The sequence below is a fragment of the Equus quagga genome, chromosome 8 (genome assembly GCF_021613505.1).
Source record: "Equus quagga isolate Etosha38 chromosome 8, UCLA_HA_Equagga_1.0, whole genome shotgun sequence".
NCBI lineage: Eukaryota > Metazoa > Chordata > Mammalia > Perissodactyla > Equidae > Equus > Equus quagga.
The window spans coordinates 65,451,282-65,595,460 of NC_060274.1; positions in this window are offsets into that span (position 1 = coordinate 65,451,282).

A 144,179-nucleotide genomic window follows, 5' to 3' on the forward strand; every position below is an offset into this window, starting at 1 on the left:
GGATTAATTCAAGTCTTGCAATTGGGAGACTGAAGCCATTTTTTCTTGTTCTTCAAATCCAGGGTGACCTTATTTCTTAATTGGTTAATGCATATTCTTGTGTTGTACAGGTTTTTTTTTTTAAATTTATTTTGCCTCTAAAGTCTTATGAAAGTATACAGTGAGTCTCCTAGAGCAGAGGGCTAAACCATGCATTCCTTTCAATTTCAGCATCTTTGAGAATGTCCTGACATATGGTGTAAAAGGAAGGAAAGGGTTTTCTTTGCCTGAGAACCTCATGAACTTCCTGGGACAAGTTGAGATTCTTAACTCCCTGGAATAATAGCCTCAGGAGCTAGGGGGGAAGGACAAGCCATTAGCTTCCCAAGTAGAGTATATAAGGGGACAAAGTCAAGTTAAACAGCTGCATTAGCTTGGATTTTCTTTTTATTCAGCCCTAAGCAACATATGTCAGTTTCTTAAGGAGATGAAGCTATGACAAATAAGCTGATCAAGAGAATGGGAAGACAAACCACAGACTGGGTAAAAATATTTGTAGAAGACATACCTGATAAAAGACTATTATCCAAAATATACAAAGAACACTTGAAATTCAACAATAAGAAACAATCAACCTACTTAAAAAATGGGCCAAAGACTGACAGACCCCTCATCAAAGAAGATATACAGATGGCAAGTAAGCATATGAAAAAATGCTCCACATCATATGACATTAGAGAAATGCAAATTAAAATAATGATAAACCACTACACACCTATTAGAATGCCCAAAATCTGGGCCGGCCCGGTGGCACAGCGGTTAAGTTCACACGTTCTGCTTCTCGGTGGCCTGGGGTTCGCCGGTTCGGATCCCGGGTGAGGACACGGCACCGCTTGGTAAAAGCCGTGCTGTGGTAGGCATCCCACGTATAAAGTAGAGGATGATGGGCATGGATGTTAGCTCAAGGCCAGGCTTCCTCAGCGAAAAGAGGAGGACTGGCAGTAGTTAGCTCAGGGCTAATCTTCCTAAACAAACAAACAAACAAATAATGATAGAATGGCCAAAATCCCAAACACCAAATGATGATGAGGATGTAAAGCAACAGGAACTCTCATTCATTGCTGGTGAGAAAGCAAAATGGTACGGACACTTTGGAAGACAGCTTGGCAGTTTCTTAACAAAAAAATACACTGATCCCCAAAAAAGAGCTATATCCTTTGAAGTCTACTAGATATCTGGGATGTAGGTTTGCTCTGCTCTGTAGTCTTGAAAAAGCACATAGCATGAATTGTGGGGGATTTGTTCTTCCGTATTTTTAGCATGGACATTATTCACATTGAATAGGAGAACAGCTACAACAGCCACAGTGGGAGAGAGCAGGAAGAGGTTTTACAGGGTCAGTCGCCATCAAGGGTCATCCAGCATTAAGGAAACAGGCCTAAGAGAGAGAGAGAGGGTGTACTGAATGCCTCAGGTTGAAAGAAGAGGTGAGTCACCAAACACAGTGCAGTGTGCTGGTTATTGGTGCACAAGGACATGCAGCCAAGGGAATTAGAGTGGAGTTGAGATCCAGCCTCAGTTCCACTCTTCATCCTCCTAGAGGGATGGTGCCCTTTCCTAATTTGCACAAAGATCCTGAATGGGGTTGGGCACTGGCAGTTTCATGACCTTTCATGAGTGCCTTTCAATCAGAATTAAGGGCTCTGGGGACTTGTGTTTCACTGGTGGGGAGAGGCCAAACTCCAAACCAGAGATGCAGGGTTTGATAACTGTTACCATTACTCTGGGGTAAGCCCTGACTGAGGAGGCTGGGGAAATGCAGGTCCCATATATTAGATTTTAATTTAGCTAGAAGTCTTTATTTATACTTCTATAAAAGGACTTTAATATGTATAAAACTTAAGGTTTTTTTTTAAGTGTAGAGTTAATTTAAGGTGACTTTACAGATAGAATGTATATTTTTATTTCTCATCCTTATTCCTACCTCCCTTTTTTTAAAAGTACCATGACATTAATTGTATGTGGGAAATTATTTAATCTGCCTTCAAAGAGCACTTATAATTTGGTCTTAAAGTGTATAACAGTATACTTTATTTAAAATATTCAGGATATTATGTAGTTTTAGAAGAGAGAAAAAAAGATTTTTTAAAAAAAAGCAAAGGTGCTAAATACAGAAATTTACTTCCTATGACATTACATACTTCCTATTCAGATTGTTTTTCAAAAAACACACACATTAAATGTTACGTGTTAATCAGACCCCTGTTCAATATGAAATTGATTAGGGCATAAACATTTCATAATAGGAAGTTATGATTGAGGACTGAGAATGATATCTCCTGACTTGCTCTGTGGAACAGATAATCAAGTTGTCTTTCAAAGACTGAACATGCAGTGAATGTTTTACTGGGGAAATAAATGGAATTGATTATATATTCTAGGGGGGAAAAAGCCACACTGTAATTACTTTCAATCTCCTTGTAAAATGTTTTTCCACTAGCAGAGATTTTCAAAATTGTTAGAAAATGCAAAAGTATGGGAGCAAGAGCACATTAATCGTGGGAATTAGAAGTGGAAGAGACCTCTTGGGTCGATCCACCCCTCTTCTCACCAAGATGGTGCCTCATCCGCTCTGCTCAGTTGGGCTTAAACTGATGGACTGCACCACTCCCCTCAAAGCAATCCTGCACTGATTTCTTCACTTAGTTTCAGAAGACAATGGAGCCTCTAAGGAAGACTTGCAAATCATTTTCTAAAACTGCTAGTCTTCAAAACATCTCTTTGGCCTGAAAATCATTTCGATACAATTCCTTTTGCAGTGCTGACCCATCTCTATTATTTACCTTCTTCCATTGCCTTCTCTGTCACTAGACTAAAATGCAACTATCTGCTTCTGGCAAGCACTGCCCATAGGATGGGACAAACCTGGACAGTCGTATGGGAAGACGGAAGTCCTGGATACTCTGGTGCTGCTCTCCCCACTTCACCCCAAGAGTGCCTTCCCGCCTTTCAAAAGGAGACCTACACAACAGGCCAGTCAGGTTCCCCATCTTCTATTTGCCTCTCAGCCCCTCACTGCTCTGCCATTCTGTGTCTCATTGCTAACTTTCCCAAAACTTTACCACTGAATGCTTTGGAAACTAATTCTCAGTACCCTCAAAGGCATACGAAAGGTTCCTCTTTTTCCTTAACCTGAGTAAGTGTTTCTCAATGTTCAGTCATTTATATCCCATCTCCATGTTTTTGCTATATCCACATGCCATTTGTGTTAAGATGGGACTCTTTCTTAGTTTGAGCTGAGACAGAAAGAGTCCCATTTCAACAAATGGAATAAAACAATAGGTGCCAAAAACTTACATCTCAAAGTAAGGTGCTGCCTAAGACACGATAAGATACTTTGAAACTAGTCTATCCTTAATCCTCCCGCTCTTCAAGGGTGTAAATTGATTGAACCAAGTGAGACAAGAGATCATATTTCCTCCCCTCCCTTAGCATCCATGGGAGGGGCAGGTGGAAAGAGACGGAAGACGTACTATTAGAAGCACAAACAGGTTCAGAATGGGGGACAGGTAGAAGAGGGAACCTTTCCCTGACTAAGGAAGCCACAGCCCTATGTCCGTTTGCGAAGAAACTTTTGGGAAATCCTTGAAAATACCTCCCAATGAAAACACTTCTCACCGGGAACCTGCCAAATCCACAGGGTACTGTTAATCAGATTTCATTTGTGCCAGCTGAATACAACCTTTCCTTCCCATTCCCCTCCTGCATTCCCCATTCCCTTCCCAAAAAACCCCGAGAGGAGTCAAAGGCAGCCTGATGTGGAATAGGAAGAAGAGAAGGAAATGCCAACAATTGGGGAGAGTAGGGAAGGTCAGACTTGTGCCCACCCCACTGTACACTTTCTAGTCTGAACTAGCAACAACATGGTAGAGGGAAAGCCTTCCCTTTGAAGCACATGTGGAGTTTTGGTAATTAAACTGTATTGGTCCCTTTGATTACTGAACTGGTGCTTTTTGGACTATAAGGGACAGAATCTTTGTATTATGTAACAGAGACCCGAAAAGGTTATGGATTCACCCAAGGGCAGAAGGTTTACAGATCTGATATGAAAGAACTATTGGGTTGGTAGCAGAACAGGAAAAAGTTGTTTTCTTCTTTCATTCTACAAGATGTCACTCTTGCCATACAGTGCACTATTGCATTTGTGATGGCTCTCCGAGACCGTTATTAAGGCTTGGTGTCCAGGGCTACACATGTGCACGGACTCATCAAATCTCTAGTAGAGAAAAATATAGTCAAATGCTCCAAGGTCACAACTACTCAGGAGGCATTAGAACACCCTGTCTGTTGGTCATATTTAAAAGATTCAGAGTTTGGGGTAAAATCTTACCAATGAACATAAACTTATGTTTCTTTCTTAAAGCAATTGATTTTTTTAAATCAGGGTTTTTTTGAGGTATGATTTACATACAATAAAAGTCATCCTTTTTAGGGGCACAGTTTTGTGTATTTTGATAAAATACACATTTATGTAACTATCACCAAAATTGAAATATAGAATATTTCTATCACCCCCAAAGCTTTTCCCATGCCCCTTTGCAGTCAATTCTTACTCCTACCCCCAATTCCTGGCAACCAATGATCTGATTTCTTTCCAAGCAGTCTTGCCTTTTCCATAATATCTTACAAATGGATTCACACAGTATGGAGCCTTCCTGCCTGGCTTCTCTTAGCTGGCACAAATCTTTGAGACTCATCTATGTTATGTGTATCAATAGTTCCTTCCTTTTTATTACTGAGTAGTATTCCAATGTATGGACTTACCACAGTTTCTTCATCCACTCGTCATTCATCAGTGGATGGGTATTTGGATTGTTTCTAGTTTTGGGCAATTACAAATAAAGCAATTTACTTTAAAATTTTAAAAATTTCTTTAGCTTTGTCCTGAGTAATAGGTTTGAGATATTAATTACACATATATTAAATTGTGTATATTTACACATATAGACATTAATATATATTCATGTGAAACCACTGTCTGTGTATCCTTTAAAGACTATTCATCTCAGAATGGCTAGTGCTGTGTACACCACATCTTAGGAAAAGGTGATCTAACTGAATCCTTGCTCCCCTGCTTCCCCAGCTTCCGCTGCAGGTGTCTTAAAGATGGCACTTCCTTCTCCCCTATATCACGGGGCGGGAGGCCCTATCAGTGCTCTTCTAGCTCTTAGTGCTGCTTTCAGAGAGCTACTCTTCCAACTCCCTGCAATAAACCTACTGGCTTTGAAGCTTGTCCCTTTCACAGACATTGGGATAAAGGAAATCCCATTCTCATTGGAGGAGATGGGCATCCATGTGCAAAAATAAAGTCCTGATTTATTTGTTAAAAATAGTTTTATTTTTAAAACAGAGAAAATGTATTTGAAATACCAATGAACCAATATCACCCCAAGTACAAGCAATTAACTTTAAAACTTTTCCCCACAATTTACCTTCACCATCTTTATTTTTCTTCTGTCAATGTCTTACTGTGAATTGCCTCTGCCAACTATTGGCAACTATCAAAAACTATGATATAAGAAGTATGTGAGGAAAACTGCTTCTTTAGAGTTTAATGACCAAAGTCTCAAATACAAGCTACTAGCATTCAATTTCCAAATTGTTAGGAGTTTGTCCCCTTGTCATCAGAATGCAAGAACTTATCATTCCACTTGAGTGGGAAATTTTAATATTTCTTGAGAATCAACATTTATCCTTCAGGTAAAAAGCACACCTTTTTCAGTTTTGCTTTACCAAGAAGGCTTAAATGTTCTGAGCTATCTTTTATTGCATCATCAGCAGTATCTTTTATTGTATCCTTCTTGAAAAGATGAGACTAAGCCCATTTTATTTTGCCTATGGCATAAGCCTCACAAAATGAAACAATTTTATTTTTATCTGTTTAGCCATCAATGTTTGTTTTCAATTTTGAGATTATTATCACTTCCCCAGAATATCTAATCAAGTTTAATTGCTTCGTCTTCTAACATATATAAAAATATCTATTACTAGAATAAGTAAGCAGCATAGGTGTTGAGATAAATAATTTAACCTTAGATCTGCCCATTATGCCATGAGCTAAACACACACATACACACATACACTTGTAAATTCATAGATACACATAATAGAAACATATGCATATATTCTGTCTTCTTGCCCCATCAGATTTCTCCAGTCAACACCTTGCCATAGCACGGATAAAGCTTATTTTATAATTGGCAATATTGACGCTTTTTATCCTTTCTTTCTTCAACAACTTGTCATCCTTCCTTTTGAACCAGAGATTTCAGAAACTTAAAAGGCAAATTATAGTTATTGGTGTTTCATTACCTTAGGGATAGAGCTCTTCATTGAAAAGTCTAATGAATAAAACAAAGACAACGGTCACATGTACACCATAGACTTATTTCCATCTCTTGCTGTCTTTAGGCCAACTAGAAGAGCTTACCACCCTAGGACTCCTTACGTAGCTGAAGTTCCAAACAGTAAAAAAGAAACCAGCAATATTAAAGTTAATTACAGCAATAACTTTCAATTGTACAGCACAAACTTGAACCTTTACAAAGCTTCTTTTTGTACAAATAGCTCAATAATTCCTACACTTCTTTTAGGCAGCTAGAAGAGGTGCTTTATCTTCATTTTGCAAATGAGGAAGATGAGAGAAGTTATGTGCCTTGAATAATGAGTTGAATTCTGTGTAATGTTTTGAGGAGATGCATAAGTGCATATTGTTGGAAGGAACAAGATTATAAGCAGAAAATCAAGGGGCTGGTGGGCCGACAGGGAAACATGAGGCATCAGAGCCAAGAGGGCTGGGGCTGCAGTCTCAAGGCTGGAGCTGCCAAGGAGTTGAACAGAGGACAGAAGGCACAAGACCAGAGAAGGAATGTCTGAGAAGGAGTAGCTGTAAAGATGAATGAGGGTACCAATGTGGACTCCCAACGCAAAGTCAGAGATGGGCAAGAGTGAGGAAGTTAGTGTCAAGGGAGGACATATGCAAGAGCCGGGGCATCAGTGGCAGGCTAGAAGTGGATGTGCAGCCTAAGGCTGAGCGAACATCCTGTTGGTCCTGCCCATACACGTGGAGAAGACCTAAGGAGATTCACTGGACATGGTGGCGTGACCTCAGCTCTCCTTGATTTCTCATGGATCCTTGTGGGGCCATTCTGCTATCATTTCTTAAAGTCACTGTTACGGGTTGAATTGTGTCTCTCCAAAAATTCGTATTTGGAAGCCCTAGCCCCCAGTACCTCAGAATGTGACCATATTTAGAGATGTGGTTTTCAAAGAGGTGTTTAAGTTAGAATGAGGCTGTTAGGGTGGACCCTAATCCAATCTGACTGATGTCCTTATAAGAAGAAGAAAGTTGGACACACAAAGAGATACCAGGGATTCATACAAACAGAGGAAAAAGCATGTGAAGACACATGAGAAATGAGAAGATGGCCATCTGCAAGCCAAGGAGAGAGGCCGTGGGAGAAACCAAACCTGACGACATCTCGATTTAGACTTCTAGCTTCCAGAGCTGTGAGAAAGTAAATTTCTGTTGTTTAAGCCCCCCAGTCTGTGATGGCAGACCCAGCACACTAACATAGTCACCATATGGATTCCTATGCATATTATATAGCACCAGAAGAGAGTCATAGAAATCAGTTAATGGAAGGAATCCTGTAGATTTAGATTATACCCTTTCCTCTTGTAAGAAGAAATAAATCAGGGTGCCTGAGGACACCACTGAATGCTTACGGAGAAATCTGCGCGCAGACCTCCCGTAACGCACAGGACGCTGCCTTCCGAATCTTGTTTCCTGTATGTACAGAAATACTGCCCAGACTCACTAAAGTCAACAATTACTACTGACTACATCTAATTCATGTGGAATTGATTGACAAAGTCTGAAGATCTTTAAAAATATCTCTCAAGTCTTTGGCTTTATCTATATGGAACTGAAAGGTGAGATAGCACAGCAATATTTTACCTGCAGATTCCAATTGAGTATAATTATCCTTCATCATGTTGTCTACATCCTTAGCCTTCAGGTCCTCCTCGGAAAAAGAGAGAAAGATTGGAAATGAATAGCTATTTACTTTGTTAGTATTGAAGAGGCAGATGCGATGTCCTAGATTTTGGTCATATAAAAATAATGGACTTCTAGCAAAGGGCAGTGGGAATTGAATGAGAAAAATGTGCTGGGCTATGAACCTAACAGAGCTTTAAAATGAATTCATTATTAACAAGCTCTGAACAATTTACAGGAAATGAAAAAATAATATGCAGGAAAATAGATGCAAATAAAAAGTAATAACACAGAGGAGAAGAGGCTTCACAATTATCCGTTGAAAACAGTTGAGCAAATAACTTATAGTTTGGAGAACATGCATTCTCTAAATTCCACATGATCAATTTATAATTGGAGTCTTGGAATACAAGTTATCCTTAAGTTGAAGAGTGCCTACATTTATTTTTATTTCTTTTATGTCTCTCCTTTTCTTCTCACCCAAATACCAAATACTATGCTTTCCTGAACCATCTAGTTTATAGAATTCCTAGAAAAAGTATAGTTCTGAAAAAGTAGAGCATTTTAAAAAGCAGATATATTAAGTATCTACCTGACTTGTTAAGAAATTCACTTCTCAGAAGGTAAACAATAGGGGTAACTATTGACACGGATGTAGTGCTAAAGAACTAAACCTGTCTAGTTCAATGGAATTAATGGAAACTTGAGGAGGAGGAGGTGGGAATGGCCAGGCTATCATGAAGTTTGTAATAATGAAGGAAGAGAATACAAGGCAGATTCAAACTTTAGGATGGTAGATTTCAAAATATTCAAAGAAATAAAGAAGCTGTAAGAAATGAAGTGTTTTTTTTTTTTTTTAAGGATTTTATTTTTTTCCTTTTTCTCCCCAAAGCCCCCCGGTACATAGTTGTATATTCTTCGTTGTGGGTCCTTCTAGTTGTGGCATGTGGGATGCTGGCTGCCTCAGCATGGTTTGATGAGCAGTGCCATGTCCGCGCCCAGGATTCGAACCAATGAAACACTGGGCCGCCTGCAGTGGAGTGCGCAAACTTAACCACTTGGCCACGGGGCCAGCCCTAAGAAATGAAGTTTTAACTACACATGGTGAAAAATTCCAATAAGCTAGAAAGGGAGAACTTTTTTTAAAAAAGGTGACATGAATGTACATAATGAAAGACTTTAACACGTGTCTCTCAGACACTCATAAACCAAGTAGACGAAAATCGTTAAGCATATGGAAGAACTGAACAATATAAGCTTCATATTATAAATATGTATATTGAACTCTACAGTGAAATGACAGTGAGTACACATAATTTTCAAGCTCATGGAATATTTACAAAAATTGGTCTCGCAAAGAATTGACACATTTCAAAGAATTAATATACAGAATACTTTCCCTGAAGTTAATGCAGTAAAATTAGAAACCAAAGATCTTAAAAATTACTCTTACTAAGACGAAAAAAAATTAAAACAAGCAAACAAAAAAGAAAACAAAGAAAAAAGAGAGAAGAGGGGAGCTCTTCACGGAAAGATTTGATATAGCTTCACTGAAGAAAACGAGAGAATATCTTGGTAATGGGAGATGCATTATGTTCACAGATGGGACGGCTTGATATTGTAAAGACGTTGATTCCCTTCACATCTGGAATATACAAGTGGCTAGAGTTTAGAATCCAGAATATACAAAGAATTCCTATTAACAACAACAAAAAAGACAGCCCAGTAGAAAAATAAGCAGAACATGTGAATAGACAAGACAGAGAAGACGAAATACAAATGGCCAGTAAACATTTAAAAGAAAATCAATTGCACTAGTAATTAGAAAATTTCAAATTGCAACAATTCAAGGTGTTTTTTATCCTTTTAAACAAGGAAAAAATAAATCATCTGACAATATCAAATATTGGAAAGGTTGTAAGGAAGTAGACACACATATTGCTGAAGCCCCTCTCAAGGGCAATTTGGCAAGATCAATTAAACCCGATATGTGTCTTCCTTAATCCAGTCATACAAGAACAACAGCAAGAGTATTAGCAATGAGAACTCACAGGCCTGGAGCATCTACTTGGTACAGATACTATTCTAAATCTCTTTCATATATAAGTTCATCTGATTCCAAGAACAAGCTTATGATGTAGGCACTATCGTTATTCTCATTTTACAGTGGGGAAACTGAGGTGCAGCGAGATGAAAACCTCAGCCAAGGTCATACAGCTGACAAGTGGCAGAACCAGGACTTTATTTGGACTGTCTGGCTCCCGAGCCCTTCCTCGCTTCTAATCACTCGCCATGCTGCCTCCCTAGAACAACACTAGCTCATGTACACAGTTATGCTTACCAAAATATTTTTGCAGAAATGTTTAGAATGAGAAAAATTGGGAGCAAAATAAACGTCCACCAATATGGTATTAGGTAAATGAAATAGGTCAGAATACTGCTTTTGCTTAAAGGATGGATTAGTACGTGTATCAACATGGATAGATCTAAAAAAAATGTCATGGCAAGAAGAAACAAGTTTCAGCATCATACCATTTGAATGTAAAATTTGGTAACATCACATAATTTTCAGTGGAATAATACATACGTTAATCCATCATTTAAGAACCAAAAAAGATTCAAACCAAGTAGGATTAGAAGTGAAGTTGAAAGGGAACATGGTTTTATCTGTAATGTGTGGATTTCTTTCTTTTAAAAAAACAAGAAAAATTCATATATTCCATATGTAACTTTAAAAACTATTAACATAAAAAGGTGAGACTCAGTTTAAGTGTTTATAATAATTTATTCTATATAGTTGGACTATAGGTGATACTTACACTCGCCTTTATTTTATTCTATGAGTTTCAAAATTTCAAATGCAAAAAAGAAATACAAATCAAGTAAGAATAAGGAGGAAGAGGTAAAGGAAAGAACGCAAGAGAAGGGCAGTGCAAAAAATGGAGAGATCTCAGAAGAGCTCATATTTTCAAAGCTTACACATATCAAGTTTTAGGAGAGGCATATGCCACGGGAATACAAAAGGAGGGTGAGCTAATCATTCTAGTATTAGGAAAATTGGTACCAAGAGTGAACATAGGATGGTAATAAACACATATGTTTAAGACAACAAATTAGTCTGATTGTTTTGTTTGCTTTTTTTTAAGGCATGGTTTTTTTGGTAAGGAAGATTGGCTCTGAGCTAACATCTGTTGCCGATCTTCCTCTTTTTTTTTCTCTCCAAAGCCCCAGTACATAGTTGTATTTCCTAGTTGTAAGTCCTTCTAGTTCTTCTATATAGGATGCCACCACAGCATGGCTTGATGACCGGTGTGTAGGTGCGTGCCCAGGAACTGAATGAGTGAACCCCGGGCTGCCGAAGAGGAGTGCACGAACTTAACTGCTACCCTACTGGGCTAGCCCCTTGTTTGCTTTTTAAATTGTGTCTCTGTGTGTGTTTTCTACTTTGAAGAAAAAAGACAAGCAAAGAAAGAATACATTCCATATGTAGCATATAGTATAATGTTCAAGGAAATAAAAATAAAATTAAGCATTTGAAATCCCATTAAAATTATATAAGAAAACAAATGTGGAATGCATAGTTAATGTGTTATGCACCAGGATCAAAATTTACAAAGATTTTGACAAGCCAGAAATCAACAAGATACTACTTATCAAGAACAATTCGTTCACTTTGTTATGTGGGTGGAAGGGTGGGAGTGGGGCACATTTCTGTGCTCTATGGAGGATACAAAGATAAATGAGAAGTAGCCAGGGATGATATTAAAAGCATTTAAGCACTGGTATAGCACTAGCACCAACCAATCAGAACAGAAGTAAACCACTAGTATGCCCATGCTTGCTGTGGTCCCACCCTCATGAAGTTGATAACATAATAGAAAGAATAAGAAACACACACTAACTATGATGCAAGTCATAAGGTGGTGAGTCATAGATTACTGTAAAGGGCTGGAAGTGTGTGTGTATGCACACATGCAGTGCGGGTGTGAGTATGGAGGAGATGAGCCTCAAAGGATGGATGAAATATCATGATATGAAGATGGAGAGAAGGACATTCCAGAGGGAAAGGAGAGCCTGAAAAAAAAGTGTGAAGGCGAAAAGCATGGGTCTTTGTGAGAGAATCCTGAATAAATAGTCCAAAGTGACTCAGAAATTGGTATATAAAGAATATACATCAGGATTTTTCCTAGAGCATGAAAAGTCTACAGGACAAACATGTTTGAATTTAATTCTTTAGGTAGTAATGAGTTATTGAAGGTTTCTGGAAAAAGGGAGCACCCTGACTGGAACTATCAGGGAGATGAAAGTCTTCTGTCTCAGCTCTTCTCCTCCTTTCCTCTGACCATAGGCAGAGTACTGGCTCCCAAACACGCCCAGACACTCATCCCTGGAACCTGTGAATATGTTACCTTACATCAAAAAGGAATTTGCAGATGCGAGTAAGGTTATAGAGCTTCAGATGGGGAAAGAACATGGATTATCTGGGTGAGCCCAATGTAATCACTCTAGTCCTTAAAAGTGGAGCACCTTTCTCAGCTGTGGTCGGAGAGAGGGATGACTTGAGAAGGATCAGAGAGGTGTGACTTGTGAAGGAGGCAGCCTTTGATGCTAGCTTTGAAATAGAGGAGGCTGGGCCATGAGCCACGGAGTGCAGTGGCCTCTAGAGCTGGGAAGAGCCCTCTGCTGACCAGCAGGAAACCAGGGATCTCGGTCTTACAGCTGCAAGGAACTGAATTCTGCCAACACCACCAATGAGCAGGAAACAGATTCTCCTCTAGAGCTTCCAGAAAGGAATGCAGCCTTGGGCAAACTGACTTGAGACTGGTGAAGCTTGTACTGGACTTCTGAACTACAGAACTCAAAAAAAATAAGTGTGTTTAAGATGCAAAGTTTGTGGTAATTTGTTACAGCAACAGGAGAAAACGAACACACATCTCCTTTAGGCACACTGGCTCCCCTTGAGTTTTTCCAATGAGTCATGCACCCTCCCGCCTCAGGGTCTTGGCTCATGTTCTTGCTTCTAACTGGTCTTCCTTGTCTCAACCCACCCAACCTCAGAACCTTTGCATGGAAGATTCCTTTAGCTCTCTGATTTAAAATGCTACTTTCTCAGAAAGGCTTTCCTTCCATCTAAATTAATTCTCACCATGTCTTTGTTCCCTATTGTATCCCAGTGTCTCAGAGTACTTGGCTCATAGCAGATGTTCAGTAAATATTTGTTAAGTGTTACCTCCAAGTATTGATTTGATCACACAAGGTAGTGTCCACCACATCTCTCCTTTGCGAAGCAAATTTTTGCATTTGCAAATTAATACGTATTCTGTTTGGCAATAATTTGAGAGCCTGTGAACATCCTCCCCTCCCCCCCCCCGGCCCCCAACAATCTTTGACCCAGTTGTTTTGGAAGCTATTAATGATCCTTGCCTATTTCTATAATTTTATTGTTGAATGCAAAATTGTACTATTTTAATTGTTCTTTATTCTACTTTTATTTACTTATCTTTTTTTTAATAGCTGACTTTTTTATTTTATTTATTTATTTTTTTAAAGATTGGCACCTGAGCTAACGACTGTTGCCAATCTTCTCTTCTCTCCTTCTTCTTCTTCTCCCCAAAGCCCCCCAGTACATAGTTGTATATTCTAGTTGTGAGTGCCTCTGGTTGTGCTGTGTGGGAAGCCGCCTCAGCATGGCCTGATGAGTGGTACCATGTCTGCGCAGGATCCGAACCAGTGAAACCCCAGGCCACTGAAGCAGAGCATGTGAACTTAAAACCTTGGCCACAGGGTCGGCGTCTCTTCTACTTTTATTAACTGGCATTCTTCTGTTAAGAAGACTTTTTTCTCCTCTGCCTCCTCTTTTAGCATTATTGTGGAGATCTACATATCTCTCTATATTTTTATATATGGACATCTATCTATCTATATATGAATAGATATATATTTTTTCCCTGAATGTGATATAATCCATTATTGTCATTATTCTTTCTGATGCTTAGTTGTCTCAAATTTGGCCAGACCCATCTCTTCAAGCCAGGTTCTGCTTCCTTTCCATAAGACCACATTAGACTTTCTTGCTTCCTGGCATAGGTGTGTGTTAGCTCTTTCTATGACCATGAATTTTTCTTCTTTAATGGCTCTTTACCATCAGCAAATAAATGTGTTATGAAAGTTTCTATCTTTAAAAAAAAATCCTGGGCCAGCCCCGTGGCCAAATGGTTAAGTTCACACGCTCTGCTTCAGGGGCCCAGGGTTTTGTGGGTTTGGATCCTGGGTGCAGACATGGCACTGCTCATTAGGCTATGCTAAGCAGTGTCCCACATGCTACAGCTAGAAGGACCCACAACTAAAATGTATGCAACTATGTACTGGGGGGATTTGGGAAGAAAAGGCAAAAAAGAAAAAAGTGAAAATTGGCAACAGTTGCTGGCTCAGGTGCCAATCTTTAAAAAAAAAAAATCCTCGGGGCTGGCCCCGTGGCCGAGTGGTTAAGTTCCTGCGCTCCGCTGCAGGCGGCCCAGTGTTTCGTTGGTTCGGATCCTGGGCACGGACATGACACTGCTCATCAAGCCACGCTGAGGCGGTGTCCCACATGCCACAACTAGAAGGACCCACAACGAAGAATATACAACTATGTACCGGGGGGGGGCTTTGGGGAGAAAAAGGAAAAAATAAAATCTTTAAAAAAAAAAAAAAATCCTCTCTGACCCCACATCCACTGCATTTCTCCATTCCCTTTCACAGCAAAATGGCAGGAAAGATTTGAATTTTCCTATTTTCACTCCTGGAAGTTCCCTCCGCTTCTCTACTAGCTTCCTTTCTTCTGGGTCACAAACTATCTCCACATGGCCAAATCTGTGGTCTGTTTCTAGCCCTCCTCTTACTCAGGCTCCCAACATTGTTTGAGGTGATTTCTACTCTTGTTTGTTTTTCCTCTTTGCTTGATCTTCTCCCCTTCTCTCTTCTCCTTTGCCCGATCCTTCTCTTCCAGTGCTCCCAAATACCCAATGTCAGATCTGAACCCTCTTCTCTTCTCCATGTATATGAGCCCAGGTGATCTCATCTGGCTTTAAATATCATTCCCATACTGTAACATAAATACCATTTGATAGTAGCTGTCCTATCCCACCAACACTCCACTCTTAGCCTGATGTGCCTGATGTGTTATATATAATCTGATATAACGAAGCAGAGGAATACAATCTGTATTCCTGTATTTACATGACAGTAAAATCTTGTGTTCCTCTCTTCTGACTTATCTTTAAAACTCAGTATCAAAATGTCTTTTACTTATGTGTCTTAATTTCTTTCCTTCACAAGTGAAATGAATACTTAATTCATCCACATGACTAAACACATTTTCTGTAATTATTCCCAGTGCTTCTCATGGCTTATTTTATTCTTTGAATCTCTTTGAGATGAACTGTATATAGAAGATGATGTAATTTTGTACGGATGAAGATAATTTTGAAATATGAAGCAAATAGCAGTAAAAGGATCTTTTTAGCAATAAAAAGAAAAGGATATCTATGTGTGTATGTACAAACATATATGTGTATATATACATATATTTGAAAGCTAGAACAGTCAATGCAGTCTTCATTTAGAAAGACTTTTATCCTAAAATTTGAAAGCCTGGGTTTGATGATTTAAAACTGAATTCAATGTATCTCTTCAAAAAGATTCATCTTTTTACATAAAACTGAAATTGTATATATGTCTATGACTGATAGATGACCATCAATGTCTATTTGAAGTATTTTCCACTATAGGAGCTACTTAAGATCACACTCGTAGAAATTCCTAGGCCTTATGGTTCCTCGGCCCTAGATAAATTTTTTAATCTAATCTAAGTGTGTAGGTTGATCCACAAACTGGTCTGCAGTAACACCAGTCAAATCTACATTTGATTCCATTACTGTCTTCAGAATTTCCTATGTGAAACCAGTCAAGAAATATTTACTACATATCCTATGGTCAGTGTGCAACCGCAGCGACCAAGGGTCTCACTGGTTTTTCTTTCTTACCCTAGATGCCAGGACCAATCCCTCATCTGAGAAATGAGGCAAGTCGTAAGGCAAAGTGGGTACAGATATATGGCCGGGTGGAGTCTAAGAGCTAATAGAGAGAAGGCAGTGGGATAATGGAGAAAGAACACAGGATTTTGCAATAGATGTGGCTGGATTTCAACCTCATCTCTGCCACTTTACTAGATAGGTTATTTTGAAAATTTTATTTAAGTTTGAACTTCATTTGAAAAGTAGGAAAAATAAGATCTCATATGTATATAAAAATGGAAAGAGGAATTATGTGAAACTACTTTGTAAAGGCTATATCTCTATCTATATCAAACCATCCATCCATTCACCTAGCCTTTTAGGATCACTCCATTTATACCCACTTCTGATAATATAAACTCTTAAGTTTTGTGCACACCGAGTACATATACTGTAAATGTAAAAGGTAAACTAACAAATAAGCAAAAACCTACTTAAGTAGAAATAGCTACTCTAGTCTTCTCTCAAGAATGCTTTCCTATCATCTTTTATTCCTGATTTATTTGCTTCATTTCTGGGAAAAATCACATAAAAACTAATCATTTTTTCTTATGCTATAAATTAGGAAACAAAACTAATTTCATCCAGTGGAGATTTTCTGCTTAGAATTTTCTACAAATCAAAAGTCTCCATATTCTGCTACAAGTTCACCTAATTCACACTAATTGTGCAGGTCAATGAAGAAAGTGACTAGAATGAGATACTGAGAACCAGTTAGCAAAAGAAAATTTCCAAGTTTCACTGGCATATGAGGTCACATTTACATTAATATGCACATTTCCATACATTTCAGGGCCCCACGTAATACGTAGGAAGTCCAGGCACTTGTGGGATTTCCCTTCTTCAAGTATTTTGGGGTATTTACAGAGTGATGGTCTCTCTCATGAACTTAGAAAAAAAATCCAGTGTTGCCCTCCTCTTCTGACTCCTGGCCAATGCACTTTGCTGCTGATACCTCTGCTTGTGACTTGTGGGACTGGGGGGAAGGGGACAGGAAGGAGAGATGCTCACTGGAGCTCTTGGTTTCAGTCCACATTACTCTATTCTTTTTGTTCTCCCACAGCCCAAATAGGAAATTCTGATGCATATAAATTCAGATCAAATAGTCTGTAACTCAAAAAAATGATAAACATATGACAATGTCATTAAGTGGAAAAAGAGTCAAATTCCCAGAAAGCAGAGTGAGGGAGACCCTGAGACAGAAAAGGAAGAAAAGCCATTTGGATGCATTACCTAGCTGGACCACTGGGACTCCATCCATCTGGGGACCTTTGAGTAAAACATGTGGAAGCATCTCAGAATCATCCTTCAGAAAGACAGGAGGTTGGGTCTTTTATCCACTGACTCTTGTCCTTCCCTGCTTAAGGTTTGTCCCCAGGAGTGTTAACTAACTCCCTGACAATTCCAGGCATTTGGGATTTTTCGCAAGATTATTCTGAATCACAGCCAGGTTTAAGAACTTTGGCTGAACAAGCTACTTAAGCCCCCAAACACCAAGATTTAAAAGAATCTTAAAACTCAAACATTTGGGGCTGAACTTTGCTTGTATTTCTCTATTGTATGTCCCTTAATTAAGGAGTTGTCACTGTCCCCCTACCCCCCACCTCCCACCAGAGTCCCAGGACTGGAAGGAAACAAGACAGTGTTTATATACTACCTTAACTTTATAGCATTTCCCAGGTATATTTTATCATTGCATTTTCTAAATCATCTTGTGGGGTTACAGATGGGGAAACTGAGGCTCAGAGGAATCAACTAACTGATTTACCTCCACACCTAGTGATGGGGCCAGGAACTTAAAAACAGGCCCTCTTTCAGAGCTTTTTTATTATATTTCTGCTGAGTTACATGGACTTCACCTAATGTTTAGGTCTTTTTCTCTTCCTATCCTATATTCGGAAAGACCTTGTCAAATATTTCAGCACAAAATAGGACTTTCGGGGGCAGAATGCTGACACTGAGACAAGATAACATGATTCTAACCAATTTATTCATAAAAGGTGTAAAATAGACTCATATCAAATGTGTAAAAGAAATAATCCTTCTGCCAACACATTTGATTTAGGTGGGAAATATTTACTTTGCTGACTGGCTGATTAATCACATCGAATAATTACAACATTAAAATAATTTGTCAAAAAAAAGGTGGAAGCCCTCAAACAGAAATAATCCATTGTTTCTCATTAAGTCACACATTAATACAACTCATTTTATTGAGAGAGTGAGCTGAAATTTGCTATTTATGTTCATTTATGTTTATCTGAGCTTGTAGTTAGTTTAGCATGCATCTTAGATCACTGTTTTTAATATTTCAAGTAAATCCCATATATTGTTTGCCTCCTAGCAAATCAGTGGGTGAAGAAATGACCGCTCTCTTTCCTAAGGCAATGCCCTCTTTTAAGTCCCTCATTTTCCCTCTGCTCTTGTTTCTCCACTTGCTGCCAGGCCACGTCCTCTGGGACAGATGACCCCTGTGTTATCAACTCGCTTCTAGTCCCATCTGTCTTCGCCTGATAGCACGCTTGATAATTTCAATTCCTCAGATTCCACCTACAACTGAGACTAATTCACACTGCTAATAAGAGTCTACCGAAGACTTGAAGACCAAAGAAACACAGCTTAGACCGCTGTTAGAAGTCTTTATCCTAAGAGACCATGAGCCTCTTGCCAGTTGCCTGGGAGGCCCCTGTGTGGTGGGGCTGTCAGCTCCCCTCTCACCAACAGGAGGCTGTAGGCACAACTACACCTGGGAGTCTGGGCCCAACTGCCTCCTGTGCAGGATAAGCGGAAAGTCCTTTGTTCCTAAGGTTCAGCTTGTTTCCTGTCATAGGATGATTGACACTGGAAATATTCATTCCCTTCAGGGGAATATATTCCAAACCATGAATAAGGTGTGTGTAGTCTGCTCCCATGTCTAATGCAAAGTGTCATGGCCCATAGCACATTTCGCAAAATGTGGTTCATTCAATCTTAAATTAAAGGAACGCCAACAGTCCAGTGCAGGTGGTACTGTGCCGACTCATTCCTTTTCCCAGTGCTTCCTGCAACATAAGTAGAAGAGAAGAGAGGAACTGTCCATTGCATTTGCTAGAGTAGAGTCTCAGCTCCTGGGGGAAAGTACTTGCACAAAAATCATTCACATCTTCCGAGAACACACAGTGCATTTTAGGCTCAGGGCAATATCTGATTCTATATAGGCTCAAAGTTTTGTTATTAACTCAACTTCATTACCCAATAGAATACTGAATGCCATCATCTACTTTTAGGTTAATTCCCAAGAATGTTGAGTAGGTACTTCTTTATGTCTGCATAACTAGAAGGGCTTAACAATGAGTGATTTCTCTAAGGATGAATTCCCTATTTACTCTGGAATATTTAAACAGCTTCTACTCTCTTAAAGGGCAGTTTTCCATCTTCAAATCTCTTAAGATAGAACCTTTATTTAGGTAGATACCTTATTTCAGTCATAGTTTCAATGCTGCTCCTTTATATGGTTTGCCCAATTTATTCAATAGCTATTTAAAATGAGAAGGAAACCGTTTTATGCTATCAAGAAAAAATTAACATAAGGCTACTTGGGTCAGCCTTTTAAACAGAGAGAAATATCAACGATTCTTTTCATAGGTTAAAGTAAGAATAAAGAACACATAACTTTATCATATATAAATAAAACAGACTCCATGTCTATACTGTGGTAAAAGAAGAGAAGGCAATGGGAAAGAAAGTGAAAGTAACGAGAGAGAAAAAGGTCAAAGGTAATGATATTATTAAATAGCGAATGAGACACAAGACAGGAGAAAAGAACACACACCCACACCCACGCACGCATACGTACACATTAAAACGGGTCCCATGTCCAAGACTCCCACACCAGTAGAATGAGATGGGGAGGAGGACACGTTGAGACCAAGAAATACACTCAGGAGGTCATGGATAACACAATGGTGATCTTGTTTTCTGGAATATGTCCACTAAAGACCTAAAGTAGGGTTTCTTTTTTTTTTGAGCTATAGGTACAGATAAGAAGAGTAAGCTCCATGAATTTAAATCACAGTTAATATAATTCCAAATCCCCAAACCAATATTCATTCTACTTATAACATTTCTTTAAAATCAAAATTCTATTTCTAAATCCGTATTTTAGGTCTCTATCTGTTTCAGTAAAAACTGATAAGATTTTACAATATCCTTGTAAGAAAAATTACTCTTTTCTCCAGAGAGATAATCTACCTATTTCGGGAAACCAAATTAGGTATTCTACAGCCACTTTAACATTTTTAGCACAGAGTCCTAAAGCTGAACATTTTCTAAATTTCAATTTTCTGTAAGTAGCTCGGCACTTAAACCATTCAGGAAAAACAGGCTTCAGAATCTGACAAAGCCCAATTTAGAATCTGGCTCTGTCATTTACTAGGAGTGCAAACTTACATGCATTTAACCTACGATTGTGCTTTAGTTTTGTTTTGTTTTGGTTTTGCTCTCGTTTTGTAAATGGGAATAAGGCAACGATTAAATGAGATAATGTATATAAAGTACCTAGGCTTGCAGTGGCATGCATCTTTATTAAGGTCCTTTGTCCCCCTCATCCCACATTACATGCCACTTAGTACACTAGGCATTTTAACAAGCACATTCTCATTGAATGCTGAGCAAAGGACTCGTTCTATTATAGTAACAGTAACTGATGCTTGCATTGCTCTTCTGCATGCCAAACTCTGTCCTAAGTGCTACATATGTAGCTCATTTAATTCTCACAGCACACTCTGGGGCAGGCATTATTATGATCCTTGTTTTACAGGTGATGAAATCCTATGAGACAGGTTAACCAACTTGCCAAGATTCTGTAAAGTAGCAAGTGGGGAACTGGAATTCCAGCTTGGCTGTCTGGATTCCGAATCTGTGCTCTGATCTTACAAGCAAAATGCACAAGACATATCCGAAGACTTCAGCATCTGCTGCTGATCTTAATGCATTCTTGAAAAATAAAACTAGAAAAATTATAGAATTTATTTTCCAAAAATTCACCTCAATTCACTACAAAAGACAATATTTGGCCTCTGCTTTTATGTGGGGACATGTCTGAAGAGAGAGTTTCAATGATAGGAAGCCTGATATTTCTCAGGGCTTTCCTTCATCCTTCCATGTCTTTGGATAAATGTAGGAGGTTATGTTGTGGGATAATATTATATAAACCAAAGAGTTCTTATGGACTCTGTGCCTATGATTTTGAGCAAAAATAGACATGAAAGAAGCCCAAGAAGTTAGACAACGCTGCAGCACATGACCACTAGAGAGAATTATCCTCTTCATTCCTTCATCTGTTCAAATTTTCACATACTTCATTTATTCATTCAACAAATATTTATTGGTTGCCTATGCTACTGTGGAGTCATAAGCCTAGAAGAGGCATCTGCTCTGATGGAACATAATTCTAGTTGGAAGAGTCAGACAATAATTAAGGATCTATTGCTGGGTTATCTGTTGAAGTTTCCATCTTTTTTTAAAAAAAAAATACTGTATATTTGTGGTCAGGCCCTTGGCCGAGTGGCTAAGTTTGCATGCTCTGCTTTGGCCACCCGGGGTTTCACTGGTTTGGATCCTGGGCATGGACCTAGACCACTCATCAAGCCATGCTGAGACATCATCCCACATAGCACTACCAGAAGGACCTGCAACTAGAATATACCACTATGTAGTGGGGCTTTGGGGAGAAGAAAACAAAGAAAAGATCTAAATTAAAAAAAAAGAGGGAAGGAAATGATTAAAAGAACATTAAAAAAAATGAAAACACTGTATATTTACCTCCCTCTCCCATCTCCTCTCTCATGGTACCACGAATGCTGATTTTGTTTTCTCCCAGCCATGCCAAAGCAAAGAAACCAAGATTGGAAGAAGTCCCCAACCTACCAGCTAGATGAAGATTCTTAGATGCTCCTCCCAGAATCAAGATAAGTCTGAGCCTGGAGGATGGAGAAAGAGAAGGCTCCATGGCTACTCATATGAGAGAGTAGAGAGGACCTTGCAGTGGGAAAGGAAAGGGAAATCTTTGGTCATGGGACCCACATAGCATGAAGAAAGATCATAGAGGACACGTAAGTCCTTGTAAAGCCCTCAGAGAACATGTACATATAGCCCTATATGGATGGCATATAGTAGGTGTACAATAATCATTAGCTAGTATAATTATTAGCCTCTTTATTATTTTGCTATTTTAGTTATAACCAGTCCCTTTAGCACTGGGAGTCCTGTGCCAAAAACCCTTCTCCACAGCTGGCTCTAGACTGCATACCCCTAGACCTCTCCCAGCTGTCTCACTCTTCCTGTCTTGCCCATCACCCTTCTGGTTCTTACTCTTCCAACCTTCCAGGATAGGCTGCCAAGTCCTAGCCAGCCTCTTTCCTCTCTTGGGTTTGGTAAGGCCCTCACTAATTTGCTTTCTCCTACTCTCGGTAGAGCTCTGCATCACTTCTCATCATATGGATGATCTAGGTTCATTTGTATACAAAGTAGGTAGTTTATCTTCAGTTAGGAATAAGAAGCCCTCATGTTAATATTGTATTTACAGAAATCTAAATCTACTTGTATCAATTCAACTTATAGTAGGCACAAAACCCACCGCAAGGGTAAGGATTGCTTGATTCACAGGTCTGAACTATGTAATAAGCAAAACCTAAAATGAAAACTGGTATTGTAGGCATTGTACTTACCCTTTGCGGCAGCACTTGAGGCTCTTTGCTGGGTTGTATGGAGGAGGATCATGCAAAGCTCAGGAGAAAATGGTCCAATCCTTTTGATTATTGTATTAGCAGGTGTTATGGGCTGAATTGTGCCCCCATCCCAACCAAAGGGGTTGAAGTTGTAATCCCTAGTACCTCAGAATGTCACTCTATTTAGAGATGGGACCTATAAAGAGGTGATTAAGTTAAAATGAGGCCATTGAGGTGGGCTCTAATCCAATCTGACCAGTGTCTTTGTAAGAAGAGAAAATTTGGACAAAGACACATCGGGAATGTGCATGCACAGAGAAAACACCATGTGAGGACACAGCAAGGCGGTAGCCATGTGCAAGCTAAGGAGAGAGGCCTCAAAAGAAACAAACCTGCTGACACCTTGATTTTGGACTTCTAGCCTTCAGAACTGTGAGAAAATAAATTTCTGTTTTTCAAGCCACCCAGTCTATAGTAGTTTGTTTTGGCAGCCCTAGCAAAGTATTATAGTGGGTTAGGCAGTGAGTCTGACTAATGCTAACAAGACCCATTGTTAAGAAGTGGATGTATAAGGTTTCTGGAAAAGTCACTCAGAAAGGAAGCACGATAGAATATAACTGAAGCGAATTTTGGCAGACCAGAGCTCAAAGGATAGGTCTTCCAATTTTCAGCAATGGGACAGGGGATAATTTATTTAACTTTTATAAACTTCACTTCCCACATCTTTAAATGGGCATCACACCTCACAGGGAGGTTGTGAGGATTAAGTCAGATATGAAAGTGCCCAGAACATTGTTCTACATTTATTATGTACTAAATTAATGATGTCCTGTCTTTTCCTTAGGAGAAGAGGCTCAGATACAGTTGGATGCAGCTAGACAATATCTAAGCCAAGGTTGACATTGTTCACATGGATCTTACGGCTGTAACGAACTATACACTTGAAATTAGTTCATTCTATTCTACTTCAACAGCTATCAAGCTGTTGGAGTCAGAAAAGCTTTTTCTCCAACACTTACAGAAGACAAAATATTCAAAGTTGAGAAATGTGTAATGTATCAAAGATGGTTCTGGTTTCCCTGAATCATTGAAAGGACAGATGCACATCTCATTTTTATTTATGCTGGGCATTCTTCCAAATCGCATTAGCACTCAATCTCAACCACTTGGAAACTAATGCACAGCCCCAATGCATTGTTTTTTGAGTCAATCATACAGCTCTCTACCATGAGCTAATCAATTGGCTCATCCTTATTATTTAACTTCTGGCATGGCCTACAGTGGGCAATATGTTATATGCCAACCAATTATTGTGGTCTCTACTTAATTTCTTTTTCTTCCAATTTATAGAAAAATTGAGGAAAATATTTAAAGTGTAATGGCTCTTTGGATTTAAACCTAATGTACTTTGGGTTTGGAGAGAGACCTGTCAGGAAATCATTACTGTGCTGAGGTTTGACTCACACATCTATTTCTGTACTAATCTCCCATCAAGGAAAAAAACAGTCTTATCCTTACAGTGCCAATCAGCCTACCCCCCAAATCCATCAGTCAGGTATCATTTTCCACTTATATCTTTATATGGGATTCCCTGTCATCTCTATGTGATGGAACCCCAGATTACTGTCTAGAAGTACATGTCTATAAATATTGCTTTATACATCACTTTGAATGAAAACTGATGGAAAATTGACCTTCGAGAAAAAAAGAACTTAACCACAAATATCTGAATAAATGAAAACTCTTTTAATTACATATTAAAGGATATGCTTTTTTAAATAAATTTTGTGATTGACTTTCCCAGCTTATCCCAAGCCTGGAAAAAGCTTTAATAATTTTAATTAAACAAACTAATGGAAGGCAATAAATGTAAGAAATATTCCTTATTCTTCCAAATTCTAAGTCATTGAAATGAAGATCACTTAAACATTTGAAATTTTGCTTGTATAAATGGCTCTGGACTTAAGGAATCTTCTCAGAGACCTTAATTGAACTTGCCAAGGAAGTGGTAAATGAGTAGCAGGGGCAAATATAGCACTCAAACTGGAGCTTCGTCAAAAGTAGCTCTCCCTTCTAGGATACTGATAAGGAGTAAAAATGCAATATGACAGGGAGCCTCATTTAAAAGATGGCCACCAGGATGCTCACTGACCCAGAAGATTGAAACATGCAGTATCCTGGAAGGACAAAATAGAGCTCTAACTGAAGGACACTTTGACTAGCTAATTAAATTATTCTTTCAAAAGTGCAAAGAACCAATTATTTGCACAACATCAGAGTTGGATGAGTCTCCCTCATGTGCACACTTTATAAAAGAAGACTGGCAAGCAAAACAAATGAAGTTTGGACAAGCTGGTGGAAGAGGATCCAGTCTTAGAGGATTGGAAAAACATCCTCAAACCCTGAACTCCTACTCACCGTGTTTATTGTGAGCACTAGTGGTGTTTGTCTACACCTTTGACACCTGACTCAAGGAGTAAGGTTCATATATGATAAAATGGGGCATTAGTACACAGAATACAAGCATACACGCACAGTAAAATGGACAATCCCATTCATAGACAGGGATAATATCCTTGTGAATATAAAGCCATTCATTTTCATTTTTTTCTGTCAATTTTTGTCCATTGGAAGCTTTATATCTCTAAAGTTTATGTCCTCAGGGCAAGAGCCATTGTGAGGAGAGACAGAGATAGACAATGGATTTACTAAATTCCTTTATAACCTCCTTTAGCACATCAGGTCTAGGACTCAGCTTATAGAATTTGCCCAGCACAGAGTATGGAGAAAATATCCCTTTTACCCATAGTCCATAAAACGTGCTTCTCACTGAGATAAAGGAAATATGACTCGGAGTGAGAGAGCACGACTACTTTTCTCCTATTCCTGGGAGTTCGAAGGAAGTCAGAAAAAGAAGATGAGATGAGATAAGATAAAATAAGATAAGATGAGGTGAGATAAGGCAAGGAAATGACTAGACACCGTCCTCAAAAGTGAGGAAAAACTGAGGGCAGTGGGGACCTCTTGTCCTGGCTCCCCCTGTTGGGATTTAAGGATATGTCTGTCAACCAGGAGCAAATCACATCAAAGTAAACCAGGTGGTACAGTGTAGCTTGACAGAAAAAAAGGATGCCCTGATATCTGGCTTTCCCGTCCCACTCAAGGTTAGCGTGTGGCAGGGATGGGACCCAGAAATTCCTGCAGCCCCAGAGTGGAAGCATAGGCAGTGGAGTTGGGAGCCATGGACCTGTCATGGAGTCCCCCAAAGTGAAGATGTAGCTGAATGAGGGGAAATCTATAACATCAGTGAGAGCTGAGGTGAGGCTGGGTCAGCAAGGGAGGGCCACACAGAGACAAGATACTGCGTGATGACAGCCACAGACATCAATTGCTAATGTGAGCAAGGCCAGCCCCTGTCAAGTGGACAGAGGGCATTTTATCAGCAGTCCAAGACGCCAGAGGACACTACCCCCAAAGACTCAAACTCTTTCCCTCCACCACAAGTTTTCTGTGCCACACACACTCACATTTACCCAAGAAGTACTTGGAAAGAAGCTGGAGAAGAGGATAGAGAAAAGTAAAATCTGAATCTATTTTTTTTTTTTTAGTGAAACTGAGCATATCCTGAATTAATGGTTTAAATTATTTACACTTATAGGACTGTATTAGTCTGCTCAGGCTGACATAACAAAATACCACAGATTGAGTGTCTTAAACAACAGAAATAAATTTCTCACAGTTCCAGAGGCTGGGAAGCCCAAGATCAAGGTGCCATACTGTTTGGTTCCAGAGCTCTCCTCCTGGCTTGAGGACGGCCACCTTCTGACTGGGTGCTCGCATGGTGTAGACAGAGAGCTCTGGTGTCTCGTTGTCTTATAAGGTCACCAGACATATTGGGTTAGGGCCTCACCCTTATGACCTCTTTTAACCTTTATCCTGTCTTCACAGACCCTACTTCAAAATACAGTCACATTAGGGGTTAGGGCTTGAACATATGAATTTTGGGGGGACACAATTCAGTCCACAGCAAGGAATAAACGCTTATTTTTTTCCTTCTACCCAGTGGACTGAAAGTTATGAGGAAACAAAATTAATTTTAGACAAAATAAAGAAGCCACACCTTCTTTGTATATCAGTGTGAAAACAATTGAACTTGTCATTGTGCTCTGTCTCTTTGTGAGTACCCACAGACCACACAAACACAATAATGAAGTATCTAGCTGTTACCTGAAAATAGGACAGGCCCTGGGTCACTAATGGCAGGAGACAGCCTTAGACCAACAAACTGGAAGCAGTGCACTAGGTTTACTGCATTTCATTCTCTGACTCCTTCTATGCTTTCAAAATCTCAACCCTGCCCTTCCTGTGCTCCTTGTGTGTGTGTGTGTCTTGTGTATTTCTCAATAGGTTTGATTGACTGGACAATTTTACCAAATGAGTTGCTACTTTACGGAAGTGTGTTTGCATCCCAAGAAATTAATGACTCAGACATTTTCTGAGTTCAAAGTTAAAAAAAACCCCTGATATTACCGCATGACACAATATAAGGATGGGCAGGAAAAAAATAGATCCCTCTGATTTGGACTAAATATACATGGCCCACAACCTAATTCTCACTCTCATGTTCCCTTTTAAAGAAATTCTAACTTTCCCAAAACGTTTTGGTAAAGCTGGTCTATAAAGAAATCATTGCTCTCTGCAATGGGGATAACTAGAACCAATGGCATTATCAGCATGGCTTTGTTTTTCCTCATGACAATGTGGAAAGGTGAAAGGGAGTGCTTATGGGTATCATGAGAAATCAGGAATCAGAAATCAGATTTATTGTGATCCATCCAGATGGAAAATTTGGGGATTCTGTTAAAAGTGTTTTTTCTCTAGATTATTTACTATAATTGTGAGAAATGAATTTGAAAGCACCATCTTCCAAAGTTTAGTAGTATTAAGAGTTTTTTCCTTCAAAATCCCAGGCATCATTATGTATTTCTCAAAAAAGATCCCCGAGTTCTTGAAGGGGACTCCACGTCATATAGGAAGATGCACTTTAGTGAGTACCAAGAGACTTGTGTTCAAAGCCATCTTCCCACTATCTATAAGTCACTTCGCTAAGCCTCCTTAATTGTAAAATGTCCCATCCACCTCAACAGGTTATTCTGAGGCTCTAAAAAAATCAAAACTCAGACACAAATGTAGATACCAAACATGGTATTTTGTTTATAGTAGGCTTTCAAAAGATAATTTTATTAATGGAAGAACATATGTAGATTGGACTGAATATGTTTAAGCTTTTCTCCATCCCCACAACAATCTTCAAAAAGACCATTGCTTTTAGTACTACCTGCATTTATACATAAAAGCCTAGAATAAGTTATTTCAAAGATGTGAAAAAGGTGAGCAAATGGGGCCAGCTGGGAAGATGGAGACAGGAAAAGAAATTATCCATTCAGAGGCAATGACCCCTTTAGGATGTGCTGCTTGTCCCCGACACTGTGTTAAGTATTCTAAGAAGCTTGACTGTAGATAGTCTTATTTAGTTGAGTTTTATTTGGCTCAGTCACATTGCCATTTTGGTAGACTTACTGCTCAACAGCTGCTCATCTAATCCAGAAAAAAAGCCAAAACTCAGTGAAGACCTATTTCCTTGCTTCTTTTCATTCCTGTGCTACTGACAATTGAATTACATTTTCAAAATATTTTATGAGCAGGAAAATTTATAACATTCAATAAAGCCAGCTGCAAAAGACTGAAGTTAGCTCAAAGCCATATCAAGACGCAAGAGATTTATTTTGCTTGGAATTGTCACCTATGGCAACAGCATTTTTTAACTGATTTGTCCCTCATTGTTCCTTCCATAAGTAAATGTGACATTTTCAGCAAAGCCACTGAATTCTCTTAGGATCAGTGCCACCTGGAAATATTACCACTCTACTGATTTAGACAGGCTTCAAGTGACTGCCTTTCCACAGAAGTAGTGGATATACTAGCCTAGATAAGAACAGAATCTTGCTTACTTGATTTCCAACTCAGATCTGCCAAAGATCACAGTAGAGAATAAGCAGGCAGCGTTTCCTAATCTGGAGTCCCTAGGATAGGAAATATTATGTGTATGTCAGTTTGCACAACTCCAGGGGGCATCAATCATATTCCTGTATTCCTATATTCTTATATTCATATGCTGTCTTTGTAGTGGTCCTATGATTGTGCATTTTTCTAGGAAGAGAGTTCATAGCTTCCATCAGACTTCTAAACTGTCCCTGACCCCTAAAAGTTAAGGATATTCATCAGGTTTCAAGAAATAGAATAAAAGCGTCTTGTCTTTACATCTGATTTCTATTTTTTTCTCCATTATGCAAAACAGCCAATCCTGCAAAGTGGCTTCCTTGCATTTAGGTTAAAAGCTTTGATTTATACTTAATTGATGATTATTCAGAGGCAAATTATCCATGTCCTTCATTTGTCAGTTTCTCTGCCTATTACATTTCTGGGTATCTTCACTAATTGATCATAAGTTTGTCCACCAGAGGGTATACAGAAGGCAAAGAGGTGAATTTGTCACTTATTCATTGCGCTAACAAGCTAGATGTAGAAGATATATTAAGGTAATCTACCGATTTTCAATGAGAAACTGTTCTATTATTTTACATTTTTAATTCTTCTTCTTATTCACATCTCCTTTGCCACTGATAATTGGCAGTCAACCTTGCCTGAGAGACAGATATTTATTATCCCATACAAGGCATATGCTCTTTCTCCTTCTCATCCAACATCATGGTCTTTCAAAAACTTTTTGGAAAAGAAAACATTCGCTATCATATGTACAGAAATGGTTGATGAGTGACATTCTGTGAAATCAAATACTAAAACAAATAGGTTGTGTGTATGCATTTGAAGTAGGGGTCAGATGACATCAAACATTCAGCCTAGGGATTAAGTGACCAATAGTTGTTCTACAGCAACCACCTTCTAGATGAGTACGGAGTGGCCTCTTTTCCACATTCTGATACAAAAAAAATAGAGAATCTGCTTGCTCACACCAAACAAATGCAGCCTGTAATCCACACGCAGTGCCAGTTTCTGCTGCAGCAATTTGAAAGAGAATCATGCTGCTCAGGCAGAAGGAATTCAATCACCTAGTGGGGATAATGAAAGAGCTTCATACATTTAATCAGATATTGATTGATTACTGTAATATTCTCCTGTAGCAATAGTTGTAGGCATGGGAAATAAGGGAAGAACGGAAGAGATTTTCAGAAGGAAATGAAGTAAATAAGTGTTTGAGACTTGGAAACTCTGCAAAACAATAGCAACTGACACTTTAAAAGCTTAGTTTCACTTTTGCTGCCTATAATAAAGTCTACTCTCACTGATTGTTGGGTAGTCAACAGAGTACGAGCATTTGTGGATAGCTTTCCAGTTTTAATAATGGTCTTTGTCTACTGGATTTCTTGCCAGTATCCCAACTGGTGAGTGTTATCAGTGGCTCAAGTAGTAAAGTCCTAAAACTACAGATTCTATTGTATTTTGTGTTCTAGGCTGTGTGTAATTGTCATGTAACTGTGTTGCTGGACTTCAGATGAAATCTATATTTCTTGCTTTGTAGAATATGCAGCACAATGTGTACAGATGTGTAATGGCTATTCTGGATGAAGAAAAAGACTAGGAATGGTCTTTCATATCTCAGGATTCTGAGTCTTTGCTAGTTGATAAGTCTGCTCTGCATGTCTCTGAGGACAAGTGAGCCAGCAGGACTGTGTTCATAATTCCATTTTGCAAACGTTTATAGAATCCCCACCCTTTGCACAGCACTGTGCCTAGTGCCTGAAAAGATGATAGATGCATTATTGTTCTAAAAAAGATTACTATGAGCCAAGAAAGAAGACATTTTTTAAAAGGGTTAAATATGAACACAGGGAATTCAGTCCTAAGGGATTAATTCAACAAATACACACAAAAACATGATTCTGTCAAGGAATTTTGAATTTGAGTAAAAATAGAGGGTAGCAGGGCTAGTGCAAAGGAGAAGGCAATCAATGAGCTATAATTTGTAGCCTTGCAGGAGGAACATAATACCAGCCACAGGGAAATAAGCAAGCTGCCCCTATTTATACCACAGTTAAATTAAAAATCATAAAGCACTGCTACAACTACAGTGCAGAGCATTTTTCTGACAGTCCAGTGTGCCCAAAGATAAGCACACGGCAAAAATTTAGTACGTGTCATACCCCAACATCTAAATGAAGTAAAGAATTACATTATTGGGCTCACTGGAGACAGCTTTCCCAAAAGTGCACAATTACTACAACTGAAATACTTAGGACTCCATCATAAGATGCCAGCATTACTCTCAAGCTCTAAAGTCTCCCTCGTTTCATCGCTGAATGATACTTTACTCATCTCTGGAATGCCTTTGGTGTGCTTCCAAGAAGATACACATTGTAACTGCTTTTTTAAAAAAATTAGAAGTTAGTCTGAGGATCACTAAATTTAAGTTTAAGATGCACATATGCAATTCCCCATTCCTTCCCATAAATATTTTAGAATCTAGATGTCGCCCTCAGATGCTCAACAGGCTGTCCTCATGGGCTATAAAAATGGAGTCAATCTTGTGGTACAAGACGTAGACTGTACAGTGTGGCTTGAGGGCTCTAGCCTGTCCCACATATCTCCCCACTGGTCTCACACATAGGTCACCATCGTTAGAGTCACGCATTCTCTTAGGGAAATCTCTTAAAAAAGCACACAAATGCTTTGATAACAAGTAGGACTAGGTAGTAGTGATGGCAGCAAGAGGGGAGGATAGAAAGTACTGGAATTCCTAGCCAGAGCAATTAGGCAAGAAAAAGACATAAAAGGAATCCATATTGAAAAGGTAAGAATAAAATTATCTCTGTTCACAGATGACATAATCTTATGTAGAAAACTCTAAATATTTTATTTAAATATTGTTAGAACTAATAAATCAACTCAGTAAAGTTGCAGGGTATAAAATCAAAATACAAAAATCTGTTATGTTTCTATACACTAACAACAAATAGTCCTAGGAGGAAATTAAGAAAACCATAACATTAACAATAGCATCAAAAAGAACAAAGTACTTTGGAATAAACCTAACCAAGGAGGCAAAAGACTTGCACACTGAAAACTATAAAACATTGCTGAAAGAAATTAAAGATGCAGGGGCCAGCCCCATGGCAGAATGGTTAAGTTCATGTGCTTCACTTCAGTGGCCCAGGGTTTTGCCGGTTCGGATCCCGGGTGTGGACATGGCACTGCTCATCAAGCCATGCTGAAGTGGCATCCCACATAGCACAATCAGAGGCACTCACAACTAGAATATAGTACAACTAGGTACTGGGGGGCTTTGGGGAGAAGAACGAAAAAAAAGAAGATTGGCAACAGTTATTAGCTCAGGTGCCAATATTTCAAAAAAAAAAAGAAATTAAAGAAGAAAATAAATGGAAAGACATTCCATGTTCATGGATTGGAAGACTTAATATTGCTCAAATGTCTACACTACCCAAAGTTATCTAATGATTCAGTGCAATCCTGATCAAAATGCCAGTTGCAGTTTTTACAGAAACAGATGAAACAATCCTAAAATTCATATGGAACCTTGAAGGACACCAAATAGCCAAAACAATCTTGAGAAAGAAGAACAAAAATGGAGACATCCCACTTCCAGATTTTAAAATATAAAGCTACAGGAATCAAAACAGTGTGGTACTGGCATAAAGATAGATATATTAATCAGTGGAACGGAATAGAGAGCCCAGAAAGAAACTCACATTATACTATCAACTGATCTTCAACAAGGATGCCAAGAATCCACAATGGGAAAAAAAGATCACCTTTTCAACAAATTGTGTTGGAAAAATTGGCTATCTACATGAAAAGAATGAAATTGGACTCTTCTCCCACATCATACACAAAAATCAACTTAAGTGGATTAAAGACAAACATAAGACCTGAAACTGTAAAACTCCTAGAAGAAAACATAGGGGAAAAGCTTCATGATGTTGATTTTGGTAATGATTTCTTGGCTATGACACAAAAAACACAGGCAACAAAAGCAAATATGACAAATGGGACTTCATGAAACTAAAAAGCTTCTGCACAGCAAAGGAAACAGAGTAAAAAGGCAATCTACAAAATGGTAGAAAATATTTGCAAGCCCTACATAACTGATAAGGGGTTAACATCCAAAATATGTAAGGAACTCCTACAACTCAAAAGCAAAAAGCCAAATAACTCAATTAAAAAATGAGCAAAGAACTTGAATAGATATTTCTCCAAATAAAATATGAAAAGGGTCAACAGGTGTATGAAATGATGCTCAACATCACTAATCAAAAGGGGAAATGAAATCAAAATCACAGTGAGATATCACCTCACATCTGTTAGGGTGGCCATTATCAACAAGACAGAAACCAGAAAATAACACGGATTGGCATGGATGTGGAGAAACTGGAATTCTTGTGCATTATTGGTGGTAATGTAAAATGGAGCAGCCACTATGGAAAACAGTACGGAGTTGCCTCAAAACATTAAAACTTGAACCACCATATGATCCAGCAATTCTACTTCTGAATATTTATCCAAAAGAAATTAAATTAGGATCCCAAAGAGATATATGCACCCCCGTGTTCATTGCATTATTCACAATAATCAAGAGCTGGAAACAAGCTAAATGTCCATCGACAGATGAATAGATAAAAGAAAATGTGGTATATACATACGACGGAATATTATTCAACCACAAAAAAGAAGACAGTCCTGTCACATGGCACACTATGGATGGGCCTTGAGGACATTAATCCAAGTGAAATAAGTCAGTTACAGGAGGACAAATACTGCATGACTCCACTTATATGAGGTGTCTAAAGTAGGCAAACTCATTGAAGCAGAAAGTAGAATGGTGGTCGCCAGGGACTTGAAGGAGGGAGAAATGAGGTGTTGCTGTTCAATGGGTATAAAGTTTTAGTCTTGCAATATGAAAAAGGTTTAGAGCTATGCTGTATAACCTTGTGCTTACAGCTAACAATGCTGTACTGTACACTTAAAATTTTCTTGAAAGGGTAGAGCTCATGTTATGCTGTTTTTTAAGACCAATAAACAAAAAGTAGAGTTAGGACTGTACTCCAAACTAAAGTATCTGAAGAAAAAGAATAGAACAGGTGGAGTAGTTCTGGAAAGACAAAGGGGTGTGTGTGTGTGTGTGTTTAGTGCAAAGAGCCTCAGGGAACAGGAGTCATCTCCCTTTAATCAAGCGTCCTCTAAAATCTACTAATCCTGATGACTGCTGGGCACCTATAGCCTCCTGAACTAGAAGCTCCTTGAGAAGACTGGGCTTTAATTTTGGTTTGCTGTTTTGCTTCCTAATCTCCCTGTCCTGAAGCCTAGCCCTTCTAGGGGTGAATGGCAGAGAAGAAAGTGCAAGGAATTGGGGAACAGGTAGAGCCAGTTCAAGTCTTGGCTCTTTCACTTTCCAACTATGTGGACTTGAGTAAATTATTTAACTTGTCTGGGACACAAGATTCTCCACTCATGAAATGGATTAGTAACAACCATGCACAGAGCTTCATGTGAGTTATGTGAGATAAACTGGACAAAATATCCAAGTTTTAGAGTTGGAGATAATCTCAACATTATCTCACCCAATGGTTTTTAAATATTTCTTTGCTTGCAATTCCCTAAAAGAATTTTTTTTAATTCTGTACTTTCATTCATTTGAGTTTGCCATCTAACATTTTTCGAGTTTAATTAATTAAACTTTCAAGTTAAATAGTTGCAAAGGTATGCTTTTTGTCAGAGTGTAAATACCGACATTTTAAAATAAAATTTATTAAATCACATTTCTAGGAATCTAAATGCTAAATCATTCTGACACCTATCATCTTCTGCTTAAATACATAAATATGCATATGGATAACATCAAGAACAAAACCAAACAGAAAGTGGTAGTGGGGGTGGCAACAATTCTAAATTAAAAGAACTAAAGAAACATAAAAGCAAATGCAATGCGTTGGATCCTGGATTGAACTGGAAAAACATCCACTGCTATAAAAGATATTTCTCAGGCAACTGGGGGATGTAAAATATAGACTATATATTACATGATATTAAGGAAAAATTCTTAGTTTTTCTTTGATATGACAATGTTATTGTCCCTACTGAAGAATTTACAAGTAAACCGTTTACAGCTTACTTACAAATCGTACAGATAAAAAATGTGCACACACACAAAAAGAGAGTAAAAAGCAAGTGCAGTAAAATTTTAACAATTGGTGAATTTATTCAAGGGGCTCTTCATACTATTTTAAAAATCTTTCTGGATATTTGAAATTTTATAAGGTAAGAAACTGGGAGAATTTATTTAAAATGTATTACATTAGGCTGGGAAATTGTATGTTATTCTTGTTTTACTTCTGAAACTTGTGTTTCTATTTCATTTCCCCATGGAAATTTTTCTTAAAGTATTATACTTTTAAGATTGAAAGCATCTAACTGACCACTTGTCATGGTTTTCTCCAAATGTATTTACAAACTGAAATGAGATATTTTTATGACCAAAAAAAAAAATCTCTAAATGTTAAAATATTCTTCCAGATTTGGTTATCACTAAAATTAGTATTATTATATAATAGATCAAAACAAAATACAGTAAAATTTTCCAGAAATTAATTATTTAATGAGATAAATAAGGCTGTTCTTTTTTCCTTTTAGCCCCTATGTTCATGGATGAATATCACTTATTGCTAGAATGGTATAGAGTTCAACAATATTTCTACTTTTGTTTTTATAAATAAGTTAATAAATCTTGTTTATATTTGTTAGTAGATGAGAATGAAAAAAGTTTTGTTAAAAAATGTAAGTGAATTTCTTTTGAATTAAATGCTAAAATTCACAAAATGATCAACTCCGTGGAAACAATTTAATCCTATCCTCCTTCAGTTTTATTGAAAGCAAAGAATTAGGAACCACCTGACTTTCAAAAGGATCTTGTTACTCAGTGATTTGAGTCATTCATTTTCCCAATTTCTAGGAAGATTACCAAGAAGACCTTTCTGAGATTTATGAAATGCTCATTAATTACACACTTTAAAAAAATTTTGGAGGCAAGCAGTCTTCACGGTCAAGGCAGTTAGCCAAATCAGACTTACATCCTCTCGGAAAAAGTATGACTTTAATATATGCTTCAAGGAATATTATGAAATCTACTAAGAAATAAATTATAAAAAGTATTCATTTTGGTTGTCTATTACTACATATCAAACCATCTCAAAACTTAATGGCTTAAAATCACAACGATTTATTATTTTGCATGATTCTGTAGGTTAATCAGGTGGTTTTTTTGCTTCACATAACTAAAATGTCCAAAATGGCCTCACTCACATGACTAGCAGTGGATACTAATCACAGGTTGGGAATTTAGATGTGGCTGTTGGCCAGGCCATGTGTCCGCATGGGCTTCTCATAGCAAAGCTATTCCCAGAAGAAGCTTCAAGAAAAGAGCCCCAATGGGCAAGCACTTGTCGTGCCTTGTATTACGCTTTCCAGTGTTCCATTGGCTAAAACTAGTCACTAAAAACTAAGTGCGACTTAAAAACCACCACTAAAACCAGTGGCCAAGTCTACAGTCAATGTGGAAGGGAACTATAAAATAGTGAGAATACTGGGAAGCATGGTTTATCAGAGGCCACCAAAGGAACAGCGGTGTATCACAGCATCTTTTAAAGTAGAGACAGTAGTCAAGAAATTTAAACTGATAGAAATAATGTTCTTTCAACTCTTTAATTATTTTACCCCATTCTCTTCTTGCTTGCATAGTTTCTGAAGAGAAATGTAATGTAGTTCTTATCCTTGTTTCTCTATCAGTAAGATGTTTTTTCCCCCTTCTGGCTTCTGTCAAGATTTCCTCTTTGTCTTTGATTTTCTGAAGTTTAAATATGATATGCCTACGTGTCAGTTTTTTGGGTATTTATCCTGCTTGGTGTTCTTTGAGCTTCTTGGATCTACAATTTGTTGCCTGTCATTAATTTTAGAAAATACTCATCCATTATTACTTCGAATATTTCTTCTGTTCTTTTCTCTTCCTTCTCCTTCCTGTATTCCCATTACACGTATGTTACCACTTACATAGTTGTCTCACAGTTCTTGGATATTCTGTTCTGCTTTTCTCACTCTTTCTTCTCTTTGATCTGCAGTTGTGGAGGCTTCTATTGAGATATGCTCAAGCTCAGAGGTTCTTTCTTCAGCTGTTTCTAGTCTACTAATAAGCCCATCAAAGGCAGTCTTTATTTCTGTTACAGTGGTTTTGATCTCTAGCATTTCTTTTTGGTTCTTTTCTAAGATTTCCATTTCTCTGCTTACATTGCCCATCTGTTCTCGCATGCAGTCTACTTTATCCATTATAGCCCTGAGTGTATTAATCACATTAATCTTGTTTTAAATTTCTGATCTGATAATTCAAACATCCCTGCCATGTCTGTTTTTGATGATTGCTCTGTCTCTTCAAATTGTGCTTTTTGTCTTTTGGTCTGCCTTAGAATTTTTTCTTGCTAGCTGGACATGGTAAATCAGGTAAATGAACTAAGGCAGATAGACTTTTAATGTGAAGGTTTATGTTTCTCTGGCTAGGGGGTAGGCTGTGTTTACTGGTTGTTATAGCTGTGGTGTTAGAGGCTAAAATCTCCTCTAGTGCCTTTGTTTTTGTTTCCCTTTTGTTTTGTTTCCCCTGCTTTCCTAAGAGATTCCTTAAATAGGGTCTGAGGTTTGCAGCCTTTTAGCTGTACTCCTCTATTTTTACATAGGAGCCCTGTTGATGTGATGGTAAGGTGTGGGGGGAGGGAAAGCATTCAATAGTCCTGTGATTAGATCTTGTAGTTTAATAAACCTAAGTTGGACAGAGGCTTTGGTAAAACCCTAGTCAGTTGAATTCTGATAAAATAATTTCCCTTGATGGCAGGCCTTGTTAAGGAGAATAGAATTCTGGATATATTTTCAAAATGCATTTTCCCTCCTCCTGCTAGATCTTTACTGTGAGAACCTGGTGGGGCTCCTAGAGGTAAAACTCAAAAAAGTGTGGGAGCCCCCCTAATACTGGGCCCCCACAGAGTTCTTAATTCTGAAGCTAGTCCACACTAAACCTCAAGCAACTCATTAATTACAGTTCAAATTGTTCCTACCAGTACTGGCTTCAGCTGAGAGCTTCTCCTCCTGGGCTTCTGCTGTCTGTGAGCTGTGATTCTATGTGTTTTCCTATCAGTCCAGCTTTGGGGGCAATAGTTGGTTCTGGATCCCAATTCCCTGATAGATCTAAGAAGAGTTGTTGTTTTTTATTTTGTTCAGCTTTTTTCTTATAAGAACTTCTAAGCTCTTTACACATTGGGCTGGAAACAGGAAGTCCTCAAAATAATATCCTTAATTTTTCATTTTATTCATTTCAATGCAGATATTGTGTAGCTAGAATTATAAGTTATCGTGAAGCAAGGGGTGTTATAAAAGCATGATTTTTCTTCAGTAAATATGTGTGCATGAGTTCAGCTTTTGAAAATAATTCATAAATCACACCATTAACTTTTTAGACATAAATGATAAAATGCTGCTTACATATTTAATGAAAAAGCAAGATATATATTACTAAAAACTAATCAGCCTTACAAATATTTTATGTTAACAGGAAATAGGAAATATTAAACATTTTATAAGGTAATATAAGAAGCTTGACTGTAACTGGTATGAATATTTTATGATATGATTTGATAATGTAGGTTTTAAGCACCTCATTCAACAACTCACTCGATGGTTAAAAGGAATCACCTATAATTTGTAGCTGTGGTTTTATCCAGTGTAATCTGAAAAATCTAATAAGCCATTAAACATTACAGTTGCAAATTAAAGGACTAGCATCATTAACCCATACACTTTGGCTGTTTGAAGTTGCTTTTCTCTCCAGCTGATAAAAAAAGAGGTGAGTATAGAGAAAGGCTGAAATAAAACTGTTTGCATTTAAATATAAGATACAAGATGATGTAAGATAAGAAAAATTTTTTTAAAATTCATCTCTAGAATTTAACAGGTCTTACTGATGCTTTACACAATTTACTCATAGCAGATACTGACCAAAGCATTGCATTCTCCGACAGTGGTCAGGGGATGGCAGAGGAAAGATTATTACATGTTTGCTATTACCCTCTCTGTCCATATTTTACAATATATTTCATTTCAGAACCTCTCAACAAGGACCAAGACATTCAGTTCTAACGTCATTTTTCACTATTATCAGAAAAACTGTAAGGCCAACAAAACCAGGATGCCTTATAAGTCAATAAATGAGGCTTCCCCCAAAAATAATGTTCCTAAATGACCCTTTGTTTGGGGCGCTGGGTGTCTTTACATCTCAGGGCAATACACTATAGTAAGATATAGAATAGGTGAACAGTGTGCCTTTTTTTTATATAAAGAGAGAGCAAACTAATTGTGTGAGAGAGGTGGAAAATTAGAATCTACGTGAAGCTGGGAAAACGTACCAATGCAAGTTGAGGATAAGCAAATTGGATTCTTTAAAACTACAGAGTCCGTATACCCTTAAAAAGTCTTTGTAAACCTGCAAAGATAAGCATTCATCAATTTAATCACCACCAATCTAGGCCAACTTTCCATTTTTAAAATGGAGAAGCAGAAGCTCATAGAAATTAAATGTCTTGTCCCAGCGCTACACAACTGCTTTGTGGCAGAATTGGGACTACAACTTAGGTTTCCTATCTCTCAACCAGTGTTCTTTCCAACACACTATGTTGTTCTAATGTTATGTGTGACAGAACTATGCCCCAAATCCAAAGAAGTTAAAAGTCCTGACCAGAATGTCTCTGTAATCTTGGGCAGAATCAGGGTTAGGTAAAGCTTCATATACGTGTAGATTCCTCATTCACTGAATTTTGTAAATTACACATCTAACATATTGTCAAAATAGTATTTTTGGAAGGAGTAACATCTTAAGTTGTTAGTCATTTAAATCTCAATGTGCATAAGGTAGGTTTCTATATGAGAAATAAAACGAAAGAGCAAACGCCCCTATATCAGTTGGAGTCCAATCAAAAGAGCAGGACCGTGATGAGTGACGATCAGCTTTCTCTGGGGCACCTGGACTGCACTGGAGGAAAAGTAAAAATTAAACAAACTTAAGGTTCTGTCCAGACAAAGGAATAGGGTAGAGGAAATAATTTGCACCACTAATTGAAAGAATCGGGCTTTTGTGGGATTCCAACGACTTGGCTCTTCATATTACAGGCAGAGCTCAGAGGCCTTAGAACATGGTTTTTATCTCCTAATTACTGAAAGGGAAAGAATGTTTGAGGACTTAGGACATATTTCTCACTCAAGTAGTATGTAAGACTTGATTAGCAGATGGGAAGGAGAATTCAGAAGTTGTGAACAAGGTTTAAGATGCAGGTCTAAGAAGGCCTGGCATCCTCTTTTCTCCCCTTCTGGAATGGGCTCCAATGAGTGGGGACGTACAAAGAAAAGAATACCTAGATGAGTCTGAGTAGAGTCTCAAGGCAAAAGTGCAGCTGGGTTATGGCAAACCCAAAGGGAAGCCCCTTTTCCAATGTAGATTCTGGGCAGTAGAGAAGCGATGGTCAAAAATGATGTCTGACTCAATGGGACTGAGAAAAGCCTCAAAGAGTCTTACAAACCCCCACCACAGTGAAGAGAAAACAGCTGTGAGGCCCAGAACCCTATCAAACAAAGAGTCCAGAAAGGCAGAGGGGCTTGTAGACAGCAGACAGCTTGCAGTTGAGTTTCACAAACCTGATAAATGGGGCCACAGAGGCTGGGAGCATCAGCCATAAACACCAGTATGCAACAATGTGGATCAGATGAGAAACATCTCAGCAGAGGTCAGCAGGGTAGTTGATTGCTGGCACTGATTGACTTACCCATGAAGCCTGAATGATAAATAAGACTCCCTTTCTTTCCCCACTACCTCTGTTATCTTATATCATCCCCAGGAGAAGGTGAGGATGGGGGAAAAAATCCAGATTTTACCTGAGCATTTACCCAAAAGAAACTGAGTTTGAAGCAGAAATAATTGGGTTACATTGAATTGTCAAGATCTCATGATGGGAGTAGTGCCCTTATAAGAAGAGGGAGAGACCCCAGAGCTCTCGCTCCACTATGTGAGGACACAGTAAGAAGGCAGCCATCTTCAAGCCAAGAAGAGAGTTCTCACCAGGAATCACAGCGGCTGACACTTTGATCTTAGACTTCCCAGCCTCCAGAACTGTGGGAAATAAACATCTATTGTTTAAGACACCTGGTCCATGGTATTTTGCTATAGCAGCTCAAACAGACTAATATACTGTCTCTTTATAACTTTTGTGACTTTCTAAAATTCATACCTTCATAGAGAGATATTGCAAAATTACCCACAAAAATAATTGCTTTATCTGACTCTCTCAGCTAAGTTTGCATCCTCACTATTTCTCATCTTTAAAAGTTAACAGCCCCATATGCTACCTTCATTAATTTTTATGCAAATGTGTTTTAAAATCAGATTGCATATTGATCTCTGTAAATAAGTTATTATTCATTTCTCCTAAACAATCAGTCTAAATTAGAGCTTGCCATAGGGATACCAGGGTTACACTAAAATTCCAAAACATACCAAAATAGAAAACTACCTCCTGTAATAAATGCTCTCAGGATTGGGCTACTTCTCTATTCGCAGACTTACAAAATGCTAACAACAGGTAGACTTTACACCTATGATATGCCTATGAACTCAAAATTTTCCTAGCAAATGTGTCATTAGATAATCATGTTTCAAGGAAGCCACATCATTTATAAATAATCCAGATAAAGCATATGGCTTTGTGGTTAAGAGCATGGACTCTGCTGCCTGGGGAAAAATCCCAGTCTGTGGTGGGATCTTGGACAAGTTACTATTAAATCCTTTATGCCCCAGTTTTCTCATCTTTAAAATGGTAATAACAAAAGAGTTGTTGTGAGGATTAAATGAGATATGATGCATCTAAAATGGTTAAAACAGGACCTGACCCTTAGTAAATACCACTGAAAAGTCTGCTTTTTTAATATTCTGGAATTGTGCCTATACAGGAAAACTATTTGAATGCATGACAGTCATATGTGCCATTAATCAAATAAAATTAGCTTTCCTTCTAGCACAGGGCACTCCTTACTGTCCCTATGATTGGGTGCAACCACATTTCTATTTCTGGTAAAGGAACTAGTCAAATGAATTAGAGTATTTAAATGGTAACATGAAATTCTCCAGAGTATTCTTTCCCCTCTGGCTTGGCAACTAGAAATGTTTGACATGGTGGAGCCTGGCGGGCTGGAGTGATAAAGTGAGCAGAGCCGCTCTGCTGCCCTGAGACAGATACATTACATAAGCAAAAGATAAGCCTTTGTTGTTTTAAGCCACTGGCTTTGGGGGAGTGTTTGTTACACAGCATAACCTTGTTAATCCTGAGTCATGCAGTAAGCAAGACAATTATCTAGATCTTTCAATTAAATAATGTTAATGGTATTTCCAGGAATACCATAGTGGAATAACACCAGTAAAGAATAATTTGAAGAATGCTGGCTAGGTCAATGATGTCCCCAAATGTCTGCCTTGTCTCAGCCTCTCCTTTGGTGTCTGGAATTTCATCCTGAAGATATTTTTGGAATCACTCTCAAGTTATCCCTTTAAATAAGTTATAAAATCCTGGGAGAAGTAATACATATATCACCAAATCTTCAGACGTTCAAGTGATTGTGTTTATCCAATCCATTTCCAGGAAGAATCAGGGAAGTATTAGAGTTTGTTGGGAGATAAACTTGGAAGGTCTTCCTGATATATAATTCAGAAAAGACTCACGTGTATGGGGGAAATTATGAAGGCTGTTTAATTATGGAAATAATTATCTGATATCCATCCTCACAGACCCAGTCAACTACAAGGACTACTGTAAGTACAGTCCCAGTGACCTGCTCAAGGCCAATTGATAGGTGATTGCAAAGCTCATGTCTGACTCCCATATCAGGACTTTAACCACTATACCCTGCTGATGCTTTGCCAGTCCTAAGGCAAGGGGCCAAGAACCATTGAAGAGAAAGAGGCAACAAAGCAGACACACAGAAAGGAGAAGAAATGAGGACCAGAGAGGTGGAGGGTGAATCTCTTACTGAGGTCCAATCTCACTGCTATCAGTGGGTTACATCAGAGAGCCCTGTATCCTTTCTTTTGTTTAAGTGGGCTTAGGTTTATTTCTTTTACTTACCATCAGGAGGTTTTCTAACTAACCTATGTGCTTGGTTTCTTGCTCCACCACTTACAAGTTTTTGGAATTTGGGCAATTTACTTAACATTTTTGTGCCTTAGGCTTCTTCTCTATAAAATTATAACAGGAGTTACTGTTAGAACTAAACAAGACAGTGAATACAAAGTGCTTAGGTGAAGGCATACAGCATGCCCACAATAATTTTTAACCATTATCATTATTTTCGTCTTCTCATTTTCAACTCTAATGGGGTCTTTTGTCAGAGTATCCCCAAAATACTGGTTGCATTGTCTCTGAAAGTGTATGAAAATTAGTCATGGAAGATTTTCCAATTCAAGGAGGACAAGTCTCTATGCTTCTTATAATTTTGTTGGAAATACCAAGGTAACATATCAGTTGCTCACCTAAACAGTTGCTAATTTTCAGATCTTCCATCTGGTTAACATCATACTTCCCTAAAAATTAAAGATTGGACTTGAACAGGGCCCAGTGCAGAGGAGTACCTGAGCATGTTTTCAATGAGTCTAGAAAATTTGGATTGTTTTCCTCTCTGCATTAAAAAAAAAAAAAAAAGCTTTACCAATCTATTCTTCACAGTGAGACAAGAAAGTTCCTACATCCCTCTGCTGTTGCAGTGCTGCTGTTGTTGTTGTTGTTAAAGAATGAAATGTATGAGGCTGTGTCCGCATCCATTTGTTGACAGAGCCACAGAAGAGAGAGCGGTGTCAAGTTGGTAGAAAGTGATCAAAAATTAAATTGAGCTAGGAAAAATTTGAAGCAAGACTTGATAATCACCAGGAGCTAGAAAGCATCCTCCCCTCCTTAGGAATCCCAGAATCCCTGGAAAGCACATCCAGCGCACTGCAGTTACTTGCAATAAGGACTCAAGGCATTTTATTTGGACACAAAAGGAGAGAGAGTTCACAAACTAAGGATTTCAGGACCCCACAGCAGGAGCCATTTGTCTGGATTTTCATGAGGGCTATGCTGTCATTTCCCTTGGGGAAGCCATGAGAACAAGAGACTTTTACTCTGAAACTAATGAAGCTGAAGTTCAGTGCCCTACATTTGCACAGGTATCTCAAGGCTCTGAGAGGAGGGGTCCTCTCACTGTGTTTGTACAATCACGTGTTTCTGTAAACTTTGCAACAGTGTGATATTTTAACAGTGTATACTTAAGACTGCTGTTCATTTCCACTCTGATTAATTTTTGAATCCTACTTCTCCTACTGTTGAGTGGCATTGAGGTAGTGATAGGGGTGAGGACACACTACCCCAAAATATGGCACCTTGGCCTATGGAATATTTTAAGCTGAAAGAGTTTGAGCAAATGGCAGAAGCAAGGAGGTTACTCTGACCTTTTCCTACTCTTCTTGCCTGAAACCAGCCATAAAACCTTCATGGGAGAGGCGTCCTCCCTCTACCCGGAGGAAAGGAGCGTCCTTATCTCTGAAAGCAAAGGGACACCAAGAAGAATCCTAACAAACAAGACTTGCTAAGTTTCTCCCTTTACCTCATACTCCTTAACCTGTCCTATTCTTCCACGACTGCTCACTTTTCTTCAAACCTAGCATAAAATGCTCAAGTCTGTTTCTTCAAGTCGTCATTTCCTTGTGAAGGCTCCTATATCACATAAAACTTATGTTAAATAAATTTGTATACTTCTCCCCTGTTAATCTGCCTTTGTCAGTTGAATTTTCAGACCAAGCCAGGGACCCTAAGAGATTGAAGAAAACTTTCTCTTCCCCTTCAGTGGCCATGGGCACTTTTGGGATCCAGCCACGGGGATGTTGAGTTAGGGCTATGCTTAGTAGGCCCGTGGTGGAATACGTTCACGTGGTTCACAATCACTTCCACGCATAGAGAAGTCATTGCTTTCAGGAACAGGAAGTGAACCTGTTCTAGGTTTCATTAGCAGGTTCTAGTGGGAACTGCTTCTACTGTGACCCCTTACTGGCATCATGTGATGGAAGTGAGGGGGTAGAGCATATGCGGACAATAACGCACCCCACAACATCAAGAGTACGTGGTAGGAGAAGAAGCAAGGTTTAAAGCATTGAAGTAGAAGTTAACCTACGAAAAATTCTTCCAATGATCACATATGGAAAATTGTAAGCAGAGTGTCCTTGACACCTAGTCAGAATGGAAGCTGTCTCATGTTAGGAATATACATAGTAATATAGCATAAATACACAGATAATTTTTTCTTCTTTTCTGATGGAAATTGTGGAAACACATTGATCAAAATTCCTTTCTTTGTAAGGCACAAATTTGTAACAGCTCTACAAAAACGTATGCCAGTGTGGTAGGTAGCATGGCTATGCATCTCAGCTATCAATAATTTTTAAAAATACCAACTCTGAGGGCCCAGCCTGGTGGTGTAGTAGTTAAGTTCACATGCTCTGCTTCGGTGGCCCAGGGTTCACAGGTTCACATCCCAGGTGTGGACCTGGCACCGTTCGTCAAGCCACACTGTGGCAGCATCCCACATAAAATAGAGGAAGATTGGCACAGATGTTAGCTCAGCAACAATCTTCCTGAAACAAAAGAGGAAGATTGGCAACAGATGTTAGCTCGGGGCCAATCTTCCTCACACGCAAAAACAAAAACAAAAACAAAAACAACTTTGATCAACCCTGAAAAGGAAAGATTGAATTATATTTCTATTCTCTCTGAAGAAAATATTGCAGAGTCATTTCCATAAGACAAGGTGACCAAAAAAACTGGGGGACACTATAGAGAAATGTCAAGAAATTAATATTTTAGAAGTTTTGGTCTGTTGCTTTCACTGTTGCTTGTAGTATTTGTCAGCTTTTTAAAAACTGTATTTTGCTGTGATTTCTTTTCTCATTCTAAATATTCATGTTTATGCCCAACTATTTTCCCTAAAGAGGATGCCTCAAGTCGTATAGGCTTCAGATCCCACAAAGCCTAAGCCTGTCCCTGAATAGGAGGCAAAGACACAGTTAAAAGATTTACTTTCATTTCTCTCATTATGGCTTGAACCTGTTTCCTGTTCTGTACCTGATGGAAATGGCTAATTGATGCCTTTTTCTTTCAAATGTGTTGCTGTTGAAGAAAATGAAATTAATAAAATTTAATCAAAAGCAGTGTCTAAGATTACTGTTTGAATTGGAAACAAATTACTGATCTTGAAACAGAACCACAAGAGGTTTTATGTGTATGTGTGTTATTTAGTGCAAAGGGTAATTTTTAAAAACACATGCATAGGTGTAGATGGGTAAATGTATATTTGTGATTCCTTATGGTTCTGTTTTGAAATCAATAATTAGTTTTAATTTCATATTCAAAATAATTAATGGCAATGTATTTGAAATGTAATTGACCTGTTCCTGCAATACACACTGGAAGGGTAGGCAATGCATTCTGTTGGTTCTGATCAGCCATGTTTGTTTTTTGTATCAGTTTACTCTTCAGGTCTCTACAAATGAGTGAGTGACTTTTGAGAAATGTAAAATAAGAAGAAATCTGTATATAGTAGCTAGAGGAACCAAATCATTAATCCTAGGAAGCATAAGTCATTATCATTTAACCGATAAAAATCTCTGATCTCCATAAGATAACATTTTCACACTGAGTTGACACAATTTCTAGCCAGAACGAAGACTTTTAATAACTTATTTTATCTTATTACCAGGTAGGTACCCTCTGTTCAGAATATTACAAAACTAGAAAAGTTTCTTTTGATGCCCCAGGGATAAAGCAATGGCCAAACCATTCATTCAAGTTGTATTTGATGTTTTTGTTTTTGTTCACTGCTGTGTCCCTGAATCGCACCCGGCACATTGCCTGTGCTCGATAACCAGAGCTCACCATGTGGCTATACAACAGCACTGAAGTACATTACAGTTTACATGAATGGCAGCCCCTAGAATGGTGTTGTCTTCAACCTACATGATCAAACTTTGTGACCCTGAAAATTATTTGTGCATGAATGAATGAGTGAATGAATGAAATATGGTGAGAGTTTACCATTTGTCACCCTGTACCAAGCACCAAAGGCAGACAAAGGAATAAGACAGTCCCTTGATTAAAGTATTCCTTAAGTAGCATGGAGAGACTGATAAATTAGACTGTAATAAAATGTTATACCTGCTAATATAGAAATATGAAAAATTCCATGGTAGAGATTACATCTACCTAAGAAAGTTGAGGAATCCTTCTAGGGACAGTGACATTTAAGTTGGGTAAAAGATTTTGTTAGGCAAAAAAGAGATGGAAAGACATTCAACAAAAAAGAGAACAGCCTGAGCCAAAACCTGTAGCTGTGAAAAGATGGATAAACTGAGAACCTGTGTGCAGTGAGTGTGGTGTGCCTTGGGTATAGACATTGTCAGAAGTGGCAGGAGATACACTAGAAAGGTTGGCTCTGAAATGTAAAGGGACTGTAATTTCATTCATCTCTGAATTCCCCCAAAGTACCTAATCAGTGCTCAGATGCTTAATAGGATAGATGGATGTATGCAAAACCTGAGTAAGCTTATTCAGTCTGACTCAACATTGTTATCATCAGGTAAGAATCTTAAATTTAATGTGAATGAGCAGCTTTTTATAATGTTCATAAAAGGATTTACCCACTGATACTTTGAAATACAAACATCTTTGATTTGTATATTAGTAAACTTGACTTACTGGAAGAATTCATCACTTATAAATTAATAATAAAAGCTCACCAAACTACAGCTAATTTCATAATAATGTAAGAATTTGTATTGGATCTTTTCTTTGATAATGTCTAAAGAGGAGTCTTTCTCTCTGTTTCAAAATCTTGTTACCACATAAAAAATAAACTCTCAGATTCCTTCTGGTGCTAAGTTATGCAGAATAGTTCATTAACACATTACTAATTTTTATGTATCTCATGTGAACACTCAAATCCAGTGAGAGACTTTAGTAATAAAACGTGAAGGGTAGAAGAGATAAAATAGAAATTTTCCTAATTTAAAAAAAAAGTGAAAGAGACAACTGCAAGGGGAATCACACCATGAGTGGCCCCAATCGGGGAAGTGCTCTTCTTCCCTATGGGGACTGAGGTCACCCCCAACCCCTAGACACCCCATAGCTGGAGGCACCAACAAGGAGGATCCCTGGGTGACAAGATCTTGGCCTGTCTGGGAAGCAATCTTCATCCCTGTGATGAGTGGGAGGCTCCCTTCTCCCACTTAGGGTAGCCTGGAATGGGGAAGTTCCTTCCATCCACTCAAGCAAACCAGCAGGGACCAGTGAGAACCCCAGAGACACAAGATAAACCAAGAAAACCAAAAAGGTACTGCAAAGCCTCTGAAAATCAGATTGTCATTGGAACCACAGTCCATAATAGTAGGCCAGGATCTGCAGGATAAACCTAAACAGAGTGATTGCCTGATAAAATAAAAATTTTAAATAGAGTCCAGAGTTTCCTAACACAATAGCTAAAATGTCCAGGATATAATAATGTCATTCCGGATTAAATCTTCTTTCATACCAAGCATCAGGAAAATCATAACCTATACAGAAAAAGACAACCAAGTGACACCAATATTGAAATGAATCTGATGTTGGAATTACCTGACAAGAACTTTAAAGCAAAAATTATAAGAATGATTCAACAAGCAATTATAAATTCTCTTGAAACAAATGAAAGTATAGAAGATCTCAGAAAATAAATTAAAATTATAAAAAAGAACCAAATTATGGAACTAAAAAATACTATAACAGAAATTTTTAAAATTTTCTCTGGATAGTCTCAATAGTAGAGTGGAAATGACAGAAGACAGAATTAGTGAACCTAAGGAGAGATCAATAGAATTTATCCAATCTGAACAACAGAGAGAAAATAAACTGAAAAAAAGAAATGAACGAAGCCTCAGGAACCTGTGAGACAATAGTGAGAGAGCCAACATTCACATCATTGGAGTTGTAGAGAGTGGAAAAGAAGTGGGACTGAAAGAATATTTAAATAAATAACGGTAAAACTTTACAATGGTGAAAGACATAAAATCACAGGTTCAAAAAGTCAGACAAAGCCCAAATAGTATAAATCTAAATAATTTTTTATCAAGACATATCAAAATTAAACTTCTGAAAACTAAAGATGAAAAAAAAAGCCTTGAAAACAGTGAGAGAGAAATGGCACCTTACCTATAAGTAACACAAATTCAAATGATAGTGGATATATAATCTGAAAACATAGAGGCCAAACAGAAGTGGCATAATATTTGTCAAGTGCTAAAGCAAAGAATCATCAATGACAAATTACATACCCATCAAAACTATCATTCTGGATTAAAGTAAAATAAAGACATTCTCAGATTTTAAAAAAAAAGAAACTAAAAGAATTTGTCACTAGCAGAACTATCCTGTTTGAAATTTTTCAAATGAGAAAGAAATAATAAAAGAAGGAAACTTGGAGCATCAGGAACAAAGAAAGAACAATGGGAAGAGCATAAATATGGGTATACACAATAGACTTTCCTTTTCCTTATAAGTTTTCTAAATCATATGTGATAATTGAAACAAAAATCATAACATGATCTGATACTAAAGACAATGATATCTAAAAGGATGAAGAGTAATGGAACCAAATGGAAGTAAGGTTTCTACACTTTACGTGAAGTTAACACCAGTACACTGTGATAAGTCGCATGTGTATATTACAACACCCAGAGCAACTATTAAGAAATTTATGCAGAGTAATGCACTCAACAACTCTAGAAATAAGATAAAACCCTAAAGTCATTCAAGTAACACAGAGGAAGGCAAGATAAGAAAAACAGAGGAATAAGATACAGAGAGAACAAACAGCAAACAAATAATAAAATGGTCAACTTAAGACCTAACACATCAATAGTCAACTTAAATGTAAATGGCATAAATACATCAATTAGAAGGCAGAGATTGGCAAAGTAGATAAAAATACATGACCAAACTATACACTGTTTACAAGAAACTCACTTCAAATTCAATGACATAGGTGGGTTTAAAATAAAAGAATGAAAAAGATATGACATGCAAAAATTAAAAACAACAAAAACAAAAATGGTTCTATTAATATCAGATAAAGTGACTTCAGAGGAAAGAAAATTACATTAGGCAAAGTGGGGCATTATATAATGATAAAAGGACGAATCAATAGGGAAGACATAATTATCTTAAATGTGTATGAACCAAAAAAGCAGAGGTTCGAAATACATATATCAAAAGCTGATAGATAACTGAAAGGAGAAATGGACAAATCCACAATTACAACATCCACCCCATCCTGGAAACTGACAGAAGCACTAGACAGGAAATCAGTGAGGATATATCAACCAACAGGATCTAATCAACATATGTAGAACATTCCACCCAACAACATCAGAATACACATTTATTTCAAGCATCTGTAGACCATTCACCAAGATAGACCATATCCTGGGCCATGAAACAAATCTCAACCAATTTCAAATAAGTGAAATTGTGCAGTGTATGTTCTCTGACAAAAGTGAAACCAAACTAGAAATCAATAACAGAAAGACAAAAGGAGAATCTCTGAACATTTGTATATTAAACAAAACTTATAAATAATCTATATGTCGAAGAATAAGCTTCAAAGAAAATAAAAGTATACATATAATTGAATAAATATAAAAATACAACATATCAAAATATATGGGATGTATCTAAAGCAGAGCTGAGAAGGAAATTTGTTGTACTGTTTAATTTAGAAAAGAGAAAAGTCAATAATCTAAGTTACTATTTCAATAAACTAGAAAAAAAGGAGGAATTTAAATCCAAAGCAAGCAGAAGAAAGGAAATAAGAAGTTAAGAGCAGATATCATTGAACTTAAAAACAGGAAAACAATAGAGAAAAAGCAATGAAGGAAAAAAAAGTTGGTTCCTTGAAAAAAATGAATACAATTTATAAACTTCTATAATATTGATAAATATAAAAAGAGAGAAGACACAAATAATTGATATCAAGAATAAAACAAGGGACATCACTATAGATCCTGTAGCCATTAAAAGGAATACTGCAAACAATTTTGTGCTCATAAATTTGACAGCTTAGAAGAAACGGAGTAATTCCTCAAAAAACACAAACTAGCAAAACTCAAGCAAGATGAAATAGACAATGTCAATAGTTTCATAACAATTAAAGAAATTTGTAATTTGTAATTAAAAATCTCCTGAAAATAATTCTCCAGGTCCAAATGGTTTCACTGGAGACGTCTTCCAAACATTTAAAGAATTAATGTGAATTTTACATAATGTCTTCCAAGAAACAGAAAAAGAGGTAATACTTCCCAACTCACTTTTTGTGGCCAGTGTTACACTGCCACCAAAACCAGACAAAGATAATACAAAGAAGAAAACTAATAAACCAATATCCTTTATGAACTTAGAAGCAAAATCTTCAACAAAATATTGTCAAATTGAATCCAACAATGTGTAAGAAGATTTTTACATCACGACCAAATGGGATTTATTCCAGGTATGCAATGTTGGTTCAATATTCAAAAATCAATCAATGTAAACTATTATATCAACCAGATAAAGAAAAAAAATTATATGATCTCATCGATCAACACAGGAAAAGCACTTCACAGAATCCAACACCCATTTGTGATAAACAAAACAACTTTCAGCAAGTCAGCAACAGAGAAGAAAACTTCAACTTTATAAAGAGTAGCTACAAAAATCCTAGAGCTAACTTATATTTACTGCTGGACAGCTAATACTTCTCCTCAAAAATTAGGAACAAGGCAAGGATGTCCACTTTCACTACTCTTATTCTTATTGGATGTTCTGGCAACAGAAATAAGGCAAGAAAAGGAAATAAAAGTATATATATTAGAAAGGAAGAAATAAAACTGTCCCTATTTGCAGATGACAAGATTCTTTATGTAGAAAACTCAAGGAATCTACCAAAATACTCCTAGAATTAATAGGTGAGGTCAGTAGAGTCTCAGGATACAAGACAAACACACAGAAATCAATGTTTCTAAATACCAATCAGGAGCATGTGGAAACCAAAATTAAAAATACACTTCCATTTATAACTACTTCAAAGAAAGTAAAATATTTAGATATGTATAAACTTAACCAAATATGTACAGGATCCATATGCTGGAAACTACAATATATTGATTTAAAAAAAAAATCAAAGAACCTAAATAAATCAGAAGCATACCATGTTCATGTGGTAGAAGACTCAATAGAGTAACAATGTTTATTCTCCCAAACTGATCTACAGATTTAACACAATTTCCGTCAAATTCTTATCAAGGTCTTTTTAGACATAGACAAGCCTATTCTAAAATCTATTTGGAAGGCACAGGCCCTATAAGAGTTAAAACACTCTTGAAAGAAAAGAATAAAGTGAGAGGACTCACTTTGCCTGATTTCAAGACTCATCATATAGCTACAGAAATCAAGAATGTGTAGTATTGGCAGAGGAATAGACATGTAGATAAACAGAACAGACTAGAGAACCCAGAGAGAGAGTCACAGGAATATGACCAGCTGATTTTCAACAAAGGTGCAAAAGCAATTCAATGAATGAAGGATAGCCCTTCAACAAATGATGCTGAAGCAATTGGATATCCATAGGCAAAAAAAAGAACATTGGCCTAAAAGTTAACTTATACAAAAATTAACTCAAAATGCATCATGGTATGGGGCTGGCCTAGTGGCGTAATGGTTATATTTGAGTGCTCTACTTCAGTGGCCTGGGGTGTGCAGGTTTGGATCCCAGGCATGGACCTACACACCTACACACTTCTCATCAAGCCATGCTGTGGCAGCATCCTACATACAAAGTGGAGGAAGATTGGCACAGATGTTAGCTCAGGGCCAATCTTCCTCACCAAAAGAAAAAAAAATGGATGATGGTCTTTAGTGTAAACACAAAACTATAAAAATTTTAGGGAAAAAATGCAGGAGAAAATCTTTCGGACATAGGACTAGAAAGGACTAGACTAAGAAAGAGTTCTTCAGCTTGACACCAAAAGCATAATGCACTAAAGGAAAAACTGATAAATTAGACCGCATCAAAATTCAAAACTTTTGTTGTGCAAAAGATTCTTTGAGGAGAATACAAACTACAGACAGACAGAAAATATTTGCCAACAATATATCCAGCAAAGGACTAGTATCTAGAATATGTTAAAAAAAAATTCTCAAAACTCAAAAGCAAAAAAGAAAAATCCAATCAAAATTGGAAAAACGTGGGGCTGGCCAGGTGGCACAGCAGTTAAGTGCACACATTCTGCTGTGGTGGCCCTTTCTGGGTTTGCTGGTTCTGATTTGGGTGCGGACATGGCACCGCTTGGTAAGCCATTCTGTTGTAGGTGTCCCACACATAAAGTAGAGGAAGATGGGCATGGATGTTAGCTCAGGGCCAGTCTTCCTCAGCAAAAAGAGGAGGATTGGCAGCGGATGTTAGCTCAGGGCTAATCTTCCTCAAAAAAGAAAAGAAACTGGCAAAATGTGAATAGATACTTCTCCCTAAAGGATATACAGATGCCAAATAAGCCAACAAAAAACTGTTCAACATAATTAGCCTCAGGGAAACGCAAATTAAAACCACCATAACATATCACTGCACACATACTGGAATGGCTAAAATAAAAATAAGTGACAATACTAAATGCTGGTGAAGATGCAGAGAAAGTAGATTATTGCTGGTGAGAATGTAAAATGGTACAGTTTTTCTAGAAAAGAGCCTGGCAGTTTCTATAAAAGTAAACATTAAAATCAATCAATCAATCAATCTAAACATGAAACTATCATATGACCCAGCAATTGCATTCATGGATTTATCTCAAAGCAATGAAGATATGTTCACATCAAACTGTGTACATCAATGTTCACAGCAGCTTTATTTATAACAGCCAGAAACTGGAAACAACCCAGACGTCCTTCAGTGGGTGAATAAACTGTGGTACATTCATACTTGGAATACTGTTCAGCAATTTAAAAAAAACTATTATATCCTGCAACAACTCCAGTGAGTTTCGAGGGAATTATGCTGACTAAAAAGTTGAATCCCAAAAAATTAGGATTTTATGGTTCTATTTATATAATTTATGATTCTATTTATGTAACATTCTTGAAATGACAAAGCTGTATAGATGAGGAACAGATTAGTGGTTGCCAGGGATTAGTGGCAGAGATTGAATTGGGGGGAGAGAGGGAGGAAGGTGGCTATGAAAGGGCAACAGGAAGGAATCCTCATGATAACGAAACTGGGCTTCATCTTCACTTGTCAATGTCAATAACGTGATACTGTACTATAGTTTTGCAAGATGTTACCATTGAGGGAAATTAGGCAAAGGATACACAGGATCTCTGTATTATTTCTTACAACTGCATATGAATCTACAATCATCTCAAAATAAAAAGTTTAATTAAACAATTATAGAAAACAATAAACCTTTTGGGGATGGTAAAGGTAGAGACTGAACTAAATGACCTCTTAGGGTCTTTCCAATTTTCACAAATCATTTTCCGTTCTTTCAGCGACGCCTCAAGTGCTCACCCTGTATCTTCTCCGAGGAGGTATTCATGTTCCCCATCCCCCATATACGTAACGTAGGACCTATGAACTGCACTGGGCAGAAGCCAGTGCAACCACTGCACAGCACCACGGTCTTAGGCCGTTCACTTTTTCTGTCTGCATCTCTGTGATTCAGCTATAATATAAAAGGGCTTAGAGATCTCTAGAGACCCTTTTGGTTTCAAAATCCTAGAATTTCAATCTCTTTATTATGTATTTAAGTTTTACAACCAACAGAAGCAAAAAAAAAAAAAAAAAAAAGTCAAATTCTTAGGCCTTTGACATCCTCCCCTCATCAACTCCATCTCTGCCAAATCGTTTGATTCCAGGTCATCTCTTACACAACTCGACTACCAGGAAACACCAAGCCCTTTTTCCAAATTACTGTCTACCTAAACGGTAACAGCATAGTGTGGGTATTGAAGACTGAAACACAAGTTCTGAAAAGGAAAGGAAAATCAAACCACAGTCTTTATACACCATTAAGCTACCCCTTGAGAAGCACATCCCTTGTCAGTTTTTACATGGGATCACTTCCTACTCGGATTTTCATTGAGAGAATAAAACAGTCTCAGCTCAGATGGCAGTTAGAGGACAACCACCTGTGTTAAGCTGGATAGAAGAAAAATGCTGCGTCACTACTACCTGCTGTGCCTCCTGTTGCCACAGTCAGCATGCCTGGCCTCCATGCTGTTGACTTCTTTTAAAAAATATACTAAACCATTTCAGAAAACCATCCAGCAGATGCTCTGTCTGCAGGGAACGAGTGATAGCAAGCTGGCCACTGGTTTGATTCTGTTGATACTGCCAGTCAAATCCCTGTTATGATGTTGGTGGACTGGGCACAGCTCCAGAAGGCCAGTGCAGGATGCTGTCGAGGGACAGGGAACTTGAAACAAAAAAAAGGTATAGAAAAGGCAAAAAGGAGAAGAGATAGATGAACTTTCAACCCCTGAATGACTCACATTGCCTCATGATATACTGATGATAAACCTACTCAGATATCAACATAATTTCATGTTTTGTTGGTACGATGCTCCCAGACTTTTTACAGCCCACACTATCTTTATTGTTTTCCCCAGGAGTGTCAAGTTTTAAAGGATTATTTTTTAACTAAATATTATCTTTTTAACTAAATTTCTGGTCAGCACCAGTGTTAGATAAAGCTGATGAAATTTATATCAAAAAGAAAAAAATATGTAACGACTCACCTCTATAGTTTTTTCACAGATAAATATAAAATTTCCACGGGTTTCTTTTTTTTAAATAATGAAACTAATATGAGGACCACAGGTAAAGAAGCGTGAAATGTTCCTTTGGCACAGGACACTCACAATAATAAAGTCACAGCTTTCAAGCAGTCTAAAATGCCTAGCACACAACTTTGGGCATGAGGTGCTTAATATGAGTACTTCGGGAGTGTTTGAAATTGTTTACATGTTAGTTCAAATCCTAGACTCACTATTTCCCTCTTGAGTCAACAAGGGACTTATCCTCTGTAAATCTTAATTTCCTAATCCACAAAACAGAAACAGCTATATCTGTGTCTTATAATAGATGCTCAAGATATTATCGCTAAGCCTACTGTTAGATGATCAAGAGTATAGACAACAAATAGGATCCCAAAACAGATCCATCTAGGTGGGGTTAGTCAAGCAGCTTGTAGAAAATTATTTTTACACATATTCTGCCTTCATTTCCATCTTATTCTGTTTTTCCTTTCTTGAACCTGGGCTACAAGTTGGGGCATAAAGGAAAGGACAGGAGCAAATGACAGGCAAGAGGGAGCTGGTGAAATAAAGCTACGCATGTAAATCTGCTTCGCTCATGATATCTCTAATATCATGTTCTCTTGTTCTTCTTTTTGTAGGTTAAACTTCTCAGTTTTTCACTGGTTTCTCATTGTGGCACTTACAGTGAGTTGCCAACCCAATAGGCACTCTCTTCCTTTTCCTTATCACCAGAACTCTGATTCTGCACAGGGAAACAATGAGCTCAGTTAAAATCACTTTCCTCCTCACATCTCCTTGCAGCTTGGGCCAGAACTCTTGAGGCTTGATTTTAGTTGTGCAGATAAAATACGCAGGCAAGTCTTTCCTATAGCTGTCTGTTCTGGCCAATGAGGTTTAGGCAAATACCTATTGGGTGGGCCTAAGGGAAAAGCTATTTTCTTTTCCTGTTTAAAAAGGTGCACATTAAGCTGGCGTGCACCTTTTGCTCTTTACCACACTCACACTACTTACTGCCTGAAATGCAATCACAGTGCCTAGAGATGGAACAGCCATCTTATGGCCAAGGAAACAAAAGCCACATACGAAGGATGGGGGAGCAGTGTTCGGATTACATGCAGCTGAATCCAATCCTATCTGATATTTTCGTATGGCCTAATTCCAAGTCCCCTCATCACGTGGATGGCTGCTATCCTAGAGCCTTTCTATATCCCAGAAGCACCCAGAACTAAGAACAGTGTTCCAAGCATGGCTGCCTAGCCCAGAAGACCAAAGAAATTTTCAGGTCTGTCTTATAAAGCTCTTGTTTATAATGTCTTTGTTAATGCTTAAACTGAATGAATCAGTTTCTTTACAGAATTCATACTTCACTGTTCACCACTCACCTTTTTTTCTATAATTCAGGCTCAAATATATTCACCCTATTTTCCATCTTATAGTTTCTTTTTTTCTGTATTTAAGCACTTTATGCCACAAAAATATCCACTAAATTACTTTCTTCTTATCTTGGCTATAACCTACAAGGCTGCAAACACACCGCAGTGATCCACCCCTGGCAATGCTACTATTTGCTCCAAGGAAGAGGAATCTCTTTGAGGACCTTTAGGAAAGACTTGCCTGCAACTGAACAACTGATATGAACTTTCGAGACTTCACTATCATTTTCTGGCTAAACTCAGGGGACTCTAAGAATTTCTCATACCACCAACTTATGAAAGATTACTTCCTAGATCCCCGATAGTAGCTTTTCTATTGTTATGGATTCTTGATTTTTAATTAAAAAAAAAAGCTCAAACCTCATTAACTGTGTAAAAGTTCACAAAATTGCTAATCTAAATCTGTTCCCATATGTCTAAGTTTGGGTTCCCACACAAGCACAGCCTGAGGAAGGGAAATGGGTACAAGTATTTTTGGGGGGTGATACCAGAAAGTAGCAATGAGGGGCCAAGAATACTAAGACTGAGAAGAGAAGGCAGAAAGCCCAATAGTGGATGTGGGATTGAGCTGGTTGGTGCTCTTTAACTGTCTGAAGAACCATCCCTCTGAAGGATGGGATGCTACCCGTTTATCCAAAGTTTGGGGGTTGCTCCTAGAAATATTAACCCTCCCAATGCCCAGGCCATGTCTCCCTGTGGGCTGAGGGAGCCTCCAGAGGGAACGCTGAGGCATAAAAGAGAAAAGGAGCTGGTGGGTCCTCAAGGGGATGGTTCATGGTACACAGGAGCTGTCTACTGCAGCTGCAGCTGGAGTCACAGCTGATGCAGCCCAGGGCACCGAGTCTCTGCTTTTGTATTTTCCAAACATAATCCAAATATGGAAGATGCTTTCAGTGGTAATGGTGTCTAGAAATTATTGGTGGGAAATAATCAATAAAAACTTCAAAAGTCCCAGGACATCTGAAAAACTTAATTAAAATTAATGAAATTCTATCTTACGGAAAAACATAGTGCTATGGGAACTGCTTTATATTGATAGAGTATGTTAAAAACCTAAAGCATCTTTGAGCTGGGTCCAATCAGTTTGAGGTCAATTTTCCTCTGCCTCTTAGGTATTTTACACAAAGGTTTTTTTTACCTTCTTCTCATCTGTGTTACTGACTTATCTTATATACACTTGTTAAAGGGCTCTTTATGGCCAGTATTTCAGTTTGAATCACCACCTTCCTAGAAATGAACTTTTGCCTCCTCCAAATTTCAAGACTGTCCAAAATGGGGCCCATGCCTTGGTCTATTTGCAGTTGTGTGGGAAATGGAAAGCTGAGGAGTCCTCCCAAAAAGATATTATCTTTAAAAAATAGAGAAATAACGAGCCATAGAAGAGGGCTTGTCTGAGTGTCTTAGCCTGAGTTCTCTCAGGAGCAGAGCGGGAGGTGCAACGGCAGGTCAGGAAACAAGGGGAAGGAAGGCAAAGAAAGACAGGAAGCAACGGAATGTGATGTGTTACAATGTTGGTCACTGCTTTTCAACATGTCCTCTCAACAAAGAGACACAGACAACTGCTTAGCAAGCAGTTCTCTTGGCATGCCAGTCTTCTTCAGATATGTAAGCCCTCTTACTTGTGCCTAGAAGGGAGACAAGAGGGGAAGGCCATGTGGTCCTGGTAGGACTGTCAATCACAGTGCCCACTCAAAGGCTATAGGGGCTGTGGGGTATGAGACCCCAGGAAGGTAAGCAGAAGGCTGAGCAGAGTGCAACCAGAGCCAGGCGTTCCATGGCCCCATCCTAAGAAAGTTTAGAGCCTCTACTACTGACAACCCAGAGCTGTACAGGTCCCTTTCCTTCCTAGTGCCTGGTTGGTCAGCTTCTCCACAAATTCTGTGATTTACCCAGTCACTGTCCAGCATGTTTCCTACCACCACTTCCCATTTTGTCTTCTTAAGATAGCCCAAGTCTTTTCTTTTTCTCTTGCAAACAGAAACAGATTGGGGAGGAAGAAGAAGGAACAAAAATTAAAACTTCCAGAATTCTGCCTTAAGTAACTGAATCAAATTATCCTTAAAAATGAAAGAGAAAAATAACTTAGAATTCCTGGAAATGTCAGTGGATTATGAAAATTACCTTAACTGGACAGCCAATCAATTATTACTATTATTATTATTATTAACTATTATTCAGCCGCTGTAGTTGATTTCTCCCAAGATTTATAGACCTAAGTGTCTTTTCTCTAGTATCCTTAAATGCGTGTTATGATGCACTGCATCAAAATTTTTTGCTCCATTATGGTTAATAACAGTGTTTCTAAAGACATAATAACCCAAAGCATAAATTCAAATATATAATGATATTGAAAGCATTTCAAGAAACCCTATTTGCATTTTGTGATGCTTCAGCATATAAATGTCAATCCTCTCCAGTAAATTTATATAAGCAGTTGAAAGAATACACCATTGTTATCTGTGAGGAAAACTCACTTGGAAGGCACTTATTTTCTGCTCGGTTAAGTTACAACCTACCTATAACTAACAACCCTCCAGGTCACAACCTCCCATAAGAAAATCACAATTAGAATCCACCTTCCAATCATCTACGGTCAAACTGGGCTTCTGATCAGAAATCCTGGCACAGATAGCACCCTAAGCTGTCACAGAAATGTCTTGAGGCTCCTGTAAACATCGGTGAACACAAAAACCACACTGAGGTGCTTATAACACATGAGAAGACTCTCTGACACCCACCCTAAGGTCTGAGGCTAGAACCAGGAACCTAAATGTTTCACAAGCATACCAGCTGATTCTGTTGCAAGTATCAATTTTTAAAACCTGTTTCTCTGGGCACTTTTAAAAAGGGGGCGACAAAAACTTCCCAGAGCATGTGGTGTTTGTGTGTGTGTGTGTGAGAGAGAGAACACTCACAGTGACCTTTAAGAACAGTGACCATAAAAATAAGAATAACATTAGTCTCAGATTGTATCTAGTTTCAGATCTACCATCAACGTGCTAAAAAGGATTTCATACCTAGTCTCTTAACCTTGGAAAGATTTCTCATCCGTAAAAATGAAGAAAACTTACATCATACCTAACTCAAGTGTTCTAAAGATTTTAAAAGGTAATAGATGTGAAAGTCCTCTGAAAACAATAAAGTACCAAACAATATATTTGTCTTACTATTTTAAAAAATTATTGGGGCCAGCCAGTGGTGTAGTCATTACGTTCGCGCGCTCCACTCCGGCAGCCCAGGGTTCACAGTTTCGGATCCCAGGCACAGACCTAGCACCACTGGTCGAGCCATGCTGTGGCAGAATCCCACATAAAATAGAGGAAGATTGGCAACAGACGTTAGCTCAGCAACAATCTTCCTCAAGCAAATAGAGGAAGATTGGCAACATGTTAGCTCAGGGCCAATCTTCCTTACATACACACACAAAATTATAGATAAAATTTTTGTGAGGAACAGAATATAAATTTCTATTACTACCAAGGAGAAACTTAATAAAGAAAAGCTATTTCATGCAAAGTTCCTCCTTCAAGTTCTTCTACTATATGAGTCATTTCCTGAACAGCTACACCCCTGATATGCACCTGAAAACAGAGGAATGTTGGCGAGGGCTTGAGACAGAGGTGGGCTGTGTCCCTGATATACACCTGAAGACACATATCTGGTGAGAACTTGAGACAGAGGTGGGGCTGAGGACAACTGTGGCTCCTCAGAGCAGTCCCTGTACAGGCAGGAGCATGGGGTCTCCACGTCAGTAGTGCACACCCAGAAGCTCTGGTGTGGAGGTGCTCAGTGGGCATGTATCTGACAACCTTTCTCACTTCCCTCCTCTCTGAGAGTGTCACTAGTCCAGAGAAGGGGAGAGAAAGCAGGAGCAGCAGCCCAGACAGACTCAATTGGATTCCTAGAAATCTCCTGAGATGCCATAATGGAAAAGAAGAACTTTGAAATGTGTCTCAGGCCATGCTGTTGGAGGTTGTCAAGCTGTAAGCTTCGAGTTTAGTTGTTAATGTAGGCTGTATTTGTTCTCACGGGCTGGTGAGGTCTAGGCTCATCTGGATCACATGTACAAAATGAGATGCGCTTATATAGACTATAACTGGATCCAAAATTTACCTTAGGAAGGTATCTGTTTTATTCTAACAAAAACACTTTGATTAGGGCTCAAGGTAGAAGGCAAATTCCCAACCCTACTTCTGAAAATGAGGGTGCTGCTTGGCTACAAGACTTCAGAGGGGAGATAAGTTGCTCTTTATAAGAGAAGGAGAGTAATACAGAGCCCTCTCTGCTGCGCAGAAGAGAGGCAGTGATGGTGACAGGAAGGAGACTGAGGTGTGAGTGAGATGGAAGAAGCTGTGTTCTGTGAGATGTAACCTTCCCACACCGCCACCACTATCTCCCCCAAAACAAATCTTCAGTAACATCCCCCCGATTCAGCAGTGCTTGATGGGAGGGAATTCTGTTGTGCAAACTGAAAGGGGAGATGAGCTTCTCACTGGAGTCAATATGATGAAGACAGAGGAATAATCAAGGAAGTAGAGACCAGAATCAAGAAGACCCCAAGGTAGTAGCAGAAATTTTGAAGAGAGTTTTAGACTACCCCAGGCTGTGAAATTAGGGAATTCAAGGTTTTCCCATCCAGATTTCAAGAATGAGGGAGGTCTCAGCTGATATCTGAGTTACCTAGAGATGCAAAATTCTTATCTAAAATACAGGCAAATTGAATTCAACAATAGTTTGAAAAATTGCTCTCCAGGATTAAATAGAATTTTATCCAGGAGTATAAGGTGGTTTAATATTAGAGGATCAGTTAATATAGTATACCAAATCAGTAGGTCAAAGGAGACTAAGGATGTCATGGTTGTTAAAATAGGAGCTCTGTGCCAGGAACCAGGGCCGAAGACCAAATATATTATATATATATATGTTTATATATATATATATATATATAAGTTCTATTTATAAATATATAATATATGTATTTGTCCCAGGAACCCAAGACAAAGACCAAATATATTCATTATATATAATAAATATATATAATGTACATAAAGTAAATATATAATACATATTACATAGTTTATATATTTATATATGAGAGAATATATTTGACCTTTGTGTATATGTTATATATATATACATATATATAATAAACATATTAAGTCTTTGCCCCAGGTTCCTGGCATAGAGCTCCTAAAACCGTTGGAATTTCCTGAGTCATAGGGGTGTCTTTTGTTACTCATAAGGAGCATATTTTGAGCACATCTGAGTTTATGCTAAAAAGGTGACCTAGGGTGGGGCCCCTAGATAACCTTGGGATGGGTCTGGTCATCAGAAAGACCAAGTAATTAGAAGGTTGGAACTTTCAGCCCCATCCACCACCCTCTTGGTGAGGGGAGGGGGGAATGCAGATTAAGCTCTATAAAAACTCTTGAACGATGAGATTTGGTGAGCTTGCAGGTTGGTGAACACATCCACATGCTGGGAAGGTAGTAAACCCGTTTTACAGGGACAGACACTCCTGCACTCAGAACTCTTCTAGATCTTGCTCTATGTGCCACTTCATCTGGCTGTTCATCTGTATTGTTTATAATAAACTGAGTTCTGTGAGCCACTCTAGCAAATTAATCACACTTGAGAAGAGGGTCATGGGAACCTCTGATTTATAGCCAGTCAGTCAAAAGCACAGGTAACAACCTGGACTTGTGATTGGTGTCTGAAGTAGGGACAATCTTGTGGAACTGAGCCCTTAACCTGTGGGGTCTGATGCTATTTCCAGGTAGAGAGTGGTAAGAACTGAGTTACGTTTGTAGGACATCCAGTCGGTGTCCACTGAGAATTGGAGAATTCCTTGGTGGTAGTGGAAAACACAGTAGACCACCCAACACTTACCTGTAACTAACAAGAATTTAGTCAATGACCACACCTAATGGTGAGGGGAGGAGGCATGTATTGCTGACTCCCCCTAAAAAACAATCAGGTTTCTGTTACTAAGCGGGAAAAAGCAAATGGATATTGGTAGACATCTTACAGTTTCTGTCATAAATATGATGACAAAATGTTGAGACTGATTTATGTTAAAGATATTAACCATGGCATCTTGGTGTTAGCCAAAAAACATTGCATAAGCTAGTATCCAACAATGAAAGAATGGTTAAATAAATTACGGAACATCCATACAATGGGACTTTATGTTGCCACTAAAATTACGTTTTTGAAGACTACTGAATGCCATGGAGAGTAAAGGAAGATACAAAACTTCATATACGTATAATTTTCCCCAAGTCTTTCAATTTCCCATGTGAAAGAAGTCCTCTGCCCTCTTCGAGATTCCTGAGGATTCCAGTTTGTGGTGGGGATGGGGGAGGGGGAGTGCTGCCTATGTTCACCTGTCACCTTTCTCTCTGAATTGTTGATCTTCATTCATTTTGTTTCTTGCAGCTGCTCCCTTCTCTCTGCACAGCTTCACCCATGGATGTGATGCATCTACTTCAGTCTCCAAACACTATTAACAAGGCTGATGGGCTTAGCAGAATTTTTCTGAAGCCCTCAGAGATAGCTGAGAGGTGTTGTGGCACCTCACAATGTAGAAAAACAACTTTTACTTAAAAATTAGGCATTACGACTGTATCATTCTGATGCAGTTATGCATCTGCAAACCACAGAAACCAACTGCAGTTAACTTCATATTATTAGCTCAAATGTATTGAAAACGATGCATGGCAGATACCATTCTAAGGTTTCTCATGTATTGTCTCCATTTAATTCTCAAAACAATCTATGAAGTAAGAGGCATTACAATTGCCATTTTACAGATAGAAACACAAAGTGGAAAGTTTTAGAATCGGGATTCAATCTCAAATACGTCCATACTTTTAATCACCTACTATGCTGGTTCCCCATGGAACATACTGGAAATGTCAGCAGTACAAAACTGATGAGAAACCTGGAGAAGTAGACTTAGAAATGGGCAGGCTCCGCAGGGCAAAGAAACAGAAGCTACAGGGAGCATGTAGATTGAGTGACAGTGCCAGAATAAATAAACTTCAACCATTTTCAGTTACTCTACTCAAATCACAATTACAACTGGTCTAACTTGGGTCACATGCCTGCCTTTCAATTAAGTCAGAATAGGGCATCTGATTAACTGTCTCTCATTCTGTACCCAATGAGGAACAGCTAATCCCCCCAAAGAATTCAGGTTTCCCTTAAGGAAATAGGAAAGGGTATAATGCTGAGCAGTCAAATAAATAATGTCACTACCACCATTTGTAAATTCCCTGGCCACTCTTAACCCAGACGTTTTTCACAGCCATCTCCTTCTTGTCTGCAGACATTTGGGGCCAGGATGTAGGAGTGGAGGGATGGGCTCATTTGCACCCTCTAGACCCATCTTCTAAGTCCCGTCTGGGTACTGCATCTGTAATTTCCTTTCTAAAGTGCCCGTCAGAAGAAAATTGAAGTTTTCTATTACTCTCCTTTACAGATTGATCTGATGCTTCTGCTTCCATTCCTGATCAGCCCAACTTTACATAAATAGTCATTAAAGTGTTTTCCTGAACCAAAATCCTTTAACAGATATACTCACTCTTAATAACACAAAGAAGCTTTGTCTTAAGAGAGTTTCTTGTTAGCTAGTCTCAGAGGAATACATTTGGTAGAGTTTTTTTCCCTGTCAAGAGTCTCTATAAGAAAGCGGGCTGTCCCTTCCCAGAACAAGGTTTGTTTTAGTTTGGAAATGTATGTCACGTTAAAGTAACCAACTTATGCCCAAGGTGGAGTTGCTCACGTTAAGCCCCACATCAGCAAACCAAAACTTAATTTTCTAGGCTCGGCCCTCCCAGAAGAGGAAAGCCTAGGTCAACCAGTCTGCAGGTGGCTGCTCAGCACAAGTTACCTAACTGCCTCCCACACTTCTCTTTGCTCCATATGAAGAAAGTGACCCTGCTTTAACCAATCAGCAGATGCCCAGGATGACTTCCTTGTTCCTGCAAAATCTCACACCTTGTACAGCTCTTCAAAATTCTTTTCTATTTTCTAGACTGGATGTTGCCCGGTTCATGAATTGTTAAATAAAAGCCAACCAGATTAGCAAAATTCTGTGGATTTTTTTTTTTTTTTTTGAGGAAGATCAGCCCTGAGCTAACATCTGCCACCAATCCTCCTCTTTTTGCTGAGGAAGACTGGCCCTGAGCTAACATCCATGCCCATCTTCCTCTACTTTATACGTGGGATGCCTACCACAGCATGGCTTGACAAACAGTGCGTATGTCTGCACCCAGGATCTGAACTGGCAAACCCCGGGCCGCTGAAGCAGAACGTGCAAACTTAACTGCTGTGCCACCAGGCTGGCCTTGTGGAAAACTTTTTTAATGGTCGTGAGTTCAAATTTCATAGTCATATAGTCCACAAGTCTTGTTAAGATATGTCTATATTGATATCAATATATCATAAATTGTATATATTATATCTATATCCACATTCATATCTACATCTATATTGATAAATAATAAAATATATATATCATATCTACTTCCATATCTACTTCATACCAGAGCTTGTAAACTATGTGACCATGAAATTATATATGTTATGATATATATCTTATAACTATGATTATCTTACAATTATGATATCTTAAAATTAAATTTACAGTATCATATCTCAAATTTTTGATATATATCTTATAATTTATGATACATATTTTAAATTATGTATAACTTCATAGTCATACCTTATATATATCACAAATATATATAGTTATATTTATATTTGTATATGTATATTTCAATACTTCTATCTGATGTTATTTTTAGCTCAAATCTTTCTTTTGCTTAACTCAGATAATTTAATGTAGTTGCTTCTAGGTGAGCTCTGTCAATTTCCTTGTTTTCTCAGGCAACGTAGTTTTAAAATTCCGTCCTTTCAGATTACCCCACACCCATCCGCTGGTGTTGATGTTTGGCTCGAGGTTTATTGAATGCTTCTGCACATCTTCTGCCCGTTTCGTGCTGACCTCCTCCTCCAGGGGTAACCAGGCTCCTCTGTGTCCCCTTCTGAACTGACTGTCTGCTACAGTGAGGCCAGCTGAGTGGTCCACCCTGCCTCCTCTTTTCAGTCACTTCCTCGGGGTGCCAAAGCACCCTGATGGCAGCAAGTTCTCTCTGCCCTGGGTTCCATCCACGGCCAATTTTCTGGGTGTGTGGAAGGCTAGCACTCTTCTGCCTCCCTCTGGGGGCACTGAAGGAGTGCAGGATGTCACTCTGTCCTCACAGTCCTTGCAATCATTACTACACTGCAACCTCTCTGCCACTGGGGCACAAGAAACAACGAGTTTGAGAACCACAAAAAGGCATGTTAGCCCACTTGGCTTGAGGGTCTCCAGTTTATCTTGGGGGCCATATTCCCATCCCCCATGCCCTCAGCTCTGCCCCTTCTACCACAGTGAGGTGATGGGAGTAGGGGGAGGCAATGAGAAGAGTACACACTGAAGTCTAGACACCCCTTCTCTTCCTCAGCCCTTGGACTCTTCATCCAGTCTGGAGATGGGGGTTTGAGGAGAAAAAGCTTCCAACCAATGACATGACTTTTCCAACCTCCCTGTGTTCAAGGATTAAAAAGCATTTTTGTATCTGGTTCACTTGTTGATAATCCTTAAATAGTGAAATGTCACCAGATAAATATAGAGTAAGAGAAGGAACATATCAAATAATACTACTTGACATATTAAGCTAATAAGCTTATAAATATGTATGTGTGTACTCCTAAATACATATGTGTTACATTGTCACATAATATAGAGACTATAATTCTAACTCAATAGAGAAATTTAATAAATAAATAATAAATTAGACCTTAAGTCTAATCTAATAAATAGTTAAATAGATATGCATAGAAAAATGTTTATCAGGAAATACAACTAAAGGTTAACCATTATGTGATAATTTTTATATTCTTCTTTATGCTCTTCTATATTTCCTAAATTCCGTATTTAGAGTATGCATTTCTTTATGACCATAAAATAAGTAGGTAAATAATAGTTTTAAAAAGTTGCTGTGTTGAACATAGAAATAGATAACTATATCCACACACCATGGTGTTTCATCGCATTTGTAATAAAAGTTAGAAGAAAATAAAGTAATAAAAATGTAGGGATATATTAAGCAATTTTTTCCAAAAAAATATACTACTTTCTGACATAACAAAGAGAAACTGCTCAGGTTACAAGCACAGACTGTTTTTATATAATATTTTGAGGTATTCATGATGCAAGCTTATGTTGCAATCTTATTTGAGGATTTGGGTAAATTAGCTAAATTCTTATGAGGTTGTTTCATGTTTTATTTTCACAGAGTACTTTCTGAAATCAGTAATTGCCTTTTTCCCTTAAAAGAGAGGCTTCAAATTAGATATGACTTTTTAAGTTCTGATCCCCTCTTTATTGTTTGTGCACAGAAAGGGCGCTGAGGAAACATTCTCAGCAGGAACTGGTTACAGATGATGCAATAGAGACCAGGAGGAGTTAGGGACCCCAGGAAAAGCTGTAGAGAGGTGGGTGATGGGGACTGGGTGCCTTCCCAGTTTCTCATCTGCTTCTCCACCCACCTGCCTTTCACGTCTTTGCTCATACTGTTTTTGATAAATATTTTAGAAACAATAGAAGCTGTTACATTTTTTTAAAAGTTGTTTGAAAACAAACAGAACAAAGCAGCAATATGGTAGTTTTGAATCATTTGGCAAGAGATTGGGGTAAACATTTGGACTGATTCCAGGAAGCATATGTCTGTGCCCAAAAGCCTGGGGAACTAACTGCCAGTGACTAGTATGAATTGATCTACTTTAGTCCAGGACCTCCAAAGACCTTCTGACAGGTGAAGAATAAAGAATTTATATCCTATTGATAGCAAACCTGAAGTGAGTTCGCTCACCTGTTGCACAGCAATCCAATCTCTGACACCAGGTGTAGTGGAAGAAAATAGGAGTTTTATTATTGCACACCACTGAGAAAGGAGAAAGGGCAGCTAATGCTGAAATCCCACACTCCTCAAAAAGCTAACAGTAAGCGTTTTCATTTGGGGTTTTACGTAGAGGAGGTGGAGCATATGGCCTTGCTGATTCAGAGCTTTCCCACCAGCCTGCAGCTGTTTGTAGGGGAGAGGAGGAGGAGGAGGAGGAGATAATGAATCCAGGTGGTTGTCCTTAGCTGTTTTTCTCCATGGCAGACAGTGGATTCTGGAGCCATGAAGCCAGGGAGTAAGCACGGAATGAGTGTTTTGGTTTTAACCCCATATATTGCTGGGTTTAATGTAGAGAAACCAATATCAGGGCCAATATCACTATTCCAGACCAGGTTTCTGACAGGGCTCTTGGTTTTAGAAGGAAGTGTTCCTTTTCAGGTTTTTTGCTGATCTTGATACACAAAACCCATGGCATTTTGGGTGGCAGAATACCATGCTAATTTCCTTTTTCAATATCCTTTGGTGTCTTAGTCTATTTAGGCTACTATTACAAAATACTACAGGCCAAGTGGTTGAGTTCACGCACTCCGCTTCAGCGCCCCAAGGTTTCATCAGTTCACATCCTGGGTGTGGACATGGCACTGCTCATCAAGCCATGCTGAGGCAGCATCCCACATAGCACAACCAGAAGGACCTACAACTAGAATATACAACTATGTACAGGGAAGCTTTGGGGAGAAGAAGAAGAAAAAAAAAGAAGAAGATTGGCAACAGATGTTAGCCCAGGTGCCAATCTTAAAATGAAAAAATACCACAGATTGGATAGCCTTTAAACAACATAAATTTATTTCTCACAGTTCTGGAGGCAAGGAAGTCCAAGATCATGGTGCTGGGCAGATTCAGTATCTGATGAGGGACTGCTTCCTCATTGATAGCTGTCTTCTCACTGTAACCTCACATGGCAGCAGGGGCAAGCAAGCTCTCTGGGATCTCTTTTATAAGGGCTTTAATACCAGTCAGAGGGCTCTGCCCTCATGACCTAATCATCTCCCTAGGGCCCCATCTCCTACTACCATCACCTTAGGGGTTAAGATTTTAATATATGAATTTTGAGAGGACACAAACATTCAGACCATAGCACATGGAAAGTTAAGATGAGAAAGTGACTAAAGGTAGCAGGATCATCTTTAGCCTCTCTTGGGTAAAGAGAACAGGCAAACTGCACGGGACATGAGGGCAGCATTATGAGCGTCCTGCAGGTGGTTCCAAGAGAGGAGGGAACACACTGGCATTTGGTAAACGCCAAAACCACATATTTATCTAAAAGCAACTCTAAATCCTGCCTGCTAAAACCCTTCTGCCATCTTGATATACTGAATGTAATTTGCTTAAAACCACTTCAGCATAGATAGCATGATGTATTTGTGAATGAGTAAACTGTGTAATTGTGGGCCGTTAGTTAACCTTTGAGGTATTCTGACCATAAATGCACACACCAAAGGTGATTAACAAGCCTGTGAAATACCTTCATCAGAAGTCCTAACCTAACTACAGTCAGTGCTTCAAATACTGTTATCTGGGTCCTCATTACCAAGTTTGCAAATCAGTGTTAAGTGTGAGAATTAGTATTTCATTGGTGAAATATACTACATTTAAGGTACATGGCTTGTTTTAAAATACAGTACTGATACTTTCACCATTTCATGAAGGTAGCATAAGAAACTGAGGAGTCCACTAGGCTTCTACCCCAGGAGTAACTCTTTAGGTCTAGAAGTCCATCTGGTCCTGTGTCTATCCCTTAATGAAGTATTCTGTTGCCTGAGCCAATCAAAAGTTCATTTGAGGGGCCAGCCCAGTGGCCGAGTCGTTAAGTTCACACACTCCGCTTCTGTGGCCTGGGGTTTTGCTGGTTTGGATCCCAGGAGAGGACATGGCACCACTCATCAGGCCATGCTGAGGCAGTGTCCCCCATAGCACAACCAGAGGCAGTCACAACTAGAGTATACAACTATGTACTGGGGGGCTTTGGGGAGAAGAAGAAGGGAAAAAAAAGAGAGAGAGAAGATTGGCAACAGACGTTAGCTCAGGTTCCAATCTTTAAAAAAAAAGTTCACTCGGGCCTTCTTAAAACATCACCATTTTACATTAGAGTGAACCTCTCAGCCAAGGTGCTTAATGAAGTTCCTAAAGGGACATAGAACAGAACTTCACAGAGCTCGCAGAAAAGGTTGATGTTTGCTCTGAAGCCTCTTATTGGCCTCACTGATAGTAAATGCTTGTACTGTGACAGAATTTGGTCTAGATCTTGCTTTCACTGTAACATGCCATCTAGTAGGAAAATTGTGGGAGAAGAGACCAATAGCCGTTACCTACTTCTGCCTCCTAGGGGGTACCTACATTTATAAACCAACAAACACACACAAATCAGGACAACTGTGAACAGCTGAAATACACAACTTGGTTCATTTCAAAGCACATGTCCTCGGGGCCGGCCCCATGGCCAAGTGGTTGGGTTCATGTGCTCTGCTTAGACGGCCCAGTGTTTTGCCGGTTCGGATCCTGGGCATGAACCTGGCACCATCAAGCCATGTTGAGGGGGCGTCCTACGCAGCGCAGCTAGGAGGACCTACAACTAGAATATGCGGCTTTGTGCTGGGGGCTTTGGGGAGAAGAAAAGGAAGAAAAAAGAAAACAACAGATTGGCAGCGGATTTTAGCTCAGGCGCCAGTCCTTAAAAAAAAGACTCATGTCCTCATCTCAAAAACAGTGGCAAAACACTACGTCCCATGATAAACACTATTCTCCTCAAATCGTATGATTTACCCCTTGATGACTGATTTTGTAGAAATTTTTAAAAGCTACCCTTAGTAGCAAGTGCCTTACAAATTTGTAAACCCAAAATCAATTTAGAGTAACAATGAATAATTAAACCAAAAATTATAGAAGAAATTAACACCAAAGATGACCCAGCACCCTCAGCAAAGTTCATGTTCTCTTTAAAGCAGAGACTATGAATCACCTGTTTGAAGACTTTTTACATCATTTTCATCTTACAGACAGGTTAACATAACATAGATTTTCCCCGTATCAGGTGCTGATTTGCAAGCCTAATTAAATCCGTATTTAATATATTACTGACTTTTCTGATTAGATTTTCCATGCAGAGGCAAAGGGAGTGACGATCTAGTTATTTTCCAAGGCATAAGGTTGAAGTGCTGTAAAGAGAATCAAAGTTGATTTAGAAACTACAAGGCTAGAGAGAAGAGGGGACCGTGTCCACGCGTATTGTATTTGGCAACAGATGTTAGCTCAGTTGCCCATCTTTAAAAAAGAAAAAATAGAGTATTTACTTATATTGTATCTTTGAAGGGAAGCACACCTGGCCTAATTCCTAATTCCCCTTGTCACAGGACACTTCCCTTTGAAAAGCCTCCAGGTCACAATGATCCTCTTCCTCCCAGCTCTTCATGGTCTTCTTGGTCTTCCAAATGATAGTAACAGTTCATGTGTTCTCAGTCCATTGGGTGCAGTTTAGAATTTTCATAGGAGCATGTGATTCCAAATGCATAATAAATGCTGCCTTTGTTATTGATTTTTTCATGTGTTTATGCTTTGTCTTCCCAAACAAATGGTAAAATTCTTGTCTGCTAACTCAAGGTTCTGAAAATTCAAGAAGGGATTCTGTCCTTGTAAATTTTTACTTATCAAAAACCCTAAAGCTGAATTGCCCCTGCCCACTGATGCTTAATTATCATTGGTTTTGCAAGTAAACAAGAAAAAAGGAATCATTTCCTGAAATCACTACTTAAAGGCACAAAATTTTCAGATTTGTCCAGGCATTAAAAGTTGCTGCATGAATCTTATTTCCAAGAAGCATGTTTAAAAAAGTACAGCTGATTTATTCTGTACCCATTTAAAATGAAATAAAATCTCCCAATATTGTGCTATTTTTTTTAGTACATTTTCACAAGTCATAGGAAAACTCAGCTTGGAGAAAGCTCTAAAATCCTTTAGTGAGGCATTCTGAAAAATGCTCTTTCAAGAAGATGATTCCATTATGGACTCCATGACTTAGCTTCTTGTGTGGTTAGTCACAAGCAACGTAGCATGAATCAAGGATTGGACAGATTGATGACGCTTCTTTTCCTTGGGATTTTCAAAAGCATTTTATTGCCTCATTTGGGGCCTCTATCTGAAAGTTTACCTGAGAAAAAAGATCACATAATAGCATTTGTCTGGAAAGGATTTTCTAAAGCTCAATGAGTTGTTGGCTCAAGCATTTTGTTTTATTTTTCCTCCTAGATCAAAGTATTCACTTACGCATCAAGCACTCTAACCTACTGTGTTGTGGAACTTATAAAATGGTTTTCTACATAATTCTGTATGTATATATAAAATATTTATGTATAAAATGGTTTCTAGAGTAATTCCAAGTACCTTAAATCTCAAATAAATTGAACTTGGGGACCAAAAAAGAAGATGGAATAAACTGTGAGTTATTCATGCAGATAGAGATAAAAATAAACCAAGTGACCAAAAAGTAACTTCATGAAAGATCTTGCCCTGGTGAAACATTATTTAAATTACAAGGAACAGAACCCACCCATACTAGCCTTTGCCGAAAAAAAGGGGGGAAGGAGATAAATGGAAGAATTGAAAAGTCTCTCACAACGCCTCGTGCAGTTAGGTATCACCGTCAACAAAAATGAGCTCCGCAAGTGAACAGGCGGCTCCGTCTCAGGTATGGCGTGGCCTTTCTTCTTTGCTTATCTCATGATATCTGTCCATTTTCTTCCTCCTTCCCTGTAGATTGACTTTTTACGTCTACTTAGAAATGGCTGCTTCAGTATTCTTCATGTCATTTTTCATTTCTGCTGCTTAACAAAATGTATTAGAACCTAATTCCTAACTCTCTGGAGAGAGTATCTGATTGGCCCAGTTTGCTCCCTGTGTCCTCAGTTGCCCCCAGGTCCAATGAGCAGTGGTTAGGAAGTGACCCAGAGTTGGGATTTCCCCCTCTGCCAGAGGCACAGGAGTAGACTCAGTGAAAAGAAATGGGGGCAGGACAGGCAAATTGACCAATATGAATGAGCCATCAAGTGAAGATGCCAGAAGGGTGTGGTATGGACAAAGAGCAAGAGAGGAAGGTGATTACAATGCACAAAACACCTAAGAAAAGCAATAATAAAAGTAGCAGTAATAAATAACAAAAGAGCGTTACTGTCTTAAATCTAATTATCCTCTACTATAATGTTATTTTTAGTAAGAATAAAACCAATTTCTTCTGATGTTAATTGACTCTGGAATCTAAAATATCAAGCTAGCAAGTATATAATTATGTTTATTTACATTTTAGCTCTGAGTTAGAATTTTGAGTATGCTGTGAACGTTGGTACAGGTGGGTATATGGAAAAAACACATATGGAAAAATACATAAAGTGGCCCCTGCTCCAAAAAGCTTACTTTCATTGGGGAAATAGAAGTTTCCAAGGTGAAACGAGTGTAGAAAAACACAATTGTACATCATCTTTCTCATATATTCTCTATATTAGATGAAATGAACTGTAAGATCTATATGAGAATAAAAAAGATAACGAGACTTCCACTTCCACTAATAGAAAGCCAGATAATTCAGACCAATGCTCACCCAGATGACATCTAGGAAAGACAAACACAATTTTTTAAAAGACCAACTTGTTAGCATCATATAGATAAGAAAATATTAAAGAATTACCAGGCCGAGACTCAGGAGAAGACGGAAAAGCAGAGGCATGAGCATTTGGAACTACTTTCCCAGGGGCATCTGTTGATTCCTAAAGAGGCTGCTCAATCACCAAGCAGCACTTTTATTACCTAAGGGGGCTTGGAGGACAGATGATAAAGCAGTGCCCACTGCAAGTGAGGAATCTGGTACAACCCTGTGCTTAAGCCTGTGTTAAGCCAAAATGGCTTAACAATAGAAATAAGGATAAACCAGAAGTAAACTCTTCCCTACATGGCCTATGGCCCAGTGTCGAGTCATCGAGTTTGTTAAAATTCTGAAATTGGATTAAGGGAATACCAGACTAGAGATTACAGTGCCCATAGGTGCATGGCAAAAGCAAAAAAAAAAAAAATTTAGAGGAAAGATAATATTACCTAGGCTTCAAATTATTTCTACAAGCAATTTTTCAAATAAAGTGTCTGGAATGCAATCAGCGATAACCAGGCAATGATAACACAAACAGTAATAACACAAAGAGTCAGGAAAATATGTATCTGAACCAGCAGAAACCATAGACAGTTAATGAGACCCATTGAGGCTGGTTTATATCTTTGAACTAACAAGCAAAGACTTTAAATAGACTTTAAAATAACTATGTTAGTTGTGTTCAACAAGGTAATGATGAGATTGAAAATTTCAACAGAAAACTAAAAAAAAAGTTACTAGCATATTTGAAAAGGAACAAAATACAAATTTTAGGGCAAAAAATTCTAATAATTAAAACTGAGAACTCAATAGATGAGTATAATAACAGATCAGGCACAACTGAAAAAATCTGTTAACTGGGGATATAGGTCAAAAGAAACTATACAGAGTAAAGAACAGGGAGATAAATGAATGCAATGTACCAAAGATGGGGTAAGAGACATGGATAATACAGAAAAAGGAGCAAACACGCATTTATTTTCTTTCTCAGAAGAGAGAATGTGATAGACGCAATATTTTAAAAGATAAAGGCTGTGAATTTTCCAAAACTAATGAAAGACATCCACGGATTTAAGAAGTCCAAGTGTGAAAGATACAAAGAAGTCCACACCCATACGTATCCCAGCAAAACCTGAGAAAACCAAACATAAGGAGACAATCTTAAAAGCAGCCAGAGAAAAAGAGATGCCATTTTCGAATGAGCAATAATTAGAATAAGAGATGACTTCTTATTAGAAAAAAATAAAGTGATATTGTCAATGGACTGAAAGAAAATAATTGACTTCTATGCCAGTGAAAATATCATTCAGCACTGAGCTAAAGATATCTTTAGGCTAAATAATAAAAAAAAATAGAAAATTCATCACCCGTAAAATTGTATTAAAGGAAATACCAAGGTATGATCTCCAAGCAGAAGGGCACGATCCTAGATAAATCCTGCAGGTCCAGGATGGAGTGAAAAATAATGAAAACTGTAAATAGGTGGGTAAACTAAATGACTATTAACCACATAAATGTGCTGTAATAATGCCTTATGGGGTTTAATACACACACACATGAAACCGGCAGAGAGTTAGCCATTGATGATTAAGTAGCTAGGAACTAAAGGTTTTTTCCTTTTTGCAATTACTGATTATAGCTTTTAGCTGTTTAACTCACCCATTGTTAACTGTGCTGTTTAGGTGATACGCTATCTGACTCCCACTAGGCTCCTATAGATAACATCTCCCTGGAGCCTGGGTCCCCATGGTAATGGGTGTGTGAGCTGTTTTTCAGGAATTAGAACTCCTTGCCCACTTCAGGCCAGTTAAGACCACCAACTCATCAACTGGGCCCACACAGATGTCCCATTAGGTGATCTTTTCACATCAAGAGGCTAAAAACTCCACCCTCAGATCCTGCTAACATCACCGTTTTGTGAACATGGGTCCTATGAAGAGGCATGAAGTCTGACTACACCTGCGCAGATCATCAATTACCTCTCCTCACCTCAAATCACCTCTCTCCACATTTCAGACCACCTTGCCCCCCATCCCATAAATATCCCTGAGTCTCCATTTTTTGGGGAAGCAGATTTGAGACTCATGCTCTCGCTTCCTCGCATGGCTGCCTTGTGAGTAAACCCTCTCTCTGCTGCAATCTCATTATCTCGGTGCTTGGCTTTCTGGGCAGCAGGCAAAAGTGAACCTGGTTCAGTAACACACACACACACAACTGTTCTGGAATGATCTGTAGGTCAGAACCTGGCTCACTGGTTATCCTTACAAGAAATTTATTTAAAAGAGATGGCAGAAGTGTTTTGTTTTGAAGCTTATGAGGCATGTTGATAAACCGCATCCTTCTCCACTCCACTTTCTCCACCCCTCCACAAGAACAGAAGGAAGTTGCCTGAAGCAATCAGAGCTATGACTGGCATGTCTCGCTCTTCCAAATACACGTATAAACATACAATCCAGGAAAATAAGGCTATGACCGCCAGCCTTTGCTTCCCTGGGCCAGCAGGCAGTAAGCCACATTGGGAGAGCTAGCTGGCAGTGACAGGTATGCAGGGTAAGCCTGGAAACTACCCTGAATTATGTAGTGACTGCCTAGGTTGGTCAGGACACATCTCTCACACAAGTAAGAAGTGTCTTAAAGCACTAGACAAAGAAAATATAGCATTGTCTTTAACAGTTAAAAATGGAAGTATAAATGATTATCTGGAAATGTTTAGCAGTTTTAGAAGAGGAAATATACATTTCTACATTTAAGTTTGGAAAACCTTATTTATCAAATCACCAAAACAATATTGGTTTTTTAACCATATTTTATGTGGCTCAAACAAAAATATAAATTTTTACTGTTGCAATATGCTTATTAAAGAAACAATCATATTGCCCATTTGCAAAGGAATGATAGGGATAATGGGCCATTACTTTCTCCTTTTAGAAATTTCACTTTTAAAAATAAAATACTACAATCATTACAGTGAAAATATAAACAGAAAAATACAAACACATACTTGAACCTACAACTTCCTACCATCTTTCTGATTCATTTCTCCCTTTCTAAAATTGGGTTAATGGGATCATTTTCAAAGGGACATGATGGGGAGTACTAAAAGTTTGAAAAACTATTGTGATTGTTTAATAGGAGTTTATAGATGCTTAATACTAAGTCATAGGTGATGGAATAAGCATAACCTTTCAGAAATATTTAAATAAATTTTGGCCTAATGTATGCTTTCAAATGAATTAAGTCAGAAGTTTTCACCTGAACAGAAATATAATTGGACTAATCATAACAAAATTGATTGTGTTTTTAAATTTGTTAAACACTCCATGTAGATGAACTTCATTGAATTCTAGATAATAAGTGAGGAAAGCACCTGTTATCTAAGAAATATTCTTATATAAAAACTGAGGGGACAAATTGGTTAACAGTGCCTAGAGTGCACTATTTCAGTGAATGCTACACTTCTGTAAAGAATATTAGGATTTAAAATAATAACGATTGTGTATTAATTGAGCTCCCTGTTTTACTGAAATATTTAATATTTTCTGAAGAATAACACAAAAATGTGGTACTTGCTGAAGAGAACCAATAAAGACAGTTCATTCTCAAACTATCAAATTTTATACCTCTCTTGATCATCCGACTTCATAGTCACTTTAAGAAAACTGGCATAGACACTTTGAAATAGACAGAGACTCCTCTCTGCAGAGTTATCAACGACAGGGAAAACATTAGAGATTGCAGAAAAGCTCTCAACAACTACAACATTTCTCAATTTAAAATTCCAGCACTGACATATTGTAACCATGACAGCCAAGAAGCCCTTTCTTCAGTTGTACAATAAAGAGATAGAATCTTTTAGCATCATAGCCAGTGAAAAGATTAAGTAATGAAACAGGACACATTTCTGTCACTTCTACATCTGCCTGCTGTGCAAATATACAGAGAGAGAAAGAAGCTGTCAGTTTGAGCAGCAGTTTCCAATCTGGAAGCTTTTAGGAAAATTGCAGGGCACTGAAGAATTACAGTTCACATTAGAATTGATTGGTGTCACAGTCAAAAGGGGGAAGATTTCTTGTCCTTTTGCAATAGGGATTTGTCTTCCATGAGCAAAGATAATCACCTTTTGTATTCACAAAATGGTTACAGCTAATTGAAAGAAATCATCCATTGCAGTAAAGCCTTGCTGGGCTCTTGATTTAGTACTCAATTGATTTTGATTTTCCTAAATGCCTGGCAGCTTTGACTGTGTTGTCAACATCTGCACAAGTAATAATGTTGCTGGATCAAAGTCGCTCCAACGTTCTGTCCTAGAAAGATATCTGGCTCCTGTTAATATTGGTAGATGTTCTAATTCCAAATAAAAGATTATTTTGCACTATCCAGGGCAGTATCATTAGAGTGATCACCTAGACAGAATTGACTTCTCATCTTTCCCAGTCAAGGAAGAAATGTTTGACAATAGCAGCCTCTTTGCTTGAATCACTAATCACAGTTCTTGGCATATTACTTCCTTCTGAGTTTTAGCTCAGAGCTAACAGAGAACAGCAAACCTATGACAGTGTCATTCAGCAAAGGAGGGAGAACAGAAATTGATGGGTCAATTTAATGTTTTCACAACTTCTAAATCGTTTACTGAGTACAAGAGGTTTTAGCAGTGCAAATCATTCAAGACAGGCACATGAAATGATGTCCAACTTCATTAATTATTAGGGAAATACAAATCAAAACTACAATGAGATATCACCTCATGCCTGTCAGAATGGCTGGTAATTAATAAGACAAGAAATAACAAGCATTGGAGAGGATGTGTAGAAAAGGGAACCCTCAGACACTGCTGGTAGGAATGCAAACTTGTGTAGCCACTAATATGGAACCTCTTAATCCCAAGTTTGTGTGCACCATGTGCAGTAAGCCAATCACTGAGACATGGGTGCTTGAAAATGGAGAAAGTTTTATTCAAACAGGCCAAAATGAAAAGGTGGGAGCATCTCTCAAATCCGCCTTAACAAGAGAAGAATATAGAGCTAAGGGATGTGTCAGGAGGAGTTTCAGAGAAACAAAGGGGTAATCCACATTTCTTTCACTTATGATAAGCCCCTGGGCAATCTGACTTCTGGGTGTCAATGGCAGCTGGGGGCTGGCTATCTGGTGATCCTTGAAGCCATTCTCTTTCTCTGTAAGACAAGCTTATAAATCCTTGTGACCCTTGAGTCACCCCTCAAGTTAAACAAGAAAACAACAAATTGACAAGATTAACTTCTTTTCCCTACAAGGTCAAAAGGTAATCTTATTGAATATTTACAGTAACCGTTAGGTACTGAGCATTAGCACTATGGTAAACAATATCTAGATTCCTCAAAAAATTAAGAATAGAACAATCATATGATCCAGCTATTCCACTTCTGGGCTTTTATCCAAAGAACACAAAAACACAAATGCAAAAAGACATTTGTACCCCTATGTTCACTGCAGCATTATTCACAACAGCCAAGACCTGGAAACAACCTCAGCGCCCATCAATGGATGAATGGATAAAGAAGATGTGGTACATATACACAATGGAATACTACTCAGCCATAAAAAAAAGATGAAATCTTAGGGCCAGTCCAGTGGCACAACGGTTAAGTTCACATGTTCTGCTTCAGTGGCCCAGGGTTCACCAGTTCGGATCCCGGCTGTGGACATGGCACCGCTTGGCAAGCCATGCTGTGGCAGGTGTCCCATATATGAAGTAGAGGAAGATGGGCACGGATGTTAGCTCAGGGCCACTCTTCCTCAGCAAAAAGAGGAGGATTGGCAGCAGATGTTAGCTCAGGGCTAATCTTCCTAAAAAAAAAATTAAAAGAAAAAAAAGATGAAATCTTGCCATTTGTGACAACATGGGTGGACCTTGAGGGTATTATGCTAAGTGAAATAAGTCAGATGGAGAAAGTCAAATACCGTATGATTTCACTTGTAAGTAGAAGATAAAAACAACAACAGCAACAAACAAACACATAGATACAGAGATTGGATTGGTGGTTTTGTGTGTTGAAACTTGTATCTTGCAATTCGTTTATTATTATTGCAAATTCATTTATTATTCTAACAGTTTTTAGTGTCCTTGGGATTTCTATTAGCCATTCTGTGAATAAATACAGTTTTATTTCTTCCCTTTCAATGTGTATACTTCTTATTTATTTCTCTTGCCTTATTACAATGGCTGGACTAGCCAGTAAAATATTGAATGAAAATAGTTAGAGAGGGCATCCTTTCGTTGTTCCTAATCTTAGGGAGATAGAATTTCGAGTGTCACCATTAAGTACGAAGTTAGCTGCAGAATTTTCATCAATGTCTTTTATCAACGTTAGGCAGTTTCCTTCTACTCTTATTTTCCTCAGAACTTTTACCATACACGGATTTTGAATTTTGTCAAATGCTTTTTTGCATCTATTGAGATGATAACATGTTTCTCTTTTATTTTTTTACTGTAGTGAGTTACATTGAGATTTGAACGATGAACCAATCTTGAATTCCTGGGATAAACTTGACTTGGTCATGTGGTATTGTCCTTGTTTATATATTGCTGGATTTTATCTACTAATATTGTTGAGGATTTGGTCTTTGCTTATGAGAGTTATTGGTCTGTAACTTTATTTTCTTGATTGTCTTTGTAAGTTTTGTTATCATTGTTAGCCTGGCCTCATAAAAATTATTGAAAACTGTTCCCTCCTCTTCTATTTTCTGAAAGAATTTGTGTAATATTGATATTCATTCTTTCTTGAATGTTTGATAGCATTCACCAGCAAAACCATCTGAGCATAGAGTTTTCTTTGTGGGAAATTTTTTTTATTAAAATTTCAATTTTGTTAATAAACATAAATTTATTCAGATTTTCTATTTTTTCTTGAGTTCATTTTGGTAAATTTTGTTTTTCAAGGAATTTGTCTCTGTTTTACCAAAGTTGTTGTATTAATTGGCATAAATGTGGTTATAATACTCCCTTACTATTCTTTTAAGGTCTGTAGTGATAATGCCTCTCATTTTTTTTTTTTTTTGATGAGGAAGATTGGCCCTGAGCTAACATCTGTTGCCAATATTCCTCTTTTTGCTTGAGGAAGATTGTCACTGAGCTAACACCTATGCTAATCTTCCTCTATTTTGTATGTGGGAAGCCAGCATAGCATGGCTTTGTGAGCAGTGTGTAGGTCCATGCCGGGGATCTAAACCTGTGAACCCAGGCCGCCATAGCAGAACGTGTGAACCTAACCAATATGCTGCTAGACTGGGTCCCCTCTTCAATCTTTTATTTTGATAATTTGTATTCTTCTCCTCTATGTTATTATTTTTACTAGGAGATTTGTTAATTTTATTAGTCTACTCAAGTAACTAACTTTTGACTTTGTAAATTTTATTCATTGCATGTTTTCTATTTTAAGGATTTCTGCCATCAATGAATTTTCTCAGGTTTCATTTATCTCAAAGTATTTTTATTTTATAGGATTCTGGGTAAACAACTTTTTTTCTTTCAACACTTTCAGAATTTTCCTTTCATCTCCATTGTCTCTGAAAAGAAGTTGCCATAATTCTTATCCTGTTCCTTGTTACATAATGTATCTTTTTTCTCTTTAGTTTTCATGATTTTCTCTTCATCTTCACTTTTTAGCAGTTTGACTACAATGTACATAGGCATGATTTTCCTTATATTTATCCTACTTGGAGTTTGGTGAGTTCCTCACATCTATAAATCAAGGTGTTTTGTGTGTGTGTGTGTGTGGGGGGGTGCGTTTCATGAAATTTGCTATGTTTTCAGCCATTATTTTCCAAAGTATTTTATTTTCTGGCTCAATCTTACCCTCTTCTGATTCTGAGATTCCAACTGCACATATGGTAGGACATTTAGTATTGCTCTACACAAATCCCTGAGTCTCTGCTTATTTTTCTTCAACTTTTTATTATTCTCTCATCTTCAGATTGATTAATTCCTATTTATTTGGTGGGAGAATTGACATATTTACATTGAATATTTTCATCCAATAGTATAATATCTCTTCCCATTTATTTAGATATTTCTTACACCCTTATATATTTTTACAGGGTTTTTTTTTTTTTCTGTAAAGATCTTGCTTCTTATTTGTGGATGTCTTCATTGACTTACAGTAACTATATATTTCCAAAAATTCACAATATATTAATAATGCTTTTCAAACACATTTACTTCTCAAACCGGTTACTCTGTAGTCTTTCCTGATGATGGGGCATTGATTATAATAAGAATTCCACAGCAAACAATTTCAGGCAACAAAACTAAAATTCCAAATGACAGACTGAGAAAAGTATCTACAACGTCTATCACAGAAAAAAAGTTTATATCCTTAAAATATAAAGAACTCTTAAAAATTGAGAAGAAAAAAACCACTAGTAGAAACATAGGCTGGAAAAATGAACAAATATTGCACAAAAAGAGACAGTAATTTTTAACCATATGAGATGGTACTCAAATTTGTTCATAAGAAGAAAAATGCAAAATGAAACTGCACTGTGATATCTCTTTGTCACTTATCAGTTTAATATAAATCCAAATTTGACAAAAAATTTGTTAGCAAAGCTGTGGAGGCAAGACACTCTTGAATTGCTGATTGGGATTGTAAACTAATACAACCATTATAGAATAGAATTTAATAATATGTATGCAGCAAAATTAAATATGCAATTGCCTTCCTAGTGATAATATTTCCATGACTCTATCCTAAAAATACATGACAAAAATACAAAAAGACGTACACAAAAAATACATAAGGCTATCTATTCTTGGCAATAGGATTTGAAACAAAACAAGACTGAAAACAACCCAAATGTCTATCCAATGGAGCTGGCTAATGTCTAAATGAACTGTAGTACAAGCAACCAGTAGAGTGCCATGGGGTTGTAAAAGGAATAGAGAATATGTCTACATATGTCTTTGGAGCAATTTCCAGGAAGTATGACTAAGTAAAAAAGTAAAGGGGAACAAAGTGCGTAGTACTATATTATACTACTGTTTATGAAAGTCAGGGAGAGGAACACATGCATTTGCTTATACATATATGTTTTAATTGAAATGGTAATAAAATAAAAATAGTTACCTCTAGGGAGAGGGATGAAATATTGTAGAGAAGACAGGGTAGAAGTTACATTTCCCTGGGAGTCGGGTGCTCTGCCATATGTGCAGCTTCTTATCCCACCTAAGCGTGGAGTCACCCAGCCAACACCGTGGCTTCAGGAAAGAAGGGCGTAATTGAGATTCAATTCTTAAAGAAGGCATGATAGCACAGGAGAAAGTCATGTACTTTAGAGGCAGTAACACCAGGGTTAGGATACTGGCTTTTCCTTTATTGGTCAGTGGGACTTTGGTAAAGTTACTTAACTTCTCGGAGCCTCAGATTTCTCATGCATGAAATGGAGATAAAATTAGTACCTTCCACATAAGATTGTGCAAGGGATTAAATCAAATAAAGTAGCTTCACAAAACAACACTTCTCAATGGGAATATCAATGCTCACAGTCATGACCAGTTTGGAGGTGTGGCCAGAAATAAAGCGTGAAAAACGTGAATGATTTAACTGAAAATAATTTTGAGTAGATTTAAGATTTTCTTCATAAAGAAGGTCATTTTTGTAGTCAATTGTGCTTTCTTAAGGAGAGGGGAAAGCAGTGCAGTTCCAGGCCATTGGGAATTGAGCCCACGGCCAGGAGTGTGTCATGTATATGCATATGAACACCCATGTTTATCTTAGAGAAAGGATGTTGAGAATGGATGCTCTCTAGGCTAGAACTCAGAGGTAAAGAATACGTGAATTCTTGGAACTGGTCAGCAGTCAGGATGGGTCTGTGGACAGACACACTGTAATTACCTCAGTATTTTACCCTAACCATGGTGGTCTCCAAAGAAGAAGGAAACTCAGTGAATGAGGAGGGAGAGACATGAGTGTTGTCATAAAAACAATTAAACCACATGATTTACCATTACATAATTAGCAAATTGGCTTTCTCTGGGACCTAGGGGAATTTCTCAAGTTTTTTTTCTCTCTTTGATGTTCCTCATCAAAATAAGGAAAATGAAAAAAATTAAAACAAGGAAGTTGGATTAGAGGCTCTCTAAAGACTCTCTCAGTTCTGACATCTTATGAGTTGATGATGTAATAACCCCGGACTTTTAAATTCCCATCTAGCACAGTCCTTAGAAGGACAGGGGAGCAGGCACAACTTGAAGATGAAGTCACTGGCTTACCATGTGGAAGTGAGGCTGTGGATATGCCATCTGGGGTGAAGTCCTACAAGTTCGGTTGTTATACAAATCTTTTCTGTGCAGAATTGTCATTCATGTTCCTGATGTGCGATTATCTTTTCTGGCCTTCAAATTTGAGATCATTGAGTTTCTGTTGTGTTTTTTCCTAAACAAGAGTCAAACCAGTCATCTTTTCACGGACTCATGTGTAGACAAGTGCTTAATATAAACACTTAATTTTCTTGCCAAAAAAGAAATACATAAACAATTAATTTCTCAGTGGTGGCATTACACGTCATCAATTATCAACTCTTTTCAAGATAAAAGGATGGACATTAAAGAATTTTATTTTGAGGAAGATTAGCCCTGAGCTAACATCTGCTGCCAATCCTCCTCTTTTTGCTGAGGAAGACTGGCCCTGAGCTAACATCCGTGCCCATCTTCCTCTACTTTTTTATATGTAGGATGCCTGCCACAGCATGGCTTGACAAGTGGTGCGTAGGTCTGCAGCCGGGATCTGAACTGGTGAACCCCAGGCCACTGAATTGGGATATGCGAACTTAACTGCTGCACCACCAGACTGGCCCCCCATCTGCCTCTATCTTATATGTGGGACACCTGCCACAGCATGGCTTGATAAGCAGTGCATAGGTCTGCGCCCTGGATCTGAACCATCAAACCCCAGGCCGCCGAAGTGTAGCATGCGAATTTAACCACTACATCACCGGGCTGGCCCTTAGAGAATTTTTTATGCTAGTTTCATTTAAAATTTTTATAATCATATTAGTCATTCAAATTCTACCTTCATTTAACACTGGTTCAGATTACATCTAAACATGGTATTGGGTTTTCCTGAGTACTCAATGGCAAAGACATTTTTCCTTTAAAATCTAAAATAGTGCTTTAAAGGAATACAAGCCAAAGAGCTCCAGAGGAAATCAGCTGTGTAATATTCCATACAGCTCAATCTCTCTTTAAGATTGGTTCAAATGTCCCTACACTAATTTTCAAATGACTAGGGTATTCTATCCTCTCTAGGAGGCAGCAATCTAGTTACAATGGGAGTTGGCCAAAACATAATCCACATTGGTCCATGTGCCAGGGAGTCCTCTGGGACTTCTGCACTCAGGCTGAAGGAGTTCTTGAAAGATGCTCTCCACTGCCAGGGATCAGGGGGATCTATCCATACCAATCACCCCAAATTTGATGGCTCCTCATACCTCTAATATGATTCCACTCATCCTAGAGTTGTACTTTCCAAGGAAGTCACTGAAAAGGTCATTTTCATCATGACTTCTCCTACATTGTTCTCTTTGGAATACCTCCTTCACTTTTACAAAGCAAATCTAACCATGGTTCATATTGCCTCACTTTTAAGACTTACAATGTCACTAAGAAGACACGGTCCATGGATTAAACATATTAAATGTAATCGCTTCACAGATTTCCTTTGATAAAGTAAATATTTTACATGTGTAATCCACAACACCCTTCTATTCTAAGGCGCTATTACATTAGTGCTTAAAATATGAAGATTTTGTGGGAAATTATTCTACTTTCACTGCCAACATTCTCTCCTCAACTGCGTCAGTTGTCCACACCGGCAGGTTTAGGTTTTTTCCCCTACACATGTAAAAATTTTTTTATTGCTCATTGTAGAACATTTGGAAAATACGGAAAAGACAAGAGAAAATAATAAAAAGTGCTTATAATCCCTCTGCCCAGAGACAATAAATTTTGACATTTTGGAGTATTTCTTACTCTAATTGCCTATCATTTTACAAGTTTTCGTGTACGTTCTTTAGAGCAATTGTGGTTTATGAAAGCTCCCTCGTCAGCTCTCAAATTTATATCAGGAGACCAACACGTTTTCCTTGACTGAAGTGGACTGAGGAGTTAAAGTATCAAGAAGGAGAGGAGAGAGAGAAAATAGAGCTCAGAATCTCCTTTTCAGTTATGAACTTATTGCAGGAAGGAAGTAAATAGCCCCCTTCAAAGTCATTCCCAGAAGCTTCTGTTCTCATGACCTCATTATTGCCTGATTCTTCTCTTTTATCATGAGAGTTCAACTATTAATACCATTGTCCAAGTTAGCACAGTTCTTTTTTATCTTACATTTGGATAAAATGCCACCTCCCATTTTATTTTGTGGCACCCAGGCTAACCCTCATTACTTTCCCTGATTCCTAGCCCTCTGAGCATCCTCTCCTTGCCACTCAAATCTCCTCCTATACTAGTGATTAGTTATGTCAGCCTTGGGCAGCCCAGGAGACAAGGAATAATATGGATTGATGTCTGTTAAAGAATAATTGAATAAAAACATGCTCAAAAGGGAGACTAATCTCAAATATGGAAAAATCTACAGATTTTTTTAAGTGTAACTCTAATATAGTTATACACACAACATAATATAATCTATGGCATCCTGCTAAAACCACTTTAATAAAAAGAACAATGTGTTTTTGGTATAATTATAGTTTTATGTAAGCAAAAGTTATATTAATGGAATCCCTGTTTTACAGAATCCATGCCTTCAAGAAGAATTTAAAAACATAAGAAATTTATCATGAATTTTACTGTAATTAGCAAATTTATTCTGGTTGTCTATATTATTAAATTTGATGAATCACCCAGTGATTTGTCTTAGGTGAGCTTCCCATTATTTGAGAAATTTGAACGCTGGATAAATTTTCACCTGTTAATGGGCATGGACATCAGCAACTGCCTGCTGGATCATGATAAACATTCAATAATCTGCCAAAAAATAGAAAAATATGAACAATGCAGTAAGGTTTTCAAAATAATGGTTTTGCATAAAAATGTCTTTTATTTTAAGGACTCAATATTAGATGGTAGTTATTTAATATTCTTATCTGCTAATGTGAATAAAGGAAAAATTAGCAATCATGCCAGTCTCTCATTTTTATTCCTTTTTTTCTGAAAATATACTGGTCCATGAAATCTCAAAGTCTGGAAACCACTGACTTGGCTGACTTCTATGATTTCTCTGACTTCTCAGGGTATATTATTCTATATATCCAAATATTTAATGTAATAGAGATATAACTTTGATTTTTCTGTAAAAACCAACACTATTAAAGTAGTCTTAACATTTCTTAAAAGTTGTTTGCTACATGGCCAACAGGTACACGAAAAGATGCTCAACATCATGGTTCCCTCACATATAAGAGTCTATTAATTTAAACCTTTTTTTAATCCATTCCATTTTGTTTAATTTTTACATAATGGATTCAAATTATAATACTTAACACAGAGAATGAATTCAATGTTTCATGAAATACTCATTAAAATTATCTTTTGTTTCTATTATATATTATTTCCACTTGTTTTGGAGTACTCTTGTATTCAAAATTGGGCTTTTCCTTGTGGCTCATTTATCCACAAAATATTTTCAATAAAATAAACTGCATAATAATTAAAATTGTTATAATGCAATACATCTTCTGATTCATAAATGATATAAACCTAAATATTACTCCTCCTTTAATAGCTTTCAAATACTAAAATATTACAAATAACTATAATTGAGGCATGCATCATTTTATCCCATTAACTTTGGTGTCCTTTTGTAGTCTAATAATCTAAATTAAGCTCTTTCAAGTTGCTGAAAAAGTTTCATTTTCTTTATGAAATGACCCACTCTTCAAATTGCATAATCATCTCTTCCATGAAGACTTCTAGCACTTCTGTCCATCCTTGATACTCTCTTTTCCACACTCCCAACATCCATTCCTGCTTCTCTACAACCAAAATACATCCCAGCTCCATCCTTTTCTTTACATCTCCAATGCTTCCCTCCTGACCTAAGGATCATCATGGCTCACCTGCATTAATGTACAAGCTTCCAAACTGGTATCCCCCATTTCCAGGCCATTCTTCACACTGAACCTAGGCTGATCTTATTGTAATGTGTCTTATATCCTGTCCTTCCTCTGTTGAAATACCTCCAACGGTTTCTTATTGTGTTCCAATATCCAAGAATCCAATACTCTGAAATGGCCTCAAGCCTCCATGGACTAGCAATCCTACTACTTTCACCTCTTCTGCTCTCCTCCTTCCCTTTCCCTCTATACTCCAGCCCACTGAGCTTTTGGCTCCTCCACTCCACCGAGCTCATTCCTGACTCAGCACCTTTACCCATGCTGTTCTTCCTGTCTGGAAAGCTCTTCCTTCAGATCTGTATATTGGACTGGCTTTTTCTCATCATTCAGAACTCAATGATCAAATCACTTCCACAGAAAGGCCGTTTTTGGAAGACCCCCACTCCATCACTCTATCAAATGACATTTTATTTTCTTACAGCCTTTCCTTTATTGCTATCTGAAATTATCTCACTTATTGATTTGTTTATTGGCTTATTAATGGTCTCTCCCCCTAAGAGAATGAAACCTCCTTGAAAGCAGACCTTGTCTGCCTTGTTCGCCATTTCATCCTTCCCCAAAGCCTAGAAAAGTCAGAGCTTTATTATGACTTTCATGGGCCAGAGGTACTTTTGCCTTCCTGGATCCCTTTGCCTGAAAAAAATATTAAAAATTATATTTCATGACTGCATTGGTATAAAGACAAATATATTAATATCATACATTAAAATTTTCTTTGACTTAAAAGTTCATTTTTTTCTGATTTAAAAGAAATTAAAACATGTTTGTGGGCCCTTGGCACTGTACCTGCTAATGGAGACGTCACCTTAAAAACGGTGCCCAGGGCATGATAGGTGCTCAATTATTGAGTGGGTTGAGTGCATGCCCTGGAATTTAGGATGGTTGGACTGTGCCCCACTTCTACTCAACTGGTTAATAATCGCTTGGGTTAACATTCACTAGGAGTCCTGTATTTGTAAAGCAAGAGGGTAAAATCACATGGCTTTCCTTCTGTTTTCTCAACTCCTTCTCTGAAGTTCAATGACAGTTATGGTCTGTGCTATATCATTTAGTCTTTTATTACACACATCTACTATCTTTTATTGCTTTTGTGATTGTTCAAAGTGTTAGTCTTACCTGTGTAATTAGATTACAGATTCCTTTAGGGCTGGGATTTAATTTTATTCTTCCTTATAATGTTCCCACAGTCTATAGCACAAGATATGTGATTAATATTTGCTGGTTATTTGTCTGACTGCACTTTTAGATTATTATATACATAAAAATATAGAAAACGATAAACTTTAGTCAATATATGATTGGATGCTGGCTCAAGAGAGAAACAGCTTGAAAGGAGGTAGTGGGCATTCTAAAGCAGTGCTTCTCTGTCTCCTTTGTGTCGTGGCACAATAGGAAATGGCCCCATTTGCTCAGCAGACATGGCTAAATGAATGAGGCTGCTTCAAACCAGAGGTGACTGGTTGATGGCTCTGAATGTTGCAGGCCCTACCACACCATGTAGGAGATCAATATCTTAGTGCAACTCTATCACATTTGTGCTATTGAGAAGGAAAAATAATTTTTTTCCTACCCTTTTATGTTCTTGGCTGAGACCTCTCTGTAATAAAAGACAGATTAACAGGGAAAAATACAGAAGTTTAATAACATGTATACATCCGCATACCCTGGATATCTCCCAGGAAAATTGAGTAACTCTCCAAAATGGTCCAAGCCACCACCTTAAATACCATCTCCAGCTAAAGACAATAAATGATGTTGGTGGTGGGGTGAGAAGGAACTGGTTATGAGAGGTTAGCAGGCAAAGCACAGTGAACAAGTGTAAGGTTGTCATGCAGATTTAAGTCAGTTGCTTTCTCCATTGATGAGTTTCTAGACATTCAGTCATCATCCTCTTCTGGCACAGAAAGGGAAACACCTACAAATGGAGATTTCCTTTATAAATGCAAATGTCTCTTACAAAAGGGTAACCTCTAGTTTTCAGAGCTTTTCCTGTCTGCTGTTTCCTAAAAATAATCAGTCTAAAATAGTCCTTATGCCACAAAGATACACGTAGGGGTGGCACATTCTGTTCCCCTTCAGTGGCATCACTGCTGGAAAGCCTCTCTGAGTCTGCTGTAACTGCTGATGTGGAATTATTAACCAACCACCAGAGATGTGCTGGATATGTCTCCTATTGGCTGAAGAGAGCCATTTGCTAAATTTTTAGGAATTTTGCCAGACCATTGTTAAATATGGCCATTATTAAAAATTAAATTATATAAAACTTATAAATGAATAAATTACAGTAAAAATGAAGGTAATAAATTCTCAACACACCACATCTTATTGCATATTTCTTACATTTTATCGTTACCTATGCTTTCGAAGTTATTTATGCCTACTGTATTCGTATGATGCAAACACAATACAATGGTGTGCTGCTATTCAGCTCTTCCCAACTCTGTGTTCTGACATGATGTCACATTGGTAGCTTGAAACTAGTCATGCAGGGAGTATGTATTTACCCCATGGACCAGCTCCCAGCATTTGATTTCCAGTACTATGTTATCCTACCACCCTCACAGCCCCCTTTTCTTTAGATATTGTACAGGCAGCAGAAAACATCACAATGTTGCCTCATGCCAGAAAAGACTACCTTTGGTTGCAACATTTTGTCAGAGTGCAAATTTGATGTCAGTGTGTGTATTAGTTCAGTATTTAGGCTTTTAGTTATGATACACCTGAATTTAAATTTTTATCCTATCCCTCCTTATTTATGTGACATTGAACAAGTTGCTCTATAAGTCTGTTTCCTTATTTGTATAAAAGAGCCAATATGTAGCGCTTATCTAATAGGGCTGTTATGAAATTACAAAGTATTTTACTATGCAATATGTATTAGAGCTTGACACATAAGTGTTCAATAACTATTATCATTGATATTATTTTTCTTAGCTGTTATCTCTACGGAAGTGGCTCTCAATGGGGGCAATTTTGTCCCCTAGGGGACACGTGGCAGTGTCTGGAGTTGCTTTTCATGTTCACAGCTGGAGGGTAGGGAGCCATCACCTAACGGTAGAGGCCAGGGATGGGGCTAAACCTCCAACAATTCACGGGACAGCCCCCTACTAACCGCACAACAAAGAAAGATTTGACCCAAAAGGTCAATCGTGGCAAGGTTGAGAAACCCTATTCTAGAGTAGTGTTGTCTAAAAGAACTTTCAGTGATGGTGCAAACATTCGTTATCTACACTGCCAATGTAGCAGTCACTAGCCACACATGGCTCTTACGCGCTTGAAATGTGGCTAGTGTGACTAAAGAACTGACTATTTCATTTTATTTAACTTTAATTCACTTAAACTGAAATAACCACAATACACTAGGTAGCAGGTGCCGTAGAAGACCTCTCTAGAAGACCCTCTCTAGGTCAGGATGAAAAATAGCACGAAGACTGGAGGTTCCATTCAGAGTGTTCAAGTGCTGAGCATTCAACTTGTCCTTTGAAAAATGCCAGAAAAGTACTAGAAGTATAATTAAACTTTAAAAAATATGCACAGAAAAGAAAAAGATTGGAAATAAAAGCAAAACTATTTCACAGTACTTGTCTTTGGTTGGTGAGACTTTTTTTGTTTTTTTTTTTTTTTTTGAGGAAGATTAGCCCTGAGCTAACTACTGCCAATCCTCCTATTTTTGATGAGGAAGACTGGCCCTGAGCTAACATCCATCCCCATCTTCCTCTACTTTACCTGTGGGATGCCTACCACAGCATGGTTTTTGCCAAGCGGTGCCATGTCTGCACCTGGGATCTGAACCTGCAAACCCCGGGCCGCCGACACGCGGAACGTGCGAACTTAACCACTGTGCCACTGGGCCGGCCCCGGTTGGTGGGACTTCTAGTTGAGTGTTTTTTCTATCTAATTATGTGTATATGTCTAACTTCCTTTAAACCATATTGTGTTTTATCTAGTGATATCAAGGTGTCTAGAAGTTTTGAGATCTTGTCATAATGTCAATAACGGAAAGGAGTGTTTGCTTCCTCACAGCAAGGGGGCAGTGAGCAGAGCTGGGAAGTAGCACACCTGCACACGGGGATGGGCCTTGCTATTAGCAGCAGTTCTTCAGGCGGGCTGGTATAAGACTCACATGCTTTAGTTGTTGTCTTCACCCCTATTTTACAAGTAAGGAAGCCAGGACTCATAGCACTTAAGCAACTTGCTAAAGGTCACAAGATGCTGATCCTAAGTTACTATTGTGTTGTAATAATTCACCTTATAACTTAGTGGCATAAAACAGCCGTATTATTAGTTTCCCAGATTCTGTGGACTTGATATTTGAGAAGGGTTCAGCCGGGCTACTCTGTCTTGGAGTTACTCGCGAAGTTACCATCAGACGTTGGCTATACGTATTGGAACACTGGGGGCTGGAGTAGCTAGGAGCTGCTCTCTCTCTCTCTCTAGTCTCAGAGCTTCTCCATGTGGGCTAATTTGGGCTTCCTTATAGTATGGTGGCCCCAAGACAGTTGGATCGCTTACATGGCGATTCAGGTTTTCAGCATAAGTATTCCTGCAAGCAAGGTGGAGGTCACATCACCTTTTCTGACCTAGCTTCTGAAGTCACATGGTGTCACTTGTGTCACATTTCCTTGGTTACAAGAAAGTCACAAATCCACTCATTTTCAAGTGGAGGGTAATTTGACTCCACCTCTTGATGTGAGAGTGGCAAGGTTTTAGAAGGATATGTGGGATGAGAGAAATCGTTGTGGTCATCCTTGAAAATACTACTTGACACAGATGGCTATGTGAGCAATCCAGAATTTGAATCCTGGGCTGTTCATATCGGCCTCTGTTTGCTCTGCTGCACCATTCACCATTCTTAAGTTTCCATGAGTGTTAATGTAGTAACCGTCAAGGAGGCAGGCTTCTCAGAAAAGGGTAAATGATTCACAATGTGTTAGTTAGTAGTATTAAATTTCAATTCCTCCTTCCTGAAGAACTGGTAAAAACTCTTGGCCTAATATGAAAAAGACAATAGTTTCTTTTTGCTTCTTTCTTTTACGGATTCTCTTCTACATGTCTTCAGCTAGTCTTACTCAAAGCTAGTCTTTGCTGGGATATTGTTTTCCTGGTATTGATGATTTCATCATTTGCAGAAAATTCTTAGTTTTTCTAATGCACTTGTTCAAGGTTCACCTTTGGTATTTCAAAAGAGATGTGTCTTCCCTGGAAAACACTTTGCAAAATGCCTGCTACTAGTATCTATTTCTGGAGAATTGCAATATTCTCTTGCTTGACTCTTGATCTTGGTTCCTTATGTCTGTGTCAATAACTTAGCTTCACACTTTTGTTCTTCCACTTTGCCAAGAGAAAGTTTTATAGTACATACCTTTACTGGATAAAGTATTTTCCTGATAGAAACCTAAGCTGAATACAGAACCCCACTCAGCAGAAGCCCAGATGTCACGTCACTTCTAAATACCACAAATACCCAACCCCAATCATGCATTGCAGCTAAATGGTAGTTCTTCTTGCCCCAAAATATGTGAGACACAGAAGGCTGGTGCCTAGTCTTGGAACATTTAAAATACTAAATGAAGTACTGGAAGAGAAATTTGGATACAGGAGCAAGGCACAAGAAAGAATAATACTAGCCAGTTACCAGAATAGGGACACTCCTAGGTAAGAGGTGGGGCTGCAATTCACAAAATGACGTGGGACCTCAGTGGTCATCTCAGTCCCATTCACAGTGAATGGGACCCAATGCCTGAACCTCTAGAACAGCAGAGAGGGAGAAGAGAGAAGACATACTAAATACTTAGAACAAAACAAACGGGAATTTCAAATCTTAATTCCACCCCACTTGCCTGAATAAGTTAATTTCTGAGGGCCATGTTTATTGCCACGTAGGTAATAGTAACTACTTTTTATAATTGCTTTGAGGACTACTGCATCTGGCAATAATTGGAGCATAATCATTTGCTTTTTCTTCCTCCTCTGCTCTTCTTCCACCTCCTCTCAGAATAGATCTGAGAAATGAGCCTGTGGTGGGGGGATTAACAAACTTTGCTGCCAAGGCAGAAGCAGGGGCTGACATAGTCAGCTATTAAAAGAGGGTAGGTGGGAAAGCACTGCCAATAACAGCCTGTGAAAGTAGAAGTTGGACAGTTATACATAAAAAAAAGTTTTTCACCACAACTAGAAGGACCCACAACAAAGAATATACAACTATGTACCAGGGGCTTTGGGGAGAAAAAGGAAAAAAAAAGTTTTTCAACAGATACAGTGCTAAAATTATGTAAGGACATGCAAGAATGATCATTATGGCATTGATTTTAATATAGTACATACAAGCTGGAAGCATTCTAAGTGTGTCTTAATAAGGATCTGATTAAATAAGTTACCTGTATTCATGCAATGCAATGCTATGTATCCTTTAAAAGAATAAGGTAGGGGCCGGCCCGGTGGTGCAGTGGTTAAGTTCACACATTCCACTTCTCCGCAGCCCGGGGTTCGCTGGTTCGGATCCTGGGTGCAGACATAGCACTACTTGGCAAAAGCCATGCTGTGGTAGGCGTCCCACAGGTAAAGTATGGGCATGGATCTTAGCTCAGGGCCAGTCTTCCTCAGTAAAAAGAGAAGGATTGGCAGTAGTTAGCTCAGGGCTAATCTTCCTCAAAAAAAAAAAAAAAAGAAAAGAATAAAGTAGAACTGTATGTGCCAATGGGAATATCTCCAAGATATGTTGTTAAATGAAAAAGTGAGCTGCCAACATAATATGGCATGATTGTGTTTGCGTGTTTGTGTGTGTGCTGTGTTTATGTAAGAATACATATGACAGTAAGAGCATGGAAAATTTCCAGAAGCATACACAAAAACTGGCAGTGGGGGTGATTTTGTGGAATGGAGTAGGAATGAAGGCTTTGTAGAGAGGAAGGTTTTTAACTTGAATTTCTTCACTCTTTCATATTGCTTGATTTTTTAAAACTTATAAGCATGCATTACTTTTTAAATGAAAATAAAATAAATTACAATGTTCCTTAGCAGCTAGTGGGCAGAGAGAGAGGGACACAAGCAAAAGATCCCAGGATGGCAAGAAATCATTTAGAAACTAATATCCCCTGGGCCATTTATGCTCAGCATTTGCAGCAGAGGGTTCTTAGGACATGATTAACATTCGTGCTGAAAACAGGTAGGCAATAGGGTAATGAAAATCACGTGAGTGACCTGGAGGAGCCCACAGGTAGGATGTTTGTTCACTTATGTTAGTGGTTCAGTCCTGGCTGCCCATTAGAATCACCAGGGGAGCTTTAAAAATCTGCCAAGATCCACTGGCAGAGATTCTAATTTAATTGGTCTGGGGAGGGCCAAGCATAAGTGCATTTTAAAAGATCCCCAGGTAATTCCTGTGTGGCCCGGGTAGAAAACCACCCCATCAACAGTGCTTAGAACCCTCATGACAATCAACATGCAATTCTTGACCATCTACTACATGCCAGGTACTATGCTAGGTGTGAGCCACACAAATACAAAGGGATTAAAAAAAAACATTTAGGTAAAGGACGAGGAACTGAACAGACATTTTTCCAAAGAAGACATACAAGTGGTCAACAGCTACATGGAAAGATGCTCAACATCACTAATCATCAGGGAAATGAAAATCAAAACCACAATGAGCTATCACCTCACACCTGTTAAGAGTGGCTGTCATCAAAAAGATAAGAGATAAGTGTTGGTGAGGATGTGGAGAAAAGGGAACCTTTGTGCACTGTTGGTGGGAATGTAAACTGGTACAGCTATAATGGAAAACAGTGTGGAGGTTCCTCAGAAAATTAAAAATAGAAATATCATATGATCCAGCAATTGCATTTCTAGGTATATATCCAAAGGAAATAAAATCATTATTTTGAAGAGATATCTGCCCTCCCATGTTCACTGAATCTTTATTCACAACAGTCAAGACATGGAAACAACCTAAGTATCTGTCAATGGATGAATGGATAAAGAAGATGTATATATACACAATGGAATATTGTTCAGTCACGAGGAAGAAGGAAATCTTGCCATTTGTGACAACATGGACAGACCTTGAAGGCATTATGCTAAGTGAGCTAAGTCAGACAGAGAAAGACAAATACTATTTGATATCACTTACATGTGATATCTAAAAAAGGCAAACTCACAGAATCGGAGAGTAAAATGGTACTTACCAGAGGCGGGGGGTGGGGGATTGAGGAGATGTTCGTCAAAGGGTATAAACTTCCAGTTATAAGATGAATAGATTCTGAGACTCTAATGTAGAGCATGGTGATTATAGTTAACAATACTGTATTACATACTTGAAAGTCGCTAAGAGAGTAGATCTTAAATGTTCTCACCACAAAAAAGAAATGGTAATTATGTGATGTGATGAAGGCGTTAACTAACGCTATGATGGTAAACATTTTGCAAGATATATAAGTATACCAAATCAACACCTTTAACTTACATGTTATATGTCAATTATATCTCAATAAAGCTCGATAAATAAATAAATCTAAGACCAAAAGAAAATTAGGCCAAGAGACAAGGATATTTAAATTTCATACATTTTAGCCTTTCTATAGCTGTGCAGTTTGTGGATGACAATTGGAAAAATAATTTTAAAATGAAGAATGGTATATAAAATAATACGTTCTCTTTTCAATAGTAGATAACGGAATAAAAGTAGGTTCAGTGGTACCTGTACCAGTTTAAAAAGGAATTACCTTTAATGTGATAACACTTATCCCAAGAGCTTGCCTAGTACCTGAACCATTTTACTCCAAACATGGTCCACAGACCAGGGACATTATCGTTGTCACTGGGAGCTTGTTTGAAGGGCAGAATCTCCAGCTCCAGGCAAACCTAAATAAGACAGCATCAAACAAAATATCCGGGTGATGCATAGGCACATGAAGATTTGAGAAGAACTATGTTAGTCCTTAGAAGGATTTAGAATCTTCTAGACTTCCTTACCTAAATCCTATTTTATTGACATTAACTACAGATTTGCTTATCTGGAAATTGAATGGATTGCTTTACAGAGAATCATAAATGACTTATATCCCAACCACTTCTGTAACAACAACATTAATAGATTCCACTTTTTTCAGCAGTTACTATATGCTGGGCACAATCGATACTTTACAAATATATTTTCACAAAAACGCTAAAGAAGGATGTGTTTTTGTTCTTCCTATTTATTGATGAGACAATCAAGATTGAGAGAGATGAAAGTCTCACAACTGATAAATGGTAAAACGAAAATTTAAATTTAGATCTGATTAAAAACTCAGTTGTTTCACTGGCTTTTCAATGCTTATCATAATTGTGATGCTATGGGAGAGTATTTATTACACTTTCAAAAACATTATTAAAAGAGATTTAAATAACCTCTAATTTAAATTTATAGTCATTGCAGAACTATGTAATAATAACAATAAAAAGGGAGAAAAGTTAGATCATAATCCATGAGTCAGCCAATTACATACATTTTATTTCAAAGATGTGCACTGATGTAGTTTTAGTTGGCATAGTAATTTGATCTATCAGTGTATTTAGAAAACTTGCAGTGAAAATTTCAAGCCCCGAAATGCAGCCAAGAGCAAAATTTTGTTAAAATTGCAATTGAACAGGAGCCTGTCCAGCAGTGTATTGCTTAAGTTTGCGCACTCCACTTTGGCGGCCCTGGGTTCACAGGTTTGGATCCCAGGTGCGGACCTACACACAACTCATCAAGCCATGCTGTGGAGGTGTCCCACATACAAAATAGAGGAAGATTGCCACAGGTGTTAGCCTGGGGACAGTTTTCCTCACCAAAAAGATTGCAATTAAACATTAATAAACATTGTTTTATATAAAAACAAGGGTGGAACTTTTTAATACAGAAAGTTGGCTAATGGATATAGACTGGCTTCTAAGTAAATCTTATCTTTCCTGAAAAAATGCCAAAGTAGGAAAACCAGTCTGGGATGGAAAAATCTTTTTATCATCTCTCATAAGAAGACAACATTTAATCCGTTTCCTTGCTTTGAAGACTGCTTAACCTTCAGGTGGAATTCAGTTAGTAAATGCACGTTAGCAGAGGACATCCCCGTGGCAAAGTGCTCCCAATTACAAAGCTTTTCCCCACTGATCTCTGTTACTTCCTACCTTGAACTTTGGACTTGAACTAAACAATTTTTGTTGGAAAGAATTGTTCTGGCCAGGTAAAATCAATCTTTTCTTATTGCTACTAAAAGAAACAATACAAGACTTACACTGACCACAGAAGTTATGTATTTTCAGCATGGTTGGACCTATGTGGATATATACATATGTCCAGTCATGCCGAAAATATTAAAACAGGGAACTGTACCAAGTTGAATATGAAGAATTTAATTTAGCATTAGGTCTCTAAAGCCTCTCTTAGACTATGCTTCTATGGACCATGGTGCCTGTTGAAGAGCTGACTGAATTTGGCATTTGTGTTCAACCAGTCACCACATCATTTTAGTTCTGTGTGCGGTTGAGAGGGTAAATTAATTAAAAATTGAAGAATAAGAAAAAAGTGTAAAAATAACAAGTAGATCTATCTGACAAGAGAGGTTTTAAAAAAGGCCAAATGAGTAACAATTCCCATTGACTAGTAAAAACATTACTCACCATAAGTGTATAAGCTGTCAAAATTTCATCCAGTATTAACACTCCTACACAAATAAACAGAGTAAACTTAAATTTCAACTATCTGAGAAATACCTGATTTTTCATTCTAAAAAAAAAAAAAACTCAAGGTAAAATTAGTGAGTAACTGATGTGGGCGTACTGAGGATATAATTAAAAACAAAACCTCCCAATCCAGAAAACCTCTCCACAAAGGCAGTAAAGAAAGAAAATACTTTCACTATTGAATAGGAATTAAACCAAAATGCAATGTGCATCACAAGCAATCTACTAAGAGATTGCAAGAACAGAAGTCTCATCCTTTTGTACAAACAGGCAGATACACCCATTGCACACATGTTCTCAAGATAAGCAATAACTAGTCCTCAAGTAAGAGGACTTGACAGCACCATTTGTCACACATAGCTCATCCTAACTTTACCTAGTAATCGGGGTGACTATGTGTGTTAGTATTGGCTTTATCCAGAGGAAGAACAAACTCGTATTTATAACAGGAAGTAATTTTACAACTTGGAGCAATGGACCCACTGAAGTGAGGCTCCCAGCCTCCCCAGAAACTGGGAGATAGAGATCTCTCTCTCTTGATGTTTACATTTCAAAGAGATGACTCCCAGGTCCTTGAGGAAGACATTGCTAGGTCATAACACCAAAAAAAGGTCTATTTAGTATGCAAAAGGATTTATATGCATTTCAAAGAGAGGAGAAAGTACACACAATCACAAGTTTTCTACAGTAAATGCTCTGAGAAAAAGAAGAGGGGAGTCTCTTCCCTCATTTTCAATAGGAGAATTAAGCCTCTTATTTTTAATTTGTACTTGTCCTTATAGGTAGCATAACATCCCCGGAAAGTCTACTTTTCTCATTTACCCAAAGGGAAGTAAGAACACAGTATAAGAACGCCTGATTAGGGGCTGGCTCAGCGGCCGAGTGGTTAAGTTCACACACTCCGCTTCAGCTACCCAGGGTTTCACAGGTTCGGATCCTGGGCACGGACATGGCACCACTCATGCAGCCATGCTGAGGCGGCATCCCACAGAGCACAACCAGAGGCACTCACAACTAGAATATAAAACTATGTACTGGGGAGCTTTGGAGAGAAGAAGAAGGGGGAAAAAAGAAGATTGGGCATAGCTGTTAGCTCAGGTGCCAATCTTTAGGGGGAAAAAAAAGAAAGAACACCTGATTAGGAGATGGATAGCCTCACAGCAAAGCTTTGGCTTTGTAACTTGGATCAAACCACTTAAATTTTATGGGCACTAATTTCCTCATTCGTAAGGTGAGGATATTAATCCCTACTTCACAGGATTGTTATAGAGAGTAAATGAAATATAAAAAGTTAAATGCATTTGAAGTGCTTCATAAACCATTAAACCATACACTGGGAGAGCAGTTGCCCTTAACAGTGTGCTTTCAGTGATCCTAGGAAGGCCTCCTGGCCAGGCCCTCCTCTTACTTCTGTTGTGCAAAATCCCACTACCAGAGACTGATTCTTTCTCTCTTGACAGCGCGCAGATACTGTCAGACAACTAACACATTAGCATCATGTCCAAGTCGGAGGGAATATGTGTCCCCTCTGTAAGTTCCAGACAGCAGGCTGTGGTAGAGAGCAGTGCGGCATTCGAAGCCACATGGGCTGCTGGATTCTTTAGTTGGAGAGAGGAAGAGAAAGGAGGAGTTGTATCAAAAATAGCACAAGGACAACTTCCCAGTTCTTTTTGGAGCTGGCCCTACCCCAACGTCATGTAGAAAAGGAATGATGGAAGTTCTTAACTCCCAATCATTCTGGCAGCAGATTACTTCTCTTTTTAGGAGAAGACATAGAACAGACATCACCAAACATTTCCATTATTCAAATTCTCTCTATCCAAATACAGAGTTTTCTATTTCCATTGTTTCTAAATTTGGAAATTAGAGTTCATTAAGGAGGTACACAATTAGAATACCATGTATGAAAGGGGAAACTAAGAATGTCTAATACTCAGAAAGGAGGTAGGTGGCGTTTTAATAGGCTCAAGAAGACCATATATTGCTTTCACAGACGTGTAGCTTAATAAAACTGCTTCCCAGAAAGGCTAAGAAACTCTGTGCATCACAGTTTGAGTTGCCTCCTAAAATTCTGAACACATCCCATAAGAATAAACCCCAAGCCTAAAGCAAAACAGCTCAAGGTAAAGGTACATTTAGACCAAGGGAGTTCTGGCACAGAGCTCTGTTCCAAAACACACTAGGAGGTTTGCCAACATGTGGAAAACTTGCTGTCATAAGGAAACAGAGGCAACTACTTAATGACATCGTAATCCAATTTCTGTAGGTTTTATTACATAGGGGGCTGTCAGAATCAGCCTCTGTTAATATGACTCATTGGGTCATTCTGCCTAACATGGAGAGCACTATACATACACGTGCGCACACACATACTGATTCCTAAAGTGGAAAAAAGAAAACTATAAAGAGAAAGAGATGCATGTGTTTGAACTTAAAAATAACAAGTCAATAATAATAGCTGACATTTATAGACATCTAAGGAATCAGGCACTATTCCACAGCTTTGCATATATTCATTCATTCAATCCTTATAGCATCCCTCGGAGGTAGACGCTACTATAAATTCATTTTAAAGAGGAGGAAACTAAAGCTCAGGAAGATCAAGGACTTTCCTAAAGTCACACAGCTGGTAAGGGAGAGTTGGGATTCAAACTCAGGTAGTGTGGCTCCAGGGTTCTCACCATTCCGATGTATTTCTTTGCAGGGATCTTACAAGCAGACCTCCTGTTACAAATCTAGTACCTGCATTCCATTCCATTCTTTCATTTTCTGCTTTGGGTGGTTCAGAGCATAAGTCTTTTCTGTCCCACCGTATTTAAAGATCTGTGTTTCCCAGCTCACAGCGGGGGACTGGTGTCCAGGTACAGCCTGTTCACACAGGTAAAAATAGATACAAAATCAGTAAGTCACTTTATCTGCACAGTGGAATACAAAACAAATTTGATTTTTTGTTACCTAAGGTTATTAATTTACCCTATGATAGTTTTTGTAAACTTGTCTTAATCTATTTTTGATACTCCCGAAATATCACCACTTCGACTTAAACAAGTCAACTAGATTAACAAATTAGTTTCAAGGCAATTATTTCTCTTCTATCAAATTAGTTCAGTCCTAAATGAAGCTAAAAACAAGTAATACAGTCATGCACCACGTAACGATGTTTTGGTCAACAATGGGTCACGTATACGAGCGTGGTCCCATAAGATTAATATCATATAGCCTATGTGTATAGTAGGCTGTACCATCTAGGTTTGAGTAAGTGGACTCTATGATGTTCACACAATGATAAAGTTGCCTAATGGTGCATTTCAGGACATATCCTCATCGTTAAACAACACATGACTGTAATTAAAATTGTGGTGATTCCTGCATCATTAATGTTGTGCTTACTTTAAAATTGTTATAGTACATAATATTATTTAGAGTAAAATATGTATATTACAATTTATTCCACCCTGTCTCTTAATCCCCTAATCTATTCCTGGGCTAATACAATACTGTTTTAACAGCTGAAAGGAGAAAAATCAAATGATCTTCTGAATAGAGATTTGCAAATCTCCATTTTGTAAAATTTGACACTTATTCATGATTAAAACTAACCAGTAAGTCAGGAACATAAGGAGTCGTCTTTAGCAAGATAAGGAGTATTTACTATTCAAGTCAGGAGGTAAACAAGGATGCCTGCTTTACTCCCACTCTTCAGTGTTGTACTGGAAGCCCGAGGCAACTGGATAAGACAAGGAAAACTAATACGAGAAATAATTCCCAGAAAGAAAAAGATAAAAGTCATCACTTCCAAATGATATGACTTTCCTCATACACAATCTGAGACTATCGATTTTTCTATTTTTCATCACTTCGGTGTTGGTGTTATTGTTTCTGTTTTCTTGGAGACTTCCTCAATTTTATCTTCCATCACAGTGTTAATTTCCAGGAGCTTTTCTTCTTCTCTGAATGTTCCCGTCTTCATCTTATCCTCCTCCTCTTTCATAAATGCAATCTCTTCTCTCTTTGGCAATATGAGAGGGTTTTTTTTCCTAATGTTCCGTTATGCTCCTTGCATTTTTCTATTTCCTATGAATTCCCCTGCTCCTCCCACTTTGTTTTGGACTGTGTTTTTCATGCTAGAGGCTTTCCTCAAATGTCTGGTGATCCTAAGGGGTGGATCCATTTATGTTGAAGGATCATGACAGGAAGCTCCCTGGGTGCGGACAGTGTTTATTGACTTGTGGGCTCTACTCTAGGCTGACCAAGCAAGAAGCTGACCATTTCTCTGGGTCACCCATAAGTAAGTGTCTGAAGATCTTTCTCTTGGACCCAGCTCTTTCTCACATCTTCTGTTTAGGAAGTATTAATCTGACTTCTAGAGATACTGATAATAAGTAGAGAGGCAGAGAGAGACTTAGGCGGTCCTCATTCTAGATGCAGAACTTCAGTCAATCATCTGTTTTCTGGATGTGTCCTGACCCTGTCCTCAGCTGTGCTAGGTCACCCTGAGACCATATCCTGCCTGGTTCAACCTCTGCAGAGTAGAAGACAAGTTATCTGGCTGCTTAGGCTGGGAGAGCTTGTCTGTATAATTTCCATCTTCCAAAATTCTCTTCATGTCTCTCATTAGCTATTTCCTCCTCTCCATTTTAATCATATCTGGATTTAAGGAGGCAGTGGAGATAAACGCCTTTGTCAATCTGCCATGTTTAACCAGCAGCCCGTGCTTGAATATTAGTCCAAGGAGCCAATTTCCTGCTCTATCCTTGCAGCATCTGCTCAGTACGAATGGATTATTAGTTTTGGAGAACCAGAATCTCAAATCCACAACATCAAGAAGTGACTAAGAACAAAAGACATAGCACCAGAAAGTGTCAAATCTGAGAAGCCACTGCAGCCATTGCAGACCCTGGCAAGCTCTCAACTTGAGCAGTAGTAAGTCTGTTCAAAAGCCCTGGGAAACAGGCCAAGAAAGAGAATTTCAAGGTCAGGTGTTCTTGAATCCTTGCACCTAAACAGCAAGGGGCCACTTTTAAGAAATCTCCTTAATTTATCCCTATTTCATTAAATTATGTGTTCTTGCCCTAAAGATTAGAAACCAGGTAGGGTTATTTTACAACAAAGGAGAAAGAATCCAATGTTTTTCTTTAAATCCATTATAATATTAGATCTGTTAGATGGCACCCAAGGCCCTGTGCTTAGTCTATGTGCTTTTAACAAAAGTAAATATTTTAAAGCTTTAAGGATTTTAAAAGAGAGGCCCAAAGATGACCCTAATTCCAGGCAATCACATTTGGATGAGAGGGACTGCTCTGATTATGGGAGAACATGGAGGAGAAGGTAACTGAGGTTCCCAGATGGTGAAAAATTTACCACTCAGACAGAATCAAAGACATTCCCTGTGATATTGTCCCCTTCCCTGAATGTGTCATTGGAATTGATGTGTGACCTTCAGCTTTCACAGTAGAAGTGGCTGGGAACCCAGTCATTTATCCCTAGATTTCTAGAGGTAAAGGGGGGAGGATTCAAATAATATATAGTTTGTACTAAATCAATATTTGTTTACAGTACATCTAAAATCAAGCACCCTCGATAAAATCAAGACTGTGCAAAAAAAGACTAATTGCTACACAAAAAAATCTGGAAACTACTGTACATAATTCAATAAGATATTTTGTTTTGTAAAAATCTTCCTGCAGGGTTTCTTTAAATATCAAAACACTCTAGAGTAAATGAGAAAGAATTCAAATTATAAAACTTGAAGCAAACAAGATTTTACAGGAATCATCTATTTCACAAGAGTGAATAAGACACTCTTGGAATGCATTCTATGGGGAGTTTTGAAAGGAAAAGAAAAGAGTCTGCTGGTCAATGAGACAGACAGAACAGAATGAAACACAGCAGCAACAACAACAAAACCCACAATGGACAGAAACATACAGCTTAGACAAATAAATACTAATCAACACTACATATTAATCCTCAGTGTAAAAAGAGGTGTTAAGGAAAGATGATAAGGCTTCTAGAATAATGAAATGTGTACATTTTAGCCCCTCATTGTTAAGACCTGAAATTGAGAGCATTCCTCTTTTTTATCCCCCACTCCTATTAGGTGATCATTCTAGACATGATTCCTTAAGATAAATTCGATCTCAACCATGATATTTTGGCCTCCTGAATCACTTGTCTTTTTCCTCTGTTGCTGACAGTCAGCTGAGGCTTACCCAGTATTTAGTCCGCTATGTCATTGCTCTATAAGCCACTGAAAGTAATGGAAGCAACTTTGGTTACTATGCCGTCTTGGATGTGTGGGCAATAGCAGCAGCCATGTACATCAATTTTAAATGGATTATTGGCAGGATATATAGAGATAATCCTGTCAAAAAATCAACAGAAGTTATATTTATGTTATTTACTCTAGGAGAAAGGCCATCTTTTTACCTCCCTGAGCTCTTTTGTTTTCAACTTGAAGTAACGTGGAAAAGCCTAACACAGTGCTTAATCAATATGATGCGAAGTAGGGTATATTTGTTCTCTGAAATCCTGCTTCAAAAACATTGTAACCAATGTCCACTATTCTTTTAGATTCATTTGGTGGTACTGATATAATTCTTTTTATTTATTTTCACAGAGTAGCAGACAGAAGCAGAATTATAATTCTGACTTTCATAACAGCTCATCTTGCTAACAATGGAACATATCTTCTCTCTCTTTCTTGAAACCAAAGGGGGTGTGTGATGGGGGTGATTTTTCCAAGGTTATGTAGTAATGAGAGCTTAAGCAGACTCTGAGCCAAGGATTAGGATACAAGTGATTTATTAAGTATGTGCTATCAGAAGAGACCAGAAAGGTGTAGAAGGAGCAGGATTGGGAAGGGGGCCAAGTCAGGCAAGGGTGTGTTTCAGACAGGAAATCCTAGACCCAGCCTGACCCTGAGGGGAGCCTGAGAGCAGAAATTACACCTCACGGTTTCTCCATCTGGAGGCAAAAAAGCTGAGCGTTTGTACTCCCACATGTCTCAGTCTTTGGTTGCAGGATGCCCAGGAGGGAAGAGGAGGGACTCTTCCAGGCTCCTCCAGCTCTCCGTTCTGGCTCCACTGCCCATGGGCAAGCCTCTGAAGGTCACAGGAATGAGTTTCTAGCAGCAACAAATGGGGAAGCTGAAGGAGGAGGTCCAAAGGCATCTAGGCAGGGCACCACAGCATCTGCTAGAAAAGGTACTACTCGTGCTGCATTATTTTATCCTGGATCAGAAAGTTTTCCTTCTTCTTACATCACCATTTATAATCCATATCCTATGTATAATCTCCTGTCGAGGACCCCCACTTTTAAGGTCTGCTACTTGACAGTCTCTAAACTTTAAGCCTTCCTCCCACAATGCACCATCTCTGATCCTGTAGCATGCACAGCATAAAGCATTTTTATTATCAGTCTGTGTCAAAGGACAACAGAAAAGCCATTCTGCAATCTAAGAGTGAAGGGCTAGTTGTGCAACCTGAGGATGAAAGCTCTTTAGGTGTTTTACTAGAAAAAGAACCGAGACGGAAGAAGAGGATTGAGTTCTTTGGAGCATGTCCATGGTCTTCAAATTGGCCTTGGGTCAGATGCACCAAACCTATGTACTGCTGAGTTAGGAGAGCATTCATAGCTTCATGAAGCTCTTGCAGAGACTTTTCTGCATGACTTCCAGAGCCCTTAGGCTTCCTTCACTTAGCGCCTGTCCTGGTTCAGGCCTGGGAGGGAAGACAGGACAAAAGCTAGAGTGAGTCTTCTTCCCTTGCTGCCAAGAACCATACTTCCATTATGATTGGAAAAGATGCAGGGATGATGGCTTCTAGGACACAGTTTGACATTTCATGTCCATATGGAACTCTGTTTTTTTAAATAATGAATCAAATTATAAGAACCAAATTATACATTTCTTTCACTTATACTGAACAGAAAGATCATCCCAACGTGCCTTATTTTCCTTATAAAAATCCATAAAAGAAGGTAATGGTTATTGGTCTATTATGTATTTACAAAATCTAGGAAAAACTTACAGATGAAGATAACACTTAGGAACAATAAATTATTTATTAGGTCTTTGCTTGAACTCTGAAATCTGATCAAAGAGAAACTTCTGATACTTATTCTATTAATTATGAATGGCAAAACTTCATGCTTTCTGCCATGAGTGTTATTTGTTACAAATCAGCCCAGTTCTGCTTGACCCTTTCCTCCACATAGCAGTGGGCAGGGAAGCTCTCCCTCCTCTGAGTTTGGCTCCTACAGCTCACAACACTACCTGTGAGCTTCCAGCTGCCCAAATTCTTCCCATTGTTCAAAGCCGGTTGAAATGCATCTCCTCGAAGAATATCTCCCAGGTTTTTCCTATTGTAATAATCTTTCTCTCCAATAATTCATCAGCATCTCCATGATCTCACTTTTGTACTCTGATCTGTGTAGTTAGTTGTTTTCCTATCTCTCAAAAGAGATTTTTAAATTTTTATTCATTTTGGCATTTCCATTGCACCTAGAGAAAGGCTTTACATATAGATCTCAACAGATGGTGTTGCGTTGAATTTACATATTTAAAAGAATGTTTTGGGTCCCTACAATGTGCTTGCACTGTACTGGGCACTGGAAAAATGTGTATAAAAAGATGAAAACAACAGTTCTTGAACTTCTGGTCAAGATCTAAAGACAACTACATTAAAAAAAATACAACAGATTTTACTAAATATTGTAAAAACAGATGAGTGCAAAGTACCATGGGAGTAACTCAACTGCCTGTGAGAAGGGCAGCTGGTATCATCTGCATTAAAAAGATAAGGAAAATGAGACTGATGGATGTCACCATGGATGGCCACCATAGTGGGTCAGGACTTGCATGGTGCTTGTCAGGCTTCCAGACCAATGTTCCTTCTACTCTTTGTGGGAGTTCCACCTTAGGCGAGGGTCAGAGGGCTTGCTCCTGGAAAGAAGACGCAACATAGCCAAAGACTCATGTAGTTTGCCCAGCGAGTGTTTAAGAAAACAGGAACCAAGAATCTGGATGTAGCCAAGCTTAACCTTGAATGTGGGCCAAGCATTCAGTCCTAAAAGATCCCATGAAACAAAACTCAAGGGCCAAAATACAAGACATTCCGTCAATATTGATTGCTGTGAGTTCCTTTTAATGTGGCTCTTTTTAAAAAGGCAAAGACTCTTAATATTTTAACATATTAAGCTAATTCATATTCAGGTATTCTAAGATGCTTTTCTTCCTGTAGGGGAACCATGATCTTGATGAAAATACTGGTGTTCTAGGTGAAAATGAGTGCTTCAAGACCTGTGTGACCAAAAAAAGGAGTGAAAAAAGACTGAGTGAGGAAGGAGTGATGTGGGCACAGAGAGAATAACAAAATACAGCCCCTAAAGATATTAACGGAAGCAAATGTTTGCTGGAGTTTTTTGGAAAACAGACAGACATGAGGTAATTTTTGAGACTCCACAGTGAAGAAAAGCAAAGGAAGTTATATTAGAAGAAGAAAAATAGCACAAAAACTAAGATTCTCCCTCTTAACATTAGATTGGGGAAAAGTGAGTGGTGGAAGAAAAGAAAAAAACAACTATATAGGAAAAGACAGGTTTTCCTGTCTTTGATCACCATCATGAGTAGTTTTCCATGAATTCATCTTCAGTAAATGAAATCCTGTTATATCTCTTCAGAACTGCTACAGAGCTCATAGCACCAAAAGACTGGTGTTACTCTCCCCTTAACTCCTTTCAAGGTATTTCATTCTACAAACCTTAAGAGGGCTCCTCCTGATGCTTAAATGGCAGATTGTGATTCTGTACCACTGCAGCAGCAGCTTGAGAGAGAAGAGAAAGCTCTTCCACACTACAGCCTCAAGCCAGCATTGACACATCTCATAACTCCTTGTGAGCCCGAAGAATAAGTCACTGTGGAACCTTCATTACAACACAGCTAATGAGTAAATAAAATCAAGAGGGAAAAAGATAATTTGGTTAAATATGCACTAGGGATGGAAAAACAGATGCGGACATTAATCCTACTTACAGGGTTTGGCTTCAAATTAAGTCACATCAGGACTAGTTATGAGCAGCTGTTAAACATAACCATCAAAGGTTTCACTATAAAACTCTTCAGCTTGATAAGATGCTGAGAGAACCAAACCATAAGGGTATTTAAGTACCATTAGCACCAGTTTTTAGTAAAATTTACGCTAGAGGGAAGTCCTTTGTAGTTTTCTCCATAGGCCTTTATTTAATTGGAAATTCAACCTTTATGGTCAGCAAAGATGGGTTGAGCCTATTGCCCACGGTAAAGCCTTCAGTGGGTTTTCTGCAAGGACTCCCTCCTGCTTGATCTAAACTCAGAGGCCACTTTCTCAGGGCAGGTGGGTTGAGCAAGAAAAGAGCTGAACAGAACACTCTGAATGGATAATTCTCAGCAGCATAAAATTCAGTGATTTATAACCTTGAAGTATCATTGAAGGCATTCTAGGCAGTGATGGAACAGTACATTCAGTGTTTCTTTAAAAAATACGAACCTTGTGAAAATTTGAGAATACTAGATCAAATCAACACGTACCTCTCAAATTCTTCTGTAAAAGTATTGCAATAGATATCAGCCATCTTAGTGCTGGGCTGGACCCAGGAGGAGCTGGCAGCTACCCAGAAAAAGGCCAAATGGGAGTGTTGGCATGTATCTGCAAAATACTATATTTCAATCCTCTCTTTCCTCCTCAAACCTCCAATCTCTCTTCCATCTTCCTTACTCTCAGCAGGTGACCTTGCCTCTAACTTCACAAGGAAAATAAAAGCCATTAAATAGCCCTTAACTTCCTACCAAAAAAGAAAAATCCCTGTAAATCTACCTGCGTCTTCATCACCCTCTCCCTCTGTCCTTTTTCATATTGGCAAAAATGTTCTCCTCTCAAGGGCCAGTCCCTCCCTTTTCTATTCTCCAGATCGCCCCTTCTCAGCAACATATCTAATGGTTCTTGAACTCTATTCACTTCCAAGGTGAGTCCATCCACTCCCATGACTTCAGCAAATTTGCATCTGTGTGCACAACTCCTGTCTGGAGTCCTAGATCACTTACTTGCCGGGTCCACTTGGATGACACACTCTCAAAAGGAACACCTCTTCCCCATCGGTGTCACCAACCTCAGAAAAATACACAGACCTACACTCAGTTACTCAATCCAATAACCTGGAGAACTCTGCCACACTTCCCTGGTTCTTGCCTCCATGTCTAATAAATTACCAGGTTCCAAATTATGTCTCAAATCTCTCTCAAATTCCATTATCATCACCATAGAACCATTGCTCACCTGGACTACTGCAATGACTTCCTAACTCATCTCCTGCATTCATTTTTGCTACTCATCACCTGCTAATACATTCTTCAGACAGCAGCTTATTTGTCCTCTTTAAAAGAAGACACTCTTCCTTCAATCCTTATCTTAAACCTGCTCAGTGGTCTTTTACTGCACATGGGTATTGCTATAATGCACACGGTTCTGGTGAGCTGTCCCCATGTACCACTCTAGCCTCCCCTCTTGATTCCCTCCTACTTCCCTCAGTGGCCTTCTTCTTTCTCATCCTTGAACAGGCCTGGCTTCTTCTCACATTAAGCACTCAAGGGAAGAGTTCACCCTCACTGTTAGCCTAACTGCTACTAGTTCTCAAGATCAAAGCTTAAATATCTCTTCATCAGGGAATCCTTCAAAAGTACTCCCAATTTTCATTCTCTCACTTCACTCCCACCTTCTAGGTTAGATCCTACTCTTGGAATACTTTCTATTTTTTTTTTAATAGCATTATGTGACAGATTTCTGTGAATCTGTTGTGATGTGATTGTGTACTTTTTTTTTAATAAGATTATAATAGATTACAACCTTGTGAGATTTCAGTTGTACATTATTGTTAGTCATGTTGTGGGTACACCACTTCCCCCTTTGTGCCCTCCCCCCACCCCCTTTTTCCCTGGTAACCACCGATCAGTTCTCTTTGTCAATATGTTAACTTCCACCTATGAGTGGAGTCATATAGAGTTCGTCTTTCTCTGTCTGGCTTATTTCGCTTAACATAATACCCTCGAGGTCCATCCATGTTGCTGCAAATGGACCAAATTTGTCCTTTTTTATGGCTGAGTAGTATTCCATTGTGTATATATACCATATCTTCTTTATCCAATCATCAGTTTCTGGGCATTTAGGTTGGTTCCACGTCTTGGCTATTGTAAATAATGCTGCAATGAACATAGGGGTGCAACGGACTCTTGGGATTTCTGATTTCAGGTTCTTAGGATAGATACCCAGTAGTGGGATGGCTGGGTCATAAGGTATTTCTATTTTTAACTTTTTGAGAAATCTCCATACTGTTTTCCATAGTGGCTGCACTAGTTTGCATTCCCACCAACAGTGTATGAGGGTTCCTTTTTCTCCACAACCTCTCCAACATTGTCGCTCTTGGTTTTGGATGTTTTTGCCAATCTAACGGGTGTAAGGTGATATCTTAGTGTAGTTTTGATTTGCATTTCCCTGATGATTAGCGATGATGAACATCTTTTCATGTGTCTATTGGCCATACTTACATCTTCTTTGGAGGAATGTCTGTTCATGTCCTCTGTCCATTTTTTGATCGAGTTGTTTGTTTTTTTGTTGTTAAGCTGTGTGAGTTCTTTGTATATTATGGAGATTAACCCTTTGTCGGATAAGTGGCTTGTAAATATTTTTTCCTAATTAGTGGGCTGTTTTTTTGTTTCAATCCTGTTTTCCCTTGCCTTGAAGAAGCTCTTTAGTCTGATGAAGTCCCATTTGTTTATTCTTTCTATTGCTTCCCTCAACTGAGGACTTATAGTGTCTGAAAAGATTCTTTTGAAACTGATGTCAAAGAGTGTACTGCCTATATTCTCTTCTAGAAGACTTATTGTTTCAGGCCTAATCTTTAGGTCTTTGATCCATTTTGAGTTTATTTTGGTGTGTGGTCAAAAAGAATGGTCAATTTTCAATCTTTTGCATGTGGCTGTCCAGTTTTCCCAGCACCATTTGTTGAAGAGACTTTCTTTTCTCCAATGTAGGCCCTCCGCTCCTTTGTTGAAGATTAGCTATCCATGGATGTGTGGTTTTATCACTGGGCTTTCAATTCTGTTCCATTGATCTGTGGACCTGTTTTTGTACCAGTACCATGCTGTTTTGATCACTGTAGCTTTGTAGTATGTTTTGAAATCAGGGATTGTGATTCCTCCAGCTTTGTTTTTCTTACTCAGGATTGCTTTAGCAATTCGCGGTCTTTTGTTGCCCCATATGAATTTTAGGATTCTTTGTTCAATTTCTGTAAAGAATGTCCTTGGGATTCTGATTGGGAATACTTTCTATTTTTTATTCCCTGTTATCACCAAAATTACATTGTCATTTTTGTTCATGGCTGTTTCTCCTGTGTTTATCTAATACATTGTTTGGCAGAAAATACATGCTCAATAAATATTTGAATAAGCAAATGAATGGATGGATGAAAAGCATTACGTTCCTAAGTACCATTTTTATACTCAAGTTGGAATACACCCAAAAAATCTCAAATAGTGATTTGAAACTGGAGCTAAAGTAAAAAAAAATTACCATTCTTCTTAAGAATCTTTCCTTTCATTAATCACCAAGCCAAATTTCACAGGGAATTAATAGTGTAGACAGCAAAATAAAATTTTGTTTCCTGCTAAGGACAATGAGACTGGGGCTGATACCGACCCTGGTATCAGTTTCCCCACATTAAACCCAGCATATATGGGGTTAAAACCAAAACATTCATTCCCTGCTTACTCTCTGGCTTCCTGCCTCCAGAATCCCCTATCCTCCATGGAGACAGACACCATCAAGGACAAGCACCTGGATCATCTCCTCCCCACAAAGAGATATGCCTGGTGGGAAAGCTGCTGACCAGCAAGGTCATGAGCTCCCTCCTCTCTGCAAGTGTCTCAAGGCCAAAGACAGGCTGGTGGGAAAGCTCTGACCAGCAAGGCCATATGCCCCCCCCCCCCCCCACCTAAAGCCCCAAATAAAAACCCTTCCTTTTAGCTTTTCGGGGAGTTTGGGATTTCAGCATTAGCTGCCCTCTCCCCTTGCTCAGCACTGTGCAAAAATAAAGTTCCTACTTTCTTCCACCACCCCAGGTGTCAGAGATTGGCTTGCTGCGCAACGGGTGAGCGAACTCACTTCAGGTTCGGTAACAGGGCATTCCCCCAAGTGATAAGGCCATTGGGAGTTTCCCTTACTCAATAACCGTCTGCACTGTCCGCCAGGTCATATGAGATACCAAACCATGCCTGAAACAACTCTAGGAAGTTGGTTTTTACTCCCTTGATCAGTCTTTTGATCAATCAAAAATGGAGACAGTCTCAATCACATATTTTCCTCCCTTACATATTTTCCTTCCCTAGTAGAGAAAGCTTTGGTGGATTTCTCTAATTCACCATAGCAATTTATCTCTATGTGTGGACCCAAGACCACCTGCATCAAAATAAGGAGAGCTTACACAAAAGAAAGACCTCACGTCTCACCCAAGATCTATTGTTGTCTGTGGGGAGAGCGCAGGATTTTAACAAATTCTCAGGTGATCCTTGTGTGCCAGCGAATTTGAGAGCAAGTGACCTAGAGGTTGTCAGTCCTTGTAGAAGGGGAGATAAAAATTTTTGTTTCAATTGAGTAGTTTCTCAATTCAGTTTCTTTTGACTCATCAAAAAGAAATCAGTTAAGAACCACAGAGTTACAAAAGACAGCTTAATTTGGGTCATATTATGAATTTTTTAGAAAGAGAAATATAACATTTTTCACCTGTCACGGTTAGCCCTAATCTCATTAATAATACCATTGAGATGAAAGACTGAGAGAGGCTAGACATGGGATTGGACACATAACTGCAGGAGCAGATCCAGTAGCGGGGCAGGAAGGAAGTGCAGTTCAGCAGCCAGAATATAGAACCCTTCCAGGAAAGGATAAGACATAAAGCAATAGGAAGTGATATGGAAAAACTTATGGTCCCAATAGGTAGTACCCTCCAGTGATAGGAAATGGCAAGCAGGAACTATTTGGAGAGACAGACAGATGAACAGGCAGAGTCAACACAGAAAGACACAGTGTCACATTATTTTTACAAAGAATCTGCTACAGGCTGTTATATCAAACAGTCCTGGAGAAAGCCTGATCAAAAGTATTTAAAAGCTTCTCCCTAACAAGCTAACCTACATGATCTTTATAAAGCAGTGGGCTAGTCATCTTACACAAAGCAGGCGAGTTCATTGATGGAGTTGTGGACTAATTGCCACAAGCTGGTTTATATAGAGCTTAAGTAAACAAATTTACTTACCTGTAATAAACGTAGTCTATAGATTGTGCAAGCATACTTGTGCCTCACAATTTCTTATAACAAATATGTTTTCAAGACTCATATTTATAACTAGCCCCATGGTTAAAGATTACATTCCTGTGGGATTAAACATTAATGAATCAACATTAAAGAGACAAAATGATTCACGGTAACAAGAAATAGACCGTAAATAGACTTGAACCTGAACTAGATCTTGCCCACTCCTCTCCTAAGATGCTCTTCGTTGATGTGGTTTAGAGGCTCCATCATATGGACATACACATGTCATACCTGTCTCTTCCTCATCTTACTAAAAGTGGTAATAACTAGATTCTTCTCCTTCAAAGATCTCTCATCAAATACCATTGTGATCAAAGTTGTTTGTTTTTAGCCAAACTTGAACCTCAGTTTTAGACTCAAAATCCTTCTTTCTATGTCAGTTAGGAGCTTACACTCAGCTTTTAAGGGGGCTTACAAGAGCAAGGCAAGGCCGCGGCTCTAGAAGACCAGAGAATTAGATAGGCTAACTAGATGAGAGACGAGAGACTGAGCACAGGGGCAAGACCTAAAAGGCAGTTACCATAACATGGGTTAAAAAGAAACCAAAAACCCAAGAAAAAGGCAAGTGTCCACTCACCAGAGCTAGAACCAAAGGTCACAGTTGGGCCAGAAGAAAAATTTAAAGCTGAGCCCAGAGCATTAAGCTAAAACTTAAAGATTCCCTCCTGCCTAATGTCAAGACTAGTCCTAGAAATTGAGGCAGGGATTGATTTTAACAGAATCAGGCAGACCCTAGCACTGTTCATCTGCCTTTTAACATTTTAAGCAAAGGTAAGCAATATAAAACCTTATTTAATAAATCGAGTATGCATGCCATGCACACACACACACACACACACACACACACACACAGGAACCCAGACATACAATTTAGGTCATTATGACCAGTTGAGAAAGACTCTCACCACACCCTCTTCCTTCGAGCCAGTACAGAACATCCATTAAGCACGTACATAAAGCCCATAAAGGCAAGCCCTGGACACTGAATGCAGTTGCCTGGGTCACTCACTTTCCATTCAAGTTTTTGCCTTGTTCCTGATACCTTTTAAGTCTCATTTCTAGTTTTCAACACTGAACCTGGCCTCTGGACTTGTTGTTTGACCTGATTTCACTGATTTTGACCTGTCATTCTCCTCTGTCTCACACTTCTTGAGGATAAGACATTTGATCTTTTGAAGTATAAATGTTCAGTCAGGCTAGCTCTAGCCTTTCACAAAGGAGGTTCAGAAAGAAGAGGAGGAGATATACAGAAAGCAAGAGATGCAAGATAATGGACCCAAGTAGCACCCAAGCCCAAGCAGGAGCAAAGAGTCAGAGAGATGATAACTTTATGTACCGACAATCTAGGAGAGGCTATGAGTCTGTTACGGGGTGAGTAGTCAATAGCAATGGAATATACAGGCACCAAATGTCTTGGTAAAATGGTAGACCGGCTACCACACTGTCAGAAGAGAAAGTATGAGACAAAGAAGTAAACAAATATGAAACTCGTGTTTCTCATCCAGTAGTCGTATAGTAGATATCTGCTTCTTTGGCTGCCTGGCATCCTCAACATGGAATTTGCTTTGAGAAATCCATCCCTCTCCCATTCTTAATCTTGTGACTTGGGTAGGATTAGCTTTACCCCAGTTTCCATGGATGAACCCAGATTGGTGTAATCCAATTGTCATAACTCGTCTTCCTCATCACACTGACAAAGTGATGGATGTGTGTTTACCAAAATCAAAGCCAATGAAAATCAAACATATATATGCTGGGGCTTCTGAGAAACAGACATAGTCTAGAAGAAACTCTCTTTTGGACCCTGGACAGTCTTGACCATGAAGTATGAGAATGTGTGGTCTGAAGCTGCTGAGGACTCTTTTTATTCCCCCATAAAGGGAGAGCCTGGAAAAGCAAAGGGGCAGTCATTTGGAGCTGGTGGATGAAAACAAGACCACAGAAAGCAGAACAGAGAGACATAGATGAAATAGATTCTTGGTGATACCATCTGAATCTCTGGTTCAAAAGTGTCCAAAGCCAACCTTACCTCTGGACTTTTCAGCTACGTAAAGCAATGAATTCCTCTTTTTGCTTAAGGTAATTTGAGTTGGGTTTTTCTGTCATTTGTAAATGAAGCATTTTTAACTGATACAACCATAATCTGCTTATTTATTATTGAAAATTTCCTGCGTGACAGGCATTGCACTAAATGCTATAGCTTCTGTGACAGATGAAACAGGCTTGGCCCTGGCCCACGGATTTATTTCATATAGTGAAGGAGACAGTATACAAATAAACACCCCAGTACACATAAATTGTGATAAGTTCTAGGAAAGCAAAGAACTGAGTGCTACTACTAAGAATAACAGGTGGATAAGAAGTGAAGTACTCCAGCCTGGTACTTCACTTGGGTTGCCCAAGTAAAATGTGGAGAAAGAGCACACCAGGCAAAAGGCATGTTTTTCTTCCTCCTACCCATCCTAACCCCTAAGTTTAGCAACAAACTTGTCACAGGGCTAGGAATCCAACCTAAGCAACAAAAGTTACCATATCAGACTAGCAAGTTCTACTATTTCCAGTCCTAACGTTACCACCTCCCAGCAATGCCACCGTTAGAACCAATTATGCAACATGGATAACAGTAACTGGTTTATTCATACTGATTACCAACACATCACTAAGAGATCCTACAGTTTTGAAGTTATGTCTTAGGCTCATGTATTTGTTGTTCACTTGCTGGTTTCCTCATTTGCATATGGATTTTCTAATTATAATATCACTAACATAAGGATTGGGCAATAACTCAGGAAAGCAGAAGTGGTATCTGAGCCATTCAGTCTAAACCAACTCTCTGCTCCATTGGGCTAAACACCAGCTGTTATCCTGGTTCATCTCACTCTGATAGTTGCCAAAACATCAAAACATGAATATTCTGTAGTCTCCCTCATTTTAATTTTTTTCCAGCACGTCCCTTGAATTCAGTGAACATAGCCTCTATTTCCCTCTTCCAATATGATAGATGACCTCCTCGTCTATGCAGGTTCCAGATGCTGCTGTGTCATAGAGGCTACATTTAGGATTCCACGTTTATACAGGAAGTCAGTGAAGGGTATTAAACAGGGAATGAGATGAACAGCCCTGCCTTTTAAAAATCACTAATGTAGTCTTTCTGCTAAATCAAAAACCAGTCAGAGTGTTTGTTTCCTGTGATAACATTTGAGAGATGATAAATAGGTGACACAAACTGGAGTGAGGGGTATAGGAGCCAGAAACTGGAAGATATTTCTTACAGCTCTAAAAAGCTGAAAAGTAGACATATATTTTATTTTACAAGGAAAAAATAGCTTTGTCTTGGAGCTCCGGGGGGGACATTGCCACAAAAACTCCAACTGCAGGTGCAGTTTTACAACTTTAGGCATTTTCCATTCCTGGTACTTGTCATGCAATGAGTGAAAGTAAGTTGAGAATAAGATGGAGTGTACAAATCAGAACTTGCCACACATATCTCGAAGAAAACGTCAGGCAGATGTCACGTTCCATGAGTCGGATACCTCTGGACTTTAGGAAGTTAAATTTAATCCAAGCATTTTTTAAATGTCACTTCTCATAGTGCAGTCCATTTTCTTGCTACCGGCACAAATCATTTTTAATAATGAGTAACATGCAGGCTAAAGGCCAATTATAGTCCAGAGGTCTTACAAATCAAAGGAATTACACAGATAAAGTCCCTGGAGCAAGTCCTCGAATCCATAAGTTATGAAATTCAGTTTGCTTAAAATATCACCAATTCATCATCTCCTGTTTCTGAGCTAAGTTAAGAGCAGCCCCAGAGAGCATGATTCTGATCCCAGGCACCACTTCACCCAGCGTGTGATTCTGAGACCTTTTCCCTCCAAATCTAGGTTTCTCTGGACTTTAAAGTTCCCTAGGTGCTCCGTAAATGCAGTAGTAACAAGCCATCAATTCCCCCAAACAAAGCCTTGTTTGAAGTGCAACAGACTTTGCTGCTTCAAAGTCTTAAACCAATTTCATTTAATTTCTGGGGCATAACATAGAAAGTAGAAAACTCTGACTGAGGCACTTTTTTACAGACTGGCAGCCCTTTTCAAAGAGCCTAATGTATCTAACCACAGCCCGTTAGCTTCGCGTATTTCCATTACTGTACTTTCAGAATAACACTGTGATGGCCCACAGAACCATTAAAATTCCCCCTTTTGAAGTAGGCTACTGAAATCCATTACCCTAATGTGTTTTTCCCCATCACCCTCCTGGTCTAGATTGCTATCCCTTGGGCCAGGATTTAAGATTATTGCATGCACACACAAATAATCCATTAAAAATTCTGACTTAATGAATTAATCTTCCTTTTTAAAGGAAAAGCATTAATGCTACTTTTTTTTTTAAAAGGAACTAGACAATTTTATGTCTTCCAATATAACCATTATCTATACGTTAGGTCTTAGAGGTAAGTGTTTTCCTATTTCCTAGAACAAAGGTATCCAAAAATCCATCCAGGACTAGAGCCAATTTTTACTGATTTTTTCGACTGGTCTATAGTCTAACAGGATGCCAAGGAGAATCTGTCAACAAGAGGCACATCAGCACAGGGAAAACACATCCCTATTTTGTGCCCTGCTAGTTATTTCCTCATTTTAGGGACGTGAACCTCATCAATTAATTTACTTGATGTAAATCTCCAGAGAACCTCCTAGGATATGTGTTTCTTAAGCATGTGCCAAATCTTTCTCCTATCCCACTCACATACCACCTCCTGCATAAGATCACACATCACCTCTAGAGACACCAGAGTTTCTTCTAGTCACCACATTTTATGATGAATTCTTTTAAAAATCCCATGAAATTACGATTTCTAATTATTTCTCTCAAAATACACAATAATCAGAAACTTAATCACAAATCACAATAAAAAAATCAACTTCAACTGCTAAGATTGGCCAAGAATGTTCATAACTGTCAGAAGTGTTTGGATTTTTATTTTTATTTTAGCTTTTTAATTAAATGACAATGTGTTTCAGGATATTGAGTCCCTTGTAGAAGAACAAAGGGGATAGAATTATGGAGAGGAACCAAGAGATTTCAAAGATAATGATAATGCACTGTTTCTTAAACTGGATACCAGGTACACGGATGTTTATTGTATCATTAATCTTTATTCATAAGGATTATTCTGTATCTATTCAATATTTTATAAAACCAGTTTTGAAAACAAAGTCCCTATTTCCAATTTCCACACTTAAATTATTACAACCTAATTGAAGCAAATCTAAGACATCTGTGAAATTTGACAAGGTCACTGATATTTTCAGGGAGACCCTATAGGGATAATGCTGCCTCTGAAGGTACTTCTATCCAAAAGTTGCCATAAGATACTATTCTAATAACACCATGATATAATACCACCAACATCAGAAGGAAAAAAACATTATGCTTCATCCCACAAAACATAACTTCAAAAACCACTAGGCACCATCTACCCACACAGCAAACATTTGTTTACTGCACACCTTGTGAGCAACGAACCTTATATATAATACTGCAAATACAGAGACAAATACACAGCCTCTGCCTTCAGCAAGTTTATAGTCTAACAGGATAGGAAGACAGGCATATAAACAATTGATCCAATGCAAGATAACGTTAAATACGTGCTACACAGGAGTATAAACAGCATAAACAGCATGTTATGGAGTTGAGTTGAAGTGGACTGAGGCGTCCCTAGGCAAACAGCTATTACTATGACTAATTCACAATGATCTAGGGTCAGCCCCTCACCCAGGCAGCTCCGGAATTTGATTTTATCAATGCCCCAGAGTTGATCAGATTCAGAGACAATGACCCACACTCACCAACTCCCAAAAGTCTAAAGAATATAAATCAAAATGCCAATTTATAAATTTACAATAAGACATATAACTGCTGGGAAATGCAGATGACCATGTTGCCCAGCCAGCACATGTCTCTCCCCAAAGACAAGCTAAATGGAAAGCCCTATACTGAGAAAGATGCTTGGGATACAAGAAGTCAGAAAATGTCAGCTAGTAGTATGGTTACAATGCTTTTAAAAAGCGTCATTTTGATAGCTTGATGTGTCCAGCTGCACAAAAGGAACAAGCTCCGGGAATGCCTGCACATTCCAATAGTCCCAACAGTACCCCTTCTCCTCTAAACTGGACCGGAATGAGCGTAGTCCAAGTCTGCCTTCCCACTCTTCCTTTTTGTATGCTTCTAGGGCTGACCACACGCCCTTGGACTGTGTTCTAAGGCTGTGTTCTTTCTTTGGTTGTGTTAAAAACTTTAACCAGGTTAGAGAAAAGTCTTCTAGTGGGGTACTATTCAGCATCTTTGCATAGTTGTACACTTTTCCAAAATGTCGTTTATAAAGTAATTCTCAGAGTTCTTTTACATACGGTGCATGGAGAACGGCTCGGATTAGGGTCCATGCAGAGGTGCGATAGGAGATGAGACTGGCTAAGGACGCCTAGAGCAGGTCACAAAGTTCCTTCAATGGCTCGAATTCTCTTCTAAAGAGCGGCAAGCTGTTGAAGATTTCCAGGAAGAGGAATGACCTATTTCACCTTAGAAGGCAAAAATCTTTACAAACTTCTTTTGAAAACCATTTTGTGGGAAAAATATTTTGTAATACCTGTGGCATTTCAGATGCACTTCATTCAAGTTATACATCCTTCAACAAGCACAAGTTCAAAGGCTATCATTTGGAGTTTACTCTCGAAGAGGAGCTAAAACTTACAAAGAAAACACAACCAAATTATGTTAACCAGCACTTAGAAAATTAATGTGTCAGTTAGATTTTTCTCATTGTTTTTGGTTTGGTGACTAAATTTTAGTTTCTAGACCAAAGCTATCCAGTGGATATATAATGCAAAGGACATATATAATTTAAAATTTTCTAGTAGCTACATCAAAAGATGCAAAAATAAACTGGCTAAATTAATTTTAACTTTAAATTTAATTTAATTTAATGTATCCAAAATATTATTTCCACATGTAATCAATATTAAAATTTGTTAATGAGATATTTTACTTTTTCTTTTTTCATATCAAGCTTTTGAAATCCAACATGCATTTTATGCTTACAGACCACCTTGATTCAGACTATGTAGTCTTATTTCAAGCACTCATTAGCCACCTGTGGCTAGTGGCTACCATATTGGATAGCATAGCCTTACACTATCTACTGTCAGCTCCAGGGTGTTCCATATTGTCAGATGGAGTTGCCTTTCAGAAAGACCTGAGATTGTTCATGGCTACAGAGAAGAACTGAGAGATTATAACATTTAATATGAATCTATTTTCTCCTGCAGGAAGAGAGAGAGAGAAGTGAATATGAGATTAGCTGTGAGCAGCTAACTGGCTCACTTGCAGCTAATTAGGAAAGCCAGATGTCTAGAAATTCTCTTTTCCTTTGGAAGAGTTTTAACAACACAAAGTACCAGAACTTTCTTCTTTGTCTGGGTTTCGATAACTCTACTTGTGACATTCAGGTTCAATAACCTATGCATGTTGAATTAGCCTCAAACTGCTAACTGAAAAATTCCCACTGCAAAAAAAATCCCACTCTTCCATTATCCTCCTGACTCCTAACTCTAACTAGAGATGAGGGAAATAAAAGCGTAAGGCTCACCGATTCCACACATATCACAGTTATTTTAGATAATCCGATTACACATATATCCTCAGATACCCCCATGTAGGAGCTCCATTCATTTTCAGCTACAAAGAAAACCACACTTCCAGGCAGTTCTGCCCTCTAAGAAGAGAAGACCTGGGGTGAAAGATGACTCACCTTATTGTTTCTCTACCTGGATCATCATCTGTGAGTAGATAGTCCATGCCCACTAGTGTTGTTGTTACTGGACAAAGGGCACAATCTGCTCTCCGCGGGACAAAAGCCAATCACCAAGAGGCAGGAAGGTGGCAGAAAAAGGGCATTTTATTACAGCTTGCTAGCAAGAGGGAAGATGGCTGACTAACGTCCAAGAGAACCACCTTACAGGGGGCACAGAATCTTGAAGCAGTTATATAGGCCAGTGGGTTATAGGGGAAGGACTTAGGAATGTTGGCCCAGGAGTCACCACACCAGGTCTTTCAGTTTTCATTGATCATGGCTATCAGCATACATTCTCTGTTTTTGGGTGATCACATTCCTGAGGAACTCAAAAGAATGAAGTTATCATCTTATGGCAGCTTGGAGGTACTTGCACAAGCAGGGATCATAAAATCTACAGAGCAGGTGGATCTCCTGGAGGGTGCAAATCCAGCTGGGTTAATCAGAGGTCATTCAAAGTTACAATATGGTCTCTTTTCTACAACATGGCTTCCCTTATGTCTACCTTGTGTTGAGCTGGTTTCACTGGTGCCACTCACGTAAACAATAATCTTTACTATGCATATTAAAGCTTTTGTTCTTATTATCTTTAAATGAAATCAGGGTATAGGGCATTGCTCCAGTCTCTCAAAAACAGGAACACTGACCACAAGGGAGGAACAACAAAAGATTATCAGGATCTAACATCAGATGTCTGCCCCACCCAGAGACCAGATGTCTGAAGAAACTGTGTTCCCCTATATAACTGGCCTGTAATCTTTGTTCTGGAAGAAGGGCTTTAAGGATACTAGTCCACCATCTTCCATCTTTGCTGGCAAAAATGAATAAAGCCTTTCTATTCCACCAACTTGCCTCCTGACTTTTTGGTTAGTCTTGTGGCAAGCAGAATGAGCCCATTGCTCAGTAACACCAGTGAGGTGCCACCATTGGTGACAGCATCCATTGTCCATGGAATGTAGGTCCAACCCTTGCTTGCTTTTACTAAAGAAATTTAGGTAACTGTTCAAAGTCATATAGGACATGTGATTACGGGAGGTGGGAGAGGAAGGGAGGGAAGGATGGGGAATCTGCTTTTTTCCCTTATTCCTTGACTCTGTAGATCAAGAAAAATAATTTTCTCTCTACTTTGTAGGTTTTGAGCTGAGACCCCCTGAAATAAATATTAACAGGAGAAAAACAGGCAGAAGTTTTATAACATGTATACCTCTTGTATACATGTTATTAAAAAAACTGAGTAACTCCCTGAAATAGACCAAGCCATCATCTTAAATACCATCTCCAGCTAAAGACAAAAGAAAGATGTTGGGGGGTGGGGGGAAGGCCAGTCACAAGAGGTTACCAGACAAAGCACAGTAAACAAGGGTAAAGTTATTAAGCAGATTTAAGTCATTGCCTTCTCCATTGAGAAAAGTTTCTAGAAATTTAGTTATCCTCCTCTTCCTGGTACAGAGAGGGAGATACCATTACAAATGGGGGTTTACAATTTCCCTTGTAAATGTAAATGTCCCTTACAAAAGCATTAACTTCTACTCAGTTTCCAGAGCTTTTCTTACATCCTCTGTTTCTTAAAAAATGATCTACTCAAGATAATCCTTCTGCCAAAGAGGCATGTTTCCGGGTGGCAAATTCCTCCTTCCTTCAACTCTTAGCTCCTTATTTCCCAAAACTCTCTTCCTTGATCCTCTCCCTTTCTTGAATCCTGACCCCACTTTACATCCTCTGGAATTCCCCCTTCCTATTCAATTATCTCTGGTTCAGAGTAATCTTAAGACTTGAAAATTTCACAACCTTCAGAGCCCTCTATGTCACTGGCTTTTCTCTTTTGCTTGGTCACCACTGCTTTCTCAATGTCTGCTGACTCTCCTTGGGAGGTAGAAAGGAGGAGAGAGTTCTGGCCTCACGGATGTGATGATGGGGGAGGGGATATTCCACTCTAGACTTGGGCTAGTTTTACACTAAAGGAGCATTAAAGTAAACAGGATTTTACTATTATGAGGATGAATTATCCACCTCATATCTCCAGATGGTGCACATGAGAAATGTATCTTCCTTCTATTAACATATTTGACCCTAGTTCTTGCAAAGTAAAACCTTGCCTTACTGTGCTAAGAGTATTCACCTCCTTCTTGCCCCGAATTGTATAACATACCCGCCCACTTTTCTTTTAATCCATATTGCTAAATGACTTTTCTCTAATTGCTAGATTTCTCCCTTTACATTGGTCTGGAAAGCTGAAGGATTTCGGCTCACTCTGCCACACTTCCAAAAAAATTCTCTTCTTTTTACTTGAGATAATTTTAGTATAGGTCTGTTTCCTGTAATTAAAAGAGGCCTGAGTAGAATAATCTATATTATAATACACTTGTTTTTCTTCTTTCTAGAAAATATTAATTGCAATCAAATCATTGACTTTCAAAGCCATGTAATAAATAGCAGTAGAATTAAGTAACATCTTTTGAAATTTTCACAGGTACAGAGTCGTGACCAAATAAAAAACAGTAATAGTGTAACGACAGGACCAGGAACAGAATCTGCCACCCCAAAATATGCCTCTTTGGCATAAAGATTATTTTGAGGGGCCGGCCTGGTGGCGCAGTGGTTAAGTTCGCATGTTCCTCTTCTTGGCAGCCCAGGGTTCGCAGGTTCGGATGCCAGGTGCAGATCCCGGGTGCAGACATGGCACCACTTGGCAAAAGCCATGCTGTCGCAGGCATCCCATGTATAAAGTAGAGGAAGATGGGCACAGATGTTAGCTCAGGGCCTGGCTTCCTGAGCAAAAAGAGGAGGATTGGCAGTAGTTAGCTCAGGGCTAACCTTCCTCAAAAACAAAAAGATTATTTTGAGCTGATGATTATTAAGAAAGAGCAGACACAGGGGCCAGCCCTGACAGTTCAGTGGTTAAAGTTTAGTGCTTATTACTTCAGTGGCCTGGGTTCACTTCCTGGTCACAGTATCACACCACACATCTGTCAGTAACCATCCTGTGGTGGCAGCTCACATAGAAGAACTAGAATGACTTACAACGAGGATATACAACCATGTCCTGGAGCTTTGGGGAGAAAAAAAAAAGAGGAAGATTGGCAACAGATGCTAGCTCAGGGCAAATCTATCCCTTCCAAAAAGAAAGAAACAGCAGGCACAGGAAAAGCTCTGAAAACCTAATAAAAGTTACCCTTTTGTAAGACATTTATAAGACAAACCTCCATTTGAAAGGGTATCTCCCTCTCTATGTCAAGAAGAGCAGGATGACTCTAACTCTCTACAAACTCTTATGGAGGAGATGGAAATGACTTAAATCTGCATAATAAGCTTACCCTTGTTCACTGTGCCTTTCCTGGTAACCTCCTATGACTGACCCCATCTTAACAACAGAACGTTGAAGCTATTTTTCAGGGGCAGCAAGCCAGCCAGGAGCATGTGCAGAAAAGAAAATTTTGACCTACCAATGGAAATTCATCCTCCCAGTGTTTCCGAATACCAGCCGGGCCTCCTGAACCCCTTAAACTTTATCTCAAACCTTGGACTAGTGAAACAGATTTGAGAGCCTTGCCTCTTGTCTCTTGCAGGTCAACCTTGCAATAAGCAAGGTTGTCTCAAAAGCCAGTGCCATGGTGTCAGCCTCTGTGCACTGGGTGGCAAGCCCTTGCTCAGTAACAATAGTTGGTTTATCCAGCATTATTGTGGAATTAGTTTATTTCCCAGATTGCTGGCGTTCACCCCTAACCACCGAAACCTTGCTTTTTAAACCTAAAACTTATATCAGGCTGTAATCCAGTAATGCTCCAAAGGGTTGGAAAAGTGAGCAGGTTGGATGTCTTTGCAATCTTAATCCTGTCGGGGCCGGCCCAGTGGTGCAGCAGTTAAGTGTGCACGTTCTGCTTCTCAGTGGCCCAGGGATCGCTGGTTCAGATCCTGGGTGCGGACATGGCACTGCTTGGCAAAAGCCGTGCTGTGGTAGGTGTCCCATGTATAAAGTAGAGGAAGATGGGCATGGATGTTAGCTCAGGGCCAGTCTTCCTCAGCAAAAAGAGGAGGATCGGCAGTAGTTAGCTCAGGGGTAATCTTCCTCAAAAAATAAATAAATAAATAAAATGAAATAAAATATTCCCGTCTCCTGCTCTACTGTTAAGCTATCAGTTATCCCATCTTGTGCCTATCAGAGTTCTTACTTTTAAAAATGCATCCTTTGGGCCGGCCCTGTGGCCGAGTGGTTAAGTTCGCATGCTCCGCTTCAGTGGCCCAGGGTTTCACCCGTCCAGGTCCTGGGTGCAAAAATAGCACTGCTCATCAGGTGACACTGAGGCAGCATCCCACAAAGCACAGCCAGAAGGACCTACAACTGGAATATACAACTATGTACTGGGGGCCTCTGGGGAGAAATAGAAGAAGAAAAAAAAAGATTTGCAACAGATGTTAGCTCAGGCGCCAATTTTTAAAAAGAAAATGTATCTTTCTCATCCTACATATATCTTGTCACCTCTAATTTGTGCTAGGTGGAAGAGCCTCACAACCAAATTGGTTAGAATCCTGTATAAATTAACAGAACTAGTAACTGAAATTGAGGAACTCATCTGTGAATAAGCGGCATGAGCTATTTGTGGTATCAGAACTTTGTGACATCTATTTGGCCTGCAAGGAGTTTTTTCTTTGTTTTTAATTTCTTGCTAGATAGTGAAAATTGCTACATAGATCTTAAATAAATGAGATGCTGCTATTATTATTCAGCAAAATGATCTTTGCTACTTGACCCTATCTTAAGATGTGAAGTCTGTCATTCATTGTAAACTGCCAGAAATACTTTGGGGATGTACATGGAATATATATATTAATGAGAGTTAGTCATTCATATTTCTGAATGACATATCCTAATAAGGCAAAAAGGAAGTTGTTAAACATGATACTCATGAAGTAAAGTAACTAGAGTTAATTAAATTTAATTTATATAATGTACTAGGCATTTTCTTACTGTAATAAACATAGCAGACTGGGTAGAACAACCTTTGATGACCAAAGATGTTTTACTGGAAACATCTGTTTTCATGACGCAGGTCAGTTGCCATAGATAGAAGAAGATTAGGGGGTGGGGCTGGATGTGTATTGGCATCATATCTCCTGGAGGCTGTAAAGTAATGTTAAAATAAGTTCCCTCCAAGGAAGATTTATTAATTACATCTTTTTCGTAGAAGAAATTTTCTCATTCTGGTTTTTGGTTCCTGTTATTTCGGTTCAGGTGAATCAAGGTTTTACTGTAACATAAAACAAGCCTGTAAATTCTCTAGGCACCATGAAAGGTAGAGTGAATCTTTTCTCAAGGTACAAACTAAAGTCAGACAAATTCTGCTTCTATGCACTAATTTGAGAGAAAATGGGTGTGAGGAAGGAGGGGAAGTTAATCACACCACCAATAAACTCTGTAATATCTACACAGTGGGTTGACAGAATCCAATTATAACAGTGTCCTGAGATTTTATCAGCTAAAGAATCAAAATTAAGAAAAAAAGTTAAAAAAAAGATAGCTTTCATTCTAATCACAAAAGTAAAATGTGATTATTATAAAAGATTCACAGAAGACAAAATGGTAGAAAGAAAAGGTAAAACCACTACCTCGCAGAGAAAGAACTGCTAAGAATATTAGCAACTATTAACATTTAATGTAAATAAATACAAGATGTGTGTATTACACATAAAAGTTCATATTTTCTTATGTGTTACTTACTTCTACAATATAGACAACATTCTATTTCAATAAAGAAAGACACACATCTCATGGGATTCATTGTGACTAGAGAGAAATTAAGACAGATTTCTAATCTACTATTGATTGACATTCTGAGTATTTTTCATATTTTGCCTTATAAATAACTGTGGTGAACAACCTTATTCATATCTATTGATCACATCTCAAATTATTCCTTAGGGAAGATGCAAGGAGAAAAAATAGCTGGGTAAAAGTGTATACACATTTTTTACTTCTTTTAGGAGTATATGAAATCCATTTCCTGTTTTTGAAGTATAGAATTTGATATATACCTATTAGGCATTTGATTATCCCCAAAACTTCCTATAATCCATCCCACACTCTAGCTCCTATTTTTGGGCCTTAGCATTACAATGTCATTTCTACTTCCCTCCTATCTTGCTTATGTCCTGACTCTTTATGTCTCCATATTTGTCTGAAATTGGGCTATATCTGATGTTCCTCATGTCTCATATGTTCCTCAAATCTTGTGTCTGTGCTTGGACTTTTCCTTAGTTTCAGCACTGATATAGTTTTCTTCCCTGCATGTGCTTCATTTCATGCTTTTTTGGTCAGATTAGGGTAATACTTATGCAGTCATCCTTTGTGGAAGTCTTGAGCAATCTTGTCTGACGTGTTCAATTACAACATGTAAGTGGGAATTTATAACTAGAGGAAAAGCATGTTGTCTGAATTTTAAAGTTAATATAACATAAATATTGTTACTTTACACAGAAAGACAGTTGACTTTTAAATTTCCATTGAAATGAAAGTGAAAGAAGAAAATCAACCTTTTCCATGTCAAATGAAAGAAATGAAAAGGAACAAAATACACTTTGTATTAACAGTTGGAATATTTTTATTCTGTTGTATACTAGCTTTTTATCTACTGTGAAAACTACTTAGTAATATTTTATCTTAAATATTTGTAAATTCAAGAACAATAACTGTTGTGTTGATTTATTTATTTGTTATTTTATACCACCAAGTATGCTATCCAGAAATATTGCCTTAGTTAGATGCTACAGCTGATGAACAGAATAGCAGAACATGTCAAATTGTTTTTTTTGTTCTTAACATATTTCACCATTTGGTTACTTAACTACAGATCATTAAAAGAAGTTCAGATTTACTTAAGATGACTGATTTGGGGTGAGGGTGGAGAAGGGTGTGACAGATTGTATTTTCCAAAAATGGTTGCAATAATAGTTCTGATTTCACAGGCTCTTATCCAATCTTGCTACTTCTTCATCAAGAAGTAGAGCCTATTTCTCATGACTTGAACCTGACTGAGCCTTTGTGATTTCCTCAGAAAATAGAATGTTATGTAAATGACAAGTATGATTTCTAAGGCTGGGGTAGAAAGATGATACAGCTTCTGCCTGGCTTTCTCTCTTGAGAGTTTGATCCTTAGAAACTAGCCACCATGTTGTGAGGAAGCCCAAGCTACAAAGAGAAGCCACTTGTAGGTGTCCTGGCTGAAGTCCCAGCCAACAGCCAGCATCAACCACCAGGCATATGAATGTGCACGAATCTGCAGAAGCTTCCTCAGCCTTTGAGTCTTCTAGCTGAGGTCACAGGCTTTGTGGGAGCAGAGATAAACCATCCCTGCTGGGCCCTGCCCAAATTCCTTACCCACAGAACCCATAAGCCTAATAAATGGTTGTTATATGCCACTAAGTTTTAAGATACTTTGTTATGCAACAGTAGATAACTGGAACAGAAAGGCAGAGAAGAAGAAAATCAAATCTTTGCTTTGTTTCACTAAGAGTGAATTTTTCTATAAATACTCAGGATTTCAATATAGTCACATTCTTATTCCATATTACATTAAAACTAGCTCAAACTCTCATTGTCAGACGGGCAGGAAGTACAATATCTCTCCTATGGGGTTCCCCACTCCCTTGGTTTTCTAAACAATCTGTTTGTCTAGGATTGTCTGACTTCAAAAGCTAAGAAGAATGCGTATAGCTCATATACTCCCTGCTGATTTCCCTTCCTTAGCTTCTCATTACTAAGTGATATTGCTGTCCAAATTTACAGGCCCACTCCACGTGATGTCCCAATGGCCCAGTTCTCAACCAGACACAACCTTTAAGAGGGGACTAATACAGGGCCGGCCCGGTGGCGCAGCGGTTAAGTTCGCACGTTCCGCTTCTCGGCGGCCCGGGGTTCGCTGGTTCGGATCCCGGGTGCGGACATGGCACTGCTTGGCAGCCATGCTGTGGTAGGCGTCCCACGTATAAACTAGAGGAAGATGGGCACGGATGTTAGCTCAGAGCCAGGCTTCCTCAGCAAAAAGAGGAGGACTGGCAGTAGTTAGCTGAGGGCTAATCTTCCTCCAAAAAAAAAAAAAAAAAAAACAAGAGGGGACTAATACACAGATAAGTCCACTCCCTCAGGGCCAATTCCAGCAAGGATCCCCATGTAATTTCCAGAGTTGCACAGTCCCAAATACCACCCTACCTCCTCATGAGGAGAATGTCCACTGATCCTTTAATGCATGTCAAGTGCTACAAAAGGAAAAAAGGGACTGTCTAAGGGTAAACAGGCCACAAGCTGTAGACATTCATCAACTCTATAATCTTAAATTTTTGACTACTAACTAAAAATACTTGGCTAAGGAAAGTCACTTGGGTGCTATAGACTCTTTCTAAGGCATATACTTGGATTAACTTATACTGCCAATAATGTCTATAAATTGGCCACTTTAATTGAATTGTACTCGTGACTTTTGGCAAGAATATTTAGAAGAAACAGGAAGGAAAGTTCTCAGTAAAGTTTACATAGCAACATAATCATGATTTCATCTAATTATGGCATACAATTCTATGACTGGAACATAGAAGGAGATAGAGTGCTCTCTAAGGATGAAGCCCTCATCCACCATTAGGCCTCCCACGAACTAAAAAAATAGAGGTTAAAAGCTATTTCAGTTAATATAATGGGTTATCAACTAGGAAACCAAAAAGTAAACAGCCCAGTTGCTCTTTTGAAGATAATGCATGAATAATCCTATGACATAATAAACCTTACTCATTCTATTATAACTCAGCAATCATGAAGCACCACGCACTGCTGGAAGCGGCATGTGACAGAGACAGCTCAGGCCATAAGGGACCTGCATTAAAAATAGAAGGAAGAGCTCCATTTTTCAAATGTAAGTCAGTACTCTGTATAATTATCAGTAAATAAATATAAAAATATAAAAATAAAATCACACTACAAAGTCCAACACAAAAAAAGATAATCCATGGCCTTTCTTCAATATTTCCTTTCTTATTTGGAAGTTGGGATAACATCAGAAATACATACAAAAAGAAAGTGCTGGGCAAGAATATAGCCACAAAAGAATTGGTCTTCTTCATATAATGAGACACCAGGAGTAACCAAAAATATTTTTGGTTCAGTTCTATTTAGCCCTAATACCCAATAAATGAATTTTTTTAAAAAAACACAAACCCCTGCATGTCCCTGGCTCTATTCAGCCATCTGGTCTCCAGATAATAGCCAGTAGACTTTCTCTGGTGTTTAAAAGTCAATTTAAGATAAAGGAAGTATAGACTGTTCCAAAATAGGCCTGCCATCTCTTTGTCATCAGACTATGTCAATCCTAAACTTTTTGAAACTTATGTGATTATTTGAATACTGTAATCTCTATATAGTTGTGTTTCTCCCTTTTTTCCCCTATATGTTAAAGTGTCATATCCTTAAATACTTAATAAAATTGATCATTGTTTTCTGTTGTTTGTTTTCTAGTTTCACATTTCAGTCCAGTAAACGTCTTGAGTACATGCTGTGTGTCAGATGTGATGTTAGTGCTACAGTAGAAAGATGAATTAGGCTCAATAAGCTTACAAGCAAGACAGAGAGGCAGAAACATAGCTGGATAATTTTAATATAATGTGGGAAATACTAGGAATAAGTTATCCAAGTTCCTTGAAGGAATATAGAAGAGACAGTTGGCCCAGTCTGGTACAAAGAGAAGGTTCTCTGTATTAGAGAAATACTAAATTGAATCTTAAAGGAAGAGTAGAAGTCAACCAAGAAAAGAAAGTTTCAAAGGACATTCTGAGCAGTGGGAACAAATGTGTGGAATTGTAATAATTATTGGAACCCACTGTCTGCTAAACATGGAAATATCACTTCTAAGTAAGATGAGAAAGATACAAAGGAACATAAGATAAACAGACAGCATGTTCTCATCACTTTACATACATTTTTTTTTTCCTAATCCTCCCAACTGCCCTGCAAAATAGGAACGGTTTACTCTCAATCAAAATTCAAAGAGACTGAGGGACTAAGTCATAGTCATTCAGCCAGACTTTGGAAGTCTATCGGAGGACAAACCCCATTGGTACCTCCTCTGTGAAACAATACAGTGGGAGAAGAACTCCACAGTGCTCTGTTTTCCACAAGCACGTCTGAATATTGGGCGTGGTAGAAGAAGAGACTGAAGAAGCATATGACAGAGGGTCTTATATGTTTATGCTAAGGAATTTAAATTTCACTTAAAGCCATTATTTTTTTTTAAGCAGAAAGCAAAATGGCGAGATGATTGTTTAGAAAGATCATTCCCACAGGAGTGTGGAAGATTTTCACTTATTGTCAGATAGGCCTACAGTACACACTATTTGCCAGGTTGTGCTGGGCACTGGACGTCATTCTGAGGCTACATCTGCATTTAAAAGGAGTTAGACTAGAGGTAAGAAGACCAGTTAGGAGACTGCAACTTTATTGCAACTCCAATCTGCATGGCTGCATGATTTTCTCTAGCAGCTGATTCAGCTGCCTGGATTTGGGAATAGAGAAGCTAAATAATAGAATGGATCCAGATTTAGGTTTTATTAGGTTGGATGATAGAAAGAGAGGAATATAAGAGAGCTACAAGTTTTTGGGAGGGTAGGGGTAGTGGATGAGGTATAGAACTACGGCCTTGGATCGGACTAGGTTGGTAAGAGCAGGAGAAGACTGATAGTTTGGAAGGAAACCGAAGGATGAAAGGACTAGGAGACACTCTGAAGTCAAAGAACGTAAGGTGGGAGCACAGGTGTGAGTTCATTGGAAGGACAGAACATTGACTAGAGAGTGTTATATTGGATTTAAAGATTAGTGAAGTAGAAAAAGAATGGTATTGACCAGTTTCAGGACGTGTTTGTGGGTGTGGGGAACTGAGAAGAATGGAAATAAAGATCACCGAGAAGAGGAAGTCAAAGAACCATGAAGTATCTGGCAAACACTGACAACAATTTTGTTATGGGAGAGCTTCAGTCATGTGAGCCTCATTTTATGAATAGAGAAAAGTACTTCTCAGAATATATCTACATCCTCTCATCTTCTCTCTCTCTCTCCCTCTCTCTCTCCCCCATTTCTGTTTTCCTCATCTCCACGTCTCTCTATCACTACATTGACATTGAAATATATAAATCCAAAGTATCAGTAAATCACTAGGTAATTATTAAAGGACTGGGTGCATACCCAAACATATCAAGTAATTTGAGAGAGAGAAGAAATGAAATAGATGTCCTCTTGCCTCAAGGAGATTTGCAATCTAGCTAGGCTGTGATATACATACATACTTCTACAAGAATCCTGGATAAGCATAAATTTTGTGTAAAACTACAAAAGAACTATATGAGAAGAGAAATAATAACGAGATTTATAATAGTTATATGTGATTTCATTGAGAAGGAGGGTGATTTCAGTTGATTAGAATTAGAATTATCTAAGGAGAGGAGACTAAGAAATTCAACATATTTTTCTTAACTTTGTTTCTTTTGTTCCCAACATTTCCTATTCACTTCAGTATCTTTTCTATTGATTAAAGGATTTCATATTCAACGTTCTTGATTAGTCTGACCACGGCCAACACATTAGGGTCTGTGATCCCACTGTGTTCCTTTCTGCTCTAACCAGGAAGAAGTAAGCGTGCTTGTGGCTATTTGAGGTAGAAAATCAAGCTGATAAATGTAAATGGAAATCACTGCTTGTGTGTCTTTCTAAATATTCACTCTCAGTCATTTTACATGTAGTGCTAATCGTCAAATTTTATAGTCACTCAATTTCTTCATGAAAACAATACAAATCACGTTATTGACCTATAACAGAAATCTTTTCTATTAGTGAAAATTAGTATGAAAAGTATTTGAGTGGCCTCATAGAATTTGAGGGATACTGAAAAAATAATCTAATTTCTAATCTAATTACTTTCTTTTAGAACTCTCCTAATTTCAGTTTCAATATCTTTTATTTGCTTAACCCCACTCTAAAGAAGGGACTAATTAACAATGGCAGATATTAAAAGGAGAGATCAAAGATAAATAAAACACCTGCAAAAGCTACAAACCACAAATCAACCTCTAGGAAATGGAGTTATATGGTCTTCATTGGACACAAAACATTGAGAAGGAATTTCTCTAGCACATTTTTTAAAAATGAAGTAAAAACTCCTGAAGGTTGGCATTCTCTTGCCTAATCCAATTTCCTTTGTGTTTCATTGGTTCTACTTGGATGAAGACTAATTGGGAAACCTAATATTAAACTTTCTTGTACATAAGTCTTTGTATCCCTCTCCAGTCATTTCTTAAACTAAATTCCTACATGTTGAATTGCTGAGTCAAAAGCCTATGGAGACTTTGAAGACTTAAGCATTTTTATATATGTTGTCAAATTGCTCTCCAGAACAATTGTACCAATTTATAGCATATGAGTACCCAATTACCCATACCAGGAATGGATTTATTTTTGTAATCTTTGCCAATTGGAAAGGCAATTAAATCTCGGTAGCTTTATTTATTTATTCATTCATTCATTCATTTGTGTTGCATTTCTAATGTGTTAGGTCATCCATATTTCTTTCTTTTTTTTTTGGTAAATGAATCATAATAACTTTATAATAAACACATTGAGTCTTGGTCTATCTTACATGTTAAAAAGTTTTCATAATTTAGTTGATGTGGTTTATTAACATACATAATGGTCAGACTGATCTAGAGCCTTCCATGAATATTCAGTCCTATTAACATACAGAAAGGTATTCAAAGTTTAACTGCATAAACTTATAAGTCTTTAAATTTATAAATTCCTTCTTAGCTTATGTACTTAGAAAGGCCATTTTCATCCTAAGAGCTAATCAGTTTTCACCCATATTTTTCTTATTGTTTTGTTTATATTTTTTTATATTCAACTCTTTAATCCAACTGAAATTTAGAGTACTATGTGAGTAGCAGTACAGTTTACTTTTTCTTCCAAATATGTTAAATGTATTAAACAAAATTAAAGGTGTTCCTTGTGGTCCCACAATTCCACTAAAATAACTCCTACTAATTCCTGAGTAGCCAGTGGATATTCTTTAGTCTTCCTCTTTTTCAGGTACCCTTGCAGCATTTAACACTTTTAACCACAATATTCTTAGTAACCACTCTCTTTTTGGCTTTCCTGATTCACACTCCTGGTTTTTCTCCTCTTTATCTGATCATTCCTTCCTGGATTTTGTTTTTCTTTTTTTTCTTTTTTTTTTACTATATTCTCTTAGAATGCTCCTAATATCTCAGTACTAAGTGAGATGTTTCCCCAATATCGCTGGTAGATATGTCTATCAAGTAAAGAAAAGTCCTTTCCATTTACAAAAATGTTCTCTTTATAATTGTTTTTATCATAAATGATGCTGAATTGTACCAAATAATGCTTTCTCTTCAACTGAGATGGCCATATATGTTTTTTTTCTACTTCAATCTATTAATGTGGGAAATTGTATTCCTAGATATTCTAATATTAATAACATTTGTTTTCCTTGATCAAGATGCATTTTTTAAATACTTTGCTAGTTTCTATGTGCTAATATTTGGATTAAGATTTTTGCAATTATGTTCATAAGTGAGGTTGACTTATGATATTCGTTTCTTGTACCTTTCTCTTGTTTCCACATTAAGGTTCTAGCCTCATAAAATCAGTTACCCCCCTAAGTTATGCTTTGTAGTAGCTGCAGAAGATGGGACCTTTCTATTCCTTGAACATTTTATATAAATTACCTATAAAACTATCTAAACTAGTTTTTGCTTTGGTGAGATACATATTTTACATCCTAATTTATTTATTGGTTATAGGTTTAATATGGTGTTTTATTTCTTTTAGGATCAGTTTTGTTATGTGCATTTTGCTCGGAAAAAGTCCATTTTGTCTTAAGTTTTCTAATTTATTTCCCTTGTTTTCCATAGTATTCTTTTATTATTTTCCAGTCCCTGCTGTATTTGTGATTATTTACCTTTTTAATTTCTAATAATGTTTACTTGAATCTTCTTTATTTTGTCTTGATTAATTTTGCCAGTTTTGATGATTATTTATTCTTTCAATGAACCAACTTTTGTCTGTGTTCCTTCTCGACTTTTATATTGTTCTCAATTTCCTTTTGGTTGTCATTATCTTTATTAAATCTTTATTTTTGCTTTCATTTTTTCAGACATTGACATAACCACATCACCCCTTTCTGATTATTGTATGCCTGGTTTATCCTTTCTCATTCTTTATAACCACATCAACCCTTTCTGATTATTGTATGCCTGGTTTATCCTTTCTCATTCTTTAAAAGAAAAAAACAAAACAAAACCTCCTTGTCTTTATATTTTGGGATTTTTCTGTAGTTTTTTGTTTGATTTCTGTTTTCCTTTTTCCTACCTTTCTAAAATTCTTCTAGGTCGATCTCTCCTGTCTCTCTCTACTGGTTAATATTATAGGTTCTATTTTTATTTTTTAGTGATTTACTCTTCAAATTTCTCTTGCATAATTGCTTAGAGTCTACATTTTGTCAATATCTTTATTGTTATTCAAAAACATGTAAGAACTCTAAAGCTTTAACTTAGATTGTCTGCTTGCCTCTTATATTACTCAATGTTTAGTTGTACTGTGTCTGATATTCCTATAATTACATAGTCATTATTATTATTCCTATTTTATTCAATCAACGCTTGCTTTACTCACAGATATGCCAATTTATTTTCTTAACATTCCTTTTTGCATTTTAATCCTTCTTTTAGAGATTTTATTTTCTTCTCCTTCTTTAGTTTTGCCTTTAGCAAAGGTATGCAACGATAAACCCTCTCCTTTTTAGTTTTGCTTTGTTGGGAAATACATTCATTTTGCCTATGTTCTATAATAATATTTTAGTGGTATATGGAATTTTAGCTTATCATTTATTTTCTGATTACTTTCTTTGTGATCAATCTCCTGCAGTAGTAAAACATTGGAAATATTTCCATTAAAATCAAGGAGTGGGGGGGATACTTGCTGTGCAACTCCTGGTCCACATTTTTCTGGCTTAGTGTCATAAGAAAAAGAAAAAAAGATTTAAGAATTGGAAACAAAAAGACCAAATTTTATTACTCATAAATGATATGATTATTTATGTAGAATATATAAGAGAATTTACAGAAAAAATAGAAAAAACTTAAAAGTTCTGAGCAAATCATGAACCTACATGGAAAAATGAAACTTTACTACCCTTAGAAGATAACATTGGAGGGTATATTAATGACCTCAGCTTGCAGATAATTTTCTAAAACAACACAATGAGTGCAAACTGTAAAAGGAAAAACTGATAACTATTTAGACTGCAGTCAAATTTTAAACTTTACAAGAAAAATATCATAAACAAAGTGAAAAGATAAGCCACATACTAAAATAAGATTTTTTATAATCTTATAATAGATAAAAATCAGAATCCATATTATGTAAAGAATATCTACAAAACAATAAGCAAAATACAAGCAACTCAAGACAACATGAGCAAAGACTATGAACCAGAAATTCACAGCAATTCATAACCAATAAATGTGTTGTGGTAGATGAAATTACTGGTGACAATTCTTCCCTGCCCTGTAGTAGTTATATGCCTTCATGGCTACGCCATGGTCTCACAGGGGTGGAGCATTTCTCCACTTTATGGATGTCGGACTCAGCAAAATGCCCTCCTTTGGTCAATAGGACATGAGCAGAAGTGTCACAAGCAAGGACTTGAAATGTCATTGAGGAATGGGGCTTGCACTCTTGTGCTCCTGCTTTTGCTGCAAGAAGAGGATCACTAGCTGGTCCACTGGCCCAAGGAGGATAAGAGACACATGGAACAGATGTGGATTCCCAGACCTGCATCCTGAAGTGGAGCCACACCAGTTGGCCTGTAGACCCGTGAAAATAAATGATTGCCTCTAAGTTTGGTGGTGGTTGGTCACCCAATATTATTGAAGCAATGGCTAACTGATAAACATACGAAAAGATAATCAATTTTATTATTAATAAGGGAAATACAGATGAAGCCACAGTGATGAACCATTTCCTATCCATCAAATTGGCATCATATAACACTGCTGTACCACACTTTGGAGACTAATTTGACAATAATATGTACCATTGAAGTATTACAATTTCCAAGCATGTAGCCAACAAGTTCTTGCACTTGTGCACAAGGACACATATACAAGAATGTTTATTACAGCATTATTTGTAATAGCAACTTTTAAAAAAATCTAAATATTCATCAAGAGGAAAATGGATAAATACATTGTAATAGGTTCACAATATGGAAAACAGTAAAATGGAATGAACCATAGCTATGTACTTGAGCATTAAAAAATCTCAAAAACAATAGTGAGCGATAAAAAGCAAATTTCAGAAGAATACATAAAATACGATTTTACTTATATACTGTTCTAAACTACATAAAACGATAACAAATATTGTACATATAGATACTATTTATGCATCTTCACATAACAATAGCAAATTTGGAAGGCAGTATGAGACGTCTTATTAGTAAAAATTATACAAGGGGCTTTATTGAATCTGTTTTATTTCTTTAAAAAATTAAAGAAGCATACATAAAAAATGGTAAGATTTGATAAAGCTGGGTGGTAGATACACAAATGTTAGTCATGTTATTTTCTGGACTTTTCACTATGCCTTAACATTTCATAATTCGAAGAAAGAGCTTTGAATTATGAGATAAAAGACCTTTTTCTGATACCAGCTCTGCCATTAACTGGCTATGTGACCCTTGGCAAATTCTAAAGGCTCTCTGGGCCTTTGCTGGCTCATCTACAAGATAAATGTGTTGAACTAAGAGACCTTTAATTTTCCTTGCACCATTAAAATTGCAGATTATATTAATTTTTAAAACCTTGAATTAACTGCCTATTTTGATCCATTACTCTGGGCAGAATTGAGAATATCCATTTGTACATGCAAAACCACCAATAGCATCCTGTGACCTCAGATAATTAACTCAGCTCAAGGAATACAAACTAAACTGTGGGTGGAATAGCCCCTCATTCCAGAATTATGAAAGCTCTGAAAGTAAGGCTGTTCTAAAAGGTCTTTGTGACTAGAAAATTGTTTATATTATTCTAACTAAAAGTTAAACATCCAGAAAATAAAACAAAACAAACAAATGTTCATCATCCTACAGAAAGAAAAACGAGAGCAATATCCTTATGAATGCTTTATAGAAATCTGTATATATCCTTAACAGGATCCAACCCACAACCCAATTTTCTATTCTGTCTTGACACAATTGATGGACAACTGTGATAATTCGAAAAATGTGACAAGCAGGGGTTGGCAAAGTACAGAACTAAATTGGCGTCATTTTTCTACTGTAGACACAAAGAAAAGTCTCAGTCTTGATAAAAGGGACATATTAAACCTAAAGATTAAAATGAGTTTCCCTAATAGATTCATGAATTCAGCAGCAATAAAGTATCATTCTTCTTTCCCTCTAGGTGCATTTTGTGTTCTTAACTTCTTGTTTCAAATTATTGGGAGAAAATAGAGTACTTTGGCTACAGAATATATTATATCTAAATGTTATATTCAGTGTGTGAATAACAAAGCTATTTATACTAATCTCTTGGCTTTTCAGACCTTCTGACATGTAGAACTCTAGTTCCAAAATGTGTTTTATGCTCCAAAGTTCCTGAAAATTAGTCTATGAAGCCAAGGAGACTGAGTTCTTTGGAAATAACTGTTAGTGGTTTCCTGGAGACAACCTTCTACAAATACCCTTACATAGGCACTTGATGAAAACAGCATAGCATGTTGTGGCCATGTAATAAAATTTTTGCCTGGTTAATAAATATGTTCTTTAAGAAGTACCACACTTAAAACATTATTCAATGAGGGCATAATTTATGGTCCTTTTGGCACAGTGGCTGAAAATCTTGAGAGTATTTGACGAGTGGCGCTCTCCCTGTGAGTTTAAGAGTTTAAGTCCCTTCTGCTCTGAAAGAAAATCTTATCCATGATGCTCAACTTGCTATTCTGCTTTGCAGAGGAACACCCTGTGGTGAGGACCACTGAGCTCTCCTCTTCTCAGCAGTATCATTCTATTCCATTAAACATTTTCTCAGTGGGCAATGCAAAATACACAGCATCATATAGCCCCTGATAAGAATGTGAGGGGAACAAAGAGTGAACAGCTGACACGCCCAACTTCCTCCAATTGCAGTCATTTATAATTGTCTTGCCAACGGTGCATACATTCAAAGGAAAGCAGTCATAGTACAGTAGTTAAAAGCATGGGTTGTACAGTTGGCTCTTGGGCTTAATTCCTACCTTCACTACTTTCTAGGGGTTGATCTTGGATAACTTACCTAACCTCTTTTAACCTCAGTTTCCTCAACAGTTCCTCAACCCTAAGTTCTTACTGCATAATTGCTATTATCATTTGTTTCTACAGTTGATGATACATCTTAAAAATGTTCATATCTATTCACTTCATTTCTATAATTACACTCTCAAATTGACCATACCTATTATTTCCATTGGTATCCCATAGATAACCTCTACCCCCTCTCCAAGATTCTGACTCCTTCCCAGGCCTAACTGCTCATACCTCTTGTTTGGGAACGGTCAGAGGAAAAGCTTTCCACCACCACCACCACTCTGCTATGATTGGTAGCACAGCCGAAGACAGAGTTTTAGGGAAGAGAGATGCCCGAGTTGAATTTAAGTTTTTCTCTCAATGCTTTGCTTTGTTTCCTCTGTAGAATCCCAGCAAATTCTTTTTTTTATTAGTTAATCTTTTAAATTGTGGTAAAAAAAAGACCCACATATCATAAAGTTTACCATCTTAGCCATTTTTAAGTATACGGTTCAGTAGCATTAAGTATATTTACATCATTGTGAAGCAGATCTCCAGAACTTTTTCATCTTGCAGAACTGAAACTCTACACCCATTAAACAACAGCTCCCCTATTCCCCTTTCCCTGAGCCCTTGGTAACCAGCATTCTATTTTTTATTTCTATTAATTTAACGACTTTAGATACCTCATATGATTGGAATCACGGAATCATACAGTATTTGTCCTTTTATGACTCAAGTCTCTCTCTTTTTTAAACCATCAAGAGCTTTAATAGCTACCAGTTTCTTTTATTTTTTTAAGTGGTATAGGAGGTTATTCATAATCGAAATAAATCAACTTGAAATATCAAGCTTCATTAATGCATGATCCATTAAAATACATAACTTGAAGTTTATCCACATAGAAAGTATATTCCCACAATTTAGTCTTTCTTGTTAGGTTGGATGGCACAGAAATAACCCATGGTATGCAACAAAGATTAAACTGTCTCTTTGTCCTTGGAAAATTCTATGCTGGTCTCCTACACTTTATACAAGAGGCTACTTGGGGGAGCATGGGGAGGATGGTGCTCAAACAGGAGAATGAATAGATGAATGGGCCCCTAATATTTACATTATATAATTACAGGAGAAGTACACACCTTATACCTTTTTTTATGGCTCCTTCCCCCACAGTCCCTATCACAATGCCTATCTTCACAAATATTTGTCAGATAAAAGGACAAAGATCATGAAGGGAAGAAGAAAAGAAAAAGAAATGTGATGGTAGTGGCAGAAATAATGGAAGCAGAAGACACAGGACAAGGCAGTCGTAGATTATAGAGGGGCACATGACCAACCTTTTACAATCAACCAAATTAAAGCCAACTTCATCACACAGAAGTCCCTTACACCCTGGGCTATGACAATGGCAGGTATTGATTTAGCTCAAGTTATGAGGTGATCAATATATTCTTTGGATGCCCTCTTTCTTTTCAGCAGCCCCCTCTAATTCAACTCAACTCCACTTCCATGCCTGTCCTCCTGGATATTGTAGCTTGTACAAGAACACTCTAACTCCTCAAAGCTTTTTGAAACTTCCATCCTCTATGAAATCCCTCAGCACAATGGAGGATTGCAGACCTTCAAACCACAGCCACACAGGTGACCTCTCTAATATACGTTTGTTCTTAAGAAAGGAATGCCTTGGTTCCCTATTTGTCAAAACATTTTATCCTCTTCTAATGTGTAGCTATTCATTGAACATCTGATTAGGGTTAAAGAAGACATGAGGTTAATGGTTTTGAAAGGTAAAGGGCTAAATCTTTCCCTGTTTCCACCTACCTCTCTCACCAGACATTGAACCTACACTCCCTCCAGATAGTATTATGCTTCCTGAAGAAGGTAAGATACATCTGAACAAAAAGATCTCTCCTGTATTTGTTGGAAGTGTGGGTAAGACACTCAAGAGAGAGACCACAGATAAAAATATAAACCTAGGAGTCATCTACCTGAAGACGATCGCTGAAACTTTGAGAGGAGAAAAGCATTCCTTTAATCATGCATCAGTAAAAGATTAATAAATATCAAGGGCTGTCTTGGTTCATGGGGCTGAAGAATACACCAGTTGGTGGTTCTCAGTTCAAGTCAGTGCAGATCCTATCGAAGAAAATAAAAATACATATGACAAGTGCCTGCCTTAGAAAGGATCATACACATTGCTAAATTTCTTCAACCAGATATACGTCAGGAATTAAAGCTAAATCTGAGTGAATGTTTCACAGACTTTTGGCTGAGAGGGGGCACTTCCTTGATGTCTGGTTTCTTTTAGTTTGTTGGGTGGATGTAGAGAAAGTTGTTAGCCTGGCTCACGCTGACACTAACATGGGGTCCAGATTTATCCTATCAGTGTTGCAGTGAGTCATTTTCATCCTGCCTGACTTACTCAGTAGATGGTTGACTCAGTAGATAGTGCCTTGTGTACACTGAATGTGTGCTAAATGAATGATGAGTCTAAAGCATTTCTGGTCTTTGCAGTCCTCTAATGATTTTTAAAAGTGTCTTTGAACAGTAAATAAGATAGTGATTTAAGTTATCTTCATAGTTTTATTCTCAAACACAATTTGAACCTCAGCAAGGCAAACAGCAGTAATAGAATGTTAGAAAGAGGTCTTTTATACCAAATATGGTCTTTTATCCTTACCACTTGAATATTTGATAGCTTGACATGATCATAAGAAAGGTTGTTAAAGTGAATAATAATAGTTCTGTTATATTGGGCTTTTTAAAGAAAATTCTAATTCCCTAAACTTTCATCTTTATGTACAATATGTCAAATCGTATTTATGCATGTGAAATATCCATCACGATGTGGAGTATGTAAATATAAATATTAACGAAGTAACACAGAAACAATTTTATTGATTAAAAGTTATCTTCCCTTCCAAGGATATCTTCATTGCCATCATTATGCCTATTTAAATGACAACCATCACTATTGAAACCACAAAATAGAATGTTAAATTTTGAAAACATGTCTATGTCCTAACCAACTGACTGTGAATGAAGTTACCAGCTTCTTATTTAGTATGCACATATTTGTGGGCTTATTTTTTCATTCTATTTTATCTTGTTTTTAACACTTCCCTATTGCCTCTTGCTATACAAACGCAGATGTGCTCCCAAATGTGTTCGACTTCAAAGTTATGTCGTAATCCTAAGAAAAAAAAAAAGATGTAAATAAAAATATACATAAAAGAAATCGTGGTAAAAAATTGAATGGCATGAAGATGTTGCTCAAGTAAATATTTGCACAAGCATACTACTGAGAGTTATGAGTACATTTCAAGCCCCAGAGTACAAAATACATTAAATATAATGGAACCAACCTAATTATCTCTCATGCCTCATAGGCAGAAGTTGAGTAAGTAAAAATAACTAGAAAACTAAACCAAGATATAAATGCTATTAAGACATTGACATTCTCACTATTGCTTATAATTTAACAATTGTATATAACTATATAATATTTACATAATCAATTATAAGTGAAAATTAATAAATATAAGTTAGAAAAACTAAATATGAGTTCAAATCCTTAATCTTATTAACAAGCATTGTGATCTGGAGCAGGTTATTTAATTTCTGTTTGATCACTTATAAAATGGTGATAATCAAGTCCACCTCACACAGAAGTAATAAAGATTAGAGATGATGTATGAAAAGCACCTGAATCCTAAGATTCTTAGTTGTAAAAGAACCAGGAACCAACTCTAACTAGTTTAAGAAGAAAAATAATTTAT